The sequence below is a fragment of the Pituophis catenifer genome, unplaced genomic scaffold (assembly GCF_029215685.1).
Source record: "Pituophis catenifer annectens isolate HBS135680 unplaced genomic scaffold, rPitCat1.0.hap2 SCAF_46, whole genome shotgun sequence".
Lineage (NCBI taxonomy): Eukaryota > Metazoa > Chordata > Lepidosauria > Squamata > Colubridae > Pituophis > Pituophis catenifer.
The window spans coordinates 35736-179914 of NW_027256926.1; the positions used below are offsets into that span (position 1 = coordinate 35736).

At 39.0% G+C, this 144179-nt stretch overlaps 2 protein-coding genes across 2 annotated transcripts; both read right to left on the reverse strand.

The window, feature by feature from the left end:
- Positions 1–315: 315 nt before the first annotated feature.
- DMRT1 (doublesex and mab-3 related transcription factor 1) lies at positions 316–77243 on the reverse strand. Its single transcript, XM_070956514.1, has 5 exons — positions 76923–77243; positions 70450–70633; positions 41559–41842; positions 33808–33970; positions 316–470 (listed from the first exon to the last, which is right to left on the reverse strand). The coding sequence occupies exons 1-5, from the start codon at positions 77241–77243 to the stop codon at positions 316–318; spliced, it is 1107 nt and encodes a 368-aa protein (XP_070812615.1).
- Positions 77244–91477: 14234 nt separating this feature from the next.
- Positions 91478–117778, reverse strand: KANK1 (KN motif and ankyrin repeat domains 1). Its single transcript, XM_070956512.1, has 11 exons — positions 117704–117778; positions 111003–113660; positions 107065–107223; positions 105309–105411; positions 103969–104184; positions 101275–101362; positions 98495–98714; positions 97294–97436; positions 95657–95857; positions 93163–93261; positions 91478–92578 (listed from the first exon to the last, which is right to left on the reverse strand). The coding sequence occupies exons 2-11, from the start codon at positions 113221–113223 to the stop codon at positions 92513–92515; spliced, it is 3516 nt and encodes a 1171-aa protein (XP_070812613.1). The 5' UTR covers positions 113224–113660; positions 117704–117778; the 3' UTR covers positions 91478–92512.
- Between the last annotated feature and the right edge of the window lie 26401 nt (positions 117779–144179).

Here is a 144179-nt window from a genome sequence, read left to right on the forward strand (position 1 = left end):
TCTACAAAATAATCTTTAATTTTATTTATATACTGTTTATGTCAAAAAAATTTTTTTAAAAAAATTAGAGAATACCAATACATTTCTTTCAATATACTTAAGGGTAATGCTCTTGCATCCCTTTACACTATACTATTCTCGTTCTTATCTAAGACTGAAAATCACAAAGTGCAGAACAAATATAAAGGGAATGAGTGAACATTTTATCAACAGTTATTTCAGCATCTGTCATCACAAAACAGGCAAATCCAAATTAACACGAAGGCACTTCTTCAAGGGAGTCCACCCCAAGACTTTTATTTTTTTCATCCCTGCTTATTCGCCATCTTCCATAACAGAATGAACTGGAAAGGTGTTGGAGTCAGAGGCTGACTCACACTCCAGCACAGCCTTGGTACTTTCATTGCTGATGGGAGAACTGCTGGAAAGGGAAACCAAGCCAGAATCTTGACTACTGGGTGGTGAAAATACTAAAGAAGCAATGGGATAAAGGGGAAGGAGAGAGAAAAAAGGAAATGCCACGTTAAATGACATGGAATAATAATATTGCACAGCTAAATTACCTTACATACACGCATGGACACATCAATATGCAATGAAGGTCCAGAACTTGTACTTAAGCACAGTCCTAGACATGTATAATATTTCAAGTTCAGAATAGAGCTGGACGGAACCTTGGAGGTCTTCCAGTCCAACCAGCTGCTCAAGTAGGTAACCCTGGCCAAGTGTCAAGTCAAGTGTCTGTGCAAAAATATATATATATATATATACATACATACATACATACATACATACATACATACATATATTAAAAAAACCCCTCCAGTGATGAAACACCCACAACTTATGAAGGGAAGCTGTTCCACTGGTTAATTGTTCTCACTGTTAGGAAGTTTCTCCTTAATTCCAGGGTGTTTCATTAATTAGTTTCCATCCATTGTTTCTTGTCCTGTCCTCTGGTGCTTTCGAAAATAGTTGAACCCCTCTAATAAGATCAAAAATAAGTTTTATTTTCTTTGGAAAATATTTTTATTTTCTTTGGAAAATATTTTTATTTTCATTATTTTCTTTGGAAAATAAGTTGGCCTCTAATAAAATAGTATTGTTGGAAGAGAAGAACCACAAAGTTGGTCCAAGATTGAAAGTTACAAAAGACTCAGGATATCACACTTGCCTTTTTCTAGGGATACCCAGATTCATTTATCTCACCCATTTTCCCAGGGAAGAGTGGAGAGGGAGAAGACGCTGCCCATGGTGAGTCATAAAGGTACTTCAAGGTACTGGTTCTCATCTTCAAAGCGCTCCATGGCTTAGGGCCCGGTAATTTACGAGACCACCTTCTGCCACCGATAACCTCCCACCGGCCAATATGCTCCCACAGAGAGGGTCTCCTCAGGGTGCCGTCGGTCAGGCAATGTCGACTGGCAACCCCCCCGGGGAAGAGCCTTCTCTGTGGGGGCACCCGCCCTCTGGAATGAGCTACCCCCAGGGATACGACTGATCCCGGACCTCCGAACCTTTTGCCAGGCTCTGAAAACGTTCCTATTTCGGCAAGCTAGGCTGGCTTAAAAATTTTTATTGGTGAATTTTATGGGTGAGGGGTTTTAAATTGGGGAAAGCCATTAGGGATTTAATTTTGTTTTAAATGTATTTTAATGTTTATATTGTATGTTTTTTAATCTTGGCTGTTCACTGCCGAGTCCTTCAGGAGAGGGGGGTGGTATAAAAATTTAAATAAATAAATAAATAAATAAATAAATAAATAAATAAATAAATAAATAAATAAATAAATAAAACAAACATTAACTTGAATCATGGGCTGGTCATTCATGGTACTAGATTGTTTGCACCTCAGATAAAACATACAGGCATAAATAGTCAAGATATATTTGTCCTTTCTAAACCCTTTGCAGGTCAATGCAAAAACTGGACAGCATCTCCTGCTCTCTATAAGATTCTCACAATTTTAAGAGCTGGATGATAGGGGAAATTCAGAAATTTGAAAAAACTTGTGCCACCAAAGCATCTCCAGAATGAAAAATGGCACACCTAGAAACTCTGTGCTTGACAATCTAAGCAGATATTTGTGTATTAACTAACCTCTTCTAATTCCAATGAAACAACTGAATGATGAATTGATTGTATTTTATGCAAAATAAAACAAAGACTCCTCCTTGAAGTTCTGGTAATACTTGAATTAGATTTATAAAGACCATGAGATTGTTTTATTAAAATCAAGAGGGCTTCATATCTGCTTAAGGCTTGGAAGAATAGGAGTTTTCCTTAACATTTTAAAAAAAGTGGACTGTAGAAAAAGCACATGATAAAACCAAAATGCAGACATAAAACAATTGCATTACAGAACAGCAATAGCATCAGTAAACAGAAATACCCACGACAAGACACACTGACTTAAAAATGACACACGCATCATATCATAACACAAATGAAATTATCTGATGTCATAAAGTCTTGCATAGGTACCAAATTTATAATGTTTGACATGACACGTAACATGGGACCTCCTTGCCTCCAGGCAGATGTCAGTGACCGTACGACTTAACCAATCAATACATTTCAGAAACATTAACATCAATTATGAGATGCATTTAGAAGCCAATTAGATGGCAGACGAATATTCCAGGATTATCTATTTTGCATTCAATTTGAGAAAAAGCTACCTAAGTTATCACCAACATACATACTAGTTTTTGCTGGTGGAAGAACTCCAGAGAAGGAAATCCGCATCAAAGATGTTCATACAAAAAGTATGAAAACGTATAGACAGTTCTTGATTTACAACCACAATTGAAAATTTCAGTTGTTAAGCAAAGCAGTTAAGTGAGTCACATCCAATTTTATGACCTTTTTTGCCATGGTTGTTAAGCAAATTTCTTGCAGTTAATAACACAAATGAATCTGGCTTCCTCCATTGACTTTGTTGGTGCAGACGGACTGAAGTCACAAATGGCACTCACATGACCCTGGGGCACTGCAACTATCATAAATACATGCCCATTGCCAATCTGATCATGTGACTGTGGTGACGCTGCAACAAAGCAAGTACTGGTTGTACTTTTTCCAGTGCCTTTATAACTTTGAACGGTTGCTAAACAAATGGTTATAATTTGAGGACTACCTGTAATCTTCCCTCAATCAAGCTTAATTTTAGATGTTCAGATGACTATATGGACGCATCCATATTTTCTTGGCAACAATATGGAACTTGATGGAGAGGAATGCCTTTTCAATTTCCCAACAGAGCCTACAGTCCTGAGATTTCCTGATGGTCTTCAACCCATGTATCATCCATATTTAACACATTTGACAATGGGCTGCCTGTTGGTTGAGCAGAAAAGGGGCGTTGGTCCTACTTGACACGCTCCTTCTCGGGGTGCGGGGAACATCTAATCCATTAGGGTCTTATTAAAAGGTACAGGGAGTTCACCTTGGAAAAAGGTAGCAATGCTGCCTCTTATGCAGCAGGAGTCAACTTGACTTCAACTCCATTTGAACTGACACTGCTACTTATTTTTTAAAGGGCTCCAATAATAGGCACATCACAAAGAAAACTCAAGCAGTAACTCAGCAGCTGAATTCCTAGTTGCTTTTAAAGGCCCAGAAAAAGGTGGTAACTCAAATGGGAATCAGAGATGAGTTCTTTTGTTCATATGCATTTTGCTAATATGGACTCTTTATGCAACTGAAGAAACAACTGTGCGTGCGCACACACACACAAAAAACCAGTTTGGACTACAGGATATAATTCAGGGAGAAGCCATGCTTATTCTACAGACATATGGCCCCAATTCTAGAAAAGTGTAAGAAAAAGCATTAGCAATTATAACAAGATTGAAACCGGAAGTGTATTTTGCACATTGGTGTGTGTGTGTGTGTGTGTGTGTGTGTGTGTGTGTGTGTGTGTGTGTGTGTAAGGGAGGGGAGGGTTTGCTACTAGGCAAGTACTCCCAGAAGTTCTAAATTCTAGTTGTCAGGGCAACTGTCTCTCCCCCAACTGAGTGATTGCCTCTTTCTTGGAAGCCGAACAGTAGTGCTATGCTGAATTTGCTTTTTAATTTCTCAGGAGTTTTTTTTTTTTTTCCATGCAAGGAACATTCTGTTTTTTTCTATCTTATTCTCAAAGTGCTTGGCAAAGGCTACAACTGCTAATCTTACTTTCTCTTGTCTTCCCACCACACTTCCTTGTCTGAAAAAGCCCATAAGGAGTTCTCTCTTGGTTATCTTCCCTTGAAATATAATGAAGTGTGGATGCCAAGGAGGTTACCAATTCCTTGACAGATGACTGCACTGTGAACGATAGGGGACACACCTGCCTTGGCTACCTTATAGATTCAGTAAAGTGCTCTTCTTTGAAAAGCAACTCAAAATTAAATTATTTTTTTATCAAATTGAGAATTGTCAGGAAAAAAACCTTCTCTTTTCTTGCTTTTCTTTGTGGGAAGGATATGCCCTTGAGTCAGTGCTGATTCCTGGCTACTGGAGAAGTCCCTGCAGTTTTCTTGGCAACACTGACAGAAGAGAAGTAAACATATATATACAGTCCACCTAATTATAAGTAAAACTTCTATGGGGATATGGCAGTGGCGTCATAACTGGATGTCCAATTCTGCTATCCAGGCCTCTGGTGTTGCTTCATGCAGATCTTCTAGGGAACCAGAGAATTCACGTCATGGGCAATCTTGCACAATATGTTTAATAGTTTGCATATCAGCACCACAATCACAACAAGAGGAATCTTTCCATCCCCACTGATATAGGGCAGAGTCACCTAATTCTGTTCAATTTCAACCAGACAAAGCGAGGCAGGTCAAAACCAGATGGTTTGATAGAGGGATCACTACTGATCAGGCCATAAAAAGAAACCTCTTTCCAGGCATTCTGGGGGTTAAATTGGGTATATTTTAAGTGAATAGCTGTTCTTTCAAGCTGGCCTGGATTTCAATCTTGTGATGGGCTGTGAGAAAGTTATTTCATGGGATACAAACACATAAATAAATAAATAAATAAATAAATAAATAAATAAATAAATAAATAAATAAATAAATAAATAAATAAATAAATAAATAAATAAATAAATAAATAAATAAATAAATAAATAAATAAATAAATAAATAAATAAATAAATAAATAAATAAATAAAACAGACTCCTAATCCAAGAGGTTGCCCATCTGTGCCCAGAGGAAGGTGTCCTGATTTCAGTGGCCCCATACAGAAGGGATGAAATAAATGTAGAAAGTGGCATATACAGCAGGACTCAAATCACCAAAGTACTGATGTTATACCAAAGGAAGCGCCCAGGTTCCAGAACAATAAACAGCAAAAGATCAAAGCAAACTTTTAAACAGTTTAAAAGCTAATATAGTGGAAGAAATATTTGCAACATTTCAATCTCTGCTCGATACAAAACACAAAATGGAAGGGTCTCTGACCTCATTCACCTTTGATGAGTCAAGATTCACCCACAGCACTCCTTTCCCGCCTAGCCTGGATGTAATTAAGGAGAAGCTGCAGTGGTAATTTCTCTCCTCATTAACTTCCTGATTGGTTTGAGCCTCAGATTTCCACCAGGCCTCCCGTTTGTCTTCATCAAATACAAATGGCCAATCGTTAAGACTAATGTTTGTGTAACTAAGTGCCAACATCTGCCATGGCTTCTTGTACAACAATAATAGTGAAAGGGTAACATTGATGCTCCTGTGTTAATTCTGCATATATTCATCAATGGGAAAATCTATGATATAATTAGCAAAATGCTTTGGTAGACAAGTATGCTAGAGTCATTTGCAGAAGAAAATGTGTTGCAGTCATTCTATTTTGAATGGTTATAATTTAGTGGGGAACTATATCCAATGAATTTCTTTCAAGTAGACTATAGAGTCATTCACCTTTCCTTGACTTCCTTGATTTAAATTTACTACTTTTATTGCTTTCAAGAAACAGAAAAATATACCAATGAAATTGTTTACAAGTAAACAAGCAAAATTATTAACTAATTGAAGGACATGATATTTTTATGATTCTAATTTTTTGAGAGTCAGCTTGATGTAATAATTAAGGTACCAGGCTAAAGACTGGGAGACTTGAAGTTCTAGTCCTGCTTTAGGCAGAAACCCAGCTAAGTGACCTTGGGCCAATCTCTTTCTCACAGCCCTAGGAAAGAGGCCATGGTAAACCACTTGAAATCTTATCAAGAAAAACTGCAGGGACTAGTCCAGGAAGTTGTCAGGAGTTGAAAACTGATTTGAACCGAACCAAACCATACCAACAACAGAACTTCACACTTTTCTTAATAAATGCAATACTATATTCACCATTAACTTTATTATATTTTTATTGAAAGTAATGGACCCTTGTGCCTAGGCTAAGAATACCAATCCATATTCAAGAATCCACAGAACATCTTTAAGAATAATTGATTTTTCTACTGTAGATACATGGACTCAACCATACTGAACTTACACAAATAAGGAAGTAACTCATGTCCTTTACCTGTTATCTAATTTCAACCAAGATCTAAATGAGGGAGAACAAACCGAAATTAAATCCAGAGGAAACAGAGATGATGTTGGGAAACAGAAAAGTAGAATCTGCCCAGAAAGAACAGATTCACAATTTGGCAGTGTTTCCTGACCCGGCTGTCAGTGGATTTGCAGGTGGTAATTGTGGTGAGGAGTGTGTTTGCACAACCTGTGACCTTTCTGAACTGTCAAACGTGGCACTAATTATCCACAATTGGTTACAATCCTTCTTGACTAATGCAATGTGCTGTATGTGAAGCTAGAAGTCGCAACTGGGGCAAAATGTCACAGCTATTACCTGGTTCAAGCTTGGTTGTGGGTCCAGGCTTGGGGCTTGAAGTATAAAAATCACTTGAGGTTTTCAAAAATAAATTGTACAAGCATGACTGGGTTGGTGTAAGACTCCTGCCTTGGACAGAGGGGTTGGACTAGAAGCCCTCCAAGATCCCTTCTAGTCTTATGATTCTAGGTAAGTACTGTGTTTCTTGGCTGTATTTATATTCATGGCAACAATTCTACTTGGAATCCATACAAATTATCTTGTATTGTTTTAAATCTGTTTTTACATTTTGTGATGTATACCACTTAGAGCAGTGATGGTTAACCTTTTTGCCATCGAGTGCCCACACCCATAATTCTATGAACTCCGGCTCTCGCACGTGACCCCCCCATCCCCCCGCTTTTGGTACGCGATGGCACAGTAGACCAGGTAGGCCCGTTTTTCACCTTCCCCAGGCTCCAGAGGCTTACTAGGAGCCTGGGGAGGGCAAAAATAGCCTTCCCCACCGTCCCCCTGGAGGCCCTCCGAAGGCTGGAAATGGCCCATTTCCCGACTTCCTGTGGGCCCGGAAGGCCCGAAAATCAGCTGTCTGACACACGCATGTGCACTGGAACTGAGCTAGGGCAACGCTTGCATGCCCACAGATATGGCTCCGAGTGCCATTTTTGAGGTGGGCAGCTATATACAATACAGTACAGTACAGTACAATAAAATAAAAAGTGAATATCTACAGGACTAGAAACCTATTTACTCATAACATCAGCCCTTCTCAAGATGCCCCTCAGGTCAGAAGTTTGTCTACCTGAAAAATGGGACAGCGTCTTCTCTTATGGATCTTCTAGTCCAAGCAATTTATTTGTCAAAAAAGTATGTTTGCTCCCTTTTACCCAGGACTGAGAATAAAGGAAACATTTCTATTGCCAGGCTTTTGCCTCTTAATTATTGTGATGGTTTTATTGATGTTGATTTAATTTGTGATTTTAAATGTACTGATTTCTAAACTTTTAGATTTATAAAAGTTTTGCTACTTTTATTTATTTATTTAATTAATTTAATTTGTATACCGCCCTTCTCCAACGGGAGTCAGGGTGGTGAACAGCCATGGTAAAACATAACATATAAAATTTAAAAGCAATTTAAAAACATTAAATAATTTGGCTATCCAATTAAAAAAACCCGGGTTAAAACCAATTACAAATTAAAATTGAAGGGATGGGATCAAGCCAGCCCGGCTAGGTGAAAAAGATGTGTTTTCAGGGCCTGACGAAAAGTCCGGAGGTCTGGTATCGTGCGTATCTCTGGGGGCAGGTCGTTCCAGAGGGCAGGTGCCGCCACAGAGAAGGCTCTCCCCCTGGGGGTCGCCAGCCGACATTGTCTGGCCGACAGCACCCTGAGGAGTCCCTCTCTGTGGGAACATACTGGCCGGTGGGAGGCTATTGGCGGCAGAAGGCGGTCTCGTAAATACCCCTAAGCCATGGAGCGCTTTAAAGGTGGTCACCAACACCTTGAAGCGCACCCTGAAGATCACAGGAAGCCAGTGCAGCTCGCACAGGAGAGGTGTCACATGGGAGCGCCCCGTCGCTCCCATAATCCCCCGCGCGGCTGCATTCTGGACCAACTGGAGCCTCCGGGTGCACCCCAAGGGGAAGAGAGAGATGTAGAGAGCATTGCAGTAGTCCAGACGGGAAGTGACGAGTGCTTGAGTGACTGAAAGGGACGCAACTGGCGTCTTATAAATTTATCAATTTATAAAGTTTTATAAATTGATGTGGACTACTTTGGTTGTTTTCACAATACCTGGTTAATTTAAGACTAAAATAAATGATCAAATAGATGAGAGTAACCTTATTTCACATAGAAGAAGGACCCACTTGAAAGAGAAGTAAGTGCCTGGAGTGCAGGAAGAGCTTTAGTTAGAGTTTTGGTCTAATTTCTCACCAGAGTCCACATAAAAAAGTCTATAAATGTGGAATGGGGAGCTAATTTGAGCTGAGTGCAAAGAATTCATATGAAGGAATATTGTCCTAAAATACAGAGATGTCCTGTTGTCAAAGTCCAGCAAGGGGCTGGACTAGAAGACCTCCAAGGTCCCTTCCAGCTCTATTCTGATTCTGATTTAAGTCCATTGCTAGCCCTAATGTGATGGACAGAAGAAAATCATGTGTCAACTCTGAGCCATTTTCTTTCCAATTCTAGTTACACAAGATGAATAGATAGGAGGATTAGGTTTAAGAAGGTTGCTTAAATTAATCTCTTATGAAGCAGTGAAGAGTATGTTGAATAGCTACTAAGTGAAAGAACAAAATCTGGATTGAGTTCTTCCTGTCAGAAAAAGCAAGAATAGTCCTGTCTCTAAGTTGATCCAACCCAGAAAAAGATGTTCTTTCTTACTGATTACAAATACTGTATGAGGAAAGCCCCTGAATCCCCATTTCAAAAATCCTCTATAGACAAGAAATGTGGAACTTCCTCAGATGCAATTGGATTTTACCTTCCATCAACTTCAGCTAGCCCTGCTAGTTGTCAGGGATGCTGTGGACCAAAATTTAACACAGCAATGTTTCAAATCACTCTGGTAGACCTGAGATTTGGCAGAACCAGAATGAAATCAAGAGGTCCCATAGGTTAATTAGGACAAGGCTGGTGAGGCACAATCTCCTCTTCTATAGGTAGTCTTCGATTTAACCACCATTTATTTAGTGACTATTCAAAAGTTATAGCAACACTGAAAAAAGTGACTTATGACTATTTTTCACACCACAGCAGCATCCCCCCAGTCACGTGATCAGAATTTGGACACTGGGGAACTGGCATGTATTTATGAAGGCATGTATTTATGAAGTTTGCAACCTTTGGAAAAGCAAAGTCAACGGGATGCCAGATTCACTTAACCCTGTGACTCACTTAACAGCTGCAGTGAGTCATTTAAACAACTATGGCAAGGAAGGTTGTAAAATGTGGCAAAACTCACTTAACAAATTTTTGCAGCTTAGCAATGGAAATTGTGGGTTCAACTGTGGTCACAAGTTGAGGTCTACTGTATGTGATTTTCAGGGCCTTCTCAATATCTTCCTTTTCCTATTTGTGTTTGGCTTCTGCTATCATTGAAGGTCTTGGTTTTAAGCATACCATTTTTAACTGGCTTGCTTGAGTAACTTTCTCAGTGCCTACATTTCCCTACCTCCCCTTAACCATCCCACCAATGATGTCCATGGCTTCATGTGTGGCATTTCCACCAAGCTGCCTGCCTGATCTTCCCAATGCCTTACTTTCCCTTTTTCCCCTTAGCTGTTCTCCAAGCCAGCATCATGAGAAAAAAATGCCAGCGGAAAACTAACTTTTAGAATGAAATCATCAACACCATGCAAAGAACAGACTAACTGAGTGAACTGCTGTTAAGTCAATGGCCTGGAAAATATAATATGCTTCCAGAGATGTGAGAAACCACTAAAACAGTCATGCTTGAAAAGCAAAATGTTATTTGTATTTACATTTTAAGATCATTAGACTCTTAATGCGAAGCAATATTTTAAAGATTTAAGCTCCGAAAAGGTATAGTTCATTTGTTAAAGCTTTTTCACATTCTTATGTTTTTTCAGCTGAGAATCTACATTAAGGTTGCAAACTTATTTTCCCTTCCCTGTAAAGCCTTAATAAATCCAACAAAATTTGCTCCTAAGTCAACATTTACAAGCAAAATTGTGCTAAAAAGAAAATCCTTACCAGTCCAAACTAAGTAATATAATAAAGAGCAGTGATGGTAAGGATTTCTTTCCCAGGTAAAACATCTATACCATAGATCATACTTTGAGAGCAACCTTAGTGCAGGCACATATTGTACATGGAAAGGTATGTGAATTTAAAAACAAAAGTTCTTTTTAACTGGAATGCATAAAAGCCAGACAAACAATATTATCTCTCTAATGATTACTTGGGAGAGTTTCTGCATCTTGAGAGAAGAAGCCTAAATTGATTAAACCAAGTTTTTCATGAAAATAAAATAAAAATTAATTCAGTATATCCAGTGGTGGGATTCAAATTTTTTTTACTACTGGTTCTGTGGGCGTGGCTTGGTGGGCGTGGCAGGGGAAGGATATTGCAAAATCTCCATTCCCTCCCCACTCCAGGAGAAGGATACTGCAAAATCCCCATTTCCTCTCGATCAGCTAGGACTCGGGAGGCAGAGAACAGATTCGGGTGGAGCCAGTCAGAGGTGGTATTTACCGGTTCTCCGAACTACTCAAAATTTCCACTACCGGTTCTCTAGAACTGGTCAGAACCTGCTGAATACCTCTGGGTATATCCAAAACTAAGTAGATAAAAAAAGAAGTCAGATTGCAGGAGGGCAAATGGGGTTTTTCGTATGGTCCCATGTTGGCAATTGGTCATGTAACAGAACTGATCAAGTGTAATTTCCAGTCAATGGCCAGCCTTAAATGGAAATTCTTGGAGTTCTAATTCCTACACAGAATTGGATTGTGAAGACTAATGGCTAATTTGCAGAATACCAGAAGTTTCTTTTTTTTTTCCCCCCCTGCCGAAGATTAATCTGGCTGTTGGGTTGAAATTATAGGGGCTTTTAATTTTGGAATCTAAATCTCTGGAAAAAAGACTGTCTTTTGTTTAATCTTTTATAAATAATCTCTGTAAACTATCATGTTGTAAAAAAAAAAAAAAGACAAAACAGAAAAAAAAAAGTTTTACACTTCTCTCTTCTGAAATTTGCATTAAGACTACCAGGAGCTAATTAAATGGAATCCAATTCCTTACAGAAAGATTGATGCATTTAATACACTAATAAGAAGGAAAATTAGATAAATTAATGAAAGGATATCATACATGCTGTGAGTTAGTACAGATTAACAAAAACAAATGTATTTATTTTTGTTTTTATTTGGATCCAAAAGAAAAGGACAGATATGTATTTAAGGGGACAGCGATGAATTTCAGAAAAGCGTAATAGGTTTGGGAAAGTGCTTCAGGTGTTTCTGCATATTATCCTAGTTATTCCAAACCCAAATTTCTACTTTACTAAGATGATCATAGTGCAATAATGACTTCATTCAGTGCCATGTCTGGTTATGCTATTCCAATGTTTCAATGGTCAACATAGTCATATTCTACTTACTAAGATATGTATTATCTGTCAAAAAAGAAGACTTTTTGGAGAGAAAAGGGTCAGGCTGTTTTAATGAAGAGCAGAGAGCTGCTTTTGCTTCCATGTGATCCAAAGTACAACTTTCAAATCATTTTCAAAGTATGTAAATTACACCTGCAAATAGCATCCAGCTGTGAAAATAGATAAATATAGATAGTCCTTGACTTAGAGCCCCAAATTTATGTTGCTAAGTGAGACAAGTCATTAAGTGAACTTTGCCCCATTATACGTGTGGCCAAACAACTGTGGCTTCTTGCCACAGTTGTTAAGTGAATCACTGCAGCTGTTAAGTTAGTAACACAGTTGTTAAGTGAATCTGGCTTCCCCATTGACTTGGACGGTCAGAAGATCGCAAAAACATTTCACATGATCCTGGGACACTGCAACCGGTATGAGTTAATTGCCAAGTGTCTGAATTTTGGTCATGTGACCATGGGGATGCTGCAATGGTCATGAATGTGAAAAACGGTCATAAGTCACTTTTTTTCCCAGTGCCATTGTAATTTTGAATAGTTACTAAATGAACTGTTGTAAGTTGAGGACTACCTGTATTGGCTGCTGCTAAAATAGTGGCCTAAGATCCAGTTTACTTCTCCTTCCACAATATGAAGTGTTCCTCTGTCTTGAAACCTCTATCCTTTTTATTCACACGTTACCAATCTCACTATAATTAGTAACTGGACATGGAATAGATATTTTCACTGCCCCTATTTGCCCTAACATGTCATTGTTTCCGTATCTAATACTTCATCGCATAGTTTTTTGATGCTTTTGACCACCAATTCTTTTCATTAACATCTAAACATCTAAAATAAGCACAACATGTCAGATTTCTGGCACAATTTCCAACAGTCCTTCATTCTTGCCGTTCAAAGCAATGTAAGAGATATAAATGGAGTGATTATAACATACATTTGCAGTTCACCCATTTATTTGTAGCTAGGGAGAAGATTAAGTTGTGTCAAAGCAACAAGTATAAATGAAGAAAAGTGTAAACACGTTTCATCTGATCTATCTTTTCCCCAAATTTCATTTTTTAAAAATGATTTACCTTTACAAAAAAAAAAAAAAAAAAAAGAGCGTGGAAGAAAAGAGGATTGGGTTCTGTATCTCTTCCACTCTCCCCTTTTAATAAGGAAATTGATTCAAAATTCCTATTGTGATTTTAAAAAACCCACCACACTAGAGATGTGAGCACAGGATTCCAACAAATTTGTCTGGAAATAAGTTCCAGTGAACACAGAATCTGTTTTTGCAGGGGGTGTAAATATAGATGTACTTATTCTATAAGAGCTACACCCAAGTATACATCCTTTCAGAATAAGTCCCTTTGAGCATAATAGATTTTATCTCTGAAAACATTAAATGTACATGTCAGAAACCCCCAGAGCTTTCTTTCCTGACCTCAGGGCTGACCTCAAACCATCAATGTAGTAGTTTAAGGGGCCTCTTAATTATGAGTGGCCTACTGGCTTGTTGGAGAACTTTGAGGCATTCTTAAAACCTAGTTAATGTCTTCCCTAATGAAAGGACTCACAAAGGACAAAATTTGGACTGTCTTTGTTCTCAAATAGGTACCTGAAGAAATGTCATGAAATTGAGCCCAATGAGGCCTACGAAACCATGGGAAAATGGGAATCTATAAACAGGGACATTAAGTCCTGTGAGGGTTTGTTTTTATTTTTGTTCCATGCTGAACACTCAACTTTGGATGCTGGCTTTAGAATTCAGGCTCTAAGTTGGTTAACCCTATCGTGGTGCTTTTATTCAAATAAAATGTTGTCTCTTGATTAGCCCAACCTTGGGCTTGTAATCTAGCACCACATATTCCAAAATTGCTTAGGCCTGATGGTGGCGCACAGCCATGGTGGCGCAGTGATTAGAATGCATTACTGCAGGCTAACTCACTGCTTACTCCAGGAGTTCGATCCTGACTGGCTCAAGCTTGATTCAGCTTTCCATCCTTCCGAGGTTGGTAAAATGATGACTCAGACTGTTGGGGGCAATTTGCTGACTCTGTAAACTGCTTAGAGAGGGCTGCAAAGCACTATGAAGCGGCATATACGTCTAAATGTTATTGCTATTGCCTAGTCACCTCAGTTAAGGGAAAACGTCATCAGATACAGATGAAACTACACTTCAGGTGAGTAATGGCATCTCTCCATTCAGATTGTATCTGCCAAGATGGACAAGGAGAGGTGATAGAAGGCTGGAGATCCAAGGGAGTATGTGATTATATGGACAGATCCATGTACACTACATGGTCATTTTCATCTTTTAATGGGATTTTTGTGGGTTCAAACCTTCTACATGGAAATGAATTCACAAATGAATTCTTCACTTTAGGTGACTATATTCAGCACATGGCCTTAAAAGATAAGGTCCTCCTCCTCAATGGTAAAAGAAAACGATATCTAGAAGCTCTCATATACAGTCTACCTTTCCTTAAACTCTCAGACCAGAAAGATGCAGATGTTATAGTGTCCTGCTCTCATGTGTAGCGTTTTCCATAACTTCCATGAGTGTGTGAGTTCAATTCCCAGTAGGGGGTTTGAACCCCATAGAACAGTATCTGACAGTGGTGAAATGTAAAATTTGTTACTACCGGTTCTGTAGGCATGGCTTGGTGGTGGTGGTAGGGTAATATGACTGAGTGGGCGTGGCCAACTTTTTTTAAAAAAAACTTTTAAAATCATTTTTTCTACAACCTCTTCGGCTGAAGAGGTTGTAAAAAAATGCTTTTAAAGCCCCTGACGATCCCAGTTGACTTGCCTGATCGGCAGAGGCTTTCTTTTTTTTTAAAGCCTCTGATGATCCCAGCTGACTTGCCTGATTGGCAGAAGCTTTTTTTTTTTAAAGCCTCTGACGATCCCAGCTGACTTGCCTGATTGGCAGAGGCTTTTTTTCCTTTTAAAAGCATTTTTTCTATAATCTCTTCAGCCGAAGAAGTTGTAGAAAAAATGCTTTTAAAAATAAAAAAAAAGCCTCTGATGATTGCGCAGCTCAGCTGGGTAATTGGGGGAGGGGCAACGAATTTTGCTACCAGGTCTCCGAACCACCCGCCTCCATCGCTACCGGATCGGGCGATCCAGTCCGAACCGGGAGCATTTCACCCCTGGTTTCTAGCTGGATGCATCTGAAGGGTTTCAATAAAGGATGAAGTCAGACACATGGTACCCCTCGGTAGTCAGTGTATCTATAAAACATCACACAGGATATAAACTGTGTGTAAGAATAAGGAAAGTTTCCCTCCCTCCCACCTTCAAAATCAATAGAAGTCATGGAAAATCCCATACATTGGAGCAAGACACAATATAATATCTGTATGTTTCTGCTCTGAGATCTTACGGGAAGGTATATATACCATTCTGAAAGCTTCTTCTATGAACTCAGAGAGAATGATTGGTCCAAAGTTGCCCAGTTGGCTTTGTGCCTATGGCAGGACTACAATCTCCCAGTTTCAAGCCTGTTGCCTTTAACCACTACACCAAACTTCTAGTTAGGCAGTGGAACAAGTGGAAATTGCTTCAGAAGTGGTTTGAGAATGACAAAGAGCAGTTTCTTCTCCATCACACAATGCTAGGATAGCTTGAATGGTAGACTTATATTTGGAACAATGTATATTGTGTGCCTCTGGCTTTCCTAGTTTAAGTATCTCCAACCTGGACTGCTTTCAAAGTTTCGAGATTTTAGCAGGGCTATTTAGTGAGTGTCCCAGAAAAGCAAAGGAAGCCGTCTTAAAATCCTGCATTAAATAGAGGAGAAACAAAGATTGTCTATCTTCAATAAAACCAGATTCCAATGTCATTTTAGAATTTAGTAATTTGAGTACGGCTCAAGTAGTTTGTGATTCACAGAACTTTACATAGCAATAAATGTATTAAGTCTTTAAAGTGCCACAAGATTCTTCATGATTTTTGACACAAAATACTAACTAAGGGCCCTCTCTGCAACTATAGGTATGTATACAGGTAATCCTCGATTTACAACAGTTCATTTAGTGATTGTTCAAAGTTACAACTGCACTAAAAAAAGTGACTTATGACCATTTTTCACACGTGATCATTGCAGCATCCCCATGGTCACGTGACTTACATTTGGATGCTTGACAATGGTTGAGACCTTCTGACAAGCAAAGTCAATGGGGAAGCCAGATTCACTGTGTGACTAATTAAACAATTGCTTTTGTGGCTCCGTTATCTGAGCCTGTGTCATCGGCAGGAGAGGACTCCGAGAGTGAAGGAGAGGAGTTGGCAAGACCTCCCTCTCCAGGACCCTCCTCTCTGGCAATGCCTTCGGTGTCCGCTGAAGGGCAAGAGATAGGGCCGGGGCCAAGCACGTCCACGCAGCAACAGATGGACAGTGATGAGGGTAATGAGTCTTGGCTGGATCCACGCCAGCATCGCAGAGATAAGCGCGCGCAACAGAAGAAAAGGCGTGCCCGAGATTAGGCTGAGTCACTGGACCACACCCCACAGGATATAAAAGGGAGCGTAGTGGCCAGTCAAACCTTGTGACGAACAAAGCTGAAAGCTTCCACGCCATTCTGCATTGCCGGACTTTTGGCTATAAGACTTTACTGGATTATCTCTGGACTTGATTTGACTCCGTAATTATTGAGCTGTTTCTTTTGATGTATCAGAAGTGGGGAGAAGTTATCTCTCCTCTTTGTAAATAATAAACTCTTGGCAGGCAGCCACTAGGTTGTTGCCAAGTTCCATTATTATAAGGAAAAGGATTTTGCCGGCTGGTTTGGTCTTTAACTCTTGAACGTCTGTTGGTGTGTGCGCGTGGGGTTGGGGACAGAACAAATTGCAGTGGTTCACTTAACAAATGTGGGAAGTCATAAAATGGGGCAAAACTCACTTAACACATTTCTCACTTAGCAACATAAATTCTGGGCTCAATTGTGGTCGTAAGTCAAGGACGACCTCTACTCGAAACTATCTCCCCCATCAAAAATAAACACCATATTAGAGATAGGAAGAAGTACATATTTGGTTCATACTGGTGGAGCAATTTGATATATACATATTTTTAAAATGACACCTCTGCCTCGCAAAAATCAGATAACCTGAAGTAGATAGGCAGGGGGGAAAAAAGAAATACTGGCAAGATTTAGAAAATAGCAGCTTTGGCATTTGCATGCCTGATCTACTTCAACAGGTCTAGAGGGGAAAGAAATATAATTTATTATAGCTCATTTGGCTCAGCAACAATTGCTTTCTCCGAAAGGAAGAGAGAACAATATAATTGAACATAAGTGCCCTCTTGAGTGGTTAAGCCTCCGACCGCCTGAGGCGAGAGCTAGTACTGATGTACTACATGGCATTACAAGAGTGCTGGGTGCTATAGCTAGCAATTATCCTGGTATTTAACCAAATCTATCGCTCATCAGCAAAGCGTTTAGTGCAGTAGTCAGAGCGAGACAAGCTGACATGGAGCACAGTTACTTAACTGTCCCCTGCAGCGATTATGCTGTTCCTTTCCGCAGCTCAAGAGTCATGTCAAATTAAACAACACCACATTGACTTTTCACTTGTAGAAACATTACCAGGTGATTGACAGCTCTGGGATGCTATAAGGGAGGGGTTGCCTCCCATCACATCGAACAGAGGTTCCTTATTTGCCAGGCAGCTTTGCTCTCTTTTCACTCCCCCCACCCTAACTAGCTTATTTTCTCATGCATGGTTTTCACTCCCGCTTCAGTTTGCTTATCTCTGATGGGCTTTTTGTAATCAAGGGCTATTTTCTTGCTGAAGGAGGAACAAAAGTGAAAGTTTGAGTCCCAGAGGTGTCACTTTTCCTCGTCAATCCAAATATACAATGGCCAAAAAAAATCAGTATTCAAAGCTGCAACCATTAAAGAAACAGAAAACTAGCAAAGTTAAATTATTAAGAGAGATATAGCCATTAGTTTATTGTTCTTCGGTGTACTTTCCTACATAGATGTAATACAATGCTATCTACCCTTTGTTGATGGGCATTTTTCTGGTATTTATGTTAGACAACTTTCTACTTCCATGGTCACCCAGACTTCAGCTATAGCAACGTTTCTCTACACAAAGTTTCCATAAACGCTAATGGATCACAAACTGTTTCCAAATCTCCAGCAAATCTGAGGATTGCTGTTGGCAACAGTTGCTGAAGTGCCAAGCAAATAATTCACCTACTTTAATATAAATCTAATTTGTAGTTGCTTACCTGTAATTGCACTCTTAGTTGCTATCTGTTTTGTGAGGGTTGACACAAATTCTCTTCTCCCAATTTGGATTACTGTGGCAAATGGACTCTGACCTATCTAAAATGTACAGATAGTCTTCAACTTACAACCAATTGCTTAGCGACTCTTCAGTTACAACCACCCCCAAAAAAGGGTGACCCAAATTTTAAAGTTCCAATGGCGAGCCCCCACCCCACCCCCAATCCCACAATCACATTTAAGGCACTTGGAAACTGGTCTGTATTTGCTATTTGCAGCATCCTGCAGTCATGTGACGTGATTTACAACATTTTTTTGCTGGAAACCGGTGTTTACTTCTGGTTTCTGGTGAAAAATTGCCCATGGTAGACAATTGGTTTGCTTAACGATCACTGCATTCATTTAATGACTGCCACAAAAAGATCACATGAATGGCTGAGGTCATGTGATGACCTGCTTGAAGACCAGCCCAACTTACAACCGAAATTCCAATCAATGACAGTAATAATTCTGGTTTAAATTTAAGATTATAAAGAGCTATAAATATATGTACAAGTAATCCTCAACTTACAACCACAATCAGGACCACAATTTCTGTTGCTAAGTAAAGTGAATTGCGCCCTGTCTTATGACTTTTTGTGCCACAGTTGTTAAGTGAATCACATAGTGGTTAATTGAAACCAGCTTCCCGCATTGACTTTGCTTGTTCGAATCCTGGTGGGAAAATCGCAAATGGCGATCACATAACCTTGGGATGCTGCAACCGTCATAAATACATACCGGTTATCAAGTGCCTGATTTTGACCATGTGACCATGGAGATGCTGCAATGGTCCAAAGTGCAAGGCCCAGTAGTAAGTCATTTTTTCAGTGCCGTTGTAATTTTGGTCGTTAAATGAATATTTGTAAGTAAAGGATATAATCATCAATAATGACAATATAGTTATTATTGGCATCAGACTTATTTCTTAGAATACAAAAGCAGGAACCCAGCCAAATGTTCATCATTGGCACTCTCACGGGACCCAGAAGGATTATGTAGGCATGTCAATAGCGCCAACACTTTTTTCTCACTATTTCCATACTTGGCTTAAAGAGAAAGGGGTCACCAATAGAGAGGTCTGGCCATAGCAACAATCATGAGTAGGGAGCGCTCAGAAAGGGAAGCCATTGCAACAATCGTGTGACATGAGTGAATTCGCTCAGCCACAGTGCTCTCATGCATAGGAGGTAATGGAACCGAGTACCTCTTTCCTGTGGCTTAAAATAAATCTGTGTTTGTTGATCTACCTTCTCCCACACTCACGGGTGAAAGCTGGAAATATTAGGAAATCTATCTTCTATATTGCTACTCTCCCTTGTTGTTCTCTTGCCATTTTCTTTCCTCATACTTGGGTTGAGAAGACAAAGACAAAAAGTAAATTTCCACACGAAGAGCTGAGTTTGGCTTATGTGTCACTAATCTCTGGTTTCCTACCCCCTACTTAAAAAGTGTTCATTTAAAATATCATTGCTTAACAGTCTTACAGACAGTGCCAGGGAAATAAAACAGGGAAATAAGAAATGTATAGTTCTCCTAACGCTGCTGGACTACAACTTCCATTCGTCATCTCTTGTCATACCCCATAGCACACTTGAAGGCAGAGGTTGCTTATTTTTCTATTAGAAATTCAAGACTAAAACATAATTTCCAGTGTTGACAATTTTAGATAAAATTGCATAAATCCTTGCAACTTGCAATCAAGTATATTTTGTTAAAAAAAACAAGCTAGTAGTCTTATCAATGCTTTTAAAAGGATCTAAGAATGCTTCTAGACAGGTGGTTCCCAACATTCACAGTTTTAAAAAAAATGTGTAACTCTTTTGTTTTTCCCTCCATAAACAAGATGAGATAACTAAGTGTATAAATAATAACTGATAAAAGTTATAAACTAAAAGCCTCCATAGTCAAATTTCCCTGATTTTTTTCTTCTATAATGAAGAGGGTAATATGATTAAGCTCAATGCTTTGCTCAGCAAAGTATGACAATTCAATGAGTGAATTCTTTTTTATCTGAATTTTGATGCATAGACTATAAAGCTGGCATCCTAATGGAATGGCTACAATGATTGGAAAACAATATAAACCCCCGTGTTTAAAAGTAATATGACTGAAAATTTAAGTTTTGGCAAATGTTGTCACCTAGTTTTGTAATAACAGAGTTATAGCAGAATAGATGTTTTGGGTTGTAGAACATTATATTTTTGTTAATGGATTTTATAAGTTTATTTATGATTGCAGATAACAAGGCTTGCCAGTATTTGTTAAAGTATAATTAAACTAATGAATAATCAGCAATAAATATATAAGCAACAAAAAAAGTAGTGAACAGAATGAAGAAAGTATAGAAATTAATATTACCAACTACATATAAGTAACCGAAGGACACGTAAATATGTATTTCTACCACTTAATTCATTCAATCATTCCTCCATCCATCCATTTATTTTTCCAGCTTTATGAATGAAAGCAAATTATATAGTATCAAAATACACACACACATATACACGTATACACATACACCTATGTACACTACACTGTTTTATATGTATGTATGCATGTATGTATATATATACATGTTTATTTACATATACATATATAGTATGTATATATAGTATATATGTATTTGTGTGTGTGTGTGTGTATGTATGTATATACATATACAAATATGTATATATATATATATATAAAATAAAACTTTTCAGTCTTGAGAAAACAAAAGCTACCCTCATATAACAGCCAAATTCCTACATAACTCAATTTCGACATCTCATCTGGTGTGAACTGCACTCATTCCTAGTGTAAACCCCACCGCGCTGTGCAATGATATACTGTAATGTCACCTCGCAATCTGGATTTACTATAAAGGGCTTCTGACGAGTTTCAGAGCAGTAAACATTGCAGCGAGGTGTATTTCACACTGAGCTGGTTTTTATGAAGAACACTTCACCGCCCAGCCACAGCACCCAGATGATGAATGGTGAAAGATGCGTGACAAGCTTCATCATTGTTTGTAAATCTTAACTGTTCCCGCTCACTAACTCTGCAGGCAATTTTCAAAGACAGCGGCTGACAGAAGGACAGCACAGCTCTCCTGAAGGTTATTCAACTTGTACTTGGCCTAAGCGCTGCCTCTGAGGTCTCCACTGAAAAATAACCTTCTGGTTATCAAAACACCCACCCTGAAGATACATTAATGGGAGCCAACTGAAGATATCCAACTCCCAAACAAGCCTGCCATGGAGCAGTATTTCCAAGGGTAAGATCCAGAGCAAATGTGATTAAAAATTGTCAGCCCTACTAGATAGATCAGATCAAGAAACTGGCTCCACAGGAATATTAGAATTATACTTCATTGAGATAGATTATAATAACAGAATCTTGCAAGTCTTCCTGTGTGTTTGCCTTTCTCTCTTTTTTATAACACAGGGAATCAATGGGAATCAGTCTTTTTCTTTCCTTCCTCCTAGGTTTAACAAATGCTCCTTGGGAATGGGACAACTTGCCTCAGCCAACTCGCTATGGCCAAATTGCCACGGTCAACTCGCCATGGCTAACTCATCATAGGACAACATGGCCAACTCGCCATGAGACAACTCACTGCAAGACAATTCAACAATTCAATTTAATTATTTAAAATATTTTTAAAATTGTTTTAATTTTTGTCATTCACATTTTCTTTTTCCTCTGGCATTCCTTCTTTTATGATTCTATTCCACTATTTATCTGATATTAGTGTAACTCTTATCCCGCAGTGAGTTGTTCTGTAGCAAGTTGGCCATGGTGAGTTATCATAGACCCTGATCCTGCACTTATTATCTTAAGATCTTCTGAATGGCTTCTCTGAACTCAGACTCCTACAAATGTTGAAGAGCGTCTCAGCTTTTTTGGGATCAAGGACAGGGGACAGGATTAAATTCTATGTGTATTTGGAGTAACTCTTATTGGGTTTAATGGCTCTTATTCCCCAGTAAGTGTGCATAGGATTGCCTGCAGCCCTAGAAGTAATCTTGCTCACAAGACTTTCCACAGTTACAGCAGGTAAACGTAAGCAGCTGGTTCAAAATTCACAATCACTTTCCCCAATTACAGACTTCCAATTCATCCATCCACTTATGCATTTACAAGATAGACATTGTTCAGCCTTTAAATCATCTAACACCTAACGAAAGGCAGAACATTTAAAATGTGTTGAGGACAACCAAACTGGTTTAAGTAATCTTGAATATTAAGCGTTAAACTCCCAAACAAATAAGCAAAGTTGTCTCAAACGATTTCAGTGATCACTCTGGGCATTAGTTATTCTGGAAGGATCACTTTTAATCTTCTCTTAAATGTTATCAGGATTACAAGATTGATTTGACTTTATTACCTTGAATCAACAACCTATTCAAAACATAGTAATCTAGGGAGATTTTTTAGCCTTTCCTCTTTGCTTAGTGTCTTCCTTGGGTTAATAGAAACACTGGGCTTAACTAACAACATACGACAAGGGAAAAAATAGGTGATTAGAAGAGTCTAACTTCCCACTACAGAACTCCATACTGGGAGAGTCAGCAGCATGCTTGAATTCTCAGATCTGTATTACTGTAGTAAGAAGAGTTCAAAAACCATAGTAAACATGTCATAACCTTGGGATCCTGCCATTGTTTTTACAAATAACTCAAAGTGGTAAAATATCAAACACACCTTCCTCCTCCTGTTTTCCCAACAAACCTGTGAGGTGAGTTGGGCTGACTACTCTGAGTAGCTGGGTGATTGGTCCAAAGTCATGTAGCTGGCTTTCATGGCTAAACTGGAACTAGAATTCCCTATCTCCCACTTTCTAATCTGATGTTTTAATCAATAGACCAAACTGGCTGGTGGCCCCCATGATTGGGATGAAGGTGTTTGATGCGTATCCCACTACTATTTGAGATGGTAGAGTACATAATAAGATACTATTGTAGCAGTCCCGCGGATATAGCTTTTCCCAGAAAATCTACCTGGTTCTGTTATAATTTCTCTTCTGATGCTTACTGAAATCTTATTTTTGATAAACTTTAGATTTTGCCCCTTTTAAACATGGTCTGAACTGCTTTTTAAATGCTGCTGCTTCCTTTTTAGATGTATATAGGTACATTTTAGTTACTTTCAGGGTTCTATTTAAAGCTGAGGTAGGATAACCACTTCAATATTACAAGTCATTTGTACTTGTATTATTATTTTTTATCACTTAATAATAATAGAAAATTTAAAAATGAGAAGTCACCATATTAAGGATCAAGGCATTAACCCTTTACAAAAATGATCTTAGCCACCAGAAAAATGCAGAGATTTTAAGCCAAAAAACTGTTTTGGGGCAGCTGCTTTTTCTGGGACTGCAAACTTCCCTTCCTAGCACAATCCCCAATACAATCCCACAAAAATAAGCACCTGGTTTAACTTGCAGGCAGATGCTTCTATATTGTAAGAGTACAAAATGCTACATAGCTCTAATACCCATGTTTCCTCTTTCAATCCTATTCACAAATTAATTACCAACAATAGCTAAGGACCCAGGAGTTAGCAGAATACAATGCATGGCTTATAAGGAAGTAGTGTAATCAGGAAGTGTCAACTAAATGACTTGCCAGCAAGCAAGACAGAACATGAGAACTCTGTATCACTTCTACACATGGCCTTCTTTCAGGATTGTTTCCATAGTATCAACTAAACAAATCCATAACTATCATTAAGTGTTGTACCTTATGATTCTTGACGAATGTCTCTTTTCTTTTATGTACTCCGAGAACGTATGCACCAAGACAAATTCCTTGTGTGTCCAATCACACTTGGCCAATAAAGAATTCTATTCTCCATAGTGTAGAAATGGGAGGTGCCAGTCTGGGTATTCCTTGCTCTAGCTCTATGTCCTGAGCTGAAAAGTTCTGAAGATCCGCCTCCCTGGTGACGTCTCTTCAGTTTTTTTCAGCTCAGCACAGCTCATGGTTGCAAAGTTTTAGCTCCTGAGCTTTGAGCCAGTTTAAATAATTTCTTTTTTCCCTGGATTTTCTTTCTTTTTACTTTCTTTTTATTTTGGAAGCTGCTTTCTCCTCGTTGCTTGCAGGTACTGTTTAAAGGGAAGCTCTCCGGTTTTGGATTGAGCGTGGGGGGGGTGGCTGTTGTTCTCCCCTCAATCTCCCTTATCGTGTGGGCGGCTGTGAGGGGCTAGCCGGCTGGCTTTCGCCCCGGTCCCTCCAAAAATTCTTCGGAAGCCTCTCAGGCTTCACAGACAGCCGCGGGAGCCGCGCGCGCCATTTTGAAGGGCCGCGGCCTCCCTTTGATCACCGCTCGTCAGCTGGGAGGCGGAGCGGCATTTTTGGGCCTTATTTGCCGGTTTGAGGCCTTCTCTATCTTGCTGCAGCCGCACCAGCCGGAATTGGCTGGTGGTTTGGAAGAAGGTGCCTTGGCTGAGGAGTGTGGGCCGGGCGCTGGGCCACGCTACTCCCTGGCGGGCAATGGTGGCCTGTAAGTCGCGGCGGCCTTCGTCCCCGCGCATTTTTTGGCGCGAATTAGTCCAGCCGGCTGTGATCCCCTGGCAACCTTTGAATACAGAGCTGGTGTTTTTTTTTTTCTTTCCTTGGGAGGCAGAGGAGAGAGTGGATTTCTGACCAGCGCAACTTTATCTGCGGGTTTGCTTGGCGGCCTGATCTGGTATTGCTTCTGATTATAGAGAGAGCCTTTCTTTGAACTGGGCAGTTGAGGAGCGGCCATTTTGAGACCTGGGAGCCATTTTGTATTTTTTTTTTTTTTTTTTGTTTTTTGCAGAGTCTTTGGAATTTGGTTTCCTGTGACTGCCATCTGACTTACCATCATGGGGGATGCTGACAGGCAACCATCTTTCTCTGCTGAGGGCTCCTGGTCACCTCTACCTGATAGGGGTAGGGCCTCTAGGCCACGAACTGCCAGCCTTGCTGCAGCCAATAAAATTAAGGCCAAGGCTAGAGCTCGCCCCGGGCGTTCCAAGGCTGAGGAAAAGTCAGCTCAAGTTAGGCACCGTGCTTTGGACAGAGAATTTGCAAAGGCCGCTGCCATTAATATGGCTGCTGATCCCCCTCAAGCCACTGTGCCTGCGCTTCAGCCATCAGTTCAGCCTGTGGAAGATTCTGTCCCTCAGACTGTCCATTCTCCTACCTTGGCTGGGCCATCCAGGGCATGGTCTCCAGAATTGCAGGCCGAGCCCCAGCAATGTCCAGGGCCTTCTGGTACCAACAAACGCCCTGAAGCCACCTATACCCCCACAGCGGCTGGCCTTCGCCAGGATGAAGGGGGGGAGCAGGAGGTTCAGAATTCCATGAAGTCTTGGGTGGAGCAGGCTATTAGGCAGGGCATTGCAGAAGGGATGCAGCTTCAGTCACAGATGTTTGCCCAAATGTATGCCCTTAGACCTGAGGTGGAGTCCCAGGGATATCTTGCCCCTTCTGAGGATTACCTTGGACAGGTCTCTCCTTCCCCTTCTGAACCTGTTGACTATGCAGAAGATTATCTGGAGGAGGGAGAGATTTCGGATGGGGATCAGATCCAACCATCCAGGCCCGCTTTCAAAGGTTTATTTAATCCAGCCCTTTTGAAACCACTTCTGATTAAGGCCAGGGCCACTGCTCGATTGGGTCCTGACCCAGCACTCTCTGGTACCCTGGGTGCTGGAGAGCAGGATGATTATCTTTTCACAGAACAGGCGGTGGAGGCAGATACTATTCCTATCCCGGGAATGTTTCTGGACATGATCCGTAGACAGTGGGCGACTCCAGCTCTTCCCTCCAGGGCCTCAGGGCTGGACAACCAGTTGTTTACGGTGGATGCGGACATGATCAACTTGCTGGAGGTTCCAAAGGTGGACACTCCGGTGGCGGCTCTCACCTCTTCTTCTGTTTTACCACCTGATGCAGAGGACGCCTTAAAGGCAGAAGATAGGCGAGAGGAGACGGCACTTCGTCGTGCGCACCAGGCGGACGCCTGGGCTGTAAGAGCTTCCTCGGCAGCATCCTTTCTCACCAGAGCGTCGGTCAGATGGCTTCGCCAGCTACAAGGCCATTTGGCACCAGATGATGTTCGGGCCCACCAAGACCTTTCTAAGATTCTGGCTGCAGCTGAATACACGGCGGACGCTACCTTAGCAGCTGCCAGGTTCTCTGCCAGGGCCATGGCTTCGTCTGTCACCGCTAGACGTATGCTATGGCTACGCCATTGGCGTATGGACGGGAAGAACAAGTGGAAGTTGGCTTCCGCTCCCTTTGAAGGGGGGTTTCTTTTTGGACAAGCTTTAGATCCCCTACTTATCGAGACTAGGGATAAAAGGAAGGTACTCCCGTCCCAGAGCAGGCGAACGGATTTCCGTTCATCCCCTTACTATAGGCGGCGCTCCTTCCGCCAGGGGGGAGCTGGGCCAAGCTTTTCCCGTCAGCAACGGCCCTTTCACTCCTCCAGACCTAATTATCAGGCAGATAGATCAGCCTTTTCCCGGGGTCGCCAACAGTCATCCAACAAGCCCTTTAGGGGCTCCGGTGGCAGAGGGGCCAGGAGATCTAAGTGACTATCCGTCACTGGATCCTCTTGGGGGCAGGCTCGGCCTGTTTGCAGACCGCTGGGACGACCTCACTACAGACAATTGGGTGAGGGAGACAGTAAGAGCAGGGCTCTCCCTCGAATTCCTTTCATCCCCTCCGAGGCGTTTCCTCCACTGCCCCGTTTCTGGAGACCCGCTCAGGCGGGAACTCATGGAATCGGCTATCCAGCATTTGCTGGATATCCGGGCCATCCAGCCGGTTCCACGGGGGCAGTGGGGGCGAGGGTTCTATTCCATCCTATTTGTCATCCCAAAGGCCTCGGGAGGGTGGAGGGCAATTCTAAATTTGAAGGGCCTCAACGAGTTTATCGTTTACAGGAGGTTCAAAATGCACTCCCTGCATTCCATTTTAGCCGGGATCAGGGAGGGAGACTTCCTAGCCTCCATAGATTTGACCGAAGCCTACCTCCACATCCCAATTCGGCCGGAGCATCGTCAATACCTGAGGTTTTGCTATTCAGGCCGTCACTTTCAATATCTTGCCCTGCCGTTCGGGCTGGCCTCCGCCCCCCGGACGTTTACCAAGATTCTCTCTGCCTTGGCGGCGTATCTCAGGTCTCTTCCCATCAGAATTCAGTGTTACCTCGACGATCTGCTCATTCAAGGGTCCTCCCAGCGGCGAGCGGAACAGGACTTGGCCACGACAATACAGGTATTGAGGGACCACGGGTTCTCGGTGAATCTGGCAAAGTGTCATCTCGTACCGTCTACAAAGTTAGTTCACTTGGGGGCCCTGATAGACACGATAGCGGGGCAGGTCTTCTTGTCCCCGGACAGACAGGACAGTATCAGGGCGCTGATTCAGTCCATTCAGGGATCCCAGACAGTTCAGGTAGCCCAGCTATCCCAATTGTTGGGGAAAATGATTTCTTGTATGAACATAGTTCCCTGGGCCAGGTTCCATGCGAGACCACTACAGTGGTTCTTGCTCCCCTTTCAGAAGGCAGGAACGAGCTCATCCAAGATGAGGGTTCAGGTTCCCCCACGGGTCCTACGATCCCTGACCTGGTGGACGTCGGGGGCCATCCGGAAGGGGTGCTTCTTCAGGGAACCCCGCAGGGTGATAGTAACGTCGGATGCCAGTCTGACGGGCTGGGGGGGCCATTGCGGGTCTCAGGTGGCCCAGGGCCGCTGGTCCTGCCAGGATCTATTCCATCAGATCAATTGGTTGGAGCTCCGGGCTGCCCGTCTGTCTCTTCAGACCTTTCTACCGCAGGTGAGGGGGCAGCATGTGCTCCTTCTCACAGACAATACGACAACGAAAGCCCATATCAACAGGCAAGGGGGAACTCGTTCCGGGCCTCTAATGCGAGAGGCGGAGACCCTCTGTCTTTGGGCAGAGACTCACCTTTTGTCCCTGACGGCGGACTACATCGCAGGGACGGACAACGTAGAAGCCGACTGGCTGAGCCGAGCCATTGTGGATCCCTCGGAGTGGAGGCTCCATCCCAACTTGTTTGCGGAGATAGTCGACCGGTTCAGCCGCCCGGTAGTGGACCTCTTCGCCTCCCCAGCGAACGCACAACTCCACCTTTTCTTCTCCCGGTTTCCTGCCCCAGGAGCGGCGGGGGTGGACGCTCTGCGGACCCCGTGGCCCAGGGGCCTCCTTTACGCATTCCCTCCCCTACCCCTGGTCCCAGCCGTCATTCGGAAGTTGATACTGGAGGGGGCGGAACTGGTTTTAGTAGCTCCTTATTGGCCCAGACGCCCTTGGTTCGCCGACCTGGTCGACCTGTCGGTCGCCACTCCCTGGCGGATTCCCCCGGACAGAGTCGCGCTCAGCCAGGGCCCGGTTCAGCATCCGGACCCACAGAGACTGCAGTTAGCCGCTTGGAGGTTGAGCGGGGCCTCTTGAGACGGGAGAACTTTCCGACCAGGGTCATCAGGACTATGCAGGCGGCCAGGCGGCCCTCCACCACGCGAATATATGAGGCAACGTGGAACAGGTTTGCCGGGTGGTGTGCCTCCAGACAGTTGAGCCCGACTTCAGCATCGGTGGTGGAGGTGCTGGAGTTCCTGCAGGACGGGTTGGACATGGGACTTTCCACTAACACTCTACGGCGACAGGTGGCTGCGCTAGGCACTGTCTTGACATTTGGGAGGTGGGGCTCCCTTGCTAACCATCCGAGGGTAAAGATCTTTCTGCGTGGGGCGACTAATTTAAGACCGCCGCCCCTTCACCGTTATCCCACTTGGGATCTCGCTAAGGTTCTTCAGGCTTTGACTAAGACACCTTTCGAACCGTTGAGGGAGACTAGTCTCCGTCTCCTTTCGTGTAAGGTTGCTTTCCTTGTGGCCGTCACGTCTGCCCGACGGATCTCAGAGTTGGCGGCTTTATCGGTGCGGAAAGACCTCTGTATTTTTCATCCCAACAGGGTGGTTCTGCGGCTGGACCCTGCCTTCCTTCCTAAGGTCAACTCATTGTTCCACCGAGCACAGGAGTTGATCCTGCCAGACTTCTGTCCTCGGCCTCGGCACGCCTTGGAGCAGAGCTGGCACACCTTGGATGTGAAGAGGGCCCTCCGTATTTACATTTTTAGAACCTCTTCTTTCCGGAAGACGGAGGCTCTCTTTGTCTCTTTTCAGCCGTCGACTCTTGGCCACAGGGTGACCTCCTCCACGGTGGGACGCTGGATTAGGACGTGCATCTCATCTGCATATGAGCTTCAGGCTCTCCCGGTGCCTTCAGGGATAACGGCCCACTCCACCCGCAGTGCTGCCACGACTGCGGCCTGGTCTACTCAGGCATCAGTGGAAGACATTTGTAGGGCGGCCACATGGACTTCTCCCACTCCCTTCATCCGTCACTATAGACTTGACTCCTTCGCTTCGGCGGAGGCGGCCTTTGGGAGAAGGGTTCTGCAGCGGGTTCATGAAGATCCGGGGTCGTCGGCCCAGGACAGCTCCCTCCCTTAGGGCTGGTCAGTCTTTGGTATATCCCAGACTGGCACCTCCCATTTCTACACTATGGAGAAGGGACGTTGGTCTTACCGTGATACGTTCCTTCTCGTAGTGTAAAATGGGAGGTGCCAGCCCCACCCTGCTTGAGGCTGCCTGGACCGGCTCCCTTGGTGGAGCATGTTGTTTCTATCTTTCAGTCTGCGTACATTGGCTTGAACTGCGTACCATTCGCTTTCGCTTCGCTGGCAAAACTGAAGAGACGTCACCAGGGAGGCGGATCTTCAGAACTTTTCAGCTCAGGACATAGAGCTAGAGCAAGGAATACCCAGACTGGCACCTCCCATTTTACACTACGAGAAGGAACGTATCACGGTAAGACCAACGTCCCTTCTATTCTATTCTATTCTATTCTATTCTATTCTATTCTATTCTATTCTATTCTATTCTATTCTATTCTATTCTATTCTATTCTATTCTATTCTATTCCATTCCATTCCATTCCATTCCATTCCATTCCATTCCATTCCACTCCACTCCACTCCACTCCACTCCACTCCACTCCACTCCACTCCACTCCACTCTCCACTCCACTATTAAATTTATCTATGCCCCTGTTCAGAAATTGGAGGGAGGCGGGAGTAAAAGAAATAACTTATATCTACTCAAATTTGGAATTTTGCTTCAGTTGGGCCCAAACTGCCCAGAGTTTGCCTTGAGATCCTTGGAGTATTATTTTTGCTTTTAATGACATGCTGAACTAATCTGAAATTACACTTTAATCTGATTTGTTGCTCTAACGTAAGATATTTTAGAATGAGTATCTAAGAGGGAAGCCAGGTGATGGGCAATGACTGAGAACAGAGACAGGATAGGAATCAGCAATAAGGAAAAACTTTCAAGCCATATAATTTTACGCTCCCTCAAGGATAGGGAGGAACAGAAAGGTCCTAAAAGAACTGCATAAAAAGGACCCATTCCCCAATGCTGTCATCCCTGGCTAGCAGTGAACACGCAAGAAAGCCACAAATTGTGTCAAGATTATTGTGCTTACAGACCCACCGGCTGATTTATCTAGGGCACTTCTGTATGATGGTAGATGTGGTGAGCAGAATCCTAGCAAAAGGCTGATACTAATTTTGGGCAGTTGAAGTGAGTGTTGGTGGATTCTGGTGAGGATTCAAAACCGCTGCCAGGGGGACAACTGGGGCTATGGTGGATCTGAAGGTTTGGGAGAGGGAGAAATTAACACCCATCTCTATAACTTTAAGGACCAGAAAGCTGATTGAAATATTGAATTCTAGGATGCTATATTTTGTATTCAACACAATACTGCAATCTGTACTATTCAGAAGCAGCAATAAAACTGGCTATCAAGGTTGGGATCTATAGACACTATAAATATATGGTTGTTTTCAAAGTTGTTTTCTCCTGCGTGAGCTGCACTGGCTTCCAGTGGTCTTCTGGGTGCGCTTCAAAGTGTTGGTTATCACCTTTAAAGTGCTCCATGGCATAGGACCTAGATATCTTCGAGACCGCCTGCTGCTACCGACGGCCTCCCATCGACCTGTGCGCTCCCACAGAGAGGGCCTCCTCGGGGTGCCATCAGCCAAACAATGTAGGCTGGTGACCCCCAGGGGGAGGGCCTTCTCTGCGGGGGCACCCACCCTTTGGAACCAACTGCCCCCAGAGATAAGGAGAATCCAAGACCTCGGTGCCTTCCGCCGTGCCCTTAAAACCTTTTCTTTTCAGCAAGCCGGGCTGACCTAACTCTTTTAAATGTTTTAAATTGGTTTGTTATTGTTTTTAATTACGGGGCCAAATTTATATTTATCCTTTTAATACTATTTTAATGTTTGTAATTTATGTTTTTATTTGGCTGTACACCGCCCTGAGTCCTCAGGGAGAAGGGCGGTATATAAATTGGATATAAAATAAAAATAAAATAAATAAAAAGTGGTAACTACATGGATGTGTCCACCAATACCTTTTGGCAGCAATATGGAAGTGGTTCCTGTTCTACTTCTGTGCCAGACAAGTTTGCCAGGTGCTGCCACCTATTTAGAATAGAATAGAATAGAATAGAATAGAATAGAATAGAATAGAATAGAATAGAATAGAATAGAATAGGAATAGGAATAGGAATAGGAATAGGAATAGGAATAGGAATAGGAATAGGAATAGGAATAGAATATTTACGGGACCGCCTACTACCACAAACAGCCTCCCACCGGCCGGTACGCTCTCATAGAGAGGGGCTCCTCCAGGTGCCGTCAGCCAAACAATGTCGACTGGCGGCCCCCAGAGGGAGGGCCTTCTCTGTGGGGGCACCTACTATCTGGAACGAGCTCCCCCCGGAGATACGGAGGATCCCGGATCTGCGCACTTTCCGCCGTGCTCTTAAGACCCTCCTATTCCAGCAGGCCGACCTGACCTAATTTTCTCCCCTTTCTTTTAAATTTTTTAAACTGAAATTTTAATTTGTTTTTAAATTATTGGGAATTTTAATTGTCTCGGGCAAAATTATTTAATTTGGTTTTAATTATGTTTTTTAACTTTTGTATTTATGTGTTTTATTCTGTGCCTGTTCACCGCCCTGAGTCCTTCGGGAGTAGGGCGGTATACAAATCTAATAAATGAATGAATGAATGAAAAATGAATGAATAGAATTCTTTATTGGCCAAGTGTGATTGGACACACAAGGAATTTGTCTTGGTGCATACGCTCTCAGTGTACATAAAAGAAAAGATATATTCGTTAAGAATCAAAAGGTACAACACTTAATGATAGTCATAGGGAACAAATAAGCAATCAAATCATATTAGGAAACAATATAAATCTTAAGGATACCAGCAACAAGGTTACAGTCATACAGTCAAAAGTGGGAGGAGATGGATGATAGGAACGATGAGAAGATTAATAGTAATGCAGACTTAATAACTAGTTTGACAGTGTTGAGGAAATTATTTGTTTAGCAGAGTGATGGCGTTCAGGAAAAAACTGTTCTTGTGTCTAGTTGTTCTGGTATGCAGTGCTCTATAACGTCGTTTTGAGGGTAGGAGTTGAAACAGTTTATGTCCAGGATGTGAGGGGTCTGTAAATTTTGAGATCTTTAAGCTACAAATGTGTTAAAAGAATTTTGACATTCACATGTGGGGCAGCAAATAAAGGGAGAATGAACAAGGGGTATCCTTCAAATCCTTATATTTTGATTGACATGTATGGTACATGGTTCCACTGTCTATCTTTTTTATTGCAATTACAGAGAAGATGGGAGACTTGGGTCTGCCTCTAAAATAGAAAAGTGTACCTGAAACGATCATTGTATCAGGAAGACGGAGGAACTATTAGAAGGATCACCCAAAAAGTATGCTGTGTGATTTTGTATTCACACCCTTCCTAAGCGTACCTGGGTTTCTCAGGCTGGCAGGTCACCCTGCTATGGAAAAATACTTTGTCACAGCTGAGAAAAGTCTGCTTGAGCTCAGTAAATTACATCTCCCTGCTTGTCTGTTGCTGATTGATGGATTAATTTAGGGAACAATATCATAATCTGGAATATTGCCTGGACAAGTAGTCAACAGTGATGGAAAACACTGAATTTTTTGCAGTTTAAAAATGCACGAGGTATACAATTCTCCTCCTTCAAATTCCTACAAACAACTTGCACCAACTAGACGCCCTCCAGATTGGTTGGAGAACAGCTCCCAGATTTGCCAATCTGCTACATATAGAGGGCAAGGTGTTGAGGAGAAGGAGTAAAATACTGTTCCCCAACAATTTCTATATCACAAACTATTCAAGTTGAAGGATTTAGTGCTATGCCAACAGCTGCAGGCTGCGAAACCACACAGTTTTTCAAGAAATCCCTAAGCACCAACATAAACCAAAACTTGGAAATATTTATTCTCTTAAGGAAGGAATAATGCTGGAGAAAAAAAATGATTACCATAAAGTGGAAGTAAGCAACTATTTTAAGAGTCATCCAGAAAATTTTAATAAAATGTTATCCATCTCCAATGTTACCAGCCTCTACCCAGTTCAACCACTGGCTTTTCAGTAGACGCCCCGACACCTCCCGTGAAGGTTGACAAGATGCTTACCATTTGCTTTTGTGTCAGAATAAGAAGGATTCTCCTCGAAAGTAAAAATTTGGGGAACACAGGCAGGGGCCCCAACACTCTGTCCCAAGTAAGAGCTGGAAGGATAGTAAGAATGCATCCTGTACTGGGAACTCAAACTGTGCCGACCTTCTGGGCTTTTCACCTGTTAAGAGAAACAGCAGAAAGAGCACATCATAGAAGCTTGTAAGGAGAGAAAACCTACATTGGATGGGGACAGTTTTCCTCACCCTGTGCTATCCTCCCGCTGAATTTATCCCTGGAACTCTCTGCATGAGAATGTTAGGCCTGAAATGTTTGATTACTTCCATGTGGAAAATTTCAGTGTTATCGTTTCCATCCCTGGAAAGGCTAAATTTTGAAAGCCTAAAGTAGTGCCCAGGTCTTATAAAGACTACCCTGCCAACACTATTCATGTTTATCTTTATATAGTTTTTATTTTTTTATTATTGTAAGCTGCCCAGCGTTACTCTGAGGTAAGATGGGTGGCCAATAAATGTTATAAATAAATAAAATAGCTTGTGTTGCTACTGCTCAAGATTTTGTAGGTTTTGGATACTGCTTCAAATGCCTCCAGCCCTTTGATTAGTAATGATGAGGAGACCAAAGTGGTACGAGGGAAGAGATAAAGCTGGAGTGCTTTCAATTCTCTTCCAAGCAATCCAGTTTCCAACTTTCACATGCGGAGACCGCTATAAAGAATCTGTTGTCTTCAGTGAAAAGGAAGTAAGGATATCATGACAGCATATTGCCCTGATTCCTACCATCGTACAATATTCAGTTTCTCAAACTGATCAACACTTTATTGCAGGGCTGTCAAGCAGGCAAATTATTTATTCTCCGGCAAAGTCGTTTCAGTTCGCGAGAAAATATAAGCTATTTACAAATTTGACATAAGAAGCGTAAAAATGCCAAGCAAAGCTTTAATTTTGAAATGAGACATCTCGTTTCAAACCTCAATCTTCTTTTAGCCAAGAAGACATTCTGGCTGCATGAAAGCAAAAGATTTGAACATCTCAGATGAATGCGTTACAGATCTTGTCCAAACCAGGAACATTAAAATTTTCATGCTTCAAAACTGCAGAGTGCAACTACAGAATATGAATTGCAGCAAAGTAAAATAGCACTCACGTATACACAAAGAAAAAGTGTACATGGGGGAATTGTGTATTTCAATGGACATTCTTTATGTAGTAAGTTTTCAGGCTTCGCATATATTCTTTCTGCTGAATTTTGTAAGAAAGACCAGGCAAAAGTCTCTCGCTCTTAGCCTAACCTATCTCACAGGGTCGTTGTTATGGGGAAAGTAGGAGGCAAGAGTATAAGGGTATTAGTCATAAATTGAGGACTACCTGTATAGGAGGTTACCAATTTACTAGAACTCTGAATCATGACCCTGGAAGTTATTTTTCAACCAGGAAGAAAATTGAGAAACGCTTCTTAGGGCGACCTTTTAGTACAGGCTGTTTTTTCAAGCCTGCTGTTCACGATCTCCTTTTATTTTGCTGTGAAAAAAAAAAATCTGTATTTCCTTTTGGTTTTTTGTGCACCCTCTAAAAATAATAACTGCAAAAGGATAATATAATTTCAGAAGCAATAAATTGCACCACTACCCACTGGTGCTTAAAGGATTTCTACGTTGTTTACCTTATGTAGGCAATGACCTGTTTCCTTTTGAGCCTTCTTGTGTTTCTCCCATTTCTTACTCTTTAAAAAAGCCAACTAATTTCCCAGGATCCAATGAATTATTACAACTATTACTAGTAGTATATGCTCCTTGCCTAGAAAGACATGCTTTATAATCTTATTATCTGCACCAAGCCTGTGAACCACAGTACGACCGACAGATAGAGGCGAGCCAAGGCTCTGCAAACAATGTGTTGAATTAACCACTAGAAAAAACTAAAAAGCTTTCATTTTTATTTTATTAAAGTATTTAGAATATATAAAACACAGTAAATCTGAACCACAAGGTTTCCTTTTTATAGAGTTTAGTTACTCTATTTTATAATAACAATAATGAACTAGCCAAACATTAAAATGCTTGACTGTAGCATGATATTCATTAAACGGACTCAGATCATGCTGACAGTGAACTCTTTTAGCCTGACAATAAACATGTATGCTTCAATGTGCCATGTATGTTTCAAAAATACATAATTAGGTCTGGGGATAAGAGAAGGCGGCAATAAGATTTAAGAGAGAGGTACCTCAATCTTCCAATCTAGGAAATAAACACTTTCAAAGCAACTATACCAAATAAATTATGACTTTTGTAAACTTCCTCTTATCTATTCTTGTTTCAGAATCAAGGCAGATGAGATTCAGAAAAGCTGGCTTATACATCTTACCGGTAGATATTACCAAATCCATCATTGGACACATTACAATCGGATGCTACTTCTGCCAACTATTGTTTGAACAAAGCCTCTCAAAGGAAATCAATCCATGAACAAGATCTTTGTGCCTCTTGTTGAACTAAATATATTGTTAATAACTGGTCATATATTCCCATATTATCCTCTCCTATGGACTGACCGTAGTAATCACCTATGGAAACATTCTCTAATATGACATCATCCAGATATGTTGGAATGGTAAATACTAGCAAGCAAATTTGCTAGAATTTGGGGAGTTTCAATACATCTTAAATGTTAAGAAAGTTATGAAAGGTTCCTTCTAGGGTAGTCTATCCCAAATCAATGCTCTTGAATTCTGCAGATTTCAGTTTCCAGAATCCAAAAACAATATGGCTGTTGGTGAGTCAAGAATTTGAAGACAATATATCAGGAGATTGCCCAAACTGCTCTGGAATTCAGAATTATATGGAATCATCATACAATAAGGATTATCATAAGTACTGAGCATCTTCATACCATAATTGCTTTTAAATTTTAATTCTAAAACCCCCAAGTGACTTTTTCCACCATTAAAAGATACACAGTGATGCTGTGCTTGCCTCCCATGGATTCTAAGTGGAAAAGGTAATTTTCATACAAAAGGACCATCTGTATCTGTCCCACCTTGACAGACAAACTCAATTAACCTTTGCTATTCTCTTCCAATCTACTCTTTTAGACAAAAGCAGTGATCCACAAACAATACGTTACCATTGGAATCTCAACCACTGTGACACCAAGAGATATAGTCCTATCAGCAGTATCGGAAAATAAACAACTTAGATTAGTTTCTCGAAGAAATATGGATTATATTCATGTCACACTTGAGCTGTCAGAAACATTAGGTTACTTTTAGCATAAATCTGCGTTGTACAGTGTACAATATGCTGTCTGAATGACAAACCAGAATGGATTTATTTATTTATTTATTTATTTATTTATTAAATTTCTATACCGCCCTTCTCCAATAGGACTCAGGGCGGTGCACAGCCAAGATAAAAACAAAGCATACAAAATTTAAGAACAATATTAAAATAATTAAATGTTTTGGCCGAAATTAAGATAACCCAATTTAAAATCAATTTAAAATTTAACTCAGGCCAGCCCAGCTTGTTGAAATAAATAGGTTTTCAGGGCCCGACGAAAAATCCGGAGGTCTGTTATTATACGTAACTCTGGGGGAAGGTTGTTCCAGAGGGTGGGCGCCGCCACAGAGAAGGCTCTCCCCCTGGGGGTCGCCAGCCGACATTGTCTGGCGGACGGCACCCTGAGGAGGCCCACTCTGTGCGAGCGTACTGGCCGGTGGGAGGCTATTGGTGGCAGAAGGTGGTCTCGTAAATACCCCGGCCCTAAGCCATGGAGCGCTTTAAAGGTGGTCACCAACACCTTGAAGCGCACCCGGAAGACCACTGGGAGCCAGTGCAGCTCGCGCAGGAGAGGTGTCACATGGGAGCGCCTCGTCGCCCCCATAATCCCCCGCGCGGCTGCGTTCTGGACCAGCTGGAGCCTCCGGGTGCACCCCAGGGGGAGCCCCATGTAGAGAGCGTTGCAGTAGTTGTCAAGTTGCTGACATAATTCAACTACATGTTAATATTAAATCCAATGTTTAAATTATAATTGGCTATTTTATAGATTAGTCATGACTAATTTAAAAACAATGCTGGCATTCAATTAGTAGAACATCTATGACAACATTCTATAGTTCTATTTCATATGCGAATAAACAATCTACACAAGGCGTTTCAAGGCAGTTTTGAACCAGTTCAAACAACATTCAGCAGAAATGATCCAGCTGTCATGCCCTGCTTGATCATTCCTAGGTACCTTCTTCTCTCACATGGGAGAGTTAGAGAAATCAAGGACGTTCCTTCAGTGGCTTTTTTACCACTATGCTGAACAAATCAATATGAATCTTGGCTTGCGTTTTTCTCAATAAACCAGAACTATTTTTTTCTTCTTAACTTATGACTAGGGAAAACAATCCTGGTTTGGAAATAATGCTAAAGCAAACCATAGTTGGTTTAGCAATGTCAACTGACAAGAAAAACCAAGTAGGAGCAACTAATTAGTGTATACCAGCACATCTGCTCATTGGACCACTGGTTCCATCTATTTCTCTTATTTCGCATGTGATGTTTCTATCCTCTCCTTGACTATAATCTTGGACCATGGTCTAGCACACTATTTTTATGAAATATTCTGTATAAGCATTAGGTAAAGGACAAAGCCAGCGGGATAATTTTAATTTGATTGGAGGGATTTAGTACAAATTGTTCAAGGATCTGAACAACTGCTGCTTTTCAGGTTTACACTGAGATATGGGGCAAACTGTGGCTTTTAAGTTCCTTTGCTGAAATCCTTGAACCCATCCCCAAAACACGATTGCTGAAAATGTAGTCACCCACTGGTGTTAGTGCTACTTTCAAACAACATTCTTTGCTTCAGTGACTACAGTAAAGGTAGTCCTCAACTTACAGCAGTTCATTTAATGACCAAAGTTACAAAGGCACTTTAAAAAGCGACTTATGACCGTTTTTCACACTTATGACCACTGCAGCATCCCTTGGTCACATGATCAAAATTCAGATGTTTGGCACCTGACTCATATTTGACAGTTGCATTGTCCCAGGGTCATACAACCACCTTTTGCAACCTTCTGACAAGCAAAATCAGAAAGCTGGATTCACTTAACAACCGTGTTACTAACTTAACAACTTCAGTGATTCACTTAACAATGGTGGCAAGAAAGGTTGTTAAGTGAATCACTGCAGTTGTTAAGATAGTAACACGGTTGTTAAGTGAATCTGGCCTTCCCCTTGACTTTGCTTGTCAGATGGTCGCAAAAGGTGATCATGTGACCCCGGGACACTGCAACTGCCAAAAATATGGGTCAGTTGCCAAGCGTCTGAAGTTTCATCACGTGACCATGGGGATGCTGTGTGAAAATGTCACTTTTCAGTGCTGTTGTAACGTCAAACGGTCATTAAATGAACTGTTGTAAATCGAGGACTACCTGTATTAATAACAGCAACTATGTCTCTATGATACTTTGTTCAACAAACCATGGTTTAAAATCTTGACTTTATATTTCTATATACACCTCTTAAGACTAGCCTTTCCCTATGTTGGGTCTGCAATTTTCAGAATTCACAAGATGATGGAAGACCCTGCTGAGGGAACAAGGGCTTCTAATCACTGGCCATTACATGGATTCTGTAGATTTTATAAAAGAGCTTTGGAACCAGCATCATCAGCCACTAGGAATGTGGGGCCCTGAAATAGGGCCTCTCATGCAGTCAACTCCTTCAATGAGCTACTACCCTCATGTCTAGCACAGGCACCTCAATCATTTTAGGTGACTCCCACCTGAGGTGAGCTTTGAGGGGAGAGGTGATGGGAGTAACACCTTCTTAGCTGAGGTAGCAACTGCCTTCAGTTATCACATTCTAAAGAGCTTAAATGATGCCTGAGTTTTCTTAAATCCTTCACACACAAGTTATTTAGGTCAACAAGCTCAACGCCTCTTGCAATTAATAATGTAATATACCGGTACCTGTTGGTACACCCAATTAATTTTTCCTTTTAGCTTTCCATGGCAATTACTTCATATTGCCTTCCCAATCACTGCCACGGGAAGGAAATAAGAACAGAGGCCCTCGAAAAGGAAACTGGTAATTTGGGACATTTTTTTAAAAAAAATATAAAGCTTTAAAGACGTGCGTAATTCATATACAGGCAGTATCATTGTCTGAAGCCTCCGAACAGCCTTTTCTTTTATCACTATCCTTGTCAAAGAAGGGGAAATGCTTACGGTATCTCCAACCTTTAAAAGGTCATCTGCCTAAGACTTGACTCTTGTTCCTGAGAATCAGGGGTGAAATGCTCCCGGTTCGGACCGGCTCGGGCAAGTAGGTAGCGATGGCAGCGGGCAGTTCGGAGAACCGGTAGCAAAAATCCCTGCCCCCGCCCCCCATGCCCAGCTGAGCCACGTGATCATCAGAGCCTTTTTTTTCTTTTAAATGGCTCTGACGATCCCAGCTGAGTTGCCTGCCAATCAGGCAACTCAGCTGGGATTGTCAGAGCCTTTTGAAAGCATTTTTTTACATGGTTTTACATGTAAAAAATGGTTTTAAAAGAAAAAAAAATTGGCCACGCCCACCGTCACATTACCCCCACCCCCACCCCCAAGCCATGCCCACAGAACCAGTAGTAACAAATTTTAGATTTCACCCCTGCTGAGAATCATCTTTTTGTAAAAAGTGTTACAATTTCTCTTTGGATAGTTTTGAAAAATAGCTCTTCCTAGTTGGATAGGTCCCTAACTGCATGAAGTGTAATCACTCCAAGGTTGCAGGCAAGTGGTAGAACAGAGGATCTGCGGCCTGAAAGCCCAGGTTGTATCTCCAGGAAAAATTTCAGCCTGAAACGTCAAAGAGCCATTGCCGCTCATACTAGACAGAGGCATGGTCTGCATCAGTATATTATATTTTTTTATGCTTTTCAGGCTATTATCTTTTATTCAGTGGGGTTTTTATCAGTGGTGAGTTGCTACCAGTTCGCAGCGGATCAGGCAAACCGGTAGTGACGGCAGTGGGAGGCTCTGCCCACCCGCCCGGACGCTTCTGTGCATGCGCAGAAGTGCCGCGCGTGCACACACGAGCAAACCGGTAGCAACAGGATTTGGAACTTGCCCCTGGTTTATATCCAAGTACAGTTCCCACTGATGCAAGATAATGAAGTAATGTGGTAAGTCTTTATCCAGACCAATAGCAGGTTCTGTTATTTATTTATTCTGCACAAACACTATGATTTTTACCACCCCATTTTTCTGCATACCAATTCTGTTGGATCTGGCAGGATGAGCAATAGTCAAAGTTTAACCAAGGTGCTTCATGGCTAAGTGGGAATTTGAACCAATATCCTCAGTTCTGGTCAAACGCTCCATTCTAGTTACATTTATGTAAAAATACAAAACCAGTAACAACAAAAAGAATGACTCCCGACGTACTGATAAACACAGATTCCCAATAAATCTGAAGGCAGAATCTTAATTAACGTATACCTATTTTGAGGGAAGAATCTAAGAGTAAGCATGATAATTCTATGTTGGTCTGCTCCTCTCTAGATATGGTGGACAACAATTTCCATCATCACTGACAATTAGCAATAATAACTGGGAATAATGGCAGTTTTATCCCCAAACCCCCGGGGAATATCAAGTTAGGGAAGAGGTCATATGCTTTGAACCACAGCAATTCCAGTGATTCTCAAAGAAAACTCAGAATAATCTTAATTTATCAAACAAGGCCCTGCCTTTAGTCATTTATATAGTACCTGCCATTGGTTTCCTGACTGGCTTGACATATAAGTTGTTGGGAGGCTTCGGAGGCTGCTCTTAACAGGTGATCCTGACAATGGGCTTCCCATATCACCAGAGGTGGTTTCGGTGGCCACAGCCATTTGGTACTGAGAATAGTTGTACAGGTTGTTGTAATAAGGATACAGGGATGGCTGGTATAAACTGCTGTAGTAGGTGGGGTCCATAACTAAGTCAGATGTGCTCTCCAGATGCCCTCTGCTGGCCAGGGAAGGAATGTCTTGAATCAGCATCCGTCCTTCTGCAGAAAGAGAAGTGGGAGGAAAAAAGAGAAAGAATAGAAGAAAGAACCAATTATTCAACAGCAGAAGCAACTTGAAAAACCTGCATTTTATCCCTCGGTGCATTTTGGATTACAGAATGCAATTCAAAGCAAAGAAACAACAAGGGAGCAGCAATTAAAAAGATGATGGAAATAATAGAAGAATGAGATCAAAATTAGTCTTTTTTCTACATTATCTCAGGTGCTACAAGGGGGGAAAAATCATAACTGTCAATTCATCAAAAAGCATTTAGTATTTCCAGTCCTCCTGCATAGCTCAGTTCCATTGCTACCTCTTCTCCTTTTTTCTTATTTGCCATTTTATGTCCTGCTTTTCCAACTAGAGTGGAGTCAATTCTAGTAAAATTTAGATGGATTAAGCAGATGGTTTGCCTTCACACCCAGATCCAAACTAGCAACACCCTCTATGGCACCTGGTTCCACATCACCAACAGTGGCAGAAATGGGAGGACATGTACATGTAGTTCTTGACTTACGACCATAATTGAGCCCAGAATTATAGTTGTAAATCATTAAGGTCTTAAGTCAAGTCTAGTGACCAGAAGAAAATTTCTGGCCATTTTTGTGGCAATCGTTAAGCAAACATCACAGCCATTAAGCAAACTCCATGGTTGTTAAGTGAACCTACCGAATGGGCAATTTTGTGGGAAACTAGCAAAAAACTTTGCAAATCACGGTGACGTGAGCATAGAATGTCATGATGGGATGTAAAGCCAAGCCACCCAACGTGCGGCCATGTGATTGTGGAGGGAGGCAGTGAATCATTTACAATAGACCATAAAGCACCCATTCTGTAGCTGTCATAAATTCAAACAGTCAGAAAACAGTCATTAAGCAAGGACCATCTGTAGGTCTTCTTCAGTCCTCAAATTGCACTAATACCGTAGTAGAGAAGAAACACAGAAAGAACTTCTGTAAAACTTGTAAACATACCTCAAAGGACATGGCTGTGGATGATAGGAAGTTGTAGCCCAGCACATAAAGAAGGAAGCACTTACCTGCGCAAAAAGGGTTGTCTTGGATATTCCCCAAAAGTAGAGCAATGGAACTGAGCCATTATACCTTGCTTTGCTTTCCCTAACAGGTGAGAAATTTTGCCATTCTACACTCCATATCACAATAACAAGGAAATATTCATGCGCATATTATCAAGTAATTCTGAGTCTGCACAGATATTATGTCTTCAATTAGATTTGGCTCAGTTAGTCACTGGAATATTTAAGATGAAATCAGTGGTGAAATGTAAAATTTGTTACTAGCGGTTCTGTGGGTGTGGCTTGGTGGGGGGTAATGTGACTGAATGGGCGTGACCAACTTTTTTTTTTTACTTTTAAAAGCATTTTTTCTACAACCTTAAGAGGTTGCAGAAAAAAAAATGCTTTTACAAGCCTCTGAGGATCCCAGCTGAACCGCGCAATCATCAGAGGCTTTTTTTTTAACTTTTAAAAGCATTTTTTTTGGCCGAAGAGCTTGTAGAAAAAATGCTTTTAAAAGTAAAAAAAGAAAAAGCCTCTGATGATCGCACAGCTCAGCTGGGCATGGAGGAGGGGGCAGGGATTTTTGCTGCTGGTTCTCCGAACCACCCGTTGCTATCGTTACCGGATCGGGTGATCCGGTCCGAACTGGGAGCGTTTCACCCCTGGATGCAATCATACTTACAGTTTGATTACTGGGGAAATGTAACTGCAGTATCTTCTAAACCAGGAAGAAGATATATGGATTATATCAAATAAAAAAACCGTATTTACTATTAGGGCACAAAAAAGAAAAAAAAAAGACCAAGTATGGAAAGGATAAGGGTAATACTACTAATATTATCCAAAACATTATTCTACCACTGAAATGAATTAAGCTCCAATTCTCAAGAGTGACACCATCTGACGGTAACTGAAAAAACCCACACAAGCCTTCGAAAGTAGTCATGTTTATGTTTATGTTTATTATATTTGTATACCGCCCTTCTCCCAAAGGACTCGGGGGGGGGGGGGGTGAACAGCCAGCAGATAAAATACAGAGAATACAAAAATTAAAACAATATTAAAATCCAATTAAATTAATTTGGCCCACAGTTAAGACACCCCCATATTAAAACCCATAATTTAACTATTTAAAATTAAAGCAATTTAAAGTTTGGTCAGGTCAGCCTGGCTTGATGAAACAAAAACGTCTTTAAGACACGGCGGAAAGTGCGCAGATCCGGGATCCGCCGTATCTCCGGGGGCAACTCGTTCCAGAGGGTAGGTGCCCCCACCGAGAAGGCTCTCCCCCTGGGGGTCGCCAGCCGACATTGTTTGGCCGACGGCACCCTGAGGAGCCCCTCTCTGTGGGAGCGTACTGGTCGGTGGGAGGCTACTGGCGGCAGAAGGCGGCCATGGAAATTAGATTGACCAGTGCATTTAAATGGACAATTCTTTCTTGCCATTGTTTGCACTTTGAGGCAGCACACAACTAAGCTCTCACATGATTTATTATAATCTGAAAGCCAACTGAGAAAACAAGGCGAGAGCTACATCATCTTGCCACATGGCCTATCTTTGAATCAAGCTGTATTATCATATTAGCAATGTCATTCCTCATAAACTGTCAACAGTGAAAGCAATAATGATTTCGACAAAAAAATGCCACACTTGGAATTAAATGGCTTCTACAATCAATAAACAAATCATTCTAAGCAACTGGTGGCTAATTCACTGGCTATAAATCAGAAAAGCACCCGATGTACACTGCAATATTGGAAAGGAAAGGAAAGGAAAGGAAAGGAAAGGAAAGGAAAGGAAAGGAAAGGAAAGGAAAGGAAAGGAAAGGAAAGGAAAAAGGAAGGGAAGGGAAGGGAAGGGAAGGGAAGGGAAGGAAAGGAAAGGAAAGGAAAGGAAAGGAAAGGAAAGGAAAGGAAAGGAAAGGAAAGGAAAGGAAAGGAAAGGAAAGGAAAGGAAAGGAAAGGAGGAAGGGAAGTTTATTTGTTACAGAGATCAGCAATGGGGCAACTTCAAGACTGCAGCATAGACACAGTTTTTCCTTCAATTACAAAACCTAACAGGTAGAGTTGTATGTAAACAAAGAGAATTTATGTATGTATGTATGTATGTATGTATGTATGTATGTATGTATGTATATGTCACCCACCTTCCTGATAAGACAACTCTGGATGGCTTACAGATCGTAAAAAGGTAAATAGAAAAGCAACTAAAATTTTAAAACTATGCAAATTAAAATTTTAAAACATGCAAAAAACCAGGAACCAAGAGACAGATGGTACAGGGATGAGGTCTTTCCCTGTCAACCACCTCCAGCAGTGGTTGGGGGCCCAAGCCAATTAGTAAAACAAGTTTTAATACTCTTTCAGAAGGCCAAAAGCACATGGGAGCAGTTCTCCCCTACGATGGTAGGGTGTTTCATAGGGTCGGGGCCACAGGGAAAAAGGCTTTTCCCTGACTTCGCCTGCCAGAATTCCTTAGCAAAAGGGGGTTTGTAGCAGGCCTCTTCCAGTGATGGAGAATTAAGCTTAGAATTAAGGAACTGGACACTCTCAGCTTCCATATGAGCACTGAGGTCCCAGCTTTCATATCAAAATTATGTTGTTTTCTTGGTTATATTTTAAGCTGCCTGTTTTTGGGAAGGAGGGATGTGGAGTAGAGGATTGGTACTTGGAAACCGTTCCCAAGTTATCTGTTGGAGAGAGACTGGCTGAGCCAGGGGGAGGAGTCAAGCAAGTAATTAGTCTGGAATCCTTATACAGGCACAAGAGAGCAGATCTTACTCCCTTTGAATGCCATTGAATCTTATCTAGTTTGGTGCAAACTGCCAGTCTGGAAAGATTCCTGTGAAACAGGCATAAGCAATAAAGTACCATGTTTCCCCGAAAATACGACCTACCCCAAAAGTAAGTCTTAGCTTGATTTTTACATGTGTGCCCAATATAAGACCTGCCCCCCCAAATAAACTCTAATTAAGACCCACCCATTCCAGGGTGCAAGGGTTGGAGCAAGGCACACAGGTAAAAATTAAGCTAGGGTGGGGATGGGGGTGGTGGAGCTGCCCCACTTACCAGGCCTCGCACACTCCGACAGCTGCCTCACCTTGCTGGCCCACTTCTTCTGCGGCCACTTGTGCATGTCACCCCTGGCCTGTTTCGCTGCCAGAGGCCTTCAGGTAAGGCAGCTGAGAAACAGGCTCTGGATTGATGTACACGCTGCCCCTGGCCTCCATTTCGCCGTCAGAGGCCCTTCTGGAAAGCCCTTTGCAGCCAATACAGAGCTCCAGATCAATTCAAAGCCCGTTTCTCAGCTGCAGAGGCCTTTCCTGACGGCCTCTGACAGCGAAACAGTGGCAAGCGGGCGCAGAAGAAGTGGGCCAGCAGCGGGCTTCTGCTCAGCAGGGCTGTCAGTATTGCTGCTGCAAGGTGAGTCAGTGGAAGACAACCCCCCCCCCAAAAAATAAGACCTGGTGTCTTTTTTTGGTGAAAAAAAAATAGGACTGGGTCTTATTTTCGGGAAAACACAGAACTCTTCATATGTGTTCACACTTGACATTATCCCAAATCAGTAAGAAATGTCTAGTAAATTGCCTGGAGATTTACTAGTAGATTCTCTATGTGCATATCTGATCTGGACAATCTTCTATTCAAAAAAAGAACGGGGCAGGCCAAGGTATTTTGTTATATGAGGCCGATTGGGAAAAGAAATAGTGCTGGGCCCATTTTTTTTTTTTCAGTTTAGGAAAGCAACAGTTAATCAGCACAGCTACAGAAATATACCATGATATTGTAAATAATTCCAAGAAGATACATAAGAGAGAAAGAGAGAAAAGTATTTTTTCAATAAATCTAGTTATACTTCAAAATACTAGAAACTATGAATATTTATTTATTTATTTATTTATTTATTTATTTATTTATTTATTTATTTATTTATTTATTTATTTATTTATTTTTAAATTTATATACCGCCCTTCTCCCTGAGGACTCAGGGCGGTGTACAGCCAGAATTAAAAAACATGGAATACAAATATTAAAAAACAATTAAAATATATATAAATTTGGCCCAAGATTAAAAATACCAACCAATTAAAACATTTAAAATTTCTTCTTAAGCCAGCCCGGCTTGCTGGAAAAAGTGAGTTTTAAGGGCACGGCGGAAGGCACTAAGGTCTTGGATTCTCCTTATCTCTGGGGGCAACTGATTCCAGAGGGTAGGTGCCCCCACAGAGAAGGCCCTCCCCCTGGGGGTCACCAGCCTACATTGATTGGTTGATGGCACCCTGAGGAGGCCCTCTCTGTGGGAGCGCACGGGACGATGGGAGGTCATCAGTAGCAGCAGGCGGTCTCGAAGATAACTAGGCCCGATGCCATGGAGCGCTTTAAAGGTGATAACCAACACCTTGAAGCGCACCCGGAAGACCACTGGGAGCCAGTGCAGCTCGTGCTGCAATTGTGGAAAACCTAACAATTCAAAGGCAAAAGGGAATTTTAAATTGTACAAAAATGGATGTGGAGATTCTGCATTGGTTTCCATTTTTAAAAAGGTCAGTATAATATAGGATTCAATTTCCAATAGTCATGGGGATGATTTTTTTAAAAAAAGTATCTGAATTGTTCTCCATGTTATAAAGTCCTTAGACAGCGTCTATCTTGTCCCATACTCTCAATGAGAAACGCACATCTTTTATGCCCAGATCAATATCTCATTTGATAAATATCCTTATTGATCTTTCACTTGGACAAAGGCATCAAGAAGACAGGATATTATGAGTTGTTAGCAATCATTCATTTTTGTAGAAGGTACGATACACAAACTTTAAAAGACAACACAGCTATGAAGTCAGCTATGTTCAAAAGCAATTGCTCTTCCCGAAGGTACAAGATGTTCCCCAAAGGAAGTTACTGCACTTGACTAACAAAGTTTTTTCTTGGCAGCATTTAAAAACTGGGGGGTTGCAAGTGAATTCAAGCCAGCCTTCCTCAATTTAGCAGCTTCCGGATGTGCTGCATCACAACTTCAAGAATTTCCAATCAGCATTTCTACATCTGGAGGGCACCAGGAAGGGGAAAACAACAGACATGTATCTGAACACATACACTGTGATTTCTTTCCCTTCCAGCAAACAGGAGTCAGTCTCTCCCACATAATCAAGAGCTATTTTTTTTTTAATTTTTATTTTATTTCCAATTTATATACCGCCCTTCTCCCTGAGGACTCAGGGCGGTGTACAGCCAGAATTAAGAACATGAAATACAAATATTAAAAAACAATTAAAATATATATAAATTTGGCCACAAAATTAAAAATCACAAACCAATTAAAACATTTAAAAATTTCTTCTTAAGCCAGCCCGGCTTGCTGGAACAAGTGGGTTTTAAGAGCACGGCGGAAGGCACTGAGGTCTTGGATTCTCCTTATCTCTGGGGGCAACTGATTCCAGAGGGTAGGTGCCCCCACAGAGAAGGCCCTCCCCCTGGGGGTCACCAGCCTACATTGTTTGGCTGATGGCACCCTGAGGAGGCCCTCTCTGTGGGAGCGCACGGGTCGATGGGAGGTCGTCGGTAGCAGCAAGCGGTCTCGAAGATAGCTAGGCCCTATGCCATGGAGTGCTTTAAAGGTGATAACCAACACCTTGAAGTGCACTCGGAAGACCACCGGGAGCCAGTGCAGCTCGCGCAGAAGCGGTGTTACTGGTCCCGTCACTACCCGCGCTGCTCCGTTCTGGACCAGTTGGAGCCTCCGGGTGCTCTTCAAGGGGAGCCTCATGTAGAGAGCGTTGCAGTAGTCAAGGCGAGAGGTGACGAGGGCGTGAGTGACTGTGCACAGGGAATCCCGATCAAGAAAGGGCCGCAACTGGTGGATCAGGCGAACCTGACAAAAGGTCCCCCTGGTTACAGCCGTCAGATGTTCCTCCAAGGACAGCTGCATATCCAGGATGACTCCCAGATTGCGAGCCCTTTCTGTGGGGGCCAAAGACTCGCCCCCAATAGTCAGTGATGGAGTCAACTGACTATATCGGGATGCCGGGAGCCACAGCCACTCAGTCTTGGAAGGGTTGAGCTTGAGCCTGTTCCTCCCCATCCAGATCCGCACAGCCTCCAGGCACTGGGACATCACTTCAAGGGCATCGTTGGGGTGGCCTGGGGTGAAGATGTACAGCTGGGTGTCATCAGTGTACTGGTGGTATCTCACCCCAAAGCCACGGATGATCTCGCCCAGCGGCTTCACATAAATGTTGAACAGAAGGGGCGAGAGGACCGATCCCTGCGGCACTCCACAGATGAGAGGCCTCGAGGTCGACCTCTACCCCCCTGCCAACACAAACTGCGACTGGTCGGAGAGAAAGGAGGAGAACCACCACAACACGGTGCCTCCCACCCCCAACTCTTCCAGCCGGTGCAGCATGATACCATGGTCGATGGTATCAAAAGCCGCTGAGAGATCTAACAGGACCAGAACAGAGGAGCAACCCCTGTCCCGAACCCTCCAGAGATCATCAACCAACGCGACCAATGCCATTTCCGGGCTGTGCCCAGACCTGAAACCCGACTGGAACGGATCTAGATAAGATGTTTCCTCCAGGAATTGTGGAAACTGTCGCGCGACCACACTCTCAACAACCTTCGCCATGAAGCGAAGGTTGGAGACAGGATGGTAGTTGGCCAATATTGCCGGATCCAGGGATGGCTTCTTGAGGAGAAGCCTCACCACCGCCTCTTTCAAGGCAGCGGGGAAGTGACCCTCACTCAACGAAGCGTTGATAACACCCTGGAGTCAGCCTCGTGTAACCTCCCGGGAAGCCAGTACCAACCAGGAGGGACACGGGTCCAGTAAACATGTGGCCGCACTAAGTCTCCCCAAAATCCTGTCCACATCATCGGGAGTCACAGCATCAAACTCCTCCCAGGTAACATTCTCAAGACTATTCCTTGTCACCCTGCCCTGATCTACCCAGTCAGAGTCCAAATCCCCCCGGATCTGAACGATTTTGTCATACAGGTATTGTCCGAAATCCTCCGCCTGCGGGCAGTCCTCAAGTTATGAAGGGCAGTCCTCAAGTTATGAAGGCAATTAGGAGTAGGATTTCCATCACTAAGTGATGCGGTCGTAAATTGTGATGTCAGTTAACCACATTGCTTAGCAACAGCAATCCAGGTCATTGTTGTAACTCCAAGACATGCAGTTCATTACATAGGAAGTGGAGGGAGTCCCAAGTAAACAGTGTAGGGAGAGAGGGAGGGGGAGGGAGGGAGGGAGAGAGAGAGAGAGAGAGAGGGAGAGAGAGAATATTGCTCCCAACAATCTGGGTCCTCATTTTACTGACCTTGCAAGGAAGGAAAGCCGAGTCAACCTTGAGCTGGTGAAAACTGAACTCCTGGCCATTAGCAGAATTAGCCTGCAACACTACGCTATCATGGCTCTTTATATCCCATTACAATCTGTCCATACTAGACTGTGATGCCATAGGTAATTGTTAGAAGCATGGTACCTGTTCATTGCAATAACATTTGCAAGGTTCTTATTTTTTAATACACATAATGTCACTATAATATCACAAGGCTAAAATATTAACTATCATTTTATGGTATTTATATTATTTTATTATATCATATTACAACAATAAGATTATAGTCACAATTTTAACAATGATTTAAAGTCATCACAAACACAAAGCCATGAATTACTATAAAGCTTATAGTTGAATGTTTAATTCAAATATAAGCTTTATAGTGTTTAATAGCTTTATTTTTTGACATATGACTGTATCAGAACTTCATTTATTATAAGCAAAAGGAGAGAGAAAAAGACATAAATGCACTATCTAAAAGCGTATTCTTCCCTTGGAAACTAAACTCCACTTCAGTATTAGAACTTTCTTTCATCTGACAAATGATGGACAAATGTATAGAAAATACAGAATGACAGCAATTCATCATATGGATGATATATATCTTTTCCCATAAAAAGTAGAAGGTCCAAAACATTATTTCTACTCTAAGCCCTTCATGAGGAAACATCCAGGGAGAATTTAGAACAAAATACAGCATAGACTAGATAAAACCTACCAGCAAACTCATCAACCTTAATAAACCAATGATTGGATGATATCTTATTTCTAGAAGAAATCAGGTCTATGCTTGAAAAGCTGATCCCCAAAAATCTATACTAGATTTTTCTGGCTGATTAATTTTCCTGCTAATATATTTTGATGTCCAAATATTTTCTCATTCGTGATCTATGGAAGTCAGCAAATTTCCTTTTGGGGAGGATTTTCTCTCTGGAAGTATACTGCAATAGAGAAGAACCAATTCACCATTAATTTAGAAGGTTCCGTTTTAACAAAAGCCACACAAGAGAAATGAGGTCATTCTGACTCTTGAGTTGATTAGTTAATAGTGGCAAAGTGTAGCTCATTTAAACTGACCATCTATTCAGCATTGGTCTACTGTTTGAACTAATATGAGACCTGGTACATCTTCTTCAGAGATGCCAAAGGGAATTTTTATGTGTACTGGAATCAGTTGATTCCATTATGTTTTCCCCTGGAAGTGTTTAAAGCAATTAGCAACTAGAATAATTCAAGTGAGTTAGCGTATGATCACAATTTTATTAAAGAGCTTTAAATAACACATTGCTCACTTATAACTGTGGTTCTTCAAATGATAAAACTGTGTATTTACACACAGACACACAAATAACTTAAGGTGCGAACATAATACACCTTCCTATTTTTTTTCCACAACAACAACCCTGTGAGATGGGTAGAGTGACTGGACCAAGATCATTCAGCTGGCTTTCATGACTAAGTCAGGACTAGAACTCCCAGTCTCCCGGTTTCTAGCTTGGTGCTTTAACTACAAGGTTAAGACAGGGCATTCTAATGCCTACGTGAGTGTTTACTGATGTTCTGTCTTAATTTTGATGGGCCATGATAGACCTCTTCCTCCAATTTACATGCTTTGAAGTATTTTATTTATTTAATCTCAGTTCCTTGAGAGTGATGCAGGACAACCACAGACTATAGTCTACACAGGAATGGAGAGAGAATTGCATGAATGCACTAATGATCATTTGAAGACGTAAGTAATGTGTTCTTCATTAATGTGATCCATTAGGTGTCTAGCTAGCTAACATCTTAAGGTGATGGAGAAAAGGCAGTTGGCTAACCACAAAGACAGCACAATCCATCCAGGTGCAACATCTAATCAAGCCCTTGTGTCCAATTAATGCTTTTACAAAGACACATGGTTCAAGAGGCAGCTTTACAAATGTCAGATAATGGAATGTGCTGAAGAGATGTATTGGATGCAGACTGAGCCCACAGCAGCAGTGGCAGAGGAAAGACTTGATACAACTAAAAATTTATCTCAACCCTAATCCAAGTTTTATATGCTGCAAGGAGACCCTAAGATGTTAGACGAAAAAGATATAAGCATTTGCAGTAGGTAAACAGAGGAGAAAACTATCTCCCTGGTTCTCCCAAACATCACAAACTCATAATGGCAAATGTTTATGGACCACACAGTAAGTGGCAAAACCAGAAGTAGAGTTCAGCTTTTGGCTGAATGAACAAAGTCAACTGGTGAATCATCACCATCATCATTACTAAATTCAATTTTGGTGGCTTGACTCCAGAAGTACTCTGGGCAGCACCAAAATTGAACAAATAAAATAAGCCTGAGGTATATGAGCGTAGTTACTGTGCTGAGGTCTATCTGCTGTTCAGTACAGAAAAACAGCATTTTATAGTGTTGCTCAACACAGAAAACAGAGTTAGAACATACCGAACGGATGATTCATTGTAGAGCCTCTACTGGAGGACCTCCAGTGAAGATCACACCCTCTCACTAGATTACAACACTGTCAAACCCCTGCCAAAACCTACTATCCAGTAACTTCAATCTTGCCCTCTGGGGCAACAGAGAGTAAGTGTTTCTCCCTTTCATACTAACTGTGTCTACAGGGTCAAACATACTTACCGTAGTTTCCTTGAGTGGAGAACTGAAGGAAAGATGCTGCTGCACTAAAGGAGTCCTTGATGCCAAGGTTTGTCTTCTTCTTTGGTATATAGGTAGTCCTCGACTTACAACCATTCATTTAGCAACTGTTCGAAGTTACAGCAGCACTGAGAAATGTGATTTACAACAACTGGGATTTACATCAAAGCATCCCCGTGAACAAAATTAAGGCGCTTGGCAACCAACATGTATTTATGATGATTGTAGTAGCCCAGCGTCATATGTTTGCCATTTGCGACCTTCCCAGCTTGCTTCCAACAAGCAAATCCAATGGGGAAAGCCTGATTTCTTTAATAACTGCATGATTCACTTAACAACTGAGGTGAGTCGCTTAACAACCATGGCAAAAAGGTTGTAAAATCGGGTGCGACTCACTTAAGGACCATCTTGCTTAGCAATGGAAATTCTGGTCTCAATTGTGCGAGTAAAAAATTGAGGTCTCCTTGTATCTTAAGATAGAAATCCCAGAGTTTAGATCTCCATGTTGAATTTATTAGGCATCTAAATGTGCTAAAAAGTTTAAAAGTCTATTTACTGCACATTGGGGTTTATGGCTAATCTCTTTACAGTCTGCCTACACATTCTTAAAAGCACAATAAAAACTGTTTTTCAGGCAAAGCCACTGGCCATCTTTGATTTTTTTTTTTTTATGTTGCGCTATCTCTTAACTGGAAGTAATTATTCACACATCCAAAACTTCTTTTCTGATCACAAAAGAAGTTTAGATCCCGACTCAGCAGTTTCCAGCCCACCCCTCCCCTCGGCTGAACGCATCCTCCCTTCCTCATTAACAGACCTGGCTTTAAGGCTGCGTTTGAGGTCGAACAAGAGCCTTGAATGAGAGTGGTGTGAAATCACTCCCTAAAGCCATAATCAGGAACCGGTGGAACAATATGTTTCTCCCACCAGACCTCTCATGACAAGAGCAATTTTTGCTGTCCCTTGTTGCTGGCCAGCTTTTCTCAGCTATCAAGGTTGTTTTTGGAATAGACTGAGAAAGAACACAACAGAAGCCAAAAGTTTTACCTGGTTTGTTTTTTTTTAATGGCCTTAAAAAAAAAAAAAGATTCTCCTTGCAACTTGCATGTTTCAGGGCTGAACTTGTAGCTTGCCATAAAGTTAATGTGCAATGCACTATTCATTTCAGTTAGGGCTGTGAGATTTTTTTTTTGCCACCCCCAAAAAGAGCCATTATCTGTAATTACCCATCACCAAGTATAATTATTTCTCCTCGGCTGCCTTACAGCCTCCAGGATTTGATGCAGTTACAGCTCACTGCGTTATGTGATGAAGGAAGGTTTCCTGACCTTTAGAGCTCCACTCTCCACATGCAGAGGCAGGGCACGCTGAGGTGTCCCCACGGAGTATGTGCGTAGAAATGTTACTTGTACCCACTGTCAAACATTTAGCAATGGCACAGCACTTGCCAGATCAAAAGGGGTTCATTGTTTCCAGGCTTGCTTTGCCCGTAGGATCCTTAAGGAGTATTTTTATTAGAGAGACAGAGTATAAGAGATGGTTGAAATAAAGAGTCCTTGACTTACAAACATTCATTTAGCAACTGATCGAAGTTACAAAACACTAAAAAAAAAAGTGACTTACAACTGGCCCTTGCACTTACAACCACTGTAGTATCACCATGGTAATATGATCAAAATTCAGGCCTTTGCAACTGGCATGAATTTACTATGGTTTGTGCTTCCCAGGGTGATGTGATCGACATCTGCAATCTTCTCGTCAAGCTTCCAATAAGCAGTCAATAATAGAAGCCAGGTTTGCTTAACAATTGCATGATTCACTTAGCAACCACAGCAATTCACTTAAAAACTGTGGCAAAAAAGGTCATAAAATCGGGCACAATTTACTTAACAAGCACCTTGCTTAACAATGGAAATTGTGGTCACAATTGTGGTTGTAAATCAAGGACTGTCTCTACTTACCATTTATAAAATATAGAAATGTGTTCTGCACAGGATTTTGCCCAGTGATAAATATATCTTCATCATTTTTAAAATGATAACATTTCACTTATTTATTGGATTTGCCCATCTCAGCAAATGACTCTGTCACAATGTCACAAGTAGCCAGAGTAGCCTACCTTGTATCAAGGAAGGCAGCACTGAATGAGCCTATAGCAATAAAAATACTGCTCTTGGCTAGAAAGTTCAGAAAAATTACATAATATATCTCTATAGAAAACAAAATGGCGACAAGTAAAACCAGTTCCACATCCATACACACACCATCTTGAATAAATGTTAAAAAGGTTTCTTTGGAGGAATATATCAGTGGGAAAAAAGTAGCTTTTTCTTTCCTCCTTCATAGTTTTGTAGGAATTCACACTGGCCATGCTAGCTGGGGATTATAGGCATTGTAATCCCCCTCATGAAAAGCAGGTCAACATGCTTAAGTTGTTACTGAAGTCACTTCAGCTCTGGAAGCAATAAACTGGACATGGATTATTTATGATTGTTACTCAGGTTTCATTGGTTCTTTGTTCTCCTATGGCCCTGTCACAGAATTTACAGAATATGCGGTAAGATGGAGACATCTCTTTGAAGAGATAATGGGATTCTAAACTTTTTTCCATTTAACCATTCTCTTACAGGACAGTCTTACAATTCTGAACACTTCCTACCATGGCCATCTTCTGGGGCCGGGATAGCTAACTATGGCACTTTATGACCTGTGGATGTCAGCTCCCAGAATTCCTATCTTCTCCTTAACAGCCAGGTAAACAGATATACCTAGCTGTTTGAAAAGTAAAAACTAAAAGTCCTGAATACAACATCAAAATGAAAAGAATAGAAAAAATTCTTTACAAACAAAAAAAGCTAATTTCTTCTAAGGAAAAGGAGAATAGGGATAATTCTATAAAGATTTTGGAGGAAAATTGCTTGTTTCTTGGTTCTCTTACGTATGTTTTGCATTAAAATGTTTCTCTCAGCTTTAATGTTAGTAACAATTAAAGGTATTTACATAAACCGTAATAGAAAACTAAGGAAATTGAATCTTCTAGTATGACAATATCTATTCAAGAACGTTCTCATCTCTCAATCTTATGTCCTCTTATTTAACAGGAAATATACTACTAGAATTTTACACAGCTGTTTAGCAAGTCAACTTTCATGTCTTTTACTTATTTAGCTAATAAAAGCAAACACGTTTTTGAGAAGGAGTTCAAACACTTGTCACTTTTTGAGACACAATGATTTAAATAACTTAATAGTGTCCACCTGAACAAATTTATTTATAAAAAGGTAAATTAAAATATGTACTAATTCAGGAAGGTGTTGATACAATAAAGTTCATTATAGGGATACTCACAAATAATCTCTATAATCTCTGAGTTTACTCTCTAGTAACTTTAAGAAATGAAATAAATTAAAGATTAAATTAATTAAAGATAATTATGCTTCTAATAATTGCATTGTTTTCATTAACTTACAATAAATGGAATGATATATAGACTTGCCCTGTCTGCCAGAGTTGCATTTATATACCGGTAATTAGAATGATACATGTCAAATAATCTTAAACAAAGTTAAGGTAAATAATATCTAAAATATTATTAGATTTTTTTCAAATTGTTTTGATCCTTGCCACAATGCATATAATTGGATTGCATGGCATTGTATTATGTGAAGCATAATTGGCAATTTTGTGGAAAAAAATACAGTAGTTATATTGTAGCTGTGAAATAGAAACTGCCTGTAATAATAAAAAATAAATTATAAAAACTAAAAGAAGGGAAGGGAAAATTATGTTAGCAGTCATAGAGTCTAAACAAAAAGGGGCCCACTGAATCTACAAATAAACCAGCTCCCATAGCCTCTTTCTCTTTTTGAACCATTTCCATCTGACTTGATTATTTTTTATAGGCTATGTTACAGGTGCTTACATTTCCATGTTTTATTCTCCCTTGCCTATTCTTATAGACCAGGGGTGTCCAACCTTCGCAACTTTAAGACTTATGGACTTCACCTCCCACAATTCCCCAGGCAGCATGGAAGGGAATTCTGGGAGTTGATATCCACAAGCCAAGGTTGGACATCCCTGTTATAGACCACAAATCTAATGGCCCAAAATATGGAAATATATTTTTAACTGAGCTCTAAACTTCTACCATATGGAAAAAAGGTAAGGGTTAGCACAATTCAGGCTGGATTATACTTATATTCTCTATTTCTCTGTAGGAGTACAGAGAAATACGGGGTACTTACAATTTTGCAATTTAATCATTTTCCTAGTGGAATTTTTTTTTTAAAAAAGCTGTTCAATATTCCAAAGAGCAAATAAGTGATCGCTAACTGTATATAAATATTGCTTACTGTTGCTATTACACAGTGCATGGGCCTCATCCTATTGATGTCTATATTTAGCTGCATGCTTACTTGTCATTTCTAACTCCGGCACTCTCGATCCCTCAAACAAAATGGTTACTGAGGCATTCTGATTCTGCTAAAACTATCCACTGAACTCTAGGATGTGTGCAAAAGACTTCAAATTGGAACAGTACAATTGTTGTAAATATTATCAAGCGTTCTTATAAGGCCTATCTGAACAAGAGAAGACAGCTCTGGGGGCAGGCAGGGGCTTTATCAGGAAAGACGTCAATGCCTAGTGTCATGTGATTCTCAAGGATGATTTTCTTTTTTCTCTTCTTTTTTTTTGGTCAGAAAAGCACTTGGCTCTGTTTTAAATACAGTGAAAGGACCATATTTTTTCACACCATTGAAAAGTTGGCACAGTTGCCAACAGCGGACATTAATACTAGAAATTGATCCACCCTATTACAATGTGCACAGTAGTGTGCTATATTGATCAACTGCACTGATTTATATTCTTGTGGACAGGTTCTTCCATTTGTTATACAACCAGGCATTCCAGATTATTCATTGCATTAAAAATTACAGCAGGCAGTCGTTGAAAGCCATTCAACATTAACATTTAATTCAGTTTGTGCACCGTGGCTCATGGTCTGATACACTGCTTCAAGGGAAAAAAATGTTATGTTTTTAAAAATGTAAAGAACATTACAGCTAAGTGGCATTTCATAGGCATATTTCAGTTAGTATTAAATGATATTCAGTAAAATAACCAAACCCAATCCAAAATTAGATTTGTCCTAAGAAACAAGGCAGTGGCCACAGCTAAATTATTGATTATGGGCACAGCTCGTTACGCCCATGTAACATCTCTCCTACGCCAGCTGCACTGGCTCCCGGTGGTCTTCCGGGTGCGATTCAAGGTGTTAGTTATCACCTTTAAAGCGCTCCATGGCTTAGGACCTGGGTACCTACGAGACCGTCTTTTGCCACCAATAGCCTCCCACCGACCAGTTCGTTCTCACAGGGAGGGACTACTCAGGGTACCGTCAGTCAAATTATGTCGACTGGCGACTCCCAGGGGGAGGGCCTTCTCTGTGGGGGCTCCAACCCTTTGGAATGAACTGCCCCCGGAGATATGGAATATCCCTGGTCTCCGTGCTTTCCGCCGTGCCCTCAAGACCCTGATGTTCCAACAGGCAGGGCTAAACATACAAACATGTGAATGATTTTTTAAATGTTATCTAATTCTGGGTTTTATTTAATTGACCAAACTAAGTAACAATTTTAATTAGCAATTTTATGATGTTTGTGTGTCTATATTTTTCTTGACTGTACACCACCTTGAGTCCTACGGGAGAAAGGCGGTATAGAAATATAATTAATTAATAAATAAATAAATAAATAAATAAATAAATAAATAAATAAATAAATAAATAAATAGCCATCTCCAGAGATGAGGAGGGGCCTCTACCCTGTACATTTTATTAATCTTAGCTTCACAGGAAAATAAGTACTCAAAGAAATTAAGAGTTTGAGAGCTATGTTAAGAACACATTCATGGTTTTAAACCCTTAAATTTAAACCCTTAAATTAGTGTTGGGCAATAATAATTCACATGGCTCCCAGCATTAAAGCTCAACTTCCATGGAATGGGTGAGGCTAATATTTCTTTAATTATTTGGTAATGTGGGAGCTAAGGGACATGGTGAGTTTTCATTCTTAGATGAAACTCGAATGGTTTTTCCTCTTTTCTGAGAGGCAGAATTTAGGATAAAAATAAATGCCTTAAAATTGAGGTTAAAGCTTCCAATTCAACACTAAAAATCCTGCAAAATGCAAAGAAATGTAAGCCAGATATTATGGATACCTAGTCTAATGAATGCATGAAAACATCAGCAACACCCCTTTCAATCCCTAGAGTCTATATATGAAGCATGGCTTTCTGTACTAAAAATGTTACAATTCTCTACATTAAAAATTACACAGCGTTAGGGAATTACATCTCTGCATTAGACTGTACAGAGCTCATCTAGGCTCTTCCTACAATTCTAGTCAATAGTTAGGAACATCTAATATCTAATTAATGGTATCTAATCAATAATTAACAGGAATTTGGAGTAGTTGTTGAAATAGTTTACATCCAAGCCATAAAACTTATGAATTGAAAAGGAGGAAGTGTTCTCTGAGATTATGCTGGTACCGCTCTCACTTTATCTTGGGGACAAGTCAAGGGCAGCTTTTCATAGATCAACATTTATAATCTGCCTGAAAAACATGGTTCTATTTAAGACAACAAATTTGACACAAGATGCAAAGCACACTCTGATCTGAACTTCTGCATTAATTTGGAAACAGAGGCGACAGTTTCTTGCAAGTGATGGCCAATAGACTTTGGGATTAATTCAGAAAGGAGTAATTCAGTGGTGGATTGCCCCCGGTTCGCACCAGTTCGCAGGGGAAGTCGTGCGTGCATGTGCCCACACCCATAATTAAATGCGCCCCGCCCCATGCATGCGTGCATGACCTCCCTGCACTCCCCCCGCTTTTGGCACACAATAGCATGGTTGGCCTGGTAGGCCCGTTTTTCACCCTCCCCAGGCTCCAGAGCCTTTCTAGGGGCCTGGGGAGGGCAAAAACAGCCTTCCTCACCCCCCTCCCCGGAGGCCCTCCAGAGGCTGGAAACATCCGGTTTCCCGACTTCCAGTCCCACCGGAGCTGAGTAGGGCAACGCTCGCGTGCCCACTGATATGGCTCTGCGTGCCACCTGTGGCATGCATGCCATAGGTTCGCCATCACGGCCCTATACCATTTCAGACAAATGGTTATCCATTCTCTTCTTAAAAACCTCCAATGATGGAGCACCCACATCTTCTGAAGGCAAGCCATTCTAATGATTACGGTAATTGTTTTGTCAGTAAATTTCTCCTTATTTCTCAGTTAGTTCTCACCTTGATGTCTATGCTTCTTGTCCTGCCTTAAGGTGCTTTGGAGAATAGGTTGACACACATAGCCCTTCTTTGTGGCAGTCCCTTATATTTGAACATTGCTATCATGTCACCCCTTTTCCTTTTCATTAAACTAGACATACCCAATTCCTGCAACCGTTCTTCATATGTTTTAGCCTCCAGTCCAGAGATGGGTTCTACTTACTTTTACTACCGGTTTTCAGCGGGAACGTGCGATTCTGCACATGCGCAGAAGTTTCTGTGCATGCGAAGATCACCCATGATGATGTCGTGGCTGGTGGGCGGAGCCTCCCACTGGTTTTACTACCGGTTGTATAAAAGCAGACAGAACCTGGAGCAACCCACCACTGCTCCAGTCCCTAATCAACTTTATTGCTCTTCTCTGCACTCTTCCTAGAATCTCAACAACTTTTTTATATCATCGCAGCCAAAACTGGATGTAATATTCCAATACAGGCTTCAAAGCCCTTTTCAGTTTTTGATGACAATGAACAAGATTTTTTTTTCTTGAATAACTGTCCTCTCATAATTACAATCTGAACCACGTGCATTTTTCCTCAGATGGAAAATGAATGTCCTATTCACCCCTCACATAATTTTTTCAATGTTTTCAAGTTTAAAAAAATTGCCAATTGAAGAATTCTATATAGTTCACACATATTGAAACACATTATAATCATAATTTTTTGAATTAGATCGGTGGGTTCACACATAATGCCACACTTCACAAACCACACATGGTCATGATAAATCCAAATTAAATCAGTAAATTTATGGCTCAATGTGATGCCCACACTAGTCAGAGCTGAGGGATAGAGCTCACTGGATATGAAGCAAATGCTAACACAAAATCATTGAAAAATACTGTCTTAGAATAGATCATTTTGAGAGAGAAAAAGCTGAAAATCCAAGCATAAATAACTTCATTTACAATTCTGTAAAGTCTAATATTAGTATGGATGCCATCAGACTGTAATCGTTTCAATAACATATCAAAGACTAGGTTCTAGGGAGTAAAAGCCTTTTATGAATATCTAAAAGGGCAGACCTTGGAAAAGTAAGACTGGGATAAAATTATTATAAGCTCACTGTAAAAATAAACTGAATGATAAACACAAAATGATAAACACAAGGAAGATTTTGGCAGAGAAGCAGTCATTCAACTGTATGGTTCAGAAGTGCTACAAATAAAACAAAGCAACTACACTGCATCTCTCTTCTTCATTACCTTGTAGTAAATGCCTCTAAATTCAATGGCATGTCATTCTAAACAGAGTAACAAAGGTTGAACTATAAGTTATCCAAGTGCATTTTTGAGTAAGTAGACACACAAAGTCACAAATAAAAAGTTCAAATGTGTGTTTAGAAATTATAATAAAAATGGTCAAAATAAAATCAGCAATCAAGTCTTGTTTGTTATCTTCTAATTGTGGATTCTAGGATACAACTTCTATTGAAATAGCATGTGGTGAATACTGTTTCTTTACACAAGCTATTCAATACATATCATAGTAAATTAACTTTCCTGCTTACCGGATAGATTATCTGGATTTGTTTAATGTGCTGTGTAAATCCAGTCGATATTGTTTACAAACTTTTTTTAATACATAAAATTAGTTTAATACTTTTCATTACCTAACTAGCAAACAAGGAAACAAACAACCACTTCAGAGAGTACCAAGAATTCCACAGATCAATCCTGAGTTATAGATATTCTCTTCTATTAGTTTAATGTAGTATTAATCCTAATAATGTAATGAAGTACACAGTATAACAAATGAAACAAATGATTCTAAACTCAGTATGTTGTCTGAACCAAATTACTGATTCCTACATGTTAGTTTGAACAAAAGCTAATGGACAGAGAAAGAACATGTTCAAAGCTGAATACAATGAAAGCAACCAATTTTCCAAGCTGTGAAAACAGTGATAAAGTTATTGCCCAGAAGTCCAGCGGGTGAAGTATGCTAAAGAGAATTCCTACAAGTTGCCAGCAGTGCCCATATATATATATACTGTATATGCGTATGAGTGCAATGGGAAGTGTGGGATCTGCTCTAGATGTGCTATTCTGTGTTACATGACTGGAAGAGAAGAGACTTAATATAAAATAGTCACCAATATTCCAAGCTGTTGCCTGATTGCCTCACCTATAAGCAAATGTTTTCCACTTCACCTTGCAGCCTAATCTGGCTCACTTTTGAACTCAATCTTTCTTTTGCTTATACCAAATCAGGTCTGGTCCTTTTCAGTTTTTGGATTGATAGACAACTGGACAGAGTCCCACTGGTTAGAAAAATAAAAAAGAAATGACTTCTAGGTCCATCATGTTTGGGCTGCTGCCCAAGTCACTGGACATATTTGGAAGCAAAAGGAGCAATTAACAAGTATATTGATACAGATCCAATATATGAATACGTAAGAAAACAGACCATTCGAATGGCCAATCAACAAGAGAACCAATCGAACCAATCAGCTGCTCAGAATTTAAATATAGCTCCAAATGAACAACCAATCACACAACCAACTGACCACACTGCCACATAAGACATTTATAAGTTAAGGCGAATAGGACAAGAAAATCCTGCTGATATTACCTAGTCTAGTAACAAAACTTGCAGAAAATAAATTGAAACAAGCATGGAGAGCAAACCACCGCCAAACTGTCAAACCCGAGCTATAAGTATTTTCTATTATTTCAAAACTATAACCTCTGCCGCCATCTGTAGCTGTTCAGTTTTTGCAACCAAATTATCCGCCTCTCTGTGTAATTAACTGGTCTAGTTTTGCTTTTTTTCAACCACTGCAGGTGGTAAGAAGTCCTTTGCAGCTTTTTTGCATTCCAAGTCAGTCTTGTCTTCAGAGAAAGCTTCATGGGGCAACCCAGCTTGCATCCGTTCTATTATGAGCAACTGCTTGCAAATTGTGAGCCCAGCTGGAACAGCTGCCTAAGCACAAATATTTACTTCTCTGGAAAAATGTCATAATTTTTAAAAAGTGTCATTATGTATCTCCAGTCATCCTTTGCAATTTAAATAATTAACTAAAAATAAGATGGGAATTCTAGAAATATTGCTCCCCCAACATATCTGAAGGGCATCTAAATTGGGGAAGACTGCCATACATTTTTATATACATTTACGTACATTTTTAAGCGTACACATATTTGCAAATGCAATTGCAAACTCTTGATGGGTTCATTGCTTTTGTTTTTATTTAATGTGAACTTAAGCCCATGCACCATATCTCATGCTATTGATGTGATCAGCAATAAGCTTCTGTGCTTTAAAAAACTAAAGAACAGATGCTGATGAGTCTCTGTATGTCTGAGGCACTGTCCTTGGGAACATGCTATCGATAAATCCTTCCCCCTCCTGGGAATAAATCCTTCCCTTCTCATGGGAGTAAATAGTAAGAGAAAACTACATCATTTACTGCTTAGTGACAACTTTTCTCCCTAATGTTAATGGCTGTATGCAAGTGGGGGAGGGGAGAGGAGTGAGGGAAATTTTCCATATTATTGTGATTAGGGAGGGAAAATTGAATCCAATTTATCCCCCACACTGGTGTTTTGGAAATAACTCCACTGCATACTAAACATTATATATATATATTTAAATGCATACACAATATTATTGCTAGCCATGTCACAAATGCAACATGTTGCTAGGCTCTTCGCTATCTAATATAAATAACCTACCTGTACAGAGGTTAAGAATTGTCTCGAGAATAGTCCTAAGCAATTCTCTTAAATCCATCTGCCAATGATGCTTGAAGCATTGCCTTGTGTTCCAACGGTCTAATTGAACCTTTAGTTAAGAAAGGAAGCGTCTCCCAATTTAATTATTTCCCTTGTATTTTTTAGTTTCAAGCAATCACTCTTTGTTATGCTGCTGCAAGCATTGTAAATAATACCTCCCCTTCCTTCATATTATTACCTCTCAAATATTTATAGACTGTTATATTCACCCTCTCTCTTCCTACAAGATATACATCATTTCTGTCATCCAAGTCTTGATGTATTCAGGTTTATCCACGTCCCTGTTCATAATGAGATGCCATGCTCTAAAGCAAGGTTCCAACAAGAGAGAAGAAAGGCTGTTAGACTAACTTCCTGATTTCAGCACTTCCATATCATCATTTTCACCCTTCCCAATCTCACAAAAGTAATTCGAAGTTCAACTTCCCAGCAGAATGCAAAAACATCTTTCCATTTTAAAGCTCCATCTATTCCATGTTTTTAGTTCACGTTGTGTGCATCTGTACTGTGATTTGTAAAACCAACTTCTGCTATGAGAGAAACTCCCAAGCGGCCGAAGTACATGCCCTCTCTTGCATTTGAAGTCCTGGAGATGGTGGTATTTGGATAGCATTGGGTCAGCAACTGAAGCTCTATACAGCAGTGGTGTCAAACTGGTGGCCTGTGGGCCAGATGCATCACATGCAGGCCACGCCCACCCTGGCTCCGCAAAGGCAAAAAAACATTGCTACGTGTCATGTGATCGAGTTTGACACCCGAGCTCTACAAGAAGACAGGCTAAATAGCATCCAGGAGCTGGGAGGTGAGATAACAACAGTTATCATCAAATGGAAACTGGCTCATCCTTCTCCAAAACTTTTAACAAAACAGTTGCCTTCACTACTACTCCAGATACCATACAGCACCAACTTTTTTTATTGTTCAACTGCTGAACAGACATGATAGCATGAGATCACAGAATCCTTAATCTAGCCTGGAGAAGGACAAAGACCCCATATGGTACTGATATTCAAAGCTCATTACAGACTGTACCCTGGGAAAACTTCCTAATAATTTTAAAACATAGGCCAGCCCTCTTCAATCTTACCAGATGTGTTGTTGACTACATTTCCTGGACCTCCAGTTGCCAATATATGGGATAGAACAGGCTGATAAATGACTAACATTCACCTTGATCAACACTTCTAAGGATTTAGGAATGAGTGTTTCAATGAACTTACTGTTAATCAAGAATGGAATGGCATGGCTAAATTCAGCATCGATGCTGCATTTCTGTAACCAATACGGCCAAGAGACAAACAAATAAATACTGTATGCTAGATTTTTAATTTGTCAGAGAAAAGTCAATGTAGGAAATAATTAACAGTTATTAACTCTAGCCTCTTTCAAGCTATTTAAAGTTTTAACAAAATGAAAACCATCCAGCTGAATCTGAATTCAGAAATGATCATTTGGTAAGTGGCTAGCAATCATAAAATACTGAATACTCTACTCACCTTGCAAAACTGAGTAGTTGCACAGCATTCCAGCTGAACACTTCAAATCATGCAGCCTCCATGTACAATGGATTTCAATATACCAGTTTGAATATTTAACAGGGTATTCATAAATTTAGGACAGGTTTGCTTTTCCCCTCCTGTTCCAATTAGCCATTCATTGGGTTGGATTGAAGAAGCAAAGTGAAGATTACAATATATCCTTTTCATACCCAATTCTGTTAGTATGAAGATCTAGGAAGCTCTTCATGGATACACTATAGGAGAATATATGGATTAACTGGAGATTAAAACAATTCCAGCAATCCCCAAATCTATACCAATGAGACAAGATAACATGGAAAATATTCCAGTCCTAATTTTTTTCCATGTTAAATTTTTCATTTGTGGAACTGTATGGTTTCAAGTAATCCTTATAATTTACTTAACCATAAACTATAGATTGCAATCATTTAAATAAATGTTCATTAATAATATTTCCAGTATCATTTATTTTGTAAATAAATATCAAACATTTGTACACAGGTTTTGCACATATATGCTAATTTGCACCACCAATTTACCTACTGACCATCTTCATTCTAGTAGCTTTTATCTCATAGATTTTTTTTGATGACTGAAACAATAAGCTACATGTAGGAAAATGAAAAGGGAAGAAATGTGGTATTTTGTTTTTTAACACCAGTATCTTTCAGATAGATTAAAATGAAACTTCCAAAATTCTTAGTCAAACCATCCAAATATTTGGAGTCGGCCAAATCTAAAAAATGGCTTTGCATGTAAAAATGGCTTTTGCACCTATTTGTAGAACTGTATTCATATAATAACAGACTGTTACCACCAAATGTGATTAATGTATTCAAAAGAAAAATTAGCAATACAACTACTTTTTTCTCCTCAAATCTAATAAAAGTTTAAGTATTAAATTCTGGTCTTGCTAGATAGTTCAATCTCTTAAAGAGAGATTATGAAAGCACATTTCTAAAATCCTATGAGCATTTTGTGCTAGTATTTTATAAACATCTTAAAAATTATATTGTGATCACCTCTAATAGTCTAAGTTTGACTAACAAAATAGTCATACCCCTATGTCCATGATAGCGAACCAATGGCACATGTGACAGAAGTGACACGCAGTGCCCTCTCTGGTGGCATGCAAGCCGCCACCCCCACTGTGCCTGAGCGTGCGTTTCCCGCTGGCCAACTGGTCTTCGTGTCTCTGCCACGCATGTGCGGGGTCCAGGGGGCATGCAGGGGGCTGTGAACGCATGTGCAGGGTGAGTGCATGCAGGGGTGTGTGCGCACATACACGGGGTGGGGCACATGCATGGGGGCCGTGTGCACATTGCATTTTGGGGGTGCATTTTGGGGGTATTAAAGGCAGCTATGTTCCCATTTTGTACAACAGGAGGAGGAAATAACCCTTTTCTGGCCAGATTCCACCAATACATGGATGAGAAGGCAAAGGCTTGATAGAGTAGGCCTTAAATATGAGGAAGGCTTGGATTTTACTTATTTCATGGAATTTTGGAGATTGTTGAAAAACTATATCAAGCCTTTTTAAAGGAAGGCTTTTTGACCCCAGCTGAAACTAGGGTTTTTTAATATGATGGATGGGTTCCAAAAGAATTGGATTGGGAGGCACAGATGGTCTGTTTTTGAGCTAAAATCAGGAATAAGCACCACTATATCTAAGAAATAATCATATGCATGAACCCCTTTACAAGCGGATGCCTTCTTACCAAATCATCATACCATAATCTGCTCAATCAAGGTACAAGTGGTGGTAGAAGAGATGGGTCAACAGTCTTCATGCATGTCGGTCTTGCTCTTAAAAAGTCAGACAATATAATTCTTCCCCCTTTTAAATTAGATGTGAGAATTTGTTTTTATTTTCTCTCAAGAGCAATGTGCTGCATTCTTCTTTCTTTCTTTTTGGCAACCAGGACACACATTGAATTCTTCAAGAGATAAAAAGTTATCTTTTGCAGAGGAATCGTACTGTATGTGCTTTATGTATGCCCATGCCATGTGGACCAAGTCACATTTCAAACACACATACAAACACAAGAGTCAGTGTCACACTTAAATTAAGATATGGTTCTGAATGGCCCAAGCCCAGGAGAAGGAGGAGGATTATGTTCTCTGTCCTAATGAAAAAAATACGTAAGTAACATAGGCACAATGAAAATACAAATCCTTCTTTTGCTTTTCTCACACAAGCACCAAGTTTCTAAAGGTTTAGCTATCAAAATACCTTCATTATTTCATTTTCTCATGTAACCCATCCAGTTTCCTCTACTTTATCATAGCTGAAGGTGATGTATTTAGGCTACAATCTTAAGCCTAGATCCTTTTCAGTAAGAAGTGCGGAATTTTCAGGCTCAAAACATCTGCTTCATGCTTCTTTTACATTCTTTATCTCCATTAGCATAACCAGTTTTAAAAATAAACACCCTGAAATACAATGACAAGATTTAAGAATGAAAATAATGGTAAGCCCTCTCCCTTTTTTTCCCCTTTTGTTCTGTCTTCTTACTTTTTCCCCCTCAGGAAGCATGGTGTGTCACCAGAGGCTTGAAAAATTGACTCTGGCCTCTCAATGTGCCATAATATTTCTGGCCTGCCAATAAAATGGATACAGCAAAAAAAAAAAGACTTTTCTGGTACCTTGTATGATTTGTGTGGCTCCTTCACACCCTATCCCTCTCTCTGTAAACCATGTACAGTGTGATGAAGTTTGAAAGAAAAACTGCTATACCTCTAAGGAAGTGGGAGGGAGAGAAAACCTTCACAAGAAAGGAATGAACCCACTGCTTTCTGGAGTTGTCAAATGAAAAATCTGGTGTCATGGACTTGTGGACAATAATGGCGGCTGCTCAAACTGTCTCAACTGGGGAGAAGAATGAAACACAAATTATGAAACTGCCATCGACTTCTGTGACTTATTAAAGCTGTGCCTGGACATTTATTTCTTTTGCTGGTATCCAATTCTGCTCAAACTCAGAGGAACTTAAGTGTATAAATAAGAAATTATATATAACATTCTGCTGACTGTTCTTAACAGAACTTACTGGCTATATAATTTAGAATGCAGGAAGTTCTGCATAATCCATAGATTGAGAGGGAATGCAATTTTTCAAATAACCAAACTAAACTACAGACTGCAGTTAAAATTGCTTTTTTAAAGCCAATTGAGATCTGAGGGTTTTTCAGTGGTCACTGAACTATGATTTGCAGCATCCTTCATTGTGGTTCACATGGGTTTCTGGGTTTCAGCAAAAATGGAAGGCTTTAGGAGTCAACTCATTAACGTATCTCTGCCTCTTACTGCAACCACAACTTTCTTTAGGTTCGTGCAACCTCAACTCCCTCCCCCCCAAATAATGCCTCAATGAATACCAGAATTATGCCACACTTTATAAAGTCTAAAACATGGTTTAAAAAAAACTTGAGAGTTCTGAGAAAGACTAACAGTGAAAAAAAGTACGTGTAAATGCTGTCAATTTTTTATCACTTGCACTTTGCCTTTTTATTGTTATGTATGTATGTATGTATGTATGTATGTATGTACGTATGTAATTATGAAATTTATTTGCCATCCATCTTGTAATCAAAGATTCTAGGCAGCTTACAACAAAAAACATTAAAGTATTAAAAGTAATAAAACTCAACAGTCATAGAAATACAATGGATAATTGTATGAGCCTTGGTGGCGCAGCAGACTAAAGTGCTGTTAAATAGCACCAGCTGCCTGCAATTACTGCAAGTGAGATTTGAACTCAAGGTTGACTCAGCCTTCCATCTTTTCAAGGTAGGTAAAATGAGGACCCGGTTTGTGGGGGCAATAAGCTGACTTTGTATAAAAAAGAACACCGCTTGGGGGGGGGGCTGAAAGCCCTACTAAGCAGGTATATACAAAAGTATGAAGGCTATTGCTTATCGCATTGTAAGCCGCCCTGAGTTTCCAGAGAAGGGCGGCATATAAATCGAACCAATAAATAAATAATATCATTAACAAATAAAATCATTAATACCAGATGGGAAAGGAAAGACATACCAGGAGTGGGAGGGGGGAAGTGGGATTAAGTTTTAATTAGTCAACCAGCTCCAGTAAGAAGATCTCCCACTGGGTCCCCAAGCCATCTGGCAAAGCCAGATCTTAAGGTTTTTAGGAAACATCAGAAGGGTGGGAACCAATCTCACTTTGGGGGTAAGATATTCCAGAGGCAGGAGCCATGGCAGAGAAGGCACTTCTCCTGATCCCACCAGCCAAAATTCTTTGGCTGATGGGATCTGCAATATGCCTCCTCTGCCGGCATGGGTGGAGTGGGCCAGTCCCATTGAGGTGATATGGTTCCTCAAGTAGACTAGACCCATGTCATGCATTGCTTTAAAAGGTGATAACAAACACCTTGAATTGCACCTGGAAGCAAATGGGCAACCAATGCAGCTCACGAAGCAGTGATTGTAACCTGGGCCCTTTTGATCAGGGATCCCACAAATATTTTTTTTAACTAATAGATCTTCTGGCTGAAAAGTTCAAAACCCCTAGTCGAAAGCTTTTCTTCTGAATCACTGTCAAACCGAATAGAGTCTGAAAAAAAAAAAATTGAATTTATGGACAAATAATTTAATCGGATTAAGGCAGGCTCTTCAACTTTAACCAAAATGATACCTTTGAAAGGTATCTTTACGCTGTAAAGATGTAACATAAAACAGGATTATTGTACCAAAGGTACTTTTTTCAAGAGGCAACTGGACTTCTGGTTTTTCTTTGAAGACATTTTGCTTCTCATCCAAGAAGCTTCCTGAAAAAGCACCTTTGGGACAACCATGACCTGGATGACTGAGGATCTCCATAGGATTATTGTATGTGCTTTTATGCATTTATTCAGTAAATCCCCGATTTACTGAAATCAAATTAGATCTGTTAAGCATCCAAGAAACTCATGACAATATTTTTTTTTTCAGATGTAAGACTTTGATGGGAGGTGCCTTTATCCAGGACATTACCTGTGGATGAGGTAGACACTACAGTTGCTGTGGTTGTTGACTGGGGTGGGCTGGTGCTTTCCAACAGGCAGGAACTGTTAGCATTGTTTTCTTTCTTCACATACATTTCTGTGGCGCTAGGCAATGGGATGGGGTGGCTAATCCCCAGCTCTTCCTCTTGGGCTTGTTGTCTTCTCAATGCAACCTGGAAAAGGGAAAGTTACACTGTATTTGCACAGTTATCTGAAAAACAACAGTAGCAAAATTGGGTGGAACACTGCAGTTTTCTTTATCTTAACACACATGAAGGTTTATGGATGCAAATAAAGACATAATTTTAAAGCTAAAAAATTAAAGAAAAGATAAAGAGAAAAAAGTTAAAGAAACCTAAAAGGTAACCATCTACCAATAAGATTTCTAATGGGGCAGCTATCTAAACTTAGTTAAGTGTTATTTTTTAACCCTTTGCTTTAGTGAGTTTGGAAACCCCCTGAAATACAAACTGAGATCCTTGTAATATGAAGGATCAATTTCAACTGTAATTAAATGAACCCTTTTTACTGAAAATCAACGATGGAGATTCTTTGGGGATTCTTTTTATTCATGTCTTATAACAAAGGATGTAGTCAACTGGAGTGAGTAGGATTAACAGCATCTATCTTTCATAAACAACATAATTTTTCACATAATAATTTCATATGCATACCACATGAGTCTTTTGGGCACCTCAGGATGTAAGCCTTATTAAAGCAAAATAATACAAAGTACTTGATACAGAATTTCTGCAGCAAATGTGAGGTTTTCAAAGCACTATTCTGCTCTGGAAAAGGATTAAAATCACATTCCAAGTTCAGAGCACTCATTTTTACAGAAATCTCACTGAAGCCAGTCCAGGCAGATCTTTCCTGAACATTTCCTGAACATATAAATTATCTTATGCTGTTGCAATGTAAGCAAAGTGAAACAAGACTATATATTCTGGGCCACTTAATTGCACATATGTAAAATATATACAGTATGTCTCTCATTCAGAGTTACCATTAAGAAATGGCATTTTTCCCTAGCACAGATCCTTTAACAGTTACATAATATTGAGCAAGACTGTGAAAAATGTTTCAAATCTGAACTGTTCTGAACTCAAAACATGCCTGTCTTAAATACAAAACAGATTATTTCAATTATTTGGAAAGTGTTCTTAGCAGAAACAAAATTGTTCAGAGCACAAAATGACTTTCAAAATGACTAGGAGGGGCTGTTTCACACTTGACATGTTCTAAACACACCAAATTTTGAGAACTAACTAGAAGAAAAAATACTGTATGGCTGATTTTGAGACTGGTACAAAATGAGAAAGTAGGTTAACTGATAACAAAGAAGCAGAATGCAGAAACAGAGGCAGATGTAACACCATGGCTACAGGAAGCAAAAACAGACATACGAATATCATTAAACCAAAACACATTTTAACATTTAATGCACCAGGAAGGAAAACATTAATAATCAAGTCAACTGATATTCAGTGGAAATGTAGAACTTTTGCATCTTTTTAACAAATTAAGTTTGGATCTGCTGAAGAGGTAAGTTTTTTTTATCTAAGAAAGCAATTTTTTCAAGTCAAGACACTTCAGATATGATGTGCTAGTGACTATAAGTCCAATAGTGTTGTGGCTGGGGATGATGGGTGTTGAAGTTCAAGGCATCAGAGTCTGCAAGATTTGATCCTCACACTATCATACACCTAAGCAGTTACAACTTTATTGCAACCAACAGCTACAAAATTTTAGGTAACTGTTTTCAAATTAAACATTTCTTAAACATAAATATTCCATGGCAACTATGGTAGTGCTAGTGCTGGGCTGCAAAAATTATTTTTCTCTTTGCCACCATCTAGTTGTCATTCAAATTTTTGCAGTCCAGACCTGGTAACCTTACTACTATTCCAGTTTTCAGACCCAGTGCTGCAGTTTGCAACATATCTAGCATCAGGCCAGTAAGATACAAGCTGTTTGCTTCCACACTGATATCACACAATTCTAACCAGCATGTATTTGCAAAGGTTGCAAGGTCCTGGGGTCATGTGATTGCCATTTGCAACCTTCCCAGGTAACTTCCAACAAGCAAAATTAATGGAGAAGCCAGATATACTTAAACTGTGTAGTTTGCTTAATGATCAGTGATTAACGACCATGGGAAAAAGTTTGTAAAATTGGGCATGACTTACTTAACAGCCGCATTGCTTAATGACAGAAGTTCTGGTCCCTACTGTAATCATAAATTGAGGACTATCTGTATGCCTTGGATTGCACAGGCTAAAATTCAATCCCATCTTCAAATACCAAATCTGATCATTCTTTGCCCAGACAGCTTTGTAGCAATATGGAAGAGATTTGCTACTGTCTTATTATTTCCCCCCCCCCCAAGTTTAGCCTATAGCCTTCCAATTTCTGCTGAGCTCCCTTCCAAGTTATTAACCAGATCCATTTCAATTTAACCTGAAAGCGAAGTGACATACATACAGAACCATTCATTTAATAATGTCTCCCTATCTGTTATCTTCATGCATGTAACACTAAAATTCCCCAAAAGGCTTGTTTAAAATGACTGATGAAAGCTGTTGTCCATAACATTAAGACAGCATCACTTTGAGAAAGCCAAATTAGACAGCAATACTTTAGTTTTTACACTAAACTCTCATATTTAAGTAATGATACTAAATCTGAAATATAAATTGTCTGAATAATGAAAGCTATATTGCTTTACTACTATTATTAATTGTTTTAGCAGTTTAGTAATGTTTTCTAACATATGGTATTTAAATGGACAAAGTCTAGGCATTTCCACTTTCTTTTTAAGAGATGACTAGAAACCTGGTAAGGTGCTGATATTCTACTTTTCTTCTGTGCAGTTAGCATGAAATTCAAAGAGCTGCTAAAGAAGGATAGAGACTTCTTGTCCTCTGGGTAGATTGCAGTATCTGTCTGCATAGAGGTAGTCTTCGACTTACAACCATTCATTTAGTGACTGTTCGAAGTTATGACCACACTGAAAAAAGTGACTTATGACCAGTTTTCACACTTACAACGGTTGCAGCATCCCCATGATTAGAATTTGGGCATTTGATAGCTGGCATGTATTTCTGACAGTTGGATTGCCTCAGGGTCACATCATATATTCACCATTTGCAACCATCCCACCCAACCTATGACAAGAAAAATCAATGAGGGAAACTAGATTCACTTAACAACTGTGGCAAAAAAGATCGTAAACGCAAACGCACTTAACTGTCTTGCTTAGAAATGAAAATTTGGGGGTCTGTTGTTGTCGAGGTCTACTGTATTTAAATGAACATGCTTATCAAACAATAGAAGCTGGCAATAGCTAAAATATGAGATTATAATTCAGACATATATTATAAAACCCTACTCACAGGGGCTTTTTTTTTTGTTTTTTTTTTCCAAATTATTTCTAACAGAACCAGAATGTATTTAGCAATCACTTCCTTTTTAGTGATGTAAACTGAACTGTCGAAGGACTTTCTAAAGCCCCGTCCCATTTGTAGTTTACAGCAACATCAGCATGTCTCTATTACCCAAATTTCTTCCCTGATCATCTGGTAGCCTCAGGCCATGATTTAAACAGCTGTATGCCATTATGTCCATGTATCTGTTAGCCAAAACCCAAGAATGACATGATTCATCTACACCGAGTTCTTTATTGTTTTCATACCTGTATAGATAAAATCTTGCCAGACTGAGGACTCTATTATTTGTATCTACAATATATTATGTAACTATTAGAGAGGGGCTGCCTTCACCCTCTTTCTCTCACATGTAATATCCAGACTGAGTTGGCTCTTACCCCTCTGGATTGCACTCCATTCTTCCTGGGGATCCTCCTTATTACATTCCATCACAATACCAAAATGAGTTTTACCACTGTTGCATCATAGTATGAAGGGAGATTAAATCTGCAAATTCTGGCACCCATTCTTCATGGTACGGAGGTCAGGTGATCAGCTGCAGTGTATTTGGGGGTTCACTGTTTGTGTTCCTGCATGACCTCTTCACTCTGGTCACTGGTCTGCCTCTATGAGTGCCACTTCTTATCTGTCACTATGAAGCTGGCAGTGACCCTCTTAAAGTATTGAAAACATCTTATAAAAACTATGAACGAAATCAAAAATCTTAAATTTTATAATGATTCTTAGAAGAACTGCAAATTATCACTATTGAATGGTAGCTCATTCAAGCTCATAGCTAAAATCATTTCCTAATGGCAATGCATATTTTATTTGTTACTTGCAAACGTTCTTAAGGAGATCACCATTACTTTTTTTACCTATTAAGTCTTTACAAATGAACAAAACTCCTTAAGAAATAGAGGGTCTTTTTATTACATCTTTACCTTCACTCTATTCTCCCTCTCTTTACAAGCAATTCCCATTTAGAAGATCCTCTTCCTAACCTTGCTGGAGTGACTCCTTGGGCCTTTGATTGCTTTTCTGTTATATTTGTAGAGATAACGGTAATTTTATTCATTTATTAGATTTTTATCTCATCTTTATTATTTTGTAAGTAATCCAACATTCCTAATACTCATTCCTCTTATTTTATCCAAAACAACAATCCTGTGAGGTGAATTGGGCTGAGAGACTATGACTGGCCCAAAGTCACAATTGCACAACTGTATGTAATGGTATCGAAGTATATGCTTAGATAACTAGATATTATTCCAAGCCTTATAATGTTGAGACACCAATCAAAGGCTGAAGCAAGTGGTAAAGCAAAAAACATGGACAGCACTTTAGTCATAACAGTCATAACAGACACTATGCAACAAGCTAAGGGCTGATGATGCAATATTAGCTAATATTAAGTATTTGTAGTGACATAAAGAAAGGTGAATAGATGCTGAACCATTGTTGGAACAAGCCTTTCCATCAGTAGGATCAATGTTATATTAATAATAAAAAATGCAGTTGTTTCCTTTGGAGTATTTGAAATGACTACTCTCTGCAGAATAAAGTATCTTTCTGAAAGACAAAGTTTGTTCATATTCACTTAAAGCAATCAACTATGGGAGCAACTTTAATGATAAAAGCAAAGCAGCACAAACCAGCATATTAATTACTGAGATTGTAGTACAGGAAATTTTGCCCTAGATAGTTGTGGTCTTATAAATCCCATATCAATTGGACATAATTCTAAATAAGTGCAAAACTAATATTTAACAATTGCCCTTGTGCAACAATCTATTGTAAGACAAGTAGTAATGTTATCTTGAAAGTGTAAATGTATGTTGCTTCTGTGCCAATTTCTTTTTTAAAAATTAACACCCGGCTAAGCCAAATAATTGGGCACTGGTGGAATGGCATTCTACTTTTGACTTGCCAAACTGGCATTCTTGAGATGTTTTGGACTACAATTCCCACCACATCTGGAGATTGCTAGACTGGGGGAGGCTAATTGAGAAAAAACTGTGGAAAGATTATGATAACACTCTTTCCAAAGTATTCAGAAATGGCCTATAGGTTTTTTTTTTAAGTTTACAATTATTTGTAAAACTTTAAAAATGTTGATATTTGAAAATTTCAGTATAATTTTTCTAATTCCTCATGATTCAAGTTAAACATTCTGAATGAAAAAAAAATAAAAATACATTAATGTACAATTTTCTAACAGGAAGAATTTTTTTAATACAATGATTTTGCAATTCAAAATGCTCAATACATTATTTTGCAAACCTTGTAAATGAAAACAAAGACATAAACATGATGCTTGTGTACTAATATTAAAATTTGATGTCATAAAGTTTTCATTGATTAAAAACTAAACTAATGGTAAGAGTCTTTCACTGACCTAGTTAGGATCTAGGACCTAGAACCTACCACTCTTCCATTACCTTATTAAGTATTATTTTCACTATCAAAATCACTCTCATACTTACAAATACTTTCAAATGCAACGATACAATTTGCACTATCCATTGCAGGATTCCTTTCCATCGCATCTGATTTCTGTTTTTCCTTTTAGATACCGTACTCTACATATAACAAGCATTATTACTTGCAAAACAATCCTAGAGTATTAGGAAGCCCGACGCTATCTGAAACTAATGCTAAGAAAGGAGGAAAAATGTGAAAACAGAGAATAACGTTGAATTCCATAGTGGGTATTATTTGGACAGTAAAAAGGTTATGCATACTTTTGCTGAAAGCCAGAACAGTATCTTAGGCGGTGCGGGATATACTTTTCTCCCCCCAAATTTATCCTCAACTCCGGCAACGAAGTTAAGGGTTCCTGCAGAAAAAGCATCCGGGAGTTTTTTTTACACAGCAGGTCAAACCTACCCATTTCTCCGGAGCACAGTTTTAGGGGATGAACTTTACTTTCCAACCAGCATCACCGAGCGGCAGTAAGGCCTCCCTGTGCTTTTTCTGCCCCAGAGCCGGTTCCCCGCCATTTCTTTCCTTGCTAAACCCTCCGGCTGCTCACCTGGGCGGCCATCACCCGTTGCCTCTCGGCGATCAAGCTGCATTTTTTACACTGGCAATCTCTCCACATGCAGAACCGCTTGTGGCCCTTCAGGGGCGAGGAGTAGCCGTGGTTCCTACAGCGGGCGCACTTGGGGAGCCGCGGGGACTTTTTCCCCGCGGCGGTGACGGCCCCAGCAGGGCCCTGGGTTAAACCCCCCGAGTTGCCGCCACCTCCGGCGGCCGCTAGCCCGGCAGCCTTCCCATAAGGGCCCGTTTTGGTCCCCTGGGCGTGATGCTCCGACGAAGCCGACGGCTTGCTGAAGGAGGTCTCGTTGGGCATGGCGCCTTTCCGAGCCGTTAAGTGCAAAGAATTGCTCGGCTTTGCAAGGAAGGGCTCGCTTTTTAATCGGAGCCTGAAAAGGACGGGCGAAGGTCCCCCCGGAGGAAGCAGCTCGCCTTGGCCTGCAAAAGCAGTTGCTTTTTGCTTGGGTGCGGGTGCAGCTTCTGGAAGAGCCGGCTGGCAGGTGGCAGCAAAAGCCGTGCAAAGTTAGCAGCCCACCTCGTCACTTTGCAAAGACGGGCGGGTCAAATGGGGAACTCGCTGAACTTTTTGCTATTTGTTCGAAGGTATATTTCCAGAGCCCGGACCCGCTCCCGGGCGCTCTTGGCTCCACCCCCAAGGCCCTCCAGCGGCCTTATGCAAGCCTGACCCCCACCCCACCCCACCCCTGGCTAGGCCCAGTCTATAAGGTTCCTTGCAGAGAGATGCCTGCGATGCAACGGCCTTTGGCACGAAGCTTCTCCTTCGGGTTACAGCCCACTTGCAAACGTCTATGGAGATTCTCAATCCTCCATGCAGGTCGTGATTGTCCCAAAGATGCTTTTTTCCAAAAGGCAACTGGACTTTCTATGTTTTTTTTTTCTTTGAAAACCTTCGCTTGGCATCCAAGAACTGAAGAAGCTTCTTGGATGAGAAGCAAACGTTTTCAAAGAAAAAAAAACACACACACCCAAGAAAATCCAGTTGCCTTGTAGAAAAAGCAATATTTTCTGGATGCAGTATTTGCAGCCTGCCGAAACTTAGTGGCAGGGTTCACAAAATAACCCGGGTTGGTCTTGAAGGCGCCACCAAACTCTTCTCTGGTTTTGCTGGTGGGCCTGTTTCAATAGGAAACGTTTCCACCGCCCCGCTTAACGCGGTTGATTCCCAAAGATGGGTGCAAAGCGAGGCAGGTCGCCGGCGCGCGCAAATCCGAGCCGCGCTCGCGCGAGGGAAAGGCCGCTGCAGCGCAAGCTGCGTTTCTGCAACGCAACCCTGTCACGGCTACAAGGGACCCACAAGTCTTTTTGTTAGCATGGGCGGCAAATGGAATGGGTGGCGTTTATAAGTTGTAATGGCGGGGTGGGTGGGGGGGAGGCTGAGATGCAAGCATGAAATGTTTTCAATCTCGTTTTGGCCCTTTTCGCGGAACCTCGTTTGTCTTTGCAAGCCTTTTCTTGCGTTCGTTCCCGGAGAACTTTTTGAGGTTTGCAGAGTTGGCGAACGCGGGCGCGTATAATTGGAAAAAAGTTTTCGTAGGGGACTTAATTTCGTCCTTGGGAAGGGTGGGGGGGCCATAGGATCAGCAGAAATATGTCTCGGGCCAGACGATTTATGGGGAACAGCTGCTTCCATACCTTTCTTCCACTTCATGAGGGGGAAAAGAAGTGGGAGATTTCCGTCCAATTTCACATCTTTAGTCTGGCTGATTAACGGCTAAAACCCACCACCTCCCTGGAAAATTCAAGGTTTCTCTTCGGTCGGTATTCTGAGAAATAGTTCTGCAAGGGCCGTAAATTTGAATAGTAATTCTTAAATATGTGGACGTTTCGTTCAAACGGTCTGAGGGACCAACACTTTTTCTCTCCAAAAAGAAGAGTTATCAGTTGTTGATTGGCAGTTTTGCTGTTAGAGGAAAATTTGTTAAGTACTTCTTCCCTCCCGCCCTAAAAGAGATTGAATATGATAGTGGAATGCAAACAAAAGTTTGCAAACAGTTCAACATATGATTCTGACGTTGTTATCCAAGCAGGAAATGCAAAATACAATTTAGGTAATACAATAAATATTTCAAGTGAAACACCTGAACAGAAATAGGAATTTGTGAGTCTTGAGGGGAGGGGAGGTAGCTAGAGGTAAGATTTCTAACCCAGACTGTGATTGAAGAATAAAACGTAACTCCCATCACAGAAGAAAGATTATTGCTGCTGTGATAACATTACAGGTACCTCAAGAATTTTTCTCCCCAAATTATAACTTCAACAGCAAAACCTACTTTACCTAAATTGACAAAGAAATGAACCTGTGTATGTGCTGTCAATAGAAAAATGCTGCTTTCTCAATCTTTTCCCAGGTCATGTTGGCCAAATTGATTATGAAGACAACTCTACTATTGTTCATTAGCTTTTTTAAAAAAAATATCTTTATGCTCAATTGCCAATGACAGGCTATGATGCAAACAATCAGATTGATTGTCCAAAGTGCGGCCAGAGGGAGAAATTGGTCCCTAAAGAAACAGACCAGATTTAGAGGACAAGACATCTGCTAGTCCTTGATCTAAATTTTACATTAATTATTAGTTGTGTTTGCATGACATGATAGCCCAAGGTAATGGATCAATAAGAAGGTATGTGCAACAGAAAAACATCTTGCAGAAATGGACACTGCGAAGGATATGTTTTATTAATCAGATTGAGATATGTTGTGTTGTCTGAACTCCTGTTGTCTGAAACCCCTGTTTTAGAATTTTCAGGAACTAATAATCAAACCTCTCACCAGCCTTGTTTTCAGATTTTAATTTCTGTATAGATTTCTGTATATTCAGAACTTTAATTGCTCTGAACTGGGATAAAACAAAGGCCTGATCTTGTTGAGCCTTTCCTTAGCTTTGCATAATATGGAACCAAACCTCTGTCAATGAACAGAATTAGCGGCCCTAAACTCATATGCAATGACAAAGTATGCTGGCAACATATGAAAGGCTGCTGATGAGGCCTTAGTTTACTTAGTAAACTTAGTAAAAAAACCTAAGTAAGAGGCCTGTAGTGGCAAAGGGAACTTGTAGGAAGGGACGTTATGAAACATTATGGGAAAATGGGCTTCTGGTGTGTTATTAGCTGTCGAAATGGCTTTTGTAAACAAGATACTTCAATTGTGTTTTTTCACTAAAAGAAATCATTTGGCTATATTTGTAGGAAATTGGAAGTTTTGCATGTCAAAGTGCCTACATGAACAGCCTCTTCCCTCTGTAAAGATGCACTGGGATGTGACTAGAGGGTTCCGTGACTGTCAGCTGTGCTATTCTTGGGAATGACCAGCAGGACCAGTGGTGCTATTCAGCTGGTTCTATCCGGTTCAGGCCAACCAGTAGCGGCAACTGCAGGAGGCTCCACCCACCCACCCAGTCATCATCACGTGCCGTTTTTGATGCTCTTCGCATGCACAGAAGATCCTGTGCATGTACAGAGGTGGCGCGTGCGCTCCTATTTGTGAACCGGTAGTGAAGGTAAGTGAATACCACCACTGAGCAGGACTTTATAGAGGGGATGACTCATACAGAGAACTACATGCAAAAATATGTCCTGAACAGGATGCTAGGCTGTTTCCACCTGATCCTAGAGAACACTGACACAACATTACTGAGAAGCAGAGGTGTCCACAGTTTCACATCATTTTCATGTTTATAATGCAAGTGACATGGTTGCAGACACAGCATGATGGTCTATAAATAGCCACCATAAGTTAACTGTCGTAGACATTCTTAGAGTAGTCCAGGAACTGAAACTAAATCCCTCATATAATTGGGGAAATCACTATTTCCTATAAGTCACAGAGATTGCTAAGAACAATTTTAAGAATACCTTTTGTAAGGATAAAGTCACTTAAGAGGCAAACAGCACCTGCAGTATACGCCTTACAATGCGGGAATTGACATATTTGAAGATAGGTTTATTCACATTTTATATGCAGAGCCTGAGCAGTTTTGCTCTGCTAAAACGTGTTTGTGGGCTGTGTGATGAACACCTAGTAGGGGATCATAAATGGCAGCACAGCTTTGGTGTGCAGAACTTTTACAACGTGCTTTTGATATCTGGAGATACCACACACCTGTTAAATATTAATATAATTTGATCATTTTATATGTAATTATGTATTCCACCAAAGTAACCAGAATAGACACTTCTATCTTACAGAAAAGTCATCCTCCAAAAATCAGAAGTTGATCAAACTGGGACTGGTAAGATAAGCAGAGAAAATAGGTTGAATCTAGCCAAGGTTGTGGGGAAATGTATTCCAGAAAATATCCCCAATGAATCTTACAAGATCAGAATTGTGCAAGTCTCAGTATTTCCTCTGACACTGTGGAACCAAAAGTTGGACATGGAGCAAGCAGAATGGGAAGATTATTGATGCTTTTGTATTTTAGCGTTGGAGAAGATGCCTGAGAACACACTACCAGAGACTGGCAAGAAAGCAAACCAATGGTTCATTGAATGAATCAACCACAAATGTCCACAAATATGTTGTGCGAGTCTAGTCATACTAGTTTGTTGTGTATGTTTTATGGTTTATGACTTTGCAGATATGAAGACAGCCAACTCTTATTTATAAAAGGAATCAAGGTTACACACACCATAGTTTAATGCAATGTATGAGCCAGTGACTACAGTTCCTGGCCTACCCCAAATAGTTCAGTGACTCTGTTCAGACAGCAGGTGCCTCTCCCTCACAGATTAAGTACAGCAGTACATTAACAGTAGAAAACAGTAGAAAACAAGGAGAACCATTGAAAAAACAAAAAGCAAACCTTTCCTAAATATCAAGCATCTTCAAACATTAGGCCCTCCGCTCAAAGACCCCCCCCCCATCCCACCCTCACACACCATTATCCTTTCACAGTGCTGCATAACATTCTCTATAAGCACCCAATGTTGTGAATCTTTTCCCTGGAAAATTCATTTTTGAATGTTCTATTAAATTATGACCCAGTTAATCAACCTGATTAATTTATCGTGGCTTCAAAGCTTGGCTAAGCCTGATTTGTAAAAGGGACGGAGAGGGGCAGGCAAAAGCCACCCCTGTATTACTTGACACAGATCCTCCGATTCATTTTAGGGGCACTAAAAAAATTAATTGGACCAGTGACTTAGAACATTGAAGGGCTGCTGCATGACTCATTAAACTGACATTCAGAACATTTGTAATTCACAATGCAAGACGGATAGAATCCTATATGCACTCTATATGTTTGTGCTCTTTTATCACAGGCCAGCTCCAGTTCATAGGAGGCTTTCTGATTAGAATGTCACCATCAATTGAGAGAGAAGACAACCGTAATGGAGCTAGATTTGATAAACTGGCAGAGTGTGACGAAGGAAGCTTGGGACTCTTTAAAAGAGACTACACAATTAATTGCTACCTTTTTATTTATGATACTTAATTTCCTTTTGGATACAGCTAGTTTTCCCCTGTGGCAGAGAAGGTCAGAAATAAGTAGATTGTTTCAAGTGATTAAGCAAATGCTTTCCCCTCAATGCTATTTTTAATACTGCTCATCTAATGACGAAACGTCTTGGCTAAAGGGCTTCAATCCATGTCTTAAACAATTTCTTTTCTGGATGAAGAACCTATTTCATTTATTCCCTCTTTACCCTGACAAATAATCATGCCAAGCTATGCTTTGTTTAATCCTAGCTTGCCAACTAAGTCACAAAAGCTGGGCTCACACTTAGTACTATGCTCTACATTTTCAGTCTGGCACAGAGTGGTGTCAGGGTGCCTATGGACACAGCTCTTGGTATTTTGTCTTTTCTGCACATTTGTGAGTAAAAGCAGATAAAGAAGCCTATATATATACATCAGTGTCAAAGTAAACAATTCTGAAACGTGGAACAATATCTGTATCCATCCATTGGGCATGTTCACACAATACATGAGTTAAACTGCTCTGGCTGCTTAATGCGAATACACATTTCTCCTGACCTGCATTGAGTATGGCTGCTTAACTATGGTCAGTGTGGTTTGGCACTGGGTTCAAGCATTGGTACTTCTGCTATGAAGTTTCTCTGATGAAGACATCCACTGAAGGGCGCCATATTGTTAGTATTAGCCTTCCAGGATGATGTTCCTTTCATTTGTGTAGTCCCACCAAGTTTCAGTGATGCCTATGACATCATTATATCCTACCATGTTAGGATTACAAGTTCTCCCTCTCTGCTTCCCATTCTTTCCCCACCAATGTAGAAACTTCTGAGATTGTGAGTGGTGCCCTCAGCTACGCTTTCGTAGTATAATTTCCCACTAATCATGTATTTCATCCACTAATTTTGGCCCCAGTCTTCAATAGTATGGATGATTCTGGGATTTTGCCACACCGCCTTATATTTATTCGATTTAGTTATTTAGCTACAGCTAGAACAGGGATGGGCAACTACCTATGACCCTTTATGACCTGTGGACTTGAACTCCCAGAATTCCTGAGCCAGGTCAGGAATTGTAAATGGGTCATAGTTACCCACCCCTGAGTTAGAATTATACTGGGAGTTGTTGCATTTTTTTTATTTTAGCTTTTTGTATTTTATCTTCATTATATCTGTGTCTTGTGTGCAGTACCCTATCTTTTGGTACATTTAATAAAGTTGAATTTTATTGTGCGTGTGCGTGCGTTGAGTGTGTGCATGTGTGTGTGTACCTTTTGCTATATATTCCTAGTCAAAATCGAAGCAAAGCTTTCCTTCCTCTATTTTCCTTAGACATAGAATGATTGGTAATGCTGTTCCCACTTCATTTCTTTGGCAAAAGAAATTAAGACTGTTAATTTAATTGCTAGTCAGTAAGACTACTATTTTGTGTAAAAAGGTAGGCAATAAATCCTTATTGATTTTCAATAATCGTTCCTTCCCATTTACTTTTCTATCTGTAAAATGGGTACAGTAGCAAACATCTAAACATTGTTCAAAAAAGAAAGAATCTAAGATTGATTTAATTGTAAATTGTATTAAATGAGCTCTAAGCAAAAAAAAAAAAAAGCAAAATTTCATCATGGCTCAGGAACATTCTGAGTATATAAAAAGAGCCTTAAAAAACACCAAATTGCATAGCTAGCATTCTTCACTGTGAAACTTGCTATCATTTAATGATCTGTATTTTTATGACTTGTGTGAATGAATAAGTAACATGTTATCATCTTTAGCATGATGATATTGAGAGAGAGGTGAACAGTATCTATTTTAACTACTGTATTTTTATCTTGTCCGTTCCCATTATAAGATAAATCTTACATGCAGGGAAAAATTTAATCAGAAAACAAGTCCTTTCTGAATACATATTAGACAGTGCTCCCTGTTCTACCATATTATTATTGTACACTAAAATAGAAAAGATTATAATCAGATATTCAATAGAGTCTATGTCAGTAAACAGGATTTAAAACATAAAAAAAAATTGTATATTCTTTGCTGCCCTGAGCCTTGAGATCTAAGAAGACAGAGAAGCAAACAAACGTCATTGTCACATCTTTCTTGTGAACATTTGGAACAGATGCTGATGCTCTAAGCATATTTAACCTGCTTTTCAGATTAGCAATCCTATTGGATTATGCACTCTTAAATCGGTGTCAACTCTTAGCAACCACGCAAATAGATTTTCTCCAGGAATAGTAGTCTCTCTTATTTAAGTCTCTACCTGTCAGAGACCTATATAAAATGGAACACAGAAATTAATGCCTATGACATTTAAGAAACTGGCTTTGGATTTCACCCGATGTGATTCACAAATCTGAAAATATGCAGACGGAAGCATATTGGGATAGGCAAATCCAGTTTTTTAAAGTTGGCAAATACAATAACTAACCCCATAAGATTCCCCATGTCAGTATGAGAAATCTCACATCCAGAATAAATTGAGAACCACCAGAGAGGCTCAGAGAGACATTTATGGATTTACAAATGATAATCTCTCTATACTTTAGACTATGGCTTCCTAAAGGCCCAATCAGCAAATATTGCCAATCTAGAAATGTAGATGTTAATTCACACATTATCAGAGAGACATGGGCACAATTATCTTTTGGCATAGCAGTTAGTAGGTCCTATCTAAATAAATAAAACAATGGTGACATGGAGGAAACATTCACAGGGATACAATTTCTTTTAACACCTCTTTCCTGATTTTCACCAGCAGGGGTCTCCCTTCTCCTTGGGGAAATGGCTGCTGTTTGACAGTAATTTTTCCTTTGGAACAGATTAAGATTTAAGAGTGTTGAAATGTTGCTAAGAGAAAGTCATTTACTATCCTGCCAGTAGTCCAGATTTAGCAATCCTTTTGGGAAATCTTTTAGCAATTGTTTCCAGAAGGTCCTAACTGTATTTTAGATGCTCTAGTGCAGTTTTTCCATAAACTGTATTTTTTTTTTCAATTCTGTGATATATAACTACTAGGATTAATTATTTTAATTATGGTTTCTGTCACATGTTCAAGAATTGAAAGATTCCATAGAGTTATACAAATATTTCCTAAATTCATCCTGATAAATCCTTTGTGAATTAAGACTGACTATGCAGTATGTGTTGTATAGATTACCAGATGATTGTGCAGTTATCTGGATGCTAAACCTTATCAGTGGGACCACCACAGCTGGTTTACGCCAAAATCTTTCAGTTTTGATTTTCAAATCTTGATACTTTGTGATCACCAATTCTTTGTCTTTTCTTCTGCTGTTGCCACATCAATTACTTTCACTTTCTTCTTTTCAACCATAATTAAATCTGTTGTGTTATGCACCAAGACTTTTATCAGTCTGTATTCGGAAATCCCACATTTTAGCCTGCTCATTTTTTACTAATTTTTCAAGTCTATGTTCCCACCAATCTTTCATCACTGGGACATGTTCATTTTTACAGATGTTCTAGTGAATCATTTTGGCAATTGTGTTAACGTTGTCATTTATAATCAGATGGTGAATTTTCTTGCACAAACTTAGTATATGGTCTACTATTTTTTCTGCTTCTTTAAACCATCTGTACTTTGAATCATTTGATGATTTTTCAATTCCGGGTTTGATTGCATTCATTTAAATGATTTGCCCTTGTGTAGCCAAAATCAAGCCTTCAAGGTTTTTGTAAACCATTGACAGATTTTTATATTTATCCTTTTTCCCCTTCCAGCTTTTGTAGAAACTGACCATGTAATGCTTTTCCTTGCTAGCATTCTGTTTGTGTTTTTATTACATTATTACAATTTTCACTTTTTCTTTCCTGCACATTTACTAAGTTCCAATTTTTAACTTGCATCAATTCTTGTTCTTGGCTGTCTTTTATATCAACCAATGAACGTTTTTCTTCTTCAACAGTTTATTTCACCCAAACTAAAGTTATGTCTCCATTTTTTCTGGCCAGTTCATTTAGTGACCATTCAAAGCTACAACAGCACTGAAAAAAGTAACTTATGACTGTTTTTCAAAGTTGCAACCTTTGCAGCATCCCCATAATCACATGATCAAAATTCAGACGCTTGGCAATTGGTTCATATTTATGACCATTGCTGTGTCCCAAGGTCATGTCATCACCTTTTGTGACTTTCTGACAAGCAAAATCAAGGGGGAAGCCAGATTCATTTAACAACCACGATACTAATTTATAAACTGTAGTGATTCACTTAACAACTGAGGCAAGAAAGGTCACAATCTACCCCCAGAGATACGAGTGATCTCCGACCTCCGGATTTTTCGTCGGGCCCTAAAAACTTATTTTTTTTCAGCTAGCCGGTCTGTCCTGATTTTAGGGTTAGTTTTAAAAATTTTAATATTTATTTTAATTGACAAGTTTTAAATTATGGGCCAAATTTATAAATTATTTTAACTTTATTTTTTAACTGTGATGTTTGTATAGATGTTTTTATCTGGCTGTTCACCGCCCTAAGTCCGAAAGGAGAAGGGCGGTATAGAAATTCGAATAAATGAAATGAAATGAAATGAATAAAACACGGCAAAACTCACTTAACAAATTGTCTCAGGAACAGAAATTTTCATCTCAATTGTAGTTGTAAGTCGAGATCTACCTGTAATCTATAAATATCACTACGGAGGTGTAATGCATTTCAATAGGAATCAAGTTTTCTTATTTTTCGGTTCAATGTGTCCAGTTCAGCAGTGCATTATATCACAGATATGACCAAGGTTTTGATGGCTTTGATGGTGTTGCCACCACTCAGTTTTGGCTTTTGTACTTTTCTCACACGATGGTTATATTCTTTACTAATCAGAGTTTAACTTGTCTGTGTGCAATGTTATCTAACTGTAAAAGGCCCAGATAATTGTAGGTTTCATCCTGATGTTTCTTATCGGCTATTTTGCATTTCCATTTCGTTGTGATTTTACCCAACGTACTGCCACTGTACACATTTCTTTAAGCCAAATTCCATTGCTATACCTGTGTTAAAATTCTTAGAGTGTTTTTCAATGACTAGATTTCGATTTCTGATTTTCCATAGTTTTAAATCATTCATATAAAGCAAATGTGAGACTTTATTAGCATTTTTTGCTTTCTGATAGCCAATATTTGTTTTCTTTAAAATCACTGAAAGTGGGATCATGGCAATGACAAATAATAAAGGTGATAAATGAGTCACCCTGGAAAATGCCTGTGCTATGGTTGACAAACCCATATTTTTCACTTCTAACCACCAATTCTGTATTTCACTGCATCATTATTTTTTTAATAAATATTCTAATGTTTTTACTGACACCAGCTATTTCCAAACATTTAATGATTCAACTATGTAGTAATGAATCAAATGTCCTTTTGTAATCAATCCAAACTGTGTGTAAATTGTTTTTTTCAGTTTTGGCAATTCTCCAGAATCATGTTATCTGAAGTTAATTTTTTATACATCTGCTTTTCCTTTTATTTTCTTTCTGTTCTTCTGGGATGATGTTGATCATTATCTATTTTCAATGACAAACATAATGGTAATAGCTGACATTTCATGATTCCCCACCATGCAGTTATTAAATATTTGCCCAGGCTTAAAAGTTGATTACATTATCAGAAAAAAATGTCTACTTCTGCAGACTATCATGCCATTCGATCTTGTCTAGAAGGAGGGTTAGCTTCAATGAAAGTATGTTAGGTTTCAAAATGGCGAGTGTAGTTATATTTGTCCCAAATTTCAAGTAATTTGTGCCAAATAAATGCCCAATACCCATATTTTGATATTATTGTCTCTAGGTTATGTCCAAATTTCTCAGATGTGTCCTTCAGTTTTAGAAGAATTTCTTGGCAACTCTTGCAAGTTTATTTACTTTTCGTTACAGCACAATGCTGCTGTATGCTTGGTACGGTCTCTGGATTACACCCTTCAGCAACTGGGTCTTGAAAATTGCTGCTGTGCTTAAATAAGCAAACAGACAACCTATGATTAGCCATTTCCTTCCTGAGGAAACTCGGCAGGGTGCTTCTGGCCACAAATCCATTCTAAATAAAGCTGCTCTTCACAGTTAAATGGCAAACAGAAAAATGCTGCCGTTTTAAATGCTGCTATGTTTCTCATCTTTGTACCATATATAGGCACCTGCTTTGCTGGAGGGCAATCTGAACATTAGGTCTTCAAATACCACTCTAGCGGTCCCGGAATCACCAAAAAGGTGTCTGCGTAATAAACAATTACTTAAAAGGGGATACAGTGGTTAAAAAGTGCAACTGATCATCATATAATAAGTTACTATAATATGCATATATTATATTTGCATATTATATTTGCATATAATATAGCCAAATAGGAAACCAGGTGAATATTTTCTTTATATGTGGTTGGAAGAATCTTAGAACTTCCATCTTCTTTGGATCCCTTACTAGAAATGCACTCTGCATTATCAAGACACACAGAAAACAAATTTATTTTGTGTTTTACTACATAGGTAACTTGCATTATTAATTCCTCTATTGCTTTTAATGGAAAGAGAAACCAGCTAATTGTTTATTCTTTAGCAACTACTGTACAATGGTTTGGCTAAAAAAAATATAGTTTTTTTAATTAATTATTTATTTATTTAATTTTATTTTTGCGATTTATATGCCGCCATTCTCCCGAAGGACTCAGGGCGGCTTACAACAACAATAATACAAATCACAAAATAACAAAATAAGTTAAAAACCCATAAAAAAACGTATTTAAAATTATTACAGTTTGTGCAACCCCTAGCAGATCAAGTTATTTGACGGAAGAGCCACGTCTTCAGTTTGCGGCGAAAGGAGAGGAGGTCCGGGGCTATCCTGAGCTCGGTGGGCAAATCATTCCAGAGGGTCGGTGCTCCGACAGAATGCTCTCCCCCTGGGGGCCACCAGTTGACATTGTTTGGCCGCCAGCACCCTGAGGAGGCCTGTTCTGTGGGAGCGCACGGGACAGTGGGAGGAAGGCAGAAGATGGTCCTGCAAGTACCCCAGGCCTAAGCCATGTAGGGCTTTATAGGTAAGCACCAGCACCTTGAAACGGACCCGGAGAGCAACCGGCAGCTCACGCAGGAGAGGTGTTGCATGGGAGTAACGAGGAACTCCCATAACTACCCACGTGGCCGCATTCTGAACCAGCTGGAGCCTCCGGATGCATCCCAAGGGCAGCCCCATATAGAGGGCATTGCAGTAATCCAACCGAGAAGTAACAAGGGCGTGGGTGACCGTGGCACGGGCATCTCGGTCTAGGAAAGGGCACAACTGGCGCACAAGACGTACTTGTGCGAAGGTCCCCCTGGTTATGGCCGTCAGATGGTCATCCATGAACAGCCGAGAATCCAGGAGGACACCCAGATTGCGAACCCTAGTGGAGGGGGTAAGAGTTATATGAGGTTTGGTTTCCCGACAGCATTGGCTGAATTTGTTCATGAAAAACATATGCATACCCAGTGTTTCTCAATCAGCTTTAAGATGTGTAGACTTCCAGAATTCCCCAGACAGCATGGGCAATTCTGGAAGTCCACATATCTAAAGGATGCTGAGGTTGAAACATTGGTATAACCTATATACAAATCTCAAAATTGTTTACAATATAATTCTACCAATTAAAATGTGACTTAAAACATTAATAAAATGACATTTTAAAACACATACGATGAAGACCTTTTAATTGAGGACAGAGTTAGGCCAAAGTAATTGTATCTGTCCTTCCAAATACTATATATGTCCTAATTGTTTTTGGAAGGTTAGGTGTGAAATAGAAGTCTTTGGGTATATCTTTTTTCTGGTTCATCATTCCGATTCAATGTGTTTATACTGCAGTCATCAAACAAAACTTCTGTTTCACAGCAGTGAGAAACTAGCTGTAGGAAGCAATTGGCTTTTTAAATTGGGATTATTTTTCTTCCTAGGAATCCCAAAACTTCAAGTTCCAATGAAAAACAGTACTTGTATTTGACTGACATTGCCTTTCCATATTTGTACAATCACATATGAAACAATGGCATCTCTGCCAGGAAATCACTTTGATGTCATCTTAGGTAGGAAAAGTTATGGTGTTGAGAATTACTAAAATAAGGAAGAAACAGAATTATTTTATATTGCTTAATTTCCCATCTGAATAATTCCTGGTTACTGTAGTAAGGTTGCCCTTTGACTTGTTGGTAGTGAGAGTGTAGGATGGGACAACTTGCTGGAACCAACTCACTGTGGGACAACTCGTGGGACAATTCAACAAATACAAAAGTTAAATTAATTTCAATGGAACTGTAATAATAAAGTCAATATAGAAGTACAAGAGTTACAATAATTTTGATGAAAACGTGGTCACCAATAATAAAAGTACCTGAATGAAACTATTAATGCAGTGTTGAGTTGTCCCATGGCAAGTTGTCCTAGACCCATGATGGTGAGTGCTAAGTCAGTTCGCAATAAAAGCTATTCGTTATGATTTAATTGTAGATGAAGGAAATAGGCTAATACACATAACTAAAAGTTAGATGGGAAAAAGTAGATTTTCAGATGTGTCTTCTTGAGCACCTTGAGACCATCTAGACATGAGATTAGGGAAGGGGTATCACTGTAGACTATAATCTGTAAAATATCTGGATATTTCTCTTCTGTGTTGTGTTCAGTAATTGGGATAATATTCTGGAATAATTTTCTGGTGCTCCACAGCTAAATTGGCTATTGCTGATTTCAAGTTTGATTTCTATTTTGCATTTGATTCAATACTTCTATTTCATACTGTGTCACATATTTCCCCGAACCAATGTTCTAGTGCTTCCCCTTTAGTTTTACTTTTGTCTGTTTTACATGATTCTATGAAAATTAAAAGAAATGTTAAAATGTCATTCATTTGGATTTTGGAAAATATTAATGAAAGACTTTTATTTTTATCTGTTAAAATATAGGACCCTGATTCATTCAAATTGCTTTTAAATTGTAGTTTCTAGCCTCAAATTTAATGTGTATTATTGATACAATGTAAACCAACCAGAAGTTTAAAAAAAAAACTTTCCCAGTTTTCAAGTTCCATAGATTAAAAAAAAAACCCAAAACAAACCAACAATAAAAAGCCCAAGGATATAATAAGCTAAAGAATTTTTTTATTTTGAAAATATGGCAAGAATCTAAGGCACTTCAAACATTAAAATGCATATGATGCAGAGAACAAGGCAGGAAAATAAGCATTCTAGGTGCCCAGAACTACATTTGCATTCACTAAAGAATAGCATTTTCCAACATCTTAGGGATCATGGAGTTAATAAAAATGTAATAATAATTATTATTATTATGTGTAAATATTATTTTGGTTATGTTGGAATTCAAAGTGTCAAAAATACTGAGTCTGTTATAGAAAAGCTACACAAATCGGTAGCAACAATTTATTTAGCCAATTCAGGCCATAACACTCTATCTTCTATTGTTTAATCCATAAAGCCACCAGCTGATATTCCAAAGGGCAAATTTAAGCAATTATCCCTTTTTAAATTAAAAAAGCATTCAAACAACAATCAGAATCATTTTGGAATGACGTGTATAATAAAAGAGTTCTTGCCAACATCCCAACAGTAGCAAATATAAATATATAGAGAGAACATACCTTTACAAAGTAATACAGTAGAGTCATAACCAAATAGCTAGCTTAAATAACTGTATGTAGGTAACAGCAAGATATATTCGGCAGCAAAGATAGGCTATTTTCTGGAAGCTGAAAATAGGAGCCAAAGGGGACTTTAGGGTTTTATATGACCTATGATGCAGCAGAGAACCTTTCCTTTATGATAGCTGTTCCCATACAAGCAAGTCATCCATCCAGTAATCGTATCAGATTCTTTCACTTTATTGGAAACCTAAAAAGTTTCTGCCGTATGGATGAGTTTGACCAATCCAAGTGGTGAGGATTGATCTGAAGTGATAGCCACATCACGTGTAAACTCTCTCTTATCCGCAAGAGTGCTTCTTCACTTCTTTCTTATAGAGGCTACCCTAGCTCTAAATATTGGCTTTCAATTTGCTGGTGAGTACAGGCACATGACGATTACATTCAATATCTGTCACTGTAAAACAGTAACCACTAGCAGCATAGAGGATGTGGCAGTTTTTACACATCTCTGTGCATTAGCAATCAAATGAGCTTCTGTGAGTAGGACCTGGGGAAGGCTTTCTTCCAAGCCTTGGAGTTCCCTGAAAAGAAAAGGGAAAAAATGGTATTTTAGTAAGGTTAGAACACAAAGTCACAGAACCATTCAGTATGTTGAATTACTATGCTGGATCAGTCCTGCTCTGCTGAGTATACACTTGAAGCAAAAAGAGTTATACAGCACATGCTTTCAAAAAAGTGTGGCCATGGGAGTTGGTTTTGGAAAGATATAGTTCCAGAAATAGAAGATGGTGGAAAGAAAAATAGCAACAGAAAGGGAAAAGAACGGATTTCTGCTCCTTTTTGTAATCTGGATTGAAGAGCACATGACCCCACCCTAGAGATAAGATTTATAAGCCTTAGCTCATTACTGCTTCTATTAGTTTTCTACAAGTCAACTGTATGACCTCTGATAATAGAACAGGTACACTGAAATAGTTCAAACATAAATAGCCATGACAGCAAAAAGAATAAGAACATCACCTAGCAGCTTCTAGCCTGAGGGTGGAAGACTAACTGGATCTTCTAAGAGTCAGAAATCCTTTCAACACTCAGCCATATATACTAGTTGTATTAATACTGGTTGTATCAATCGTAGAGTACATGGAATACAATTTATGCCACTCACCGGAGACTGAGTTTTTGAAAAGTTTACGTGAGCGTAGAGGAGAACAGCAATATCCTTGTGCCCAGCATCAAGGGCTATTGAAAGTGCTGTGCTGCCATCCTTAAGAAAAAGAAAATAAATGAGATAGAAACATCTGTCTTTTTAGATCATCACTTCCCCATAGTTCAAGAATGTCCCCTCGGGAATTTTCAAGGTACCTGGGATGATTTCACCACAGCCATACCAGAAGCAGTTAGATAGTTAGCTTCTTTAGATACTGAATTATAACATCTATCCCACTGAAAGCCTATGGCTCTTTCTTATCCTGAGTTTATTATGGTTTTATCTTAATATATTTATTTATTTATTTTTTATTTGATTTGATTTGATTTCTATACCGCCCTACTCCCGAAGGACTCAGGGCAGTGCACAGCCAAACAATAAAATACAAACATACAAAATTTAAAAGTGGAATTAAAATCAAATTAAATAGTTTTGGCCCAAACAAATTAAAACCCCAATCAATTTAAAACCAATTTTAAAATTTGAATATATAGAATACTAAAAGATATTAAAAATTTAAAAATCTTTTATAAAAGAGGGAGAAAATTAGGCCAGGCCCGCCTGGTGAAATAGGTCTTTAAGGCGCGGCGGAAGGTGCGCAGATCCAGGATCCTCCGTATCTCCGGGGGGAGCTCGTTCCAGATAGTAGGTGCCCTCACAGAGAAGGCTCTCCCCCTGGGGGCCGCCAGTCGGCATTGTTTGGCCGACGGCACCCGGAGGAGCCCCTCTCTGTGGGAGCGTACCGGCCGGTGGGAGGCTATTGGTGGAAGTAGGCGGTCCCGCAAGTACCCAGGTATTATCTCCTATATTGTATTATATTGCATGTATATGTGTGTGCTTTATTTAAATTAAATTTTTATATCAGTGATTGCATGAGCTCTTTTAGATGCCCTATACTTAATAAATAAATCGCTTTCCCCATCTGGCACTAAACCTACAACTCCCAGAATTCCCTGTTATTATGACTAAAGGAGTTACAATGCTAGCATATTCAGAAGAAAATGTGTATATTCTTTTTTTAAAATCCATACCAACCTTGATACATCAAAAGTTATTTTAGTTAATTTCCTGTAATATAAATCAGTCACAATAATAGTCCTTTAAAAAAAAACCACTTAATTTTAACTAAGATAAATGCTTGATTTTGTTTTATGAAGCAATTCAGCAGTCACCATGGGTTTCAAATTTCTTCCAACCAGGGTGCTGGATTATTACTATAAAAACCTTGCAAATAATTCTGAGACTGTTTCCAGGCAAAAGAACAGGACAGTGAGAGCAAGAAAAAAAAATAGAAAACAAAATCTTAAATTAAAAAATGGAAACACTGACCTTGATAACACTCATTAAATGAAACCTGTGTTTAATTTCCAGTGTTTCTAAAGAGCTGTTTTTTATTTACATATATGACTATCATACTTATACTTTGAAGAGTACATGTACAGCCATGGTACATTGGAGTTGAATATAATTAAAGCCTCCACTGGGGGACATTGTTTTAATAGAGCATTTACTTTTATTTCAGCTCTAACCTCCCTCTCTGTCATCTACCAATCCATCAAACAACTGTGACCTAACACATGATCTGAGCTTCATCTAAATTTAATAGAATATCTTTTAAAATGATATGCTGATTAAAAAGCAGCAAAAAGGTGTATTGTGGTATGTGTTACTGAACACACTGAGCCAATATTCAAACTTGGGAAAAGTATATGAAGCCGTGGATATTTTTAAGGGAATAGGTTGAGTTAGATTTCCTATCAATAAAATGACAGGTATGACAGAGCTGAAAGGCACATTTCATATTAAAAAAAATGATGGTCAGAATCTGTTCTTCATAACATAGGTTTCTGATGAATTATGCCGTTGTCAAAAGAGCTCTCTGCAAAAAAATTTTTTTTAAAAAAGAGCTATAGTATCATTGTTAAAAATGCTAGTCTCTATTAATCCAGTCAGATAAATAGCATATGTTCAGAGAAAAGGCAACTTCACTGTAAGAGAAACAGTACAGAGAGGATGCCTCTAGCAGATCCAAAGCATCTCTGTTTGATTCAGATTCAAATGCCAGGTGCCTCTGCATGTAACTGGCAACCAAGCAAAATTCAAGTATTTTAATGACCGCTGACTTTCAAGCAAGCACATCTGATGCATATTTTCAGTCTATTTACTTCTACCCTAAAATAGTTTCAGCCATGATGACGTGGAATGTAATGAACTAATGGGAATGTATGGAGGCAACTGAAAGCCAGTGTGGTATGGTTAAGAACTTGCAAATGGAAGATCTTGAGTTCTATTTAATTCTCCCTTAATATGAAAACTGGCAGTCGTTCTTGCAACCCAACTCACCACACAAACTTTGTTGCTGTGTGAAAAGTAGGAGATAAGGAGCATTTTGTACCCAGCCTTGAATTGTACAAAATAAGGATGTAATGCAAATAATAAGCAAACAACTCACATTGTCTTCCAGGGTACCATTACATCCAGGCTGAGCTAGCAAAAGTTTGACTATCTCCACATGCCCATGTTCACTTGCGCACATCAAAGCAGTGGAGCCCTCATCATCTTGGATGTTGACATCTGCACCACAAGCCAACAGTGCTTTCACCATATCTATTCGCCCGTGGCTCACAGCAAGCATCAGAGCAGTCTGACCAGCCTGTATGGTGGGGAGAAAAAACAAAACCATCTCATTTTGCGAACAGAATTTCACAGAGAATTCTACTGAACAGAGAACACCAGCACCTATATTTCTGCACATCAGGGGTGGATTCTATTTACCTTTATTACCGGTTTGCAACAGAAGCTTCTGCACATGCGCAGAAGCATTTTGATGACGTCAGGGTCAGTGGGTGGAGCCTCCCGCCGGTTTTACTACTGGTTCTATAGAACCGGTGCGAACCGGGGGCAACCCGCCATTACTGCACACCCAATTAAAGGATCATCATATTCTTAAATGTGGATCTGTCATACACACTTACAGAATACATGTAATATCAGGGTTTCATACAAACTACTCAGTTCTGGACAGGCAGCCATTTTCTCCCTCTAAGGCTTCCTATAAGGCAATTCATTCCTCAGCATTTTAAAGAGTTTACATTAATAATGTTCATGGGTCATTCATTTGGTTTCTTCCTACATGTACTTTTAAAGAGCCTGGTTTAGCTCAACAGACAGAAGCACTGTAATTTAAGACCAGCTGTCTGCAATTAAAGTAAGATCGAATCTCGCCAGGCTCAAGGTTGACTCAGCCTTCCATCCTTTCTAAGGTAGGTAAATTGATGACCCAGTTTGTGGGGGCAATAAGCTGACTTTGTATAAATATACAAAAGTATGAAGGCTATTGCTTAACGCACTGTAAGCCGCCCTGAGTCTCCGGAGAAGGGCGGCATATAAATCAAATTAATAATAAAAATAAATAAATAAATAAATAAAAACTCAAAGTGAAGATAGAAGTTTTCTAGACAATATTAACCAAATTAATCATAAATACCAATCAGGATCTTGTACTTTAGATTTCAAATTGTACTATGGTTTGTGCAGTGTTAGGCCTCCAGTGAAAAAATGTTTTCTGAACAGGACCTTATCTAAAATACATTACTTGGTCTTCCCCTTGAGAAATGTTTTAGATATCTCCAATAGTATAAATACAAACGTGTGAAGCACATCTCATTAAGCAATGATGGATTTGCATAGCTACAGTTTCACTAATTTTAGTTATTACATATCTTCTCTGAAAACAGTAAAGGGAAACTGGAAGTAACGCCAAAAGCCCCCCCTGTCCCCCCCCCAAAAACAACTTAGTTGAAATGTATGATTTCTTTCAATGTTAGGCAACAAAATGCATAGGTTGGGAAATTACTCTAAATCTTTTCTTTTTTAAAGATATGATGGAATTATTGTATTTACAAGCAAGATGATTCTGTTTCTCTTGCAGCCTTCCTAAAGCAGGTATCATCCCAACTCCCACAATCGCCCCCCAACTCCCCCCTCCCTCTTCATGACCAGTGATGGCAAGATAGGGAAGCCTCTTTTATTTTTCTGGGGAGCATCTTCCAGCCTCTGAATGACTGAGATTGATAGCAGCAGACCAACCTGGCTAGCTTTTGCATTCACGTCTCCACAGGCAAAGAGATCTTCCACTATTTTCATGTCTTTTTCTGCCTCTACAGCTGCAAGGGCAGCCAGCATAATTGGTGTATAGCCAGCCTTGTTTTGATGATTTACATTACAGACATCTGCAAAAAGATTGATGAGAGAATCTCTTGAGAAAGTTGAAAGCTCAGAAGACACAATTGTGCAAAAGAACTGAATCGACTATTATCAGAGCAGTCTTTTCCAAGTGCAGCAATTGCTTATATAATGAAGATGATTCAGAAGAATTTGCAAAGGAGAAAAGAGAGACAGGAATGGTTCTTCAGCCAAGGAGAGAGAACAACTCTCTCTTTATAATTTGCCTGATAGGAGGGCTGGAAAGAGGGCACAAAGCCACAGTTTGTGCAATGGCTACAGACAGTAAACTTAAAGGCAATTATTCTAAAATTCTATGAACTTCCACAAGTAACAGTTTCTGGCCAGAATTTCAGGTACACAGGGAAGTCTTATTTATTTATTTATTATTAATTAAGCTTATATGCCGCCCTCTCTCCGAAAAGGACTCAGGGGCGGCTCACAGCAATAAAATAGACAAATCAATATTAGATGTTAAAAACCATTAAAACTCCCCTTAAAAACCCCTTCAGTCCAATCCGGCCGGGTGAAATAACCATGTCTTAAGGTCACGGCGGAAAGAACGCAGGTCAGGGGCCACCCGGAGCTCCAGGGGGAGTTGATTCCATAAAGTAGGTGCGCCCACAGAGAAGTCTTAGTAGGGAAGATCTCATAAACAAATCAAGTTTAATGTAACTTTAAATTTAAAAAATCACTACACATTATTCTACTCCCTTACACAAATATTTTAGCAATGCTTTTCACATTTCTAAGCCTTCCTGAAATGACATATTTGTATGTATTTAACTCCATGGCTTACAGGTGTCAAAGAATGGTGGTTTTTTTGGAGGGCCTTATCACCATTAAAGAAGTATTGTAGTTAGGAACAGAATTCTTAGCAACTAAAGAAAGAATTTCCAAAAGGACAATAACTCAAATGCAAAATCAATTAAATTCATGTGAATATATGACCAATTAATTATTATTAAAACCACCTATATTTAGAGGCCAACTGAGCATAATATTCTGCTGGTTCTAGATACAACATATACAAGGAACCACCCAAAATTCAGACTAGCCAACTTACTTGCATCTAAAAGCAGTTTTACAATTTCAAAGTTAGAGTGGGAGACACTGTAATGAAGAGCCGTGTTGCCATTTCCATCTGCCATGTTGATGATTTGCCTAAGGACTGCAGGAGAAGCCTCTTCAAAAGTAGCAATGTAGTCCCCAACCATGGCAGCAATAGCTGATTTTTGACTTGATATACGAAACCACTCATGCTGGATGGTGTTTAAACAGAATCTCTGCAAAAATCAAACACAAAAAGCTTCAAAACAAAGCTCTATTTATAAGTTATTTCATCCTCACAGAGAAAATAAAGTACATGAAAACCAGCATTCCCCCCCCCATTAAAAACAAATTATTCTCAGCCCAGGTGCCCAACTTTCTCCCCAAGAACAAGACACAGCCATGATGAGTGGTGCCGCCCAATGCTTTGTTTGTATTCCACTGGTGTTTTTTGTTTGCTGACTACAACTATAGTTTTGCAAGAATATTTTGTAAGAAAATGGGCAAAAAAAAAATGGGGATTCCTACTCTAAACTTCCATAGATTTTTGTATACTGAAGTTCTGTATTTAATTGTTTTTACTTGTTATAATTTCTGATGTTTGTTTAAAAATACTATAAATATATATAAAGTTACAGTCAGTATTGACTGTTTGCTAGATTATATGCCCAGTTGGTGACAACATAATTAAGATTTTCTTCTGGAGGATCTACCCCTAAAAGACTAAATATAGTGAACGTAAAATATAAATACATTTTCTTAAAAAGTTATGGCTGCAACATATAAACCTTAAATTAGTGCACTAGTATCATCATGTATTCTAATATATTTTCTGTTGTATTTTCTCTTATTCTTATCAAGTTGCTCAATTTAATCCTTCCTGACGTCTTCCAAATTCTATTTTTTCCAATTATATGACATCATAATAAAAGCTGCCATTATATACGCATAAAATAGTTCTGTACAACTAAGAATTGCATGCATGGATCTGATTTACCTGATTGAGGTAAATTATAGGGGTGAAACAGAAATATGAATGGTAGTTCCTATTAGCTTTGCCCTTTACTCTGTTATGTATTATCTTATTATCTCGTATTTTGGGTTCTTATATGGACTCCTGGCTAATCAATAAAGCATCATATTGTATTACGTGCATAATCATGAAATATTTTTTTTACTGGCTAGATTAGGCATCTTAAATTTGGTTCCTTCCAACTATATTGGAATTTCAGTTTAATAACTCCCAGACAACATGGCAAAGATTGTTTCTGCAGTGATTATATTGGATGGAATATACAAGGAAAAACCAAATGGAAAAAGAGGGATCTAACAGTTTATCCATGAAATTATCTCTTCTTCTTCCTACGTAGCCTTATTTCCATGCTATGGAATCTATATGAAATGAAATTGAAATTATGAAATCATCTTTAAATGCTTAGAGTGCCCACAGGGTTCTTTGTACAGGTAGTTGTTGACTTATAACCACAATTGAGCCCAAAATTGGTGTTGCAAAACAAGACAGTTTTTAAGTGAGTTTTAGCCCATTTTATGACCTTTCTTGCCACACTTGTTAAGTGAATCTGGCTTCTCCATTGACTTTGCTTGTCAGAAAGTTGCAAAAGATACATGACCCAGAGACACTGCAGCCATCATAAATATGAGTCAGTTGCCAAGCGTCTTAATTTTGATCAAGTGACCACAGGGCCGCTGCAACAGTCGTGTGATAAGTTGTCATAATCATTTTTTTCAGTGCTGTTGTAACTTTGAAAGGTCACTAAACGTGGCTGTAAGGAGAGGACTACCATAATTTGTTTTGGATATTGGTATCTAGATATATCATGGTCTGACTACTGCCAGTAATATTAAGTTGAACGAAATTTATTTTATAACTTGGGAGAAAGCCTTTGATTCCCATTTCCTTCATACTCAAATTCAAAACTATTAAACATATTTGTTTTGACCCGACAAATGGCCTTGAAACATCGTTTTGGTTGTGCACATTGGACTTAACTCTATTTCTATATATAGAACAATTTCTCATTTAAAGGTATATAATCAGTTGAATGAAAACAGCTAATTTCGAATTCTTTGAAGACATAGAATGCAATAAATAGCTCTATTTGTTTGCATACCACAAACACACTTTCAAAAATGGAAAGATGTAAAGATTATGTATTTCTATTTTTGATAACACAGGAAGCACATTCCACATCAAAACAACAGATACACTTTCACAGTCAAGTGGAACATTCACTTCCTACCCTAAGTATTTTTCTACATTTGTTAGCAGCATCCAGATCAAGAGCATGACTAAGTGGATTATACTGTTGCTTTTAAATGTTATGAGATTTTAGCCAAGTCTGTGCAATGCATTTTTAGTATATATTTTGGCTGTACCACCTACCAGCATAGCAAATTTGAGGAAGGCAAGTGGATTGAAGGCTAAAATTAGCACTGCAGAAACATGTCCACACTATGCTAATTGAAGGGATTAAATACCTTTATTTCAGCCTGTCTGCTTATCTTAGCACTGAAATATGCCGTACATTAGTCCATTATGGTTCAGGATTGATGGAGCAGTTAGTTTTTTTGCACAAACAAGCTTGAATAAAGCAGAACACCTCCAGGAACACATGCCTTCTCCCCTACTCATGAATTATATGAGCCATTTAGGAATATAAAACTTGTAACATGAAAACTGAGGATTTTTATGTTGCTTTTTCACTGACATCTTTGATAAGTAGCAGCAACTTCTTCCTTTTGATTAATGAGAGTACAGAAAATACTCAGACTTACTATTTCTTTGCTGCTCATGGCTTTTGGATCATCAATGCTGTTTTTCAGAAAATGACATGCTGACAGCATCTTTTCACTCAGTTCATATCTGAAAAAAAAAGATGGCAAGAGGCATGTTTAGATTTTATTTTATTTTTTTTAAATTTAGAGCAGCAGTCCCCAAATTTTTTGGCATGACGGACTGGTTTCATGGAAGACAATTTTTCCACGAACCCGGGGATGGGGAAGAATGGTTTTGCATGCTACCTAGATGATGCCCATCCACAGACGAACCTTCACTTGCTTGTACAGCCCGCTTCCTAACAGGCCACGGACCGGTAGAGGTCTGTGGCGCAGGGGTGGGACCCCTGATTTACAGGAAATGTACCCTACCAAAATTCTTTACCAATTCCTAAAATGTGTAATCTACTTTGGCTACAGAGGTGTATGGGAACTTCTCTTGAAAGAAACAGTGAATTTTTACGGATTTTATTTCAAGAATACGACATGCATCTTATTGAGGAGCAGGTAAGGAGGCAGTCCATTTTCTAGGTATTAACTAGTGGTACTAAAGCATCTACCCCAAACTTTCAAACAATATAAAGCAATGTCACACAAAGTTTTCTTATTTTTAACCATCATTATATTGCCCATTTTTTTTTTTAAGCAATACAAAATTTTGCAGAAGATTTGTGAAGTTACATGGATTCAGGCCTATTATGATATAAGGAAAAATGTACTTTCTTAACATATATATTACAAAAGTTATTTATCACAATGTAAACTTCTGGCAAGGCTTACCTCAGGACATTCAAACTGTAATTACATTAGTTTAGCATAAGCTAACTGGCAGGAGATGTTCATCTTTTGAAGATCATATTTTCAACAATACTGGATGAATTAGATATTTTTTCCAGCCCTTATTGTTGTATAAACTCTGGATAGAACACCTTTATAGCAGTGGTGAAATCCATTTTTTTTTTTACTACCGGTTCTGTGAGCGTGGCTTTGTGGGTGTGGTATGACTTTGTGGGCATGGCAGGGGAAGGATACTGCAAAATCTCCATTCCCACCCCACTCCAGGGAAAGGATACTGCAAAGGATACTATCATGACGCCACTGAGCAAAATCATTCATATATTTAAAGAGAATGGACACCAATTTATATTAAATTATTTCTCCTTTTCATCAAATCTACAAGTGGGAATTTAGGTTCTGAACCACCACCAGGCTGCATTAATAGACTGGTTAAGGGGTCAATAAACTAAAATAAAATCTTAGCCTGTATAGCTCTGCAGATTAAGCACTGTAATTTAACACCAGCTGTCTGCAATTAAAATAAGTTCGAATCTTGCCAGGCTCAAGGTTGACTCAGCCTTCCATCCTTTCTAAGGTAGGTAAATTGAGGACCCAGATTGTGGGGGCAATAAGCTGACTTTGTATAAAAATATACAAAAGTATGAAGGCTATTGCTTAACGCACTATAAGCCGCTCTGAATCTCCGGAAAAGGGCGGCATATAAATCAAATTTAAAAAAAAAAACAAAAAAACCAGCTTAGCTTTTTGGTGGGATGTCTGGGCAAGCCCAAGTTATGCTGATTACATATACATTAGTAAATGCATATACTAAACCTCAACGTTGGCCTGATAAATATTGACTTTACAACAATACAAATTATTTCTATTTAAGAGAAGTAGTCAAGAATAACAATCTCAATTTTTTTTTGAGCTTTCACTGCTCTCAAATATTCCATATTTCTGTTAATGCAGTGGCTTCTATGTGCATTATGAGTGAAGTTTTTTTTTTTTTTTTTTAATTTGATTTATATGCTGCCCTTCTCCGAAGACTCAGGGCGGCTTACAATGTGCTCAGCAATAGCCTTCATCCTTTTGTAAATTTATACAAAGTCAGCTTATTGCCCCCACAAACTGGGTCCTCATTTCACCTACCTTAGAAAGGATGGAAGGCTGAGTCAACCTTGACCCTTGGCGAGATTCGAACCCTGCAGTAATTGCAGGCAGCTGGTCTTAATAACAGCTTAATAACAGGGTGCCTTAAACCTCTGTACTACCAAGTTAAACGATTACTGGCAGTTCTCAACTTTTTGAATTTTGTATTTTAAAAGAAATTTTGGTATCTATTTTTCTATTAAACATGAAGCAATTTGGAAGCTTAAACTTTTGTTTTGTGAATGCAGGCCTTAAATTGCATAGCCAAAAAAAAGTTAAAAATACAAGCCTATTGAGAACTACAGGTAGTCCTTGAATTACAATGGTTCATTTAGTGACCATTCAAAGTTACAACAGCACTGAAAAAAGTGATTTATGACCATTTTTCACACTTATTACCTTTGTAGCATCCCCATGATCACGTGATCAAAATTCAGATGCTTGGCAACTGATTCATACTTATGACTGTTGCTGTGTCCCAAGGTCATGTGATCACCTTTTCAAACCTTTTGATAAGCAAAATCAATGGGGAAGCCAGATTCACTTAACAACTGTGTACCAACTTATGAAATGCAACAATTCACTTAACAACTGTGGCAAGAAAGATTGAACAATGGGCCAAAACTCACTTAACAAATGTCTTACTTAACTACAGAAATTTTAGGCTCAACTGTGGTCATAAATCAAGGATTACCTGTATTATGAGAAATTTTAGATAATCAAAACACGTACTAATTTCTGCATTATGCAGAAAATATACCATACCTCTCACGGATTTCTACATTCTCAGGTTCAGGCTCTTGAACATACATTATTTCTTCTTCTTGAACAGGTTTAACATCTGTCCTGTTTAATCTATGTTCCCTTTCAATTATGCTGGAATTTTCAATCTGAACATAATCATTCCCGGCACATTCGTCATCTGATTCTGATGAGGAACTCTCTTCCGAACTAGAATCATCACTTGATGTGGTTTCATACCTAGGAAATAAAATGTTTTTTTATTAATGTACCATTACATAGATATTCAAAGTTAAAGCAACTAGTTTGCCACATCCCAGCTTTCTCCAATTTAGTGCCTTACAGATTATACTAGCCTTGGGAAGTGTCAGCATTTTGAGGTTGTCCAGATCAAGAAACAGTCTCCAAAAAAAGACTAGAAGTATGTTTTACCCATCCACCGATAGGCTATATTAATAGAATCTTGCAAGTGTGGCTGTCTTTTCTTCCTCTCTCTTTTCTATTTCAGTGCGTTAGGGAGGAGTTAAGTCTAAGTTTTTTCCTAAAACTACCGGAATTTCCTTCCCCAGGACTTGAGGACTGCCTCTGCCCCTTTCTGTTTTTATAACAGTTTCTAAATATTTCTCTTCCATGGTCTTTACAGAAAGGCTTTTAAAAATTATATTAATGGCAAAGTTGCTTCCTCAACAGGCAAAGCATCAAAATGATGTTAATAAGCTGACTGATAGAACACAATAGTTATGGAAGTGCAATCATTCATCAAATGAGTAATGAGAAACCTGATTTATGTTAAGAATTAAATAATCAGGCAAAGTTTTTTTTTTCCTGGGTGTGTAAAAAGCTGTCAAAGAAATTATAATCTCTATCTCTCAGTTGCTTCTATATATTGGAAGAAAATATTCATTTGAGAAAATCAATTCTATTTTTAAAATTACAGGTTATCTGGTGGGAGATCTTGAAATGGTGGATAAAGAGAAGTATAATCTCATTTTAAGAAATTCTCCAAAACCTCGACTGAAAAAAAAAACCTATGATTAAAACATTTTATTCCCAAAATATTGTTACTCAAGATCAGGAAAACTAAAACTGTGTAATTACTATGTTCATATAAAGATATCAAGGATCATCTCAACATGTCTTGAGGGGAGAAAATAGACTGAAAAGATACTGTTTTTGTATAACAGTAGCTTTTCAGTGTATTTTCTCCCCACAAGACATATTGAGAATTTCACTGAAATTATATGCCTTGGAGCAAATAATTTATATTATAGTTTTATGATCAAAAATCAATTTATGACTATATTTTTACTTCTATAGACTTGGAAAAGAGAACAACATCTAATTTCAGAACTGTGAGATCTTACCCTCCATTAATACCCACAAACTGCAAGTTCTTCTTTGTATTCTCATCTTTTTTCCCATCTTTTTTCTTCATGATGGACTTCAACATACCATCATTTGCGCACACTATCGACAAGAGTACAGAAATTATGTTAACAAAAATTTGGATCAACACTGTCAATATGCTGAAGTTAAGCTATTCTAACCAATGACAAATTTAAAATGTGCAAGAAACTTATGGACAGAGAATTCAGACTTTCCACACACCGCAACTGGGCCATATGGTCAAACCTATCTCAGTTGCATTTCCACCTTATAGCATTGTTATATACATTATTCATGCAAGGGATAGAAATCCACATATGATAATATCATGGCCAAGCTTTTGAAAGTTTGGATGGTGCAAGCCTCCTCCCCACTCACATGTTCATTTAATATCTTTACAACGGCCTTTAAATTTTAGCAGGGTTTTCTTTGTGGGATAAGAGCGTTCAAGTCGGTATTGACGCATGGTGACTGCCTTGGCTTATTCCTGCAGTTTTTTTGGCAGGATTTATTTATTTAGTCATTCATTCCATTTCTATGGCCGCCCAACAGCACCAAGTGACTCTGGGCGGCTTACAATTCTAAAATTATAAAACAGTTTAAACAATTTAAAAACATTAAAACAATAAAATTACCCACAAAACAAATAAGTAGAAATAGCAGCTGGGCTGATTAATCAACTAATAGTAAAGCCAAGTAACTAGGCCCTTGACACATTCCCAGTCCCAGTCCCAGTCCCAGGTACACAGCAAGTTTGTAAAGCTTTGCGAAAAGCCAACAGGGCTGGGGCCATTCTAATCGCTCAGGGCAGAATATTCCATAAGGCAGGAGCTACTGCAGAAAAAACTTGTTTTCTAGTTCCTGCCAATTGACAGTCTGTGGCTAATGGGATTTGCAGTATGCTCAATGTCAGAAGGGATTGCCACTGCTCCTCCTTAAGCTGAGAGTGAGTGACTGGCCTAAAGTTACCCAGGTGATTTTGTGCTTCAGGACTAGAACACACTCTCCCGGTTTCTACTCTGCTACAACAAACTGACTCTCTGGTCATTAGCAATAAACTAAACAATTTTTTCATAGGTGTATAGCCACCTATGGAATTTTTAAAAATTGAGCGTAGAGATTGAACGTGTTTCCAAGATTATTAGAATAATTCCTGAGTATAAATTACATATCCAACTTTCTGACCAATATGTCTTTTACAAAAAAGAATTCCTGAACCATATCATAAAAAGGCAATTAAATGCCAACTGAAATATGTGCACAGACCATACACAGGATAAGCAGGCAGATACAATGCATCAAAAACAAAGGTGCAGGAAGCTATACATATACATAAAATATGCTTTCATTAACAAAATGCATACTAATTTCCCAGCCCACATCATAAATTATTGGGATGCATTAGACAAGATTGTATCCCATGTATGTATGTATGTATGTATGTATGTATGTTGTGTGTGTGTATGTACACACACACACACACACACACACACACTTTTTTCAATATTATGACAAATTATAGTCAACACATTTTACTTTGGGAACAGAGACCAAATATATTAAAACCACACAAGTATAAGCATAGTTGTCCACAGGCCAATTGCAATTTTTCCTCACGAGTTATCTAACTTTTGTACCATTTCACTTGAGAACTATACTATTAGAAAATTAGGAAATGACCAACCTATTTAAAAAAATAACATAACAGAGCAAACAATAGTATAACAGAATTACCATAAAGCCCAGAGGCAAGTTGGTCATCTGTAAGATTAATTGAAGATAATGTGCTATCCTGGGAAGTCAAAATCTTTTGGTCCTGTCTCATTCCAATTATTGCAGTCTTCTCCTCATTTATGGTCCCGGTTTCCTGCCCCAGCTTCAATTTTGAAGAGCCTGGAATTAGATGGGAATTACTGTATCTTATATTGGCCAAAAAAAAGTCATTATTAAACTGTATTTTGCCAAATAAAAATGCTTTTGCTTAGCATTTCTTCTATACACAAATTCAAACAGTCCAATATTTGAGACATGGCTGGCTGAGGAATTCTGGGAGTTAAAGTCCACAGGTCTTAAAGTTGCCAAGGTTAGACATCCCTGGTGTACAGTATTCATTGAGTTTTTGTTTCTAATGAGGGACAAATGAATACATTTTTCATCTACAAATCTACAAATAACAATATAAATGCATCACATTTTTTCAGCCACTATAAAGGAGATATATTAATTTAAAATAATTTCAGATGGTAACATTTGAAACTTTATTAATTTGTTTTTAAAACTACATGTTTTTTTAAAACACAAATTCATTAAAAATGTGAAAATTTATTACAAGGGGCAGCTGTTTACATCTTTTCAATGCAACCCACAGTACAGCTTGTTTACTTGAATATTTATCATCAAGAAGCTACAGTAAGAGAACCAGAGTGGGTGGAAATAAATAATATGATTTAAAAAATAATTCAATCTTCTATCATAACATTCAACATTAACGAGATGTAATATTCCTTTATCATATTGATTATAATTATTTCTAGTTTGTTGTTGTAGATATATGTGTGGCACACCATAAAAGGCTACACTGGAAAGTAAATTAAAGGATTACAGCAAATAATATAGTGAAATGGAGCAAAATGCTAAGTCCTAGTTGTAGAACACTTCCTGGAAGATACTAAAAACAGCTGGAGAAGTTGAATTTATTTCGCATACTTTCTTTTCATCAATAAGTGGCAGAACCATTCATCAATTTTGTTTTGCTTTTTCATTTAGTTCAATGTCCTAAACAATTGCAGATGGATAACAAGAAGTTTCCACTGCAACTACTTCCTTACCAGGAAAAAGGAAAACATTTTCAGGATTATAGGAATGCAACTGCAAAACAGTCCCAGATTGCAAAAGATCTTGGATGCTTGTTTGACACATGAAACTACTGTTCTATAGCCTTTAATTTAAGTATGAGGTCTGTGCAAAAAAAAGAAGAAAAATACATCTAGAGACAATGTTTTCAGTATTCAAGGAATTGTTTTGGATACATTTGACCACAGCAAAGAAAGCCATTTTTTTCCTTGTTCAGATTTTAAAATAAAAAACCCTATGCAGCCCCTTAAACCCTGTTCTTAAAAACTGCTTTATAAAATAAAATCTTTAATAAACTACTGGTTTTCATCATCAAATTAAGTAAGGAACAGGAAAAACAAAAACAAAAACAAAAACAACAGAAGTCAAGTACTGAACAAATCAGTAAGGTGTTATTTTGGCTTAAATTAACCCATTGTTTATATATTACTCCTGTACTAAAAGTGATGGCATTATATATAAGATTAAAATTTGCCTTTGTATTTTTGGAAAGCATGAGAAATTAAGAGAAATGGCCCAATAGCATCTGATCCATGTTTCAGCTCTATGGAGATAAAGTCTCAATAACCATACCTGGGTTGACAACAATCACAGCATGCTACCGGTAACACCTATTTATTACTTTTAAAGTGGGTCTTCTTGGAAAATTTTTCCTTGTGTATTAGCATTTTTGGGCAACCTCATGTAGTTATTTATCATAATCTTTGTGCAGCATAAACAATTTATTATACATCGTTCTCCAATTAGGGCAAAGGGCACATAAACATACAAACTGAATTAAGTAACAGTGATTAAAATGAATTGCTTGTAAAAGAAAGGGTTCTTTTCATAAAGACTGATTTTCCATGAAGACATGTAGACACAAACCACTCTCAGGCACACAGGCCTCTCTTTCATACAAAAGCACAAACATTCACATACATTATCCTCTCTTCTTTCAGCAAAAATCGCAAACGACTAGATTGTTGGATGAAGACAGAATAAGGGAAAAGAGCTAGAATACTGAGAGAAGAATGTGAAAAGGGAGAACAATATTAAATAGAAATATAGGTAGTCCTTGACTTACAACCATACATTTAGTGACTGCTCAAAGTTATAACGGCACTGAAAAAAATGACTTATGACCATTTTCACACTTGCAACTATTGCAGGATCCCTGTGGTCACATCAACAAAATTTAGACCCTTGGTAACTGGCTCATATTTATGATGGTTGCAGTGTGTCTTGTGTCATGTGATCACTTTTGGCAACCTTCTCACAAGCAAAATCAATGGGAAAGCCAGATTCAGTTAACAACCATGTTACTAACTTAACTGCAGTGATTCACTTAACAACTGTGGCAGGAAAGGTCGTAAAATGGGGTGGAAATTCACTTAACAACTGTCTTGCCTAGTAACAGAACCTTTGGGCTCAATTGTGGTCATAAGTTGAGGACTAACTGTAAGATGAAATCAAAAAGTAATTGGAGATGGAAGAAAATAAAGCTTGTGGAATATGATTGTCTGCAGTGAGAAAGAGAAGGAAAAAGCACTGCCATTTTTGGGGAGGACCGAGAGCAAGGACTTTAGAAAAATGCAGGTGAAATCTAGAATGGAGAAGGCTCACACCAACCCAATCTTTCTAGAATCCTGATTCTCAGCAAGGTAAATGACTTTTCTCTTTAAATCAGGGGTGTCCAATCTTAGCAACTTTTAAAACTTCTGGACTTCAACTCCCAGAATTCCACAAGTCCACAAGTCTTGCAAAGGTTGGAACCCTTGCTTTAGATACCGATAGCACCTGCCTCTATTCTGAGACTACAGATGTTCTCCCCATCGGAAAGCAATTATTTTAGGGGGAACCTCTCCTTTCCCTTTCTCTTGCATACTGTGGCTCATGTACCCAAGGTTGGCTCTAAGAAAAAACATGCAGTGGTACAAAGATTCTTATAAAAGGGTTCTTATAAAGGAGGACGAGGCAATTATTAGTTGTCTCTGCTCAAATGAATCATACAAAAATCTAGACCACTTCTAATGTACAATATTTTGTGCAGACCTATATTATTAATTAGATACAAAAAAATTACAGACCGTGACAAAGCCTGCATCTCTTATCTCTTACACAAATACTAACATTTGGCATTAACAGTTTGTATCCTTAGCAACACTTTGAAAACGGATCATTTTTTTGTAAACAGCAGTGTTTCAAATAAATTCATGCCATTACGGGAATTTGGAAAGCAAAAAAAAAAAAAAAAGAAAAAAGAAATGGAAACAAATCTTGCTAATTCACAGAAGTGCACAGTGTAATCATTATTCATTCTATAAAATAAGTCTCATAATTTTGAGTTATAGCATGCTATATCATCTTCTAGATCTTCTTGAAATATTTTCTAAATAAAGGTGAAATTCTTTTTTTTTTTTTTTTTGCTAACTTAAATATCATGCATTGATACCACTGGCAACTGGTTTATGTCATCTCTGTTATTAGGATATATGAGAGCTGTGATAATCTATGATAGCCAAAAATCATGAGGAGCCTGTAAATTCCTTCTCCGGCTAACCGATTTTATTAGAAGGCATAAAGTTAGTAATGGGCATCTGTAGCTCATAATATTTTATGTCTGTAAATAAAATTGGTTAGCTGGAAAAGGGCTATTAAACTCCTTCTTGTTCTCTTGAGAGAGAAATAAAGATATTTAGTGATCTTCTGAAGAATCAAACAATGACTTTCCTAATTCTCAGACACTATATGCTAAGGAGCTGCAAAGCCCCATGCAGAAGCTGCAGCTTAAGGCAAGACTGCTCTACAACAGCTTAGACTCAATACACTCTGCCTACCTGTAGCAGTAGGTTTGTCCATGCATTGTTTTGGTACCTCTAAGCTGCGCAGTTCCTCTGTGCTTGCATATTTCATGACGGTGTTGATAGATGATAGAGTGCTGATGAGCTGAGAATTGAGAGAGCCTATTTGTGAGTGAGGTTCTCCAAAAGCATCTGCTAGTTCAACATAATTTTCAGCAAGGAGCATCTGCTGTTCTTGAACAAGCTTTTGAACCCGTTCAATGTAATGGTCCAGGCCGGTCCTTATTTCGGGCAGAGGAAATGGACTATCAGTGTCGGGGTTCCCTGAATCATCCACAGAATCATCTCCAACACCAATGCTTCTCGTGCTGGGTGGCGCAAGAGAAACTGGTGGTGGACCACAGGCAATGTTTCTCATTTTTAATCCAACTAGATAGTTCTCATGAATACTGATCTGACCTACTCCGCAGTCTTTGGTCTTTGTTACAGAAGATTTATCAAAGCTAGCAGTGGTAGAAAGCAAAGTTCCTATACCAATAGAACGAGTTTTAGCAGCAGCATTTACATCCTTGACCCTACCATCTCCAACAGCCACCGTCTTCAACTCCACAGCCACAGTGTTTGTCTGCTTATCAGAAGTGCTCAACAAAGTATTGGTGCTGGAATCTGTCAAAGTTGTCATTTCTGTGTTGGTGAATCCATCAGCCTGTTCTAATACTGTATTGGTTCCCTGGTTAATTGTACAAGGCACTGCCATGATTCCAGAGTTGGCGCTGCAAGCAGTCTCTGTGTTTGTGCTGCAAGTTGTGGTCTCTTTAGCTGGACACAATGTCAGATCCAAAGAGTCTCTATAGCCAAGTGACCACACTTCCTTGATTTGTAGTTCTGTTTTATGCAGGCTTAGGCTGTCCACCAATTCCTCTGTATTGACCCCAGCTTCACAGAAGCTCATTTCTGTGCCCACACATTTATTGTGGGTCTCAACATAACTCCCAATACAACGATCACACATTTCGTTCCTCTCTTTCACAATCCACCAATTCATGGGAACATCTGGCCCCACAGCTGAACTCTGCAACATAGGCCTACACAATACACCAATGCTACTCATCTGGGGACTGTTCCCTACACAAGAATCAACAATATCCACGTGGTTTCCCACCATTTGGTCTCTCATTTGCATTTCTGTGCCTACTGCTTTGCTGAAGACAAGGGGCTGTGCCATTAATGCCTTGTCTGATTTTTTCCTAGATCCAGCTGCCTGAAGCTCATGCTTTAATTTGATCATCTCTCTGTCGTAAGTGGCTTCCCTCAACTGAACCTCCAGCCGGTAGATTTTCTCTTTAAGAGATTCAATCATCTGATGCTGAAGTTCTATCTCTCTCTCAGCCTCAGTAGACAGACCAAGCATTTCTTCTGACACCCCAGCAATAAAATCTTTAGTCTTCACATCTGTTCCCACGGCTACATCCCTGTATGCCCTCAAAGCTCTGTTATATACCACAATATCATTCATGCTTTCATCTGCACCGACAGCAATTGACCTATTCTCTTTTGCTACATTTGCTCGATTGCCTCGCACAGAGGAAATATCGTAACTGCTGTCCTGGATTTTCTTCTCCAGTGCTTGCACTTCAGCAGTCAACTGCCTAAACTCTTCTACCTGCTCTGTGCTATGCCCCACATTCCCCATATCTTCTTCACAGTCTATGTAAAGCTCCCCCCCTCCTCTGACCGAAGACAGGTGCTTCCACTGCTCTGCATTTCCTGCACTGTAAGATCTCTTTCTGAAAGTGCCCGTGTCATTCTGATTGACCATTCTTTGGCTTTTGAGCTTTGCCACCAGCTGTCTTTTCTCCTCCTGAAGTACTGAGATCTTAACCTGGAGCACAGGGATGGTTTTGACTTGCTCCTCCAGTTCCTTGAGATGTTTGAGGGCAATAGCCATTTGTTCCCTGATGTGTTGCAGGTGCACTGGGCTCACGTTGGTCACAGGTGTTGATACTCCTGAACTCAAGGGGCTATGCCGAATAGAACTGCCCAAAGAGGAGGCCAGATAAAGGTTACAATCTCCATTGCCTTGATAGCCATTCTGAAATTGCTGGCACATCTGATTCTGGCTACTGGATCCTACAAAAGAAGGAAGAGAGCCGGTAGATCCCATGGCTCCAAAACTGGAAAGCCTAGGCCTCCGACTTTCTCCGGGGATAGGCTGCATTGCCATTTTCTCCTGCTCCAATCTCCTACGTGTTTCCATGAGAGTTTTTGTAACTCGAAGGTTGTGTCTAGGCAGCTGTGGTGAAGGAGGAAGTAATGGTTTGCTTTCAGGGATAGTTAGGAAGCTTGGAGAAGCTTCAATTGCCAAGGATGGCCTTGCAGAAGTTGTCCCTCCTAATTGGCTTTGGGCTGTAAAAAGTAAAGATGAATGTTTGTTTTCATCACTGTTGGATGAAGAAAGAGATTCATTTGATGTCCATCCACTGTACTGATTGGAAGCGATTTTGACAGGAGCAAAAGGTGGTGTCGCTTTCCGCTTCTTCTGAATGTTCAGTTTCTTAATAGTATTTCCCTTCTGTATATCTTCCACATACTTGAGAAAATCCAAATCAAGCTGATAGCCATAAGGCGTCTCCACAAAATAGGGATCTTTCTGAATTTTGTCATCTTCCCCATTTATGGCATTTTCTTCGCTTTCTAAAGAAAGAAAAAGAAACAATGCAAAATTTAAAAACTTACTGGAAGTTAAAAATATAGAGATGCTGTTCAAATACCAGAACCAGTATATCATGCTCCCCTGGAGAATGCACTACATGTCTTGAATCAGTTTTTAGCATAGACTCACATTTCATGTTAAGATTGGATCATCTAATTATAAGATAAAAAATAAATGCATGCATTTGAGATGGGTTTGCATATAGCCATTTAAAAATATCACTGCTTATAATTAGTATCTGATAGTTCTGCATTGTTCTATAATGAAAGGTGAGATGGACCTGTGTTCTGTGGCAAACTGTGTTAACACACACACACACACACACACCCCATTCCTGAATTTATAAATGGTAAACAGCCAGCAGAGAAATTTAACTCAATGTACTCAAATATAAAAGCAAAACAATACATACACTGACTCTCTGTTTAGGAACAGTTTCGTGTAGGATTGTTCATGTTACCTCGTTCATATTCTTATAGCATGCACATCATTTACAAGACAGTCGAAAATATCTCCGCTGAAACAGAAACTGCCAGCTCAAATGTCAGGACAGGATAACTTCCTGCCGTCACAGGAGACACATGTTTCAGCAAAGCATTTTAAATTAAACTACAATCCAGCTACAGTGAGCCTTCAGAAAGAGCCTATGTGTGCAGTATGAGCTGCTCCTCACCCCCTCCGCCCCATTCCCCAGCCTAGACACACAATAAAAGCCTGTAAGCACCGACGGCAGAATTTTCATTTAATTAATACTACCTTTCCATTTCTTTTTTTGAGCCTGCACATACTTCTGTCCAAAGTCTACCAGGATTTGGAATATTTCCTGCAATCATAGTTCCATACGTCACAGAAACTCTTTGCTTGCAAAATCCCTATCTCTCAACTTGTTCATTCTTCATCCCATAAAGGGAAAAATGTTTCCAGCATGAGTATAAATAAACAGATCACGAACTTTCATAGGCTAAGCATTCACCAATGACTTTATATTATTTTCTGCACTAGGGAAGGCCCTCCTCTCCCCCATATTTCCTTTTTCCATTCCTTTTTGGTACATAGTTAGTTTTTTTAATGGCTCAGCCACTTTAAAAAAATCACAGTCCTATAGCTTTCATTATTTTTTATTAAAAATGATAATGTTAAGGATGACCTGTTTTGATTTGTCCGGAAAAGAGTTACTGCCTGAAAATTTTAAGGCAACCATGCAAGCATTTAGAACATAGAGTGCAGAATAACAACGTAGGAAGGGACCTTGGAAGTCTTCTAGTCCAACTCCCTGCTCAAGCAGGAGACCTTATATCATTCATTATGTTGTAAGTTCCCTATAAAAACAGATGTCTGAGCAATGGACTACTAGCCAATTGATTAATGAAAAAATTGCAAATAATAAAGGTTATACTTGGCCTGGCCATTTACCTTCTTCTGGGGAGTTTATCACCCAGCCTAGGGAAGGCTCAGAGGGAAGGATCAAAAAGAAAAGCGCACACTGTGCCTCACCAAATCACATTTTCATTTAATAAATATTACCTTAGACCCTTTCTCTATCCAAGCCTTTAATAAGTGGTTCAAAACACCATTTGCTATTCTTAGAGAACCAAATTTAAAAACAATGAAGTTGTTCCTGAAAGAAAACTCCCATATACTTAAGTAGATGTTTCAAGTGACATTTCGCCAGCTTGTTATGTGGGAAAACCTCTACATGCAAAATTAAACTAAGTCAATGTTGTTAGTGTTATAACCCATATATTTTATAATACTTTACCTCTTTTTTAACGTACAAAATCACAATTTATATTTTTTGAGAAGGCACCTTAATCACCAGGAAAATTTGCCATGAGGGAATCTTTACCTTAATTTCATCATTCAGCTTAAATTTTCAAGCAATAGAAATGTATCCCATAGCAGTAAAATATGAATTCACTTCTGTTAAAAATTCATAAAAAGCAAGAAAATGATTCATCAAACTCGACACGAGTCCAGTGAATTAAAATATTCACATTTTTGAAAAACTCTAGGAATATGCATTTCCTGTTATGACAATCATATTGTCAAACTTGTTAAAGTAATAATATATTTTGGATTACATATCATGTTTTGTTTATCTTAAATGTCTCATATTTTGCTCTGTGTAATAGTTTAATGAATTAATATCAGGATGAACTATATTGTTTTTCTTACGAAATTGCACAGAGTCATTTTTACTGAATCAAAAAATTCAAGCGCTAAAATTTCATTTCATTTGTTTATGTTAACATTACTTTAATGAATCTCCTCTTAATTCATTAGAAATTTAATGGCTAGGCAAAATAATTTGCTTTTAAAGAGTTTTGTTTTACTTGCATGAAGACTTTTTTTATAAATACTTCCTGCTTACTCATTTCTCCCTTTCTCAAATAAAAAAGGTTTACTGATGAAACTCAAATTGCTTATCTGTGTCACAAGCCACAAACAACTTCTATAGACTTTTGCTGAATGACACGATAGAATTAAATGGGAGATCAAGGTTTAATTCTGAGCTTAAAAATGGACCAGGATTTTCTAAATTTTATAATATATTTGAGTTGTATATTCTGTTCATTTCCTTCTATCCTTTTCCCATGCTGAAGAATTAAACAGAAAAGATCACACGTTAAGCCAATACAGATTTTTATGTTGCTATTAAAAGTAGGGGGGAGACTACTTTAGAAAAGCTATGTTTTAAAGCTTTTTTTGTTCTAAAAATTTTTATGAAGAAGCAAAAAGACTGAAGAGTGGTCAAAACATCTGAGAAATTGGCGGAGATAACAATCGTATAAGCATAAACATTAATCTCAGTGGGAATTACCACGAAGACAACCTACAATGGTTTCAAAATTCTATGTTAGTAGAAATATGAGATCTGCCAATCCAGTACCATTTTATAGTTTTTTCTAGTGTTCAGGCTTATCCAACACCGCCCCAAATCTATTTTAATACACATTTATATTAATTATACAGAGCGATTAATGAGTGAAAATGTACTGTCCAAACAACAACACAGAGCATTCCAACATATTATTGGTAGAGACCTGCATAACACACATGCTTAAAAAGTTAATTCAAGCATTCAAGTAGTTAAAAGTTAATTCAAGTATGCAAGCAGTGCTTAAAAAGTTAATTCAAGCATTTCCTCAAGGAAACAAATAACTAATAGAGCCATGGCAGTTGAATGCTCTTTCATGAAATTACAAGAATTTCTCCCTGATATACTTAAATAACCTCTAAAGATATTGTGGCTGGAATCCTAGCCTTCAATTTTGCACTGAGAAGATATATCTAAAAGTGGAAGAAATGATACAAGGTAAAAAGCATATGTATATGTATCAGAAAGAGTGCACATTTCATTATATCAATCAAATTACCAGCAATTTATAAAGAGAAGTATCTATTTTCCAGACAAAGGCCAAATACTAAAAAAGCTTACCTCAAATACGAAAAATATGAAGAAAATTAATTCAATTAATTCTTCTATGCTTAAATAAATCAGTTAAACTTGACATTTATAGGGGGGGAAACATATTTAAAAGGTGTAAGCTTCAATACTTTGGAATGGAAATATTTCTATCCCTATGACTGCATTCCAGCATACAAAAAAACAAATTCTTTAGTGACAAACCTTGTTATATCTAAGTACAAATGCCACTCACACTTCTGTATATATTTTTTTAAAAAAAACCCTACTAGAATGAAATGCACTAATGTAACAGATATACATCCATACAAATACTGTATGAATCAAGAAAGAAACTGGTTAAAACCAACGATGAGTTTGGCTAAAGCTGAAGTTAGTTATAAATAGGCATTTTTCTTTGGACTAACAGAGTTTTACTTTGTATGGAAAAACAGTGCTATCTTTATGTTAAGAAATCACAGAGAGAAGCCTAGCTAGTCAATATAGGTATGAACTTCTCGTTTTCTTTTTGTATTTTAAACATGAAAACAAGCTATAAACAAAAAGTTATCTTAAATCTAGCATCACATCCCCCTCATATCTGTTTGCTTTACTCACCATTCTGGGAAGAAGGGAATACTGCAATGTTTTCTTTGCAGGAACTTGGGTCTGGAGCCTTAAACAGAATATGTACTCCTGACACATAAGCAGGCAAATTGCCCAGGACTCGCTGCGGAGAATTTATTTATACTCATTTGGAATTTCCTGACAAAATTCTCTCCTCCTGCCCAGGCTCAGCTAATGGAGTTCCAATCCATTTTTTCTTCTTCACAACTTTCAACATGCAAATATTTGATGATTATAATTCAGAAGGTACAGACTTCTGGAGAAAATGTAATATGGCAGAATGCACACTGCATAAGTCACAAAAAGTAACTTTTCTGATTATATGAAACAAGCAAAATTGGTAAGAATGAAAGAAGGTGCCCCAGACCTGGATAAGAATGAATCCCCCCACACCCCCCAGACTGGCCTCATTCCTTACCCACTTGGCCCATCCTCCCAACAAGGGCAAAAAAGGCAGTACTGAAACACGCTGTTCAGAAAAACTCTCTCTTGTGATCATGTTATGTACAGCATTTGAATATTTTTGGCTTTCTATACCACAGGCAGTCTGTATTTTGCTCGTATTTGCCCAGCCTGGCTTATAATTTAAAAGCTAAAAATAAATACTTGACAAAAAGACTTCCTTAAGGATGTGGCTAAAGGGATGTGGCTAAAAGCATGGCGAACACATTTTATAAGACAAAAAGATATGACTGAAATAAAAGACGGGCCTTAATAAGCTCATCAACAATAAGCCCTAACTAATGCATTTTTATCTTCTAAAAACTGTTACATTACATTTTTGATTTCAGGGAAAGAAATGGTGACCTAAGAGTGCAGCTGGTGAATAGATTTGTAATTCATCTCTGGACAAAGAAAGGATTTGAGGAGATTATTATTATTATTATTATTATTATTATTATTATTATTATTATTATTATTATTATTATTATTTGTTATTTTTACTAATTTTATTTGCTGCCCATCTCATTTTGAAATCACATACAAGTGCTCCAGATAGCCGCTTCTTGTAAGGAAATTGCAAGACAGTGGACTCTGGCAAGTTGAGAACATGGCACAGCCAACTTTTTGCTCAAAATTGGACTGATGCCTTCAAAAGGACAGTGGATTGGCATACTTCTTTTCCTAATAATTTTCTAACCTGCATTTATTATTTTTGATAAACAACTCAAAGTGGTTGTTATAATATAATACTTATTTCCCCCCCAACTTCAGTCCTACGAGGTGAGGTCCTACGAGGTCCATGTCTAAGCCAAAACTAGAACTCACAAAGTCTCCTGGTTTCTTGGCCAGCAATCAATACACCAAACTGGTTCTCAACATCTTTAATGGACTTTTACTGATCAGGACTGAACAACGAGGCTTTAAGGATTTGTTTATAGATAAGAGATGGGTAAGGGAAGAAGACATCATTTGTTGTATTTTAAGAAGAGGTGATTAGCTATTAATATTGTTTACACTTGTGAGAAAGACGGGGAAGTCACCTTCTTATATATTTCTTTTCTTCTTCTTCACTGTATTATATTTTTCCCTTTTCTGTTTTTTCTGTTCGGCACTTTTTTATTCTTTTTAAGTTTGAATTAGTTTTTTGTTTTTTAAGTGTAATTTTAATAACATTATTATAAAAAATAAATTCTGTTACATTTATAATTATATATCTAAAGTCATATAGCCTGTGTTCATAAGACAGCAGTTACTGAAAACTGTTAATAAGGCAGGATAGAAATAAAACTAACCCACCCATTTTAGATTAGTAAATAATTGACAATTTAGGTTTGCTCTTATAGCAGAGTTCAAAGTCTAGGGAGTTCAAATGTTCTGCCCCACAATCTGGCAGCACGTTTTTAACAGCGTCAGTTTGAAAAGTATTATCTTAATACTGTTTGTAAAGGACACCATATTCAATTAATTCTGCTTTTGAGAAGTACTGCAAGAATGGAATTCAAACAAAATCAAATCATAATTATTTCCCTCCAAAAATATTTCTATTTTCTCTCTCATATAGGTTAACTCCCAGGTTATAGCACAGGTATGGTAAATTCATAGAAAATTCTTGATCTTTCCATTTTCTCCTATCTAGTCCATTAAACTAGTTTGTGTCTGTTGCATAAAGGAACTGGCATCCAAATGGTGGATAACAAATGTCTGCTTAGAGTATAGACACCCTTATTTAATAAGGATATTTGGTTGGGGATGCCAATGCAGCTTTCTTGGTTATAAGAGGCCACATGTAAGACACATCCCTTCCCACCTTTGAACAAAATCCTCAAAACTATGCAGAGATAATTCTGTTCTCATTGCTAGGTATTACAGTGCGTTGTTGTGTAGATGATTGACTGAAAAACAAACCACCTTTGCATGATTTGCACACAGGAGCCAGATGGGGTATTGGTATTGCTTTCTATCATATAAGCATAATAATTGCTGATCCCAAGGTGGATGTGCAGTTTTATATAGACTAAAAAAACCTAAAATGCAAATAGGCTTTGTCCAAATGACAGAACGATGTTCAAATAGAGTTCATGTATGCAGTCACAGTAAACTTGTTGCTTGACTCCATTAGATGTCAAAAGGTCAGTGAATCACCATATCAGCAAGCATAAATAACAGGAAGTATGTACAGGTACATTTTCATTTGTGCCAGCAGGAGAGGCTATTAATAAAAAGACAATCAACAGCCAGAATTATAGAGAGCTCTCTCTCCACCAAGACGTGTCATATTCTGTTCTGTAGGGCCTAACACTTCTCAAGTTATTCTGTTGCTTGCTCTGAGGAGAGGGCTGCCTGTCTCTACTACTCATGGAGAGTTAACTGAACAAACTTCTCCCCCAACTTTTAAATGCAGGACTGAGTTTTCCAAGTCTAGGTAAGGGGACACTTCAATGAATATTAGTTCCTCAAGATGCCCCGTAGTGCTACGTGATGCTACCACAGACAAGGAGATGTTGGGTTCTAGCTTTCATACACAGAACATGCAAATCTGCCCTCCTGGTGGGAGATTCTGGTTCTTGGCATAGGCTGAGTGAGGACTCTGGGGAACCCATGATTTAGTTTAAAAACTGCCTCATCCAACAATCTCCATTCCATTCACAATTTAAGAGACCTTTAAAATGTTTGAAGAACGCTGTAATTTCTCCTCAAAACCTATTTAGAGTTTAAAAGGTAAAATGCATGGAGCAAATACCACCACCTTTTTTCTCCCCTAGAGCCAGTACTGGATTATTATTATTATTTTGCAAAGCAGAGGGTGAGATTGCTGATAAAAACTGAAATGCCAAGTACTCTTGGGGGCAGCACACAGCAGATAACCAATAGGGCACAACAGAGTAGAGCCAGGAAAGCAAAAATCATGCGTCCCCACTTCCTTCTCCAGCTATTACCTTGATCTCCTCAAGAGGAACAACCACCTTTTCCTAAGAAGCAGCTATAGGAAAAGAAATTTGAAAAATATTCGAAATTCACTTTTTTGAGGGGAAGCAAGCTTTAACCTGTCTTTCAAATTCAATAGATCGGAAAAAGTATTGCTTCAGGGCTCTTGTTTCCAAGGAGCAAAAGTCCCCAAACCATAAGAAGGATAGGGAAGTTTTCATTAGACTTTTTCCTGAAAACAAAACATTATGACTGGGATTTCTCCCCTGATGTTTCTTATGCAAAAATTTTGAGTTAAACCTGACTCCAGCAACTGATTGGATAAATCCCTGAAGTTTTCTTGGAACATTTTCAGAAGTGGGTTGCCAGTGCCTTCTTCTTAACAATGAGAGGTAAGAACTGACCTAAAATCACCCAATTGGTTGCAGAACTAGAACTCACAATTTTCCAGTTTCTAGCCTGGTGCCTTTAATCCCAACACCAAACTACCTCTCCACAAAAAAAAAAAAAGTTTCTTTTTCTTTTATTGTCTCCAAGAGAAAGGAAAAGAAATTCAGTACAAATATTTGACACAATTTTCGAACAACTCATACAGTGACAAGAAGTTCCAAATGCACATACCTCATTAGATCTTAAATTTCATGAAGCAGAAACATGTCAAAGTTCATATTTTTCACTCTTTTGGCTAGAATGCCTTCACATGCATTATTAAGGACAAATCCAGACCAAAGTACAATAGATAATCAGATTTTGAGACGTAACATTTGACTTTAAACCCTCTGAATCACATTTCTTAACCTACTTATCACTGACCATGATTGTAAAGCATAAACTTGCTTCTTGCCTCCTCCGCACATCCTGTCCAGACCATCTTTTGAATCCCTCCTAGAACACTTTCTTAAATCTCTCATTTTTCTTTAATCTCGCCTTTCTCTTTCTTTCTTTCTTTCTTTCTTTCTTTCTTTCTTTCTTTCTTTCTTTCTTTCTCTTTCTTACTTTTTCTTTCTTTCCTTCCTTCTTTCTGCTCCCATTTATAAGCAGTTATCATTAACTTTCTTACAAACAATGATATACATTACAAAAACCAAACATTGTTGTCAGCGTGACAGCTGCCCTTACTCCATGCGCTCCACTCATCCCTTACAATAGTTTTTATAAATAGAAGGGCAGATTGGCCTTAGCATTAACTATAATATCCCTTAATGCTTCTCAAGCAGTCGTCTTTAACTGCTCCTCCTGGGCCTTTCTCTCATGAAGAGGGGATATCTCCCACTTTCCCTCAGCCACCTCTTTGCTCAATTTCCTTATAACACTTAGTAGGTAAGTTTTCTTATCTTTACTAAAAGAGTTTTTAAACAGAATTCTAATGGCAAAAACATTTGAATAAACAATTACAGTCCCTCATGCCCAAAATACCAGTCCACACAAATGCAACCAGGTTAAATTAGAGGCAAGAGAGAGTTCAAATCCTAAATGAGGTACTGGGTCAAACCAATGTAGTATAAGGGTCAAGGGTCACTACTTGAGCAGACAGGCTAAGAGTTGAGGACCACAGTGGAGAGCCATCAACAACTGACCTATGAGGCCCCTTATATAGGAGAGGCATGACCCACGTTTTTTCCTTTAGCAGGACAGGGTTGTTTCTGGCCAATAGTTTTGCTAAGTGCCTTTCTTTAGCCCTCCTCTCTTCAAGGCAGGCCCTTGCACTGAGGGAATTAACTTCACCCATCTGTCTTCTGAGACTAATAATAACTGCCTCTGCTGGTTGCTAGGGAATGCAGCTTTCCCTGCTTGTAACTCTTCCAGCTGAATCCCCCTCCGGCTGATGACCCTCCTGTAATTCCTCTTTGTCCCTGAAATTCTGGGAAGTGGCTAAGGTTGAGAAGCCCTGATCTAGTGAGTCTGAGTTGGCCATGACAGTTGTGTCAATAGCTCCTCCAGTCTAGCTGAAGAAGCCTCCAACTCTGGCCATTCTTGCAGGGGTCCACAATGGCTCATGTGTCATGCTACAGTACCCACATTCCTGTAGATGGCCAGTCCAGTACTTGGCCCTGAGCATATTTTCCTCCTTTTTGCCTGGCTTCATCACTTTGTTGGTATCTTGTTGTGCCCATTGTTGCTGTTAATTTGTGCATCAATGCTTAATTTAGAAATTGCAGGATGGATACTAAGAACAACAATACTAAGGGATATGCCAGGATGATAATAAATCTTGAAAAAAGTTTATTAAGCAATTGGTCTGATTATACTGAATATACTTGCAGCAATAGAAGATTCTACCTCAGAAGTCTCTTAAGTGTTAAACCACTGAACTATATAAATTGCAGCTCATCAACAAAGAAATTTCCAGATTTTGATTGGTTTACTCTACTCAGAAATTTCTGGCTCTCCAAATATGGACCGGAAAACATGAATGACTGTGAAAGGGAAGAAAGAGTTTTCCTGTACCTCTTTCCTACACTTATTAGTCACCTCCATTATTCTAAATAAATCTTTTTTCTCCAGTGCAGACTACATCTGACAGAGTTTAAAAATATCTCTTAAGTCTTGAGCATTTCAAATCTTATTCCTTGGCCCTTTCTATTTGCCCACCAATCCTGACTGCTTTTATGTCTGATTTACAGATTCACAGAGATACTGACTCATGGACAATGAACCAAAAGCAGCAGCAGCAACCAGACCACAATCTGCACTGAAAGAGACAGTGGAGCAATAATCACAGGTATCTTGCAAGACCCTGGAAGAGGAGACAGTTCTTTATCTTTTTGAGGACAGGTATTGTATTTCTGTTGTACTCTACATTTTTCAAACAGCAAGCCATATTATTCATTAAAAAAAGGTGAAAAATGCAAATGGAAGAAATTGCCCCCTTTGGTAGCTCAAGTCCAAGATGTAAAGCCATTTTCAACTGCAATTCCCAAACGACTATGCTGCTGGAAATTCTAGATGTTGTATTACTCATACTGTTACTGGTTTTTTTTTAAAGAAGCAACACAAAGGAGTCATCCTGTATGTTAAAAACATCAATAACTACTCAGAACTTCAAGTGAATTAGCTTCACAATCTTCCAGAGAACATCTGGGTTAAAAAAGTGGAAGAATAAATAAAAGCAACACAGTTGCAGTTATTTATTGCTATCTATGCAACCAAGATGATGATGTCTTGGTGATCCTTTCCAAAACAAATGGCTGATCTTTGTACATGGGAAATAAAAGTAATGGGGGACTTTGACTCTCCCACCATCTGCTAAGAAACAAGCTCTTGTCAAGACTGTTCCTTTAACCAAATTGCTCATTTGTCAGCTATTCTTAATTTGATAGTAGTCAATAGGGAATACTTAGCTGAAGATCTGGAAATACCGTAGCAGCAACAGAACAAAGCAAACATGAAATAATGAAATTCTTGATTGGGGGAGGGGTGGACAAAAGCAGACACATCCTTCAATCCAAAAAAAAAAAAAAAAAACCAGATTCAATATACTCAAATTATTAGAAGAAGGCGCTTAAGTTGGTGACGGTCCTAAAAGAAGGAACGGTAAAAGCACAACTGCAAACATTCCAGACACAAAAATTGAGATCAGCTAAAAATAGCCAACATGGCTTCCAAAAAAGCCTGGTGATCTGAAAACAAAAAAGGACAGATAATGGAATGACAAAGAAGTGTAAGTCATCAAGGTAAAGTACACCTCAGGGATACCATAGATCAGACCTGGGCATTTCACAGTCACCAGGCCACATCCAGCCCTTTGGCTGTCCCTGTCTGGCCCATGTGAGGTCAACTGGAAATTAGAAATCAAATATAAATAAGTGTATGCCATGCATGCAATACAACTCTATTACATTTATTTTGAAGGCAACTGCTATTCCCCCCCCCCAATTTATTCATATGTGTGGGTGCCTACACACTTCATAGTAATGTTTTCGTCCTGCTGGTTCAGCCTTCCACAACCCTTGGGAAAATTAATTAATTAATCACAGAATAGCAAAATAGTGGGTAACAAAGCAATAGCAGCCACACTAGACTCGTATTTTGGCTCAGACATCTCCAAGACAGAGTACATCACTAGGCAATTGCAAAAAGCAAAAGCAGCATTGAAACTTGAGACTGACAGAAACATGTTCAAGGAATGCCTATTTGTTTTGAATGAATTTCAAATTCCAGAGCCAGATCTATTGCAGTAATTGCCAGGTCAGTGTGGATTTATCCAAAAGATGTCTAGCCAGAATAATCTTAACTTGTATCTTAATTAGGTACCTTCCATAGTGGATTATAGAATTGCTGTAGATATAATTCCAGCCAAGCATTTGATAATTTATCTCATGACATCAGAGAAGCAAACCATTTCGGTATGGACAGCCTGACAATTAAGTAAATACGTAATTGGGTTAAAAACCAAAGTTGCTAAAAATAACTTGGGGAGAGCAGAAACAAAGCTGTGCAATGAAGATCCATGACTTAATAGCCACTACTGAAACATTTTTGAAATAGTCATTGATAAGACACTGAATGTGAATTGGTGGTGTTAATGGCTGCAAAAATAAGGGGGGGGGGGGAGGTTGCATCAACAGAGTTTTAGCTTCCAAATTACAGAGAGCAAAAAATTAATTTCATTCTGTGGTGACAGCATACAATATTTGGCTGGAAAGACTGGAATAGGCTTAGACAAAGGTAACTAGAAATATCAGACAATTACCGTATTTTTTGGAGTATCAGACGCACTTACCATTTTTGGTTTTTTTTAAAAAAAAGTTTTGTTTTTTTTTAGACAAACACACATACAAACATACAATGTATTTTCTTTGAACAGAGTGTTTGGCTGGTACACAAATTTAAACACTGTTTAGTCATTTCAATTAAATTTACAATTTCTATATTTCCTTTTTGCCATATTTATTCCTCATCTATTTTTTAAAAAAACCAATATTACCCTTCATTCTCATCTTTTATCTTAATCAAATTCAATTTTTCCCTTCTATTCTATATTATACCCCTTCCATTGTCATCTATTTTTATATCCATCCTCACATTGGTTAATTATTTAATATTACAATTGTTTAATACAAATTCAACATTTTTATATAAATCAATTAGTTATAACTATGTTTTTTTGTATATTAATCAATATGAACATGAATATTCCAATTATTTCCATGCAATCCAATTTCTTACAAATCAATTAATTATATTTACCAATAATAATAAACCAAATAATTTCCCCCATATATTCCTCCAAACCACAACTTAACCATTTCTGATTTCAACACAATATACAATTAATAGTATCTCAATTATTACAATTCTCTAGTTAAATAGAGCTTTTTTTCTTTTGTGTTTTAAAATCTTGAACGCTCCTCTTTTGCCCTAAATTTCCCATTGTTTGCACCTACCTTTTTTGGTGAGAAAAAAGAAAAAGAAATCTCTCTCTGCCTCATTTTGTCACATTGCAGCAAAGAGCCTGCTTTACTTTCAGTTTCATTTTTTCAGCATAGCTAGCGGGAAAAAATCTGCTCCAGCACTTTCTGCAGCAAGCAGAACCCTGCGCAAAACAACTGAGAGCAAATCAACTGAGAGTCAGGAGGCCGATCTAATCAACTTGTGCTAATTAACCTATGCTGAAGCTGAAAAGGTCTGTTTTCTCTTGCTGTTTCCTTGCAAGAAGGTAACTGCTGCAAGGCACAGGACAAAGGGTGGGGGCCAGTGGGTGGGCAGGGCTACATTCGGTGTATAAGACGCACCTAAATTTTCATCCCCTTTTGGAGGATAAAAGGGTGCATCTTATACTCTGAAAAATATGGTAAAAACTAAACCCTATAAAGATTGAAGGAGTTGGGTATATTTATCCATTTGAAAATATAACTGAGGGTAAATATGATAGGTAACACTACTTTAAATACAAGAGACAGGAATGTCAGTAACAACTGTCTGTTGTTCCAGAGCTTAAGAAGCAAAATGTGCTTTCAGTTACAGAACGAGAGATTTTGATTTATGTCAGAAAAATGTTAGAAAAAAGCTTCCTAATAATAATTCAATAGCAGAACAAGGTACCTTGTTTTTACTGTAGGAATTCAACTAAAGGCTAGACAGACTTTGGGGAATACTTCAGTTTGGATTCCAACACTGATAAGGGGTTGGATTCAGTGGCTTAAAAAGCCCCTTCCAACTCTATTATTTTAGAAAGAGATTACACTGATTTTCAGAAACAGAAGATATTTAGCATCACAACATATATTTCTGCCAAACCTATAAAATCTAGGCAATATATTTTTGGAAGTTGCTTTTGAAATTATTCATGTTGAGAATGCTCTTGGTAAAGTTTCTTTTCTCTCCCAAAAAATCAGCTCAGTCATCTTGCTTTTTAGTGATGTCATCAAAACCATATGAATACAGCAACCTGCATTTATTTTTCGCAAAGAATAGCTCTCTCTACTTCTTGAAGATCTAACTCTTCAGAAAGCATAATGAGTATAAGCGTCTGAGTGAGTTAGTAGCAGTCCACGAGGTTTGCCAGCAGTAGTTATAGTTACACTTTTTATTAATTTCATTTTGTCTAGTTTATAGAGTTAACAGCGATACACATGCCCTTTAGCTTCAATTCTTATGAACACCTCCTGGAATTGGTTAGGCAGACAAAACATGGTTAGTGAGCAGTTCATTAGATTAGTATTTCTGGCCAGATGGTGGGGATTTTTACTGTGCAGTTCCAGTCTTTCTCTAGTTGTTACAAGACATTGGACTTTCTTCCCACTCTTCTTTTATACTGCTTTAAAGGAACACAACACTTTTCCATCTAACTATGAATTCTTAACTACAACACCCAAGGCAAATATTAAAACAAGAATAGCAGAGGCCAGTAGTTCAGAGCAAATATAAGAACTAGGAAAAAGATTCTAGAACGACTCAACAGAACAGTACCCAAATTGTGCACCCAAGATCACAGATACAAACTTACACATTTCAAGAAAGGATAGCAAGTTAATCCTGAATTTGTTACCTGGCAAGAATGGTTAACAGCAAGTCAATTCACTTAACATGCAGATTCAAATGGGCACTCATTCCCACATTCAGTCTTCTTCTGTTGTACTGAATCCTTATAAAGAACTCTTATACTCTTGACTTTGCAAACAAAAAAATTAAGGGACAGGAACCCCAGGACTGTCTGTGGAGGGAGAAGTGAAACAAGGCAGGAAGCTAGAGAAGCGTTCTAAGGGAAAAGAAGTCCTCTTGTACCGTGGAAATTCAAGCAGCCATCAGGGTGCACTGCAGAAGTTTTCTCTGAATGTAACAAAGCAAGCAGAATTGAGGTCATACAGAAGTTGAAAATGAGTCACAAGAAAACAATGTGACAAGGGGAATGTTTGTGTTTACTTTATTCCAAGGTACAGAGACCAGATTTTGTTCTGTTTTCTTCTCTTCCAAAGAGTAACATCACATGGTGCAATACTTTCTGCAGTAAAGAAATGTCATGTCACGTGTTAGAAGGGACAAAGAATCTTCCATTAGATGGCTTTGTCACAGCTTGGCCTTTTGCTAATAAACAAGACCTGTCTTTAGATCTATAGTTAACCTGATTCTACAGTAATTTTAAACAAATACTAAGGTAACTTATTTAAGCCAAATAATTTAATTGTTCCTGATAACTTAAGCCTCTGCTTTGAATTAGCAGAAGGAATTGTTGAGTGTTGAACATAAAAAGGAAGGAAAAAAGAAATAAGTTGAAGTAAACCTGGATGGATGGATGGATGGATGGATGGATGGATGGATGGATGGATGGATGCCAGCAGTTTGCCACTTTTCCTAAAAGAATGTCCTTCCTACATTGAAGCAGAAGATAGGAAGCAGGGATGTGTAAAGGTTTTGGTGCCACCTTGGAGAAACAATATGAAGAGAACCCAGCGAAAGGGCAGCCTGCCAGAGGTGGGGTATAATGAGTTGAACGAAAGTGGAAGATCCAGTAAATCCAGTTGATTGTGAGGCCCTATCATTCTGGCAGTTAAAGAAGACAGATTTGAGCATTGAAAGAATTTGACTTGCAAGCTTGATAGGACTATTAAATAAATGAACCCAAGCCAGGCAGGTTTAGTCTTCCTAGTTTTTATTCAGTTAAATGTGATAAAATATGTACAATTCCATGTGGAAAGGAAAGAAAAAACGAAAAGAAAAAAAGTCATAAAACAAGGCACTTGCAAATGAGAAACATTTGCCAATTACCATGAAAGGCATATATTCTGACTGAAGCCCTACTGACTGATAATAATACAAGCAGGCAATCTGAGGCATTAACAAGAAAATTGTAATACATTTTCCATAAAAATCAAAATACTTTTAATTTTAAAAATTGCAGAAGCAAAGTATAAGTCAAACCTCTGAAGGCAGAAAATAATTTTAAAGAATTTTTGCAAATGGTCATTATTTTTCAGAATGTCAAATAGTTGACATGTTTGCCATTTAAGTTATTAACTTTCAGTTCAGTCACACACAGATTCAATAAAGAACTCAGTGTAGATTAGAAGAATCACAAGTCATTCTTGGGTTTTGGCTAACAGATACACGGAAATAATGGCATAAAGGTAAAGGTAAATGTTCCCCCTCACACATATGTGCTAGTCATTCCCGGCTCTAGGGGGCGGTGCACATCTCTGTTTCAAAGCCGAAGAGCTAGCGCTGTCTGAAGACGTCTCCGTGGTCATGTGGCCAGCATGACTAAACGCCAAAGGTGCACAAAAGGTGGTCCCTATTTTTCTACTTGCATTTTTTACGTGCTTTCGAACTGCTAGGTTGGAAGAAGCTGGGACAAGTAACAGGAGCTCACCCCGATACGTGGCACTAGGGATTCGAACCGCTGAACTGCCGACCTTTCGATCAACAAGCTCAGCGTCTTAGCCACTGAGCCACCGCATCCCACAAATAATGGGGCCAAATAATGGCATACAGCTGTTTAAATCATGGGCTGAGGCTACTAGATGATCAGGGAAGAAACTTGAGTAGCAGAGACATGCTGATGTTGCTGTAAACTACAAAGGGGATGGGGCTTTAGAAATTTCTTCAACAGTTCAGTTTACATCACTAAAAAAGAAGTGATTTATCCTATTTTTTGGAGTATAGGACGCTCCGGAGTATAAGACGCACATTAGTTTTTGGGGAGGAAAACAAGGAAAAAAAATTCTGCCTCTGCCTACCAACATCCATCGGTATTCATTTGGCTAGCATCCTTGCGGCAAACAGCAAACATCCTGGTAAACTTGAGCACATTATCACAACCTGATTTAGCACAAACAGATCATTGGCGGCTGGATCGGCCTCCCAGAATACCACCAATTAGCTGTTCCAGGCTGTGGGGATCGCCAGAGCCCATCACCGCCTCTGCATGTCGCATTTTTGGCCTCCACATGCCCCGTTTTTGGCCTCTGCATGTCGCATTTTTGGCCGGTTCCAGGCACAAGCAAAATAGGTACATACTTATAATTTGCAATTCTTAAGAAAGCGCATTCCATAGTTAGGAAGCATACCAAAAGTCCTCTTCTGCATGCAAGATATATGACTCGGTCACAGCAGGGACTTCTTCAAAAGAATTTCCTCTGAAGACACTAATATCCAAATACGCTCAGTGTAGGAAAGAGGGTCCCTCAAGATATTTAGGCTCTAAGCATTTACACTTAAAAGACCATACCATGATTTTTTCCCCTTTAAATTCCAAGTCAAGACTGCAGCTTTCCATCTGTCAGGTGCAACACATGTAGAGTTCAGACAAGCTACTTTGTTATTCAATTTCTATTTTACCAGAACTCCCAAGACTAACAGTAGTCCTTGACTTACAACTATCTCTTTAGTGACCGTTTGAAGTTACAATGGCACTGAAAAAAGCAACTTATGACCATTTTTTCACCCTTACAACTGTTGCAGCATCCCCATGGTCATGTGATCAAAATTTGGATGCTTAGCAACTGGTTCATATTTATGATGGTTGCAGTGTGCCAGGGTCATGTGATCACTTTATGCCACCATCTGACAAGCAAAGTCAATAGGGAAGCCAGATTCACTTAACAACCATGTTACTAACTTAACAACTGCAACGATTCACTTAACAACTGTAACCGGAAAGGTTGTAAAATGACATAAAACTCACTTAACAACTGTCTTGCTTAGCAACAGAAATTGTGAGCTCAATTGTGGTCATAAGTCGAGGATTGGGGGGGCAGATCTTGCTTTCTTGTATTTACATAGTGAGTGCAGAGTAATTTCCCACTTAAGCCCTCTTCCAGAGGGGGGGTATTGTTCTCCAACACCAACCAAGCAGTGGTGGGTTGCCCCCCGGTTCGCACCAGTTCTATAGAACCAGTAGTAAAACTGGTGGGAGGCTCCGCCCACCGACCCCAACATCATCAAAATGCTTCTGTGTATGCGCAGAAAAGTGTGCGGCCCCGCTGCGAACCGCTAGTAAAGGTAAGTAGAACCCACCCCTGCATCAAAGCAATTACGAGGTCCTACTCTGCTTAGTTTTTTGAGATCAACCAATGTGGGTTTAATGGTACAACATCAATATCTTAAATTGTGCCTCGTAAGCACCTGGCAACCAGCACAGAACTCTCAATACAAGCATTACACAATTCCCTACTATCTGCAAGATTTAGTGCTTGTGGCTGCATTTTGCACCAACTGCAACTTTTGTACATTTTTCAAGTGCAGCAGGCAAAACAGGATGGAACCAAAACACGGGTAATTTTAATCAAATCCAGCTGGCTCAGGAGAGTTACAGCTGCACTAACCATAAATTGCACAAACATGTTCCATGCCTCAGGTGCCCTTGAAGAATTATTCAGTGACAGATGAGGAGACTCTTAGTCTTCCAAACTGCTTCAAATTTGTCAGTCCACAGCTGCTAGTCTAAGTTACTTGCACCAGTTTTTCTCATTTTTCTCTCTTGTTCATATGCAATACGAAAACTCACATCTAGAAGAAAAATTTATGTGCCACAATTTTAAAAAAAGCCATTAGCACATATTTTGCAGCTTCCTACGTCAAAAGAAAAGGAGAATTTTCTTGAAAATGATAGCAGCAGTGATATAAGAGAAAGGCTATCGTTTAAAATCCAGGTCTTCTTTTTTTCAAAACACAATTCCTTGTTACTACATTGCAGAATGAATTGTGAAAAGTCTTGTTCAGAAATCTAGAATGTTAAGAGCAAAAAAATATTCTTAGCATCATTTGAAAAATACTAATATTCATCAAAATAACAAAGGATAAATGAAAACTGGGCCAAACATTTGAACTGCCCAAAATACCAGTAAGCGCAAACAAAAGTCTTTTTTCTTCATGCATCATGCACACATGAATTATTATTATTTAATATCAACAGCACAGGAATATTTTATGTTAAAGGTAAAAAATCCTTTAGGCATTCTGAACTGTATTTTTTATTTTCACTAATCAGTAGTTGAGTTTACTTCGAGTAGTAGCTTAGCATAATTTAAAGAAACACAAATTCCTGGCTTGTGCCATTCTACAATCTTTCTGAATGTATAAATTAAGTCTTTCTAAGCAAATACCCAACAAATCTGGTATTTTTCATAAAATAGCCTGCAAACAGAAAAGCTGAAAATATTAAATTCTAAAGCTTAAGCCAAAAAGAACAAATCTGATTTTTTTTTTAAAAAAAAATCTGGTTTAAATCAAGAAAATCTGATTTAAATTTCTTTTGTGTCTGACTGTGACAGTCACTGCCGATAATCTCTCAAACAAGCTACATATGTCCCTTTATTCGTTACAGAAAGAAATCCACAAGTAAAATATCAAGATATCCACTCACCTTGCTTTGTAAAATGACACTGTTAAATTAATTAATACACCTACATACTTTTGGAAACCAAAGGGTGTGTACTACATATTTGCAATTCGGCGCCTACTCCCAGGGTTATCATATAAACAGCAAGAAAATACAAAGGTCTATGAGGAGGACCAGCAGATTCCCCCCACAAAAGGGGAACAGAGAATAACTCATTTCACATCCAGGAATATGAAATTGTAAGAAATATTTTGATACCCTCAGTTTATCAATATTTGAAACCTATTCCCTAAAGAATTTTTTTTTTATTTCATGAAAGCATAATCTCTTAAATTGGGACACTTTGTTTAGTAATTGAAAAAATAGTTTGGCTAAAAGAAAATATTGCATATATATTTTTGTTTGAAATGAATACAGTAATGTCTCTGCGATTTTTCAATATATCTGATATATTGAAAAATCGCAGTGACATTACTGAATTCATTTCAAACAAAAATATATATGCAATATTTTCTTGCATATATTCTTGAAGTTACTTTATGAAGTAACTTCTATATCCACTATGGCCCATTTGTCAGCTAGACATAAAAATGCACCAGAGGATAGTGAATGGACTTAAAATATAACTGGATATAAAATATAACATGCCTTAGATTGTACTACATGTCTCTTATAGCTTTGTTTTAGCATTTTAATGCTAGGGACAGCTCTTCACCACCATCATAAAAGTCTTTTATTTATTTATTCAGTTTAAATACCACTCATGTCACTGTCCAAATGACTCTTGGTGGTTTACAGATGCAAACAATAAAACCATAAAAAAAGAAATATAATTAAAAACAGAGTGAAAATAAAATAAGAGCAGGGTTAAGAAGACAAGTTAAAAAGTTTTTAAAAAGGCAGAGGGAGCACCCTCAAGCCATTAGCCATTCCTAGGATTGTGTGCCATTCTTCGACCACCAAAGGCCAAGATGGACAACCTCATCTCTGGGAGTAAGATATTCTACACGTGAGAGTAAGAGCAGAGCAGGCTCTTTTCCTAGATCCTGCCAATCAAAATTCTTTAACTGATGAAATCTGTAAGGTACATTTTCTGATTTTAACTGATAGAGTCTGTAACATACCTTTCCTACTTTCCAGACGATTTGGTGTAATTGAGGCAAGACTGTTCCTTGGGTAATCTGATCTCATGCCATCAGGAGCTTTAAAGGTGATAACTACGGTAACTTCTTGAATTGGACCTAGAACTAGAATCTAATGTAGCTCAAGAACAGAGGTGTTATATGCACAGTCCTTGGAGCACTCAAGACTGAACCAGCTACATCTTCCAAATACTCTTCAAGGTTAGTCCCAGGTAGAGTGCAGTATGACTTAGGTACACTTTTAGGAATACCGACAATATTTTTCTAGGTGCTTCTTCATGTGTTCATAACCTGCCTTCACTTGACCAAAGTTCAGAATGTTTTAGCCAGAAATTTTGCCAAATTCATATAGCCATCCCATGGAAAAAGGTAGTCATCCGAGGAAGCACTTCTCTTGATCTGTCCAATGAACCTCATGGTTAGAAAAGAAGCAACTAATTTACTTCCATCAGTGCTTTGCTTGCTGTCAGTAATTAAATGCCACATAATTAGCTTCAGGGATGTTATTATTGAGCAGTCTTTTAAATTTAATATATTGCTTGGTCTGCCTCTTTAAACTACAATAGGAATTCAGATAGCAGGAAACAATTTCAGGCATTTTCTGTGATTTTCAGGCACTCCAAGCTTATATTCTGGAAAAGTTCAAACTGTACTTTAGAGATTTTAAGAGCAATTTTATTTTATTTGTTTTATTGTTTTGGGGGGAGGAATTGCTTTTGAGGAAACATTGGTTAGAAAGTCATCCATAAAGTAATAAATATATAATATGCATAGTTTAGCAGTTATAAATCCAGCAAAATGTATATGTTTTATATGGGATAAAGTCTACTTTTATACATATATTGTACAGTATATCTTTAGCTAAATCAGCTTGTAAAAACAGTGAATTAACTAAACCCTAGGGGCTGTTTGATGTATCAATTGTTGAATTTGTGGAGGAAACAGGTGAGCCATCTGAGTAGCACACAAAATGAAGCAAAAACTGTGAGGGAGATGGGCAGTTTGGAAATGGGAAATATAAAATTAAAAAAATAAATAAATAAAAAACTGAATCAACCAAATATTTAGGGCAGTAAATTGTCTGAATGTTGAATGGCAATTTTAAAACATAAATATCTGGCCTTCACAATCTTAAACAGAGACGTATTTCTCAAACATAATGCTTAAGAACAGTCTGCATACATTTTCTTTGATACACATCAGTTTGATTCAAACAAACAAACAAACAAACAGCTACGTGCAGTGCTACAAAGCAAAAAGTCAGCTATCAGCATCAACTTCTTTGCCAAAACTGCCCCTGGGATCCGCATAACCAGATCAACCTGTAAGGCTGTCAAGAATAAGGTGGGGAAAAACTAAGCATCTTCTAAAATAAGGATTGGGAAACACATAGCCCTCCAGATGTTGCTGTTGAACAACTTCCATCAACCTCACCAATGACAGTAGAAATACCTGAGATAAAAACTGCAGCCAAGCAAAATATAAAGGGCCCCAACCCCACACTACTTTAAATGAACATTCTCCTGAACGTATGGTTCTGCTATAAAACACATTTAATAGCAACAATGCAACATTTGAAATCAAAAGGAGAAGTTAATGAAAAGAAGGACGAGGGGTGATATGATAGCGGTGTTTCAATATCTAATGGGCTGCATAAAGAAGAGGGGGTCAACCTATTCTCCAAAGCATCTGAAGGCGGAACAAGAAGTAATGGATGGAAACCAATCAAGCAGAGAACCAACCTAGAAATAAGGAGAAATTTCCTGACAGTTACAACAATTAATCAGTGGAATGGTTTGCTTTCAGAAGTTGTAGGTGCTCCATCACTGGAGGTTTTTAAGAAAAAATTGGACAACTATTTGTCTGAAAAGGTATAGAGTCTCCTGCTTGAGCAGGGATTGGATTACAAGATCTCCAAGGTCCCTTCCAAGTCGGTTATCCTGTCAATTCTCGTAAATTCCAAAGTTTACCAAAACATATAGCCACTGTAATACCAGGTGGGCAACATTATACTCAAAATCATATCTAAGGACACGCAAAGGAACGGACTGTTCCCTAACAGGAAAAATTAGTACCAACAAAGGAGTGAGACAAGGATGTATATTGGCTCCCATTTTGTTTAATCTGCATATTATCAATATAGCAATAGCAATGGGACTTACTTATATACCACTCCATAGTGTTTTACAGCACTCTGAACGGTTTACAAAGTCATCATATTGCCCCCCAAAATCTGGGTCCTTATTTTACCGACCTCGGAAGGCTGGAAGGCTGAGTCTACCTCAAGCCCCAAGGCCCGTCATGATCGAACCCTAGGCTGTGGGCAGAGTTAGCCTGGAACACTGCATTCTAACCACTGCACCAGGACTCCTAATATCCCAAAGTCCCTTCATTCTACGCTTATCCTAAAGTAAAAAATAAACATGTAAACATTCTGCTTTATGCAGACAACATGGTATTGATTTTATACATCCAGGTAGGGATGATAAGACTACTACACAAGTTTAGTATGTGCTGCACATTCAACTACCCAAACAACAATAAGTCCAAATCTAAGGTAGTTGTTTTCAAGAAGAGGCAGACTAAATATAATTGGAGTCTGGATAGGGAACATATAAATCAAGTTAAATTCTATTTGTGCTTGGGACTTGTTTTTATAGAAACAGGTTCTTGCCCACATTTTAAGAGGAGTTCTTATAGCCTGTGCCAACACCATAAGGCAGTTCACCAACCATAGCTACAAAAGTTTTCTAATTCCAATCATAAAGTTATGTTACAGCAAAATAATTCCAATGATCATATATGGCACAGAACTGTGGGGTTATATAACTGCCCCCTTATTGCAACAGATAAGACTACTATTTTGAAATGCATCTTGGGAAGGATAAGTCTACACTAGCCCCAGCAGTAAGGGCAAGGTTATACCCCTATACAAAGCCATTTAGTAATTAAAGTATTCAATTACTGGCTGAAGTTCCTATGCATGGACCCAGTTAGATTACCCAAGATGTGTTTCAAAGAGCAATTGCATAACACACAACCTCAAGCTGTGTTTTGAAGTGAGGTTCAACCTCACTCTTGGACTGCCCAATTTCAAATGTCATCTCGCAAATATGGATCTTCCATCCAATTCCCAGTTCAATCAGATCTAAAGGCCAAGGAAGCTTTCAAACAGTCATTGATGTGGCTGCCCAAGATTATATTGCAGCACTTAAATATGTTAAGTCTTTGAAGTGGCTGGCTCAAAACAAATCAGTGTGCCAATTAAAAAAAATACTTAGCAATTTACATGCCTCAACATCTCAGAAGAACTTTTTCTAGAGATTGATTCGAACAACTGGACTCCACAGAAGTCATGGCAGGTTTCACGGAGTTCCATTTGAAGAAAGACTGGGCATTTTGCAGCACTAGCCATTAAAGATTTAGGACATATCCTTCTTGATTGCAAACTGTACTCTGCAGAAAGGGTAAAGCGTGTTGCTAAAATGAGTGCATTACAATGAGAAAAGGAGCATGGCTTGTCAGTCTTTAACAAAGCATATAGCATTGCCATACAAAACACCTGGAGCAATAATTTGGGTATAAATTTGCTAAGAAGGAAATGCAAGATTTCTAAAAAAAAATGAAAGCTATACAAAGGACATTGGTAAGGCACTGCAAGAAATCCTGATTCCTGTCTAGTATCATAGTGATTGGGAAGAAGACAGGATGTTACATGGCAATGGGTGGTAGCTGACAATTAAAATAAAGCCAAACAAATTAAAGACACAGCCAACAACTGATCAATACTGCTCACGTGAGGACTACTGTGAATAGCCCTGGATGAGATTCATGTAGTTGGTATATAACAGTCACTGATTCTCCTTTGGGGAAATATACTGATAAAGAGGAACTTTCTGGAGAAAGTCTGGGGAAATTTACGGCTTGAGCCAGAACAACATTAAGGGCCCTATTAACAGCATGTAACATCTAACATACAAGGTCAATTAAACTGAATTAACTGACAAATTGGAACTCTTGTGGCCCTTGCAATTGACTCTGTGCTGAATCAACAGTTGAGTGATTGAATGAGATCATGTTAAGTGGGATAGTTGCAGCTATGAAAGTAAATTATTTTATTCCACGGATTTGGGAGAATAGAGGGGAAAGGGAGAATAGTGGCTATGGCAAATGGCCCCTCATTCAGTATGAAATTTAAGTGATCACAGGCTGAGCATGTTATAGCTGGCAGGAGCTATGACGGTGCAGTGGTTAGAATGCAGTATTGCAGGCAAACTCTGCCCACAGCCTGGAGTTTGTTCCTGACCGGCTCAAGGTTGACTCAGCCTTCCATCCTTCCAGGTTTGGTAAAATGAGGAGCCAGATTGTTGGGGGCAATATGCTGACTCTGTAAAGTGCTTAGAGGTGGCTGTAAAAGCAGTGTGAAGTGATATATAAGTCTAAGTGCTATTGCTAGTATATAATAAAAGTTCATTTATAAGCTAGTAATATCTGTAATTGACATTCTTGCCAAAAAAGACAAGATTCAACTTATTATAATTTATTTAAATGCTGAAAAAACCTGTAATGTGGATTCTTGAACACTTCAGAAGGAAAATTTAATTTTCTTTGGCTGTCTTACATTTTGTTTGGGTATCATTTATTAAGTCTGTAAATAATGATTAATAATATGTTCTTTCCCTGATTAAATTAATATCAGAATATCAAGGTATGTGCCAAGAGTGACCCTTTTCTCCCTCTTTTTTAAATCGGCTTTAGAACTTTTTTTGTGTGATTAGAAATTCTAAAAACATTATTAAAATTAGAGTGGTGGGGCAAAGCATATAGTTTTAATCTATACTGATCGTATTTCATGTTAATGGTTGTGGCATATAGTATAGGTATCTGCAAGACTTCTTTTTTCAACCAGATTCTACTATTTGATATGCTTTTCAGTTTAAAGTTTTAATAAGAATTTTCTCTTCAAAATTATACAGGAATTTTTAAAATGCTATTATATTAAACCACTTCAATTAATTAACAAAACAAAAATATACCTACATCTATTGTATTGCAATATAATATAATTTCAGAACTAATAATTCTGGGGATGATTTAAAAAGTGGGGAACATTTATCCCCGGAAAGAAATTGAAAACATTTAATTACAGGTATATAACATTGAAATATAAATACACTCTTCATACCTATAAAGTGGTTAACATGAAAGATGATTAGGTAACTGAATCAATAATTATTGAATAATTCATACAATATTAAAGAAGTTCAGAATTCACAATTATTTCAAACGCTCCCTATCTATTTGCTTTCTTTGGGAGATATAAGTCAGGAAGAATTTTTAAAAAATGATTTCAGAGAGAAGATAAGTTGGTGGCATAAAGTATTCAATAAATTCACTGAATTCAATGCCTGTTCTGTCTTCCTCTACTGTTTATCTAATTCATTTTCAAATGTTGGGCACAAGTTTTCCTCTTTCATAGAGCACCAATACACTTTTAAGCAATCAGCAAACTGACCTGGTTGGTTAGCAGATGTATACAGATAGTCCTCGTCTTGCAACCACAATTGAGCCCAAAATTTCTGTTGCTAAGCAAGACAGTTAAGTTTTGCCTCATTTTACTACCTTTATTGCCACAGTTGTTAAGTGAATCACTGTAATTGTTAATTTAGTAACATGGTTATTAAATGAATCTGGCGCCCCCATTGACTTTGCTTGTCAGAAGGTTGCAAACTATGATCTCATTACCCCAGGGACCCTGCAACCATCTTAAATACCAGTTGTCAAGCATTCAAATTTCGGTCACGTGACCATGGGGATGCTGCAATGGTTGAAAGTGTGAAAAATGGTCATAAGTCACTTTTTTCAGTGCTGTTGTAACTTCGATCACTAAATGAATGGTTGCAAGTCAAGGACTACCTGTACAAATAATTGCAGATAAACCAGTCACAACAATAATAATGTAGGGAGGTGCGTAATGTAATAATGTAGGGATGCGGTGGCTCAGTGGCTCAGTGGCTAAGATGCTGAGCTTGTCGATCGAAAGGTCGGCGGTTCAGAGGTTCGAATCCCTAGTGCCACGTAACAGGGTGAGCTCCCACTTCTGCCAATCTTGCAGTTCAAAAGCATGTAAAAATGCAAGTAGAAAAATAGGCACCTTCTCTTTGGTGAGAAGGTAACAGCGTTCCGTGCACCTTTGGTGTTTAGTCATGACCACAGAGACGTCTTCAGACAGCGCTGGCTCTTCGGCTTTGAAACGGAGATGAGCACCACCCACTAGAGTTGGGAACGACTAGCACATATGTGCAAGGGGAACCTTTAACTTTTTACAATAATCAATGTACTCATAACTTAAAGAGTTTTTCAATTACCCTGTATACCATAAAAAGGAAACCGTAAGTTTTGCAGGCCAAATAGTGGTGCTAGGCAGCTTAAAAGAAAAACTAATTCACTCTCTTCCAGCATGACTGAACCAAGCGTGCATGATTTCTCTTCTGCCTCCATTCTCTCTAAATACCCTGAAAAGACACACTCACACAGCAATGTCTCATTTTGTAGCACACTATCCCTGCTACCAGAAAGAGAAAGGCAGGAGGGACTTCAAGCTTTCCATAAAGCTCTAGAGGTGATGTGCCATTAAGTCCATCATCCGTGACCACTAGTCATGCTACCTGAAAATTACTAGAGTTACAGTCCAACACATTCAGAGATATCAGGTTGGGAAACAAAGGTCTAAATAGACAATTATCATAAAATCATAGAGTTGGAAGGGTCTCAGTGTTAATTTAGTCTAATTTCCTGTTCAGTGCAATAGTAGGAAGAATAAGGTGGCAGAAATAGACTCCGAGTAGTAGAAATAAAATCATAAGGCAGAAAATTTAACACAGTAAATGACGAACATTTTATGCAGAATTTTTAAAAATGTTATCTCACTTGCAATTAAAAGTTGTATATCAGAATTATATTATGTATATATTAGAATTTTCAACCAGTGCAATCCTACAACTTTCAGTGGTGTACAGAAAAAAAAGTCCATAATATAATAACAAATGCAGTACAGATACAAAAATTAAAACCAGCAACCTAATTACAACAATAAACATTATTGTTTGCTGAACTAATTTAAAAAGCCCTTTAGAAAAGGGTTTGCTTAACTTGATTCCAGAAGGCCAGCAATATTGAGCTAATCTCATTGCAGGGAAAAAGGTTGTTTCATACTATGGGGGCTATAGAAAGAAACTATTCTTCCTAACCTCAACCCTGCTGCACCCCGCTGATAAAAAAAGTAATGGAGAACTATGGGGATTTTGGTGCCAAGCCATATACAACTTTACAAGTTAAAGCCAGCACTGGAAACCTACTGGCAGCCAATGCAAAACTTGCAGTACAAGAATAATGCACTCATGGTATTTAGCATAGGTTCCTAATCAGTGGTGGGTTCCTCCCGGTTCGGTCCGGTTCGGCCGAGCCGGTAGCGGTGACGATATGACGTCGCCGAACCAGTTCTCCCCCCCCGCCCTCCCCCCACCCCCCCCCACCCACGTTATTCTTACCTTTTATTTGGTCCCACCCCCAATCTATTGCTGCCTCCTGAGTCCCAGCTGATGACTAGAGGGAAAAAAACTGTTTAAACTCTTGCCGCGGTGCTTCAAAGGGCCGTCCTACAGCTGATCAGTGTTAAAAGCAAACAAATGAGTCGGGTCGTAAGTGCGAGGACCGGTCGTAAGTGCGAGGACCTTCCAGAAATGACTCTGACCAGCTAGCCACGCCCACCTAGTCACATGACCTCCAAGCCACACCCACAAAATAAGCCACGCCCACAGAACCGGTAGTAAAAAAATTTAGAACCTACCCCTGTTCCTAATGTTTTTGGGCAGTTCATGTAAAGCACATTCAGGGTAGTGATGAGAACCTACATTACTGTCCCTCCCACTGCATGTAAGGCTGCAACTGGTGTGCCAGCTGAAGCTGTATGTTCTCCTGACCACTGCATCTGCCCATCTAGTAGTAATGCAGAAAGTGTCCTGAATCTTGGGCCTGGTTTTCCAGGGACAGTGCCTGAGCAACACAGAACATTGCCATTTTAAAAGTAATTTTTATTAAATATTTTACCAATAAAAGACACATATAAAAGAAAAAAATAAAAAGAGAATGTGCAAAAAAAACATGAAAAAAATGACTAAGAGAACAAAAGAAAAATAAGTGACCTCTAACTTCTTTGCAACAGAAATTAGCCAAATTATCAAACCTTCCTCCTTAATATGAAACAATTTCTTCAGCCCCTTGTTTAGTTCTTTTTCAATCATCAAATCCATTAAGTCATTACTTTTCTCTCTTTTCAGCAAAAAATGTGAGATAGAACTGTGTTGAATGAGCAGCAACTCCAATTTGCTTAGTTTCAGCTACAGCCCGTTTCTTTCCACTCAGGTCACATGGATTCCAGCACTATTTCAACGTCACCATTGGACGAGCCAGTGTTGTAATATAGAATAGGGTCACTCCAAATTAACAGATGATCTTTCTCTAGTGGCAAGAAACATTTACTTTCTCAGGTACATGTTTAAAAGTTATGAGAAGAGAATCAAGCCTCATTGCACCCAACCTATGAAAGGTTCCTGGTGTCTCTTCACTTCCAAGCACTGATTGAAATCACACACTAAGGAAGGAATGGAATCACTGGAGCACAGTGCCACCAACCCTTAATTCCCAAAGACTGTTGAGGATACCATGGTCTGAGAGGTTTAACAGGAGCAGAAGGGATGAACTCCTCTATCTAGATCCTGCCAGGCCTGAATCCCTCTTGAAAATGGTCCCAAAAATCTGCCTTCTCTAAGATCAGGGATGGGTTCTAAATTTTTTTACTACCGGTTCTGTGGGTGTGGCTTATTTTGTGGGCGTGGCTTGGTGGGGATTAATGTGACTGGGTGGACATGGCCAACTTTTTTTTTTTACTTTTAAAAGCATTTTTTCTACAACCTTAAGAGGCATGGCATGGCCAGCCAATGTTATTACCGGTTCTTGGAACTGCTACAAATTTTTATTACTGGTTCTTGCGAACCGGTGCAAACTGGGAGCAACCCACCACTGCCTAAGATGCTCTGAAATTGCCTTCCTACCATGAAATTGCCTTCCTATCATGACCTCAACAAGGAAAAGGGAAGGTCAGAGCAACACAAAAGTTATCTGATAGCACTGGATCAAATATCTCAACTCTCTTTCAGGATATACTGATGACTTTTAGAATCACACACTTGAAAGAAGTGATGAAATTCTGAACTGAACCCTTTCAGGTAAATCTACTCTGAACATTCTTCTGCCTGCTTCACTCTCTGCCCTTGATGTAAGACAGACACAGACCAAAAGTGAGAAGCAATCCTTTTAAATGTATTTGTGTTGGAAGCAGAAAACTGAAAAAGAAGGAATTCCAAATAGAACTAAATTGCTTACAAAGTTGAAGGGATGGAAATATACCTCATTTTATGTTATAAAATCCAAAGTTGAACTAGAATTAGATTGTATATTCATTCAGAATTTAAATACTCAAGATAATAGAATTCTCTCATTTCTCTACTATTAGCAAGTGTCATTAAGCTGAACTTCTGAATAGGTGGTTCATTATGTTAATGACCTCACAGGTAACATGGACAAAGATTCCTTGATATTGCTTAAAACAGAGCCAAATCATTGTTTATAGAATTTATTAATCAATAGCTTTACAGAATACAAAAATATTTGCAGATTAACAGCAAAGCTGAAAAATGATATGGCCATTTTCAAATGTATTCAGATAACATTTGAAATCACTGCAAACCTCATAAAACGTATATATAAAGAGCATCTTATTTTAGACTTTCTTGATCTATTATCCTTTTGATGCTTACACTATCTCAGAGGCACATGCTGTCTTATAGTGTTCAACAGACACATAACAAATATTTTATATTTCTATAGTGCTTTCACAGATATGAAAACAGAACTGTTAACCGGAAGATTCCCATCATATTCCTTACAAACATGCACAAAAATAACAAATCCACTTCAAACATGCAATTAAAGATTTAGCACTCACCATTAGCAGCATAATATGGGAATGTTCCTTGAAAAAACTTATATCTGGATGTGTGTACTATATTCTGAAATCAGCACATATTCCAGCAATGAAATAGATAAGCAAACATTC

What these genes read in the sequence shown, in the direction of transcription:
- KANK1 (XM_070956512.1), bottom strand. Translation starts at nt 113,223, where the DNA reads ATGGAAACACGTAGGAGATTGGAGCAGGAGAAAATGGCAATGCAGCCT. An exon ending in TTTGTGGGTATTAATGGAGG is followed by an intron (nt 104,185 to 105,308) that starts GTAAGATCTCAC and finishes TTTATTTCCTAG; the next exon opens with GTATGAAACCACATCAAGTG. An exon ending in TGAATGCAAAAGCTAGCCAG is followed by an intron (nt 95,858 to 97,293) that starts GTTGGTCTGCTG and finishes CCCACCATACAG; the next exon opens with GCTGGTCAGACTGCTCTGAT.
- DMRT1 (XM_070956514.1), bottom strand. Translation starts at nt 77,243, where the DNA reads ATGCCCAACGAGACCTCCTTCAGCAAGCCGTCGGCTTCGTCGGAGCAT. An exon ending in AACGGGTGATGGCCGCCCAG is followed by an intron (nt 70,634 to 76,922) that starts GTGAGCAGCCGG and finishes TCCCTTTTCCAG; the next exon opens with GTTGCATTGAGAAGACAACA. An exon ending in AGTGTCTACCTCATCCACAG is followed by an intron (nt 41,843 to 70,449) that starts GTAATGTCCTGG and finishes CTCTTTCTGCAG; the next exon opens with AAGGACGGATGCTGATTCAA.